General features: G+C 34.5%; 8 protein-coding genes, 2 long non-coding RNA genes and 1 pseudogene across 10 annotated transcripts; 4 read left to right on the forward strand and 7 right to left on the reverse strand.

Annotated features, from left to right (window-relative positions):
- Window positions 1-752: 752 nt before the first annotated feature.
- LOC145066854 (G-type lectin S-receptor-like serine/threonine-protein kinase SD2-5) lies at window positions 753-2,796 on the reverse strand (annotated as a pseudogene).
- A 1,574-nt stretch (window positions 2,797-4,370) lies between these two features.
- On the reverse strand, window positions 4,371-5,890 carry LOC145070708 (secretion-regulating guanine nucleotide exchange factor). The gene is made up of 2 exons (XM_079017665.1): window positions 5,638-5,890; window positions 4,371-5,502 (listed from the first exon to the last, which is right to left on the reverse strand). Exon 2 carries the CDS (start codon window positions 5,498-5,500, stop codon window positions 4,454-4,456), a length of 1,047 nt encoding a protein of 348 aa, XP_078873791.1. The 5' UTR covers window positions 5,501-5,502; window positions 5,638-5,890; the 3' UTR covers window positions 4,371-4,453.
- Window positions 5,891-6,526: 636 nt separating this feature from the next.
- LOC145071459 (cytochrome P450 CYP72A219-like) lies at window positions 6,527-20,078 on the reverse strand. Its single transcript, XM_079018334.1, has 5 exons — window positions 19,750-20,078; window positions 7,938-8,155; window positions 7,608-7,852; window positions 7,135-7,519; window positions 6,527-7,059 (listed from the first exon to the last, which is right to left on the reverse strand). The coding sequence occupies exons 1-5, from the start codon at window positions 20,033-20,035 to the stop codon at window positions 6,634-6,636; spliced, it is 1,560 nt and encodes a 519-aa protein (XP_078874460.1). The 5' UTR covers window positions 20,036-20,078; the 3' UTR covers window positions 6,527-6,633.
- Window positions 20,079-21,575: 1,497 nt separating this feature from the next.
- LOC145068728 (cytochrome P450 CYP72A219-like) lies at window positions 21,576-28,376 on the reverse strand. Its single transcript, XM_079015729.1, has 5 exons — window positions 28,056-28,376; window positions 23,391-23,614; window positions 23,061-23,305; window positions 22,394-22,778; window positions 21,576-22,241 (listed from the first exon to the last, which is right to left on the reverse strand). Exons 1-5 carry the CDS (start codon window positions 28,327-28,329, stop codon window positions 21,816-21,818), a joined length of 1,554 nt encoding a protein of 517 aa, XP_078871855.1. The 5' UTR covers window positions 28,330-28,376; the 3' UTR covers window positions 21,576-21,815.
- A 1,044-nt stretch (window positions 28,377-29,420) lies between these two features.
- On the reverse strand, window positions 29,421-65,824 carry LOC145067683 (cytochrome P450 CYP72A219-like). Its single transcript, XM_079014766.1, has 5 exons — window positions 65,504-65,824; window positions 35,031-35,251; window positions 31,120-31,364; window positions 29,927-30,311; window positions 29,421-29,846 (listed from the first exon to the last, which is right to left on the reverse strand). Exons 1-5 carry the CDS (start codon window positions 65,781-65,783, stop codon window positions 29,421-29,423), a joined length of 1,557 nt encoding a protein of 518 aa, XP_078870892.1. The 5' UTR covers window positions 65,784-65,824.
- A 9,085-nt stretch (window positions 65,825-74,909) lies between these two features.
- LOC145066285 (uncharacterized) lies at window positions 74,910-79,283 on the forward strand. The gene is made up of 2 exons (XR_013688721.1): window positions 74,910-77,068; window positions 77,189-79,283. It is a non-coding gene; the product is annotated as an uncharacterized LOC145066285 (long non-coding RNA).
- A 4,586-nt stretch (window positions 79,284-83,869) lies between these two features.
- Window positions 83,870-85,048, reverse strand: HVA22F (HVA22-like protein F). The gene is made up of 5 exons (XM_079015915.1): window positions 84,929-85,048; window positions 84,816-84,842; window positions 84,589-84,711; window positions 84,259-84,505; window positions 83,870-84,056 (listed from the first exon to the last, which is right to left on the reverse strand). The coding sequence occupies exons 1-5, from the start codon at window positions 84,973-84,975 to the stop codon at window positions 84,030-84,032; spliced, it is 471 nt and encodes a 156-aa protein (XP_078872041.1). The 5' UTR covers window positions 84,976-85,048; the 3' UTR covers window positions 83,870-84,029.
- A 547-nt stretch (window positions 85,049-85,595) lies between these two features.
- LOC145068982 (uncharacterized) lies at window positions 85,596-87,073 on the forward strand. Its single transcript, XR_013689196.1, has 4 exons — window positions 85,596-86,145; window positions 86,222-86,433; window positions 86,564-86,643; window positions 86,898-87,073. It is a non-coding gene; the product is annotated as an uncharacterized LOC145068982 (long non-coding RNA).
- A 22,457-nt stretch (window positions 87,074-109,530) lies between these two features.
- LOC145070494 (Peptidase S24/S26A/S26B/S26C family protein) lies at window positions 109,531-111,448 on the forward strand. Its single transcript, XM_079017437.1, has 8 exons — window positions 109,531-109,697; window positions 110,245-110,357; window positions 110,431-110,502; window positions 110,640-110,675; window positions 110,759-110,804; window positions 110,944-111,031; window positions 111,119-111,176; window positions 111,273-111,448. The coding sequence occupies exons 1-8, from the start codon at window positions 109,619-109,621 to the stop codon at window positions 111,321-111,323; spliced, it is 543 nt and encodes a 180-aa protein (XP_078873563.1). The 5' UTR covers window positions 109,531-109,618; the 3' UTR covers window positions 111,324-111,448.
- A 1,372-nt stretch (window positions 111,449-112,820) lies between these two features.
- On the forward strand, window positions 112,821-114,677 carry LOC145071116 (protein S-acyltransferase 11-like). Its single transcript, XM_079018027.1, has 4 exons — window positions 112,821-113,093; window positions 113,465-113,690; window positions 113,757-114,055; window positions 114,132-114,677. Exons 1-4 carry the CDS (start codon window positions 112,962-112,964, stop codon window positions 114,615-114,617), a joined length of 1,143 nt encoding a protein of 380 aa, XP_078874153.1. The 5' UTR covers window positions 112,821-112,961; the 3' UTR covers window positions 114,618-114,677.
- Window positions 114,678-118,223: 3,546 nt separating this feature from the next.
- Window positions 118,224-121,886, reverse strand: LOC145070887 (delta(24)-sterol reductase-like). Its single transcript, XM_079017844.1, has 3 exons — window positions 121,732-121,886; window positions 119,450-120,716; window positions 118,224-118,863 (listed from the first exon to the last, which is right to left on the reverse strand). The coding sequence occupies exons 2-3, from the start codon at window positions 120,695-120,697 to the stop codon at window positions 118,411-118,413; spliced, it is 1,701 nt and encodes a 566-aa protein (XP_078873970.1). The 5' UTR covers window positions 120,698-120,716; window positions 121,732-121,886; the 3' UTR covers window positions 118,224-118,410.
- Window positions 121,887-144,179: the final 22,293 nt, after the last annotated feature.

Below are 144,179 nucleotides of genomic sequence, written 5' to 3' on the forward strand. Positions count from 1 at the left end.
TCATGACTTAAGGGTCTAGAGCTTGCAAATTAAGAAATCATCTGTAGCTGCCACATTAATTTAGTTTAAACTTTGATGACTGAATATGTGGTTGGAAATCATGATGACTTGTTCGTGTATGACTTCATCAGTAACGGATCAACAGATTGTTGGATCTACCACTTAGACCGAGAGCACATACTTGAAAGGGAATATAGAAAAAATATATAGATTTTATATAGCCAAAGGTTTAACATATATACATGAAGATGAGGACCCCATTTGATTTAACCTCAAAACATACTCCTAGAATATTAATCCAATAATTCTACTTTATTCAATTTAATTAGTGCTAAAAATGGGTTTTACGAGCTCCAGTTCGAGGTTTAAAACAAGTATTCATGGGGCATCATCGATCTCCATCCTATAAACAAACCATTCATATTAATTTTTAGATTATTACCAAGTATTTAACTAATTCAAGGAGTATTAGAACTATGGCTTGAACACTAATGAGATGATCCGAGTTCGGGAAACACTGTTATCAAGATGTTAATCGAGTTGGAGCCAGGTACTAGTTAAACGAGCAAAGCCCAAGCCTGAACACAATTATAAGAAGTTAACACTAGACAACACATAAAATATGTACATCAATTTTGTTAATTAGGGAACAAAATTCGTTCATAACTAGCACTTTAACAGTTCATTAAGAGAGAAAACACAGTAACATTAGAACAATGTATAGAAATGATCCACACGAACCTCATTGCACATCACCTTGGCCAGGATAGAATGGAAGGCAACATGGGTTTTAAGCTTTTCTGCTGTTCAATTATGGTTTTCTGTACTCTTGGATCTAAGAAGTTGTAATCCAAGTTCGATTCAACATTTATTACTCCCTCTAACACCTTAACCACAGATGACATTGAAGGCCTTTTAATAAAACCTATCTGTAGACACCATGAAGCCAGTTTCATCATCTCCGCGACTTCTGTATCATGTGCCTACATATCTTCACTATGCATGTCAACTATACTTAACAAAGTCCCTTGTTCCTAACAGCTCTGAAAGACACGCAATAAGTGCCAACTTTCTTCCGTCTAATTTCTATCAAAATTCTTCCTTCAACATAAGATCTCCAAAAGAACAATCACCTTTTCAGTGATAATGGAGCTCAACCATTCTGAAGCCATATAACCAAAGTTTCCTCTCATTGTAGTTATCACTTGGCTTTCACTTCGTCTAGGAGTATGTTTTGAGGTTTAATATCAAGGTGAACGATTTTCTGCCTACAATCTCCATGGAGATACGCTAAACCTTTAGAAATGTGAAGAACAATCTTCTTTATGTGTTCCCATTTGAGTACATGCTTTCGGACTCTATGGTAGATCCACTAGTCTAATGATATGTTACTCATGAATTCATAGACGAGAAGTCGTTGTGAACTCCAAGCACAAAATCCTCTAAGTCTAACCAAATTTACATGGTGAATGCTGCCAATAGAATCGACCTCTGCTAGGAATGATTTATTGATGTCCACAATGTTGGAAACTATAGGGTTTGTAGTGGGATACCAACTTGGATCGTGTGAACACTTTCCGAATTGATATTTCTACCCTATTCCTGGGTTACAATAAATTCAGCCTAGGATAATCCAAGAGGACACTTACGATTCTAGGCACAAAAATCATAAGCCAGATTGCTAGAAAGATTCTGTGAGTGTTTTAAGAAAAACGAGAACTAATTTTCGTGTGTATCTCTTCTCAAAAGGAAGAGCCGTTTATATAATAAACGAGATTAAGGTTTCATTAGGGTTGGGCAGTCATGAGTTTCTTTGGAAGCAAGCTAGGAAATCCGAAATTTAATGAGTATTTAGGGTTTCCAAAACTGAAGAACTTCGTCAGTTTTACCATAATCACCCTCAAGAATTTGTATTTCCCACTATGTTCCCATATGTATTATTCGAAAAGTTTTTGGGGCACTACACCTAGACCCCAACCAGGGGATCTGCACCTTGGACCCCACTAGGGGCACTACCCCTAGACCCCACCAAAGGGGCGCCGCCCCTTTGGAAACTCCGGACCCAGGGGCTCTGCCCCCGGACCCCCGACTTGTCGTCGAACCGGCTTCTAATTCGATCTTATACATGTGCGCACTCCACACAAACCTGTACATATATTCGAGTACAAATTATGAAGCCCCTTAGCTCACATGTTAGTTCCAGTTACATAAAATGAAATGGTGACACTAAAATCACCAACACTGCAACACATAAAACCCTCAAGACATTTTACTACAATCCTCGAGCCATCTTCTAGAGTTCCTTCGAAAACTGATCCAAATCCCCCTTTCACCAAGCTTTTTACTAAAATTCTCTGCGGCTGCTTTCAATTCTTGATAAGAAAATCTAGTGGGCATTCCTGGAACTTGATCTAAATACTCTTTTTCTATTTCACTGTTCATTCTTTTCTCATGGAGTATGAACTTAGCAATACCTACTACCAAAAGAAGAAGCAACACAAAACTTCCGATTGTGGAACCTAGAACTTTTGCAAGTTGCTTTTTATACGAAGGAGTTGATCTTGCTTTTTGGACTTTTATAAAAGCTGAAAAAATGTATGGAAGTCCGCCTGCATCAACACTCATCATTGTAAAAAGCTCAGAAGGTAAATAACAATCCCCTCTTGTAGAAATTGAACCATACTCAAAAAGAGATGCTTTGCATGAGCAGGTTCCAGTACAAAAGAAGCCACATGTGTACATGGGTAAACCCTTTGTCGTAAGGAGAATGACTATGATCGTTGATCCTTGAGCCATCTGTGAAATTGATTGAACGGAGAACAGATCCACCGTTGGTCCATGTGGTTGAAAGATTTGCAATATTATGAAAGTAATTAAGTTGAGCAGCGATAGATGAGAATATGAGAAAGAAGCCAAAGAAAAAGCTACAGATCCATGGTGCCCTCATCACCTATTAATCAACACACAAGATCCTACTTAAACGAACAAAAAACACATGATGATTTAATCATCTAATCTAAAACATGAAGAGTTTTTGGGAACTCAAGTCCATGCAATAGTTGACTAATTTCAGGCCAAGTTTCCTTCTCGCTAAATGCTAAAAACCATGTGGTAATCGTCATTTCCAACATGACAACCACATTTTCGTTAGGCCACCACGCATAAATTTTTTTAGTACATTACTAAGCTAGTCCTGTTGCTGTGTTGCATACCATTTGTTATTAATTGGATCCAAAAAAAATATTTTTATTGTTGTTTCAATCCACACGGTTTCATTTTAACGGATTTAGTCCTTAACCGATGTAAAATAATTATTTTTCCAATCCTCTTCTATTTTTAGAGCAAACCTCATTAATCGTCCATGTGCCGTGTCATTTTTTTGTTTGCCACAAAGAATTTTTTTACAAAGCCTGCAAAAGATCTTGTAGAAAGTCCATGAGAAAACTAAGTCTTATGCAAAGACAATGGTTGTTCCGATTGTGGTTGCCATTACTATCTATGATAAACCCATATCAGACCAGGTGTTGGTTCGCAAAATGTTTATGAAGGAATTGAAATCTGTTATGAATTGAAATGCAATGTTTGGTTGGCAAGAAATGAAATTAGAATCTAATTCCATATTTGCAAACATATCAAATGAATTTGAATAAAATAATGTAAATTGACATAATTGTCATCATTTTTGCTTAATTTTACTTTGTATATGGTGTGTGTGTAGGTGGGTGGGGGGGGGGGGGGGGGGGGGGGAGACGGTGGTGATTGTGGCCTCAAACGATTTTTAAAACCATGATTGTACATAATATGTTTAATTATGTGCCTTTTCATGTTGGGTCATCGACTATTTATACCCGAAGGTTTGAAGTCTCTCATTAAACTCTAATGATGATATTATTTCAATCCCATTAAATAGTCATTTGTACGTTATCATGTATACAATGCTCACTTAATAGAATATTAATTACTATTATATTGTATCATAAATTAGAAATTACTAACAATCTCTTAACCGGTTATTATTATAAACATGAAAGTATATTTACATATTCTTTAGGAGTGGTGGTATTCATTTTCAGTTTAATTGTTTTAGAAGAATCATATGGATAGATATCAAACAATCATATGGATAGATATCAAACCAACACGACCTTAATCATATATATAAAAGATGAATAAACCACGATAATCACCATATCTACACACTTAGTGACACAGATTACAGTGGATGAACAAATGGCGTACAATGGAACCTTACACATGTCCATTTTAATTGGTTCAACCAATAGTCGTTAGTGAATCGGTTTATGTAGATATACTACCACCAAATGGACCTAAATGTTAAATAAAGTACACACATGAGAAAACGTGAAAAGTGGCATAACATGAAATGTGATTAGAATTTCACAACTTGTCAAGGTTTCACATACAACAATCTTCCCTAAAAGGTTAATAATGATCATCTCAAATGAGCTTCAAACCAATCAAAGATTTGCTCAGACTTCAAGCTAGTCATTTCATGATATGCAAATGCAAGATTCAATTCTTCCTGAATGTAATTCACCAAAGGCTCATTAGGCAAACGGATCTTGCTCTTACTCATGGCTTCTTTCCAAGGTATTACTCGGCCATCATTTATCAAGTAACCATCTTTATTAACAAATCCCTTCTCCTTAAACAGATCAAACAGCTCTACAGAAATCTTTAAGTCTAGCCCAGGGACTCTATCAGCAAGAAAAGATGATGTTAATGGCAACTCCATACACTCAATTTCAGCAACATCTACCCCTTCCCTCCTTAAAACTTCAAGATTAACTTCAATCATCTTCTTCCTAGCATTATCTTTAGGCATGTGGACAAAAATGGTAGGTGGGTAGTGGTTTGTAATATCAATTCGATCATATACCCCTTCTGCAATCATAAGTGCAATACTACTAAACTTCATCTTGGTTGCTAGCATTGAAACAAAATAGCCACCTGATGATGCCCCTAAAGCTACAAGAGGCAAGTTTTCAAGATTTTGTTTTTCAACCCACCATTTGATGATTCTTTTAACAACTAATGGTTCCTTCATTAATGACCAGCATTTGCCTTTACTTGAAACTGTAAGAACAGCAAACTTTCGAGCAAGAGCTTCAAGAACAATAAGCCTTTCCTCTGGCAAACCAACACAATGATTACAGTTTGGAGATTTATCCCAAAAATTAGAAGCCCTACCGTTACACCCATGAGCCAAAAACAGAACCGATTTTGGGGAATTGGGTATTTTCCAAATCACTTCGGTATTATTCAAGAATTCTACAGTTGGATCAAATTGAACCCTGGATCCATCTAAATTACTCCTTTTTTGATTTGTTACGGCCGATTGAGAAGTGGGTTTCTTTTTATCGATTCCGAGAATAGCTATTACGAACATTAGAGCCATAACAGTAATCAATAAGGGCAACTGAATGCTCCGGAATTTAGTCAATCGCTTTTGCCATCTGTTTCCACCCCTATTATACATACCTGTAATTAAATGGTGATATCAATAAGCGAAACTAAAACCCTCACACATGTAGACTAGTTGTTGTTAGATTTGGATTAACGACTGTATCAGTTTAATACTGTTATATGTGTATTTATATCGAAGCATATACGTACCTGTATGTATTCAAGAAATGTGATTTTCAGTGATGGAATGGATGGGAGAGTCGGGGGAACTGCCAAAGGCCGTGGATCAGCGTTGTTGGGCGTCAGTGCGACAGTGGTTTCAATTCCGCTCCCATTTGTGAAGCATGGAAGGCCGTAAACTCCCAGAAAATGGCCAAACAAAACAAATCGAGGAGTTTCAAGTCGGGATTTACAATCGGCGCCATCGTCATTAGGGGAAAAAAAAGGAAAAAGCTATAAATGGTACAACTGAAAATTCCTGTTTATCAGATCTAAACAAAAGAAGAAACAGTAAATGACATATTTAGTCCCTGATTTTAAAATCGAAATCATATTTTTGTCCAAATTTGAAATTATCCAAATGTTGTTATAATTTATTCCGATTCAGACATCAAATTATAGTGTCTTTTTGTTTTCTAATAAAGTATTGTTGTTATAATTATTTCGGAATCACACATCATACTTTGACAACTCTACCTATTATAACATTGTACTTTCATTTTTATATTTATTATTTAATGAGAAATTAAATATCCTTCTACTTTTTGATCCTACCAATCCTCCTACCCATTTAAATGATAACATATGTCATACTAGTATCCTAAAATATAATTAAATCTCATTAAATTAACATTAAATGTTACACATGTCACCATTTCACTAAGTAGGAAGATATGTAGAAACAAAAAATAAAAGTATATTTAATTTCTCTTATTTAATATTATTGTAATCAAATGTACTTGTAAAATTTTACTTTGAAAAATTTGCCCAATTATCATTGAACAATTGTTTCACATAACTCGATTAAAACAAAATGATAAACAAATAAATGAAAATACATTTTTATTACTTTCATTTAACCATTTTGAAAAGAGAACAATTCAGGCATGAGGCATGATTCTTTTATATAACACGAACATTACGAGCATACATCATATAAAAAGCTACAACCATATAACATAAATCAAAACATTCATACAAAACAACCTAAAGTTTGTTCAAAATCAAATGAACACCAAATTGCGGTTGAAGAGTGCCCAAAAGATGTGGGGCGTGTGAGTATGATGGAGAGATCTCAAAACAGAAGTGTTGTAGAATCATAGCAAGCGCCATTTTTGCTTCCAAAATAGCAAAATTTTGTCCAATACATATACGTGGACCTCCTCCAAATGGGAGATAACATGTTTGTCCCTTTGTCACCTTTGATACCCCTTCAGAAAATCTCTCAGGATTGAATTCCTTCACATCATCACCCCATATTTCATGATCATAGTGTAAAAGCAATACATTTATATGAAGAAGAGTTCCAGCTGGCAACATTATGTCTCCTAATTTGGTTTCTTTATGTATTATACGTCCTAAGAAGGACACGGATGGATATAGCCTTAAAACTTCATTGAAAATCATGTTAACCTGTTACACTCAACAATTAGTATATAAACTAACAATGTTAGATATAATTAAGAAAGGAAATAGTGAAATCCATACCACTTTTAGATGACTTAACCCCTCAAAATCCGGTTTTTTGTCCCTAAAAAGATGTAAAACTTCATCTCTAGCACGAGTTTGCCAATTCGTGTGTTGACCCAATAAAACCATAGTCCAAATCAGTAAATTTCTTGTGGTTTCTTGTCCAGCAACATAAAAGAGCTTGCATTCCTCGATAATTTCTTCGATACTTAGCCTGGAGTTTTTATTTCCATCTTGTTTAATTTCTTCATAATTGGATCTCAAAAGAATTCCCAAAAGGTCATCGTTACTATTTTCTCCTGCTTTCATTGCAACAAGTCGTTTATTAACAATACCCTTTATCGAATCTTTGACTTTTTGGTCAATCTCTTTTATCCTTTTGTTGCGTTTTGTTGGCAAAAACCTATAAGATGGTATCCAATAACAGAAAAAGTAATAAATTTATTTCTAGAGCATGATTAGACTCATTGTTTGAGAACATTCAAGCTCACCTTGATCCTGGAAAGATATCAGACTGTATAGACTTTACAATCAACACTAGCATTTCGTGTAGAAGTTCAAATATTTTTCTTCCTTCTTCAAAACTACTACCAAAAGCTGTACGTGAAATTACATCATTGGACATTGTTTCGATATAAGGGCAGACATCAACTTCGCATGAGCTTTCTTTTATAAGCAAGTCTTTCCATTTGTTTATCATTTCATCGCAACTCGTATAGAAGGCAGGTATCATTTGCTACAAAAGAAAAGAGATAATTTTTTTTAAAGTGTAAGATAGTTTTAGAATGGTAATTAGAGGAGACAAGACAAAAGGCATGAACCTTGAGCTTCTCGATGTTGAATGCAGGATTGATAATTTTTCTGTGTTTGACCCATTGATCACCTTCAACATCTACTAGCCCTTTCATTAGCTTCCTAAATAATGGATTTCCTCTCGACTTCTGAAATTTATAATAATCAGCTAATATCTCTTTTATCATGGCGGGTTCTGTCACTTGCACCGTAGGTCTGGGTCCCATCCATGTAAAACAAATCTTACCTACAAAAAATGCGAATAATAATGTACTTCGTATATTTGTTTACTATATATATATATATATATATATATATATATATATATATATATATATATATATATATATATATATATATATATACCTACATTTATATTCTATGTTGACCAAGACCTACTATAGCATGTTATAATAGTCACAATAGAATAAAAATGTCAAGATTGAGTTGTTTTAATGAAATTATTTGTATTAAACTTTGACATTTAATATTCCACTAAATCCAGTAAACTTTAAAAATCTTTTTAATTGTGACCACTTTAACTTGTTCAAAGGGTTAGATATAGAAACATTTGTGGTGGCTTTCATTTATAGCGTAAACTGCACAACGTCTAACCCAATTGTTTGGATGCTTTGGGAGGTTTTCATTTATAATTTTGATCCATTAGACAGCAAAAATATGCAGTATTTTAATATCATAGATCTAATAAGAAAAATAAAAAATAAAAAAATATATAATATTCTTACATAACAATAATAAAAGGGAGACACCCTTTGGACACCCAAATTCAAAAGTCAAACATTTTCTAACATTAAAATTTGTACACTATATAGTTTTTGTAGTAAAGGTTTTGATAATCTTTTGATGATTATCCGGTTATTGGATTATCATGTTTTATTTGGTCTTTATCTTTGTTTTCCTTTTTATCAGCATTGGTAGTTAGCCTTTTGAATTATACTATTTATTTGTCGTCGTTTGTAACCTGTTAACATATGAATGAATGAAAGAAACTGATTGATGACAATTCATAGTTTTATTATGGTATCAGAGCAGTTTGGTTTCTAGGGCCGATAATAAATCTCCAGCAAGCATGGCAGGAGATATACTAGAAGGATCTGGCAAGAAAGACAATGAGGCAATTGATACTACTTCACCATTCTATATTCATACATCGGATTACCCCAAACAAGTTCAAGTAAACGACTTGTTGAGTGACAACAATTACAACGAATGGAAGCAAGAGATGACAAATTTTCTCTTGGCAAAAAACAAGATGAGATTTATAGATGGAACATTGAAGAAGCATGAATCAACATCATCCACGTATACGGCATGGATTCGAGCCGATGCTATGATAAAAGGGTGGTTAACCACAACAATGGAGAGGGAAATAAGAACAAGTGTTCGATATGCGAACACCTCCTCAGAGATCTTTGGTCAGATCTTGAAGAGCAATTTGAAAAGGAGGGTGCACCTCATGCATACGAGTTGAAACAAGCACTCCATGTAACGAGACAAGAAGTGAGTTCTGTGTCAAATTACTACACTAAGCTGAGGTCAATTTGGGACGAATTACAGATGGTGCTTCCCATGCCACGATGCATCTGTGAAGGTTGTAGTTGTGGAGTTGGAAAGAAATTGAATGAGTTGAGAGAAAAGGAAAGAACTTGATGGGTTTGGACGATGATTTTGCTTTCATCAGAACTCAAGTACCTGCTATGAAGCCGACACCATCCATTGGAACGGTATACCACTTGTTAGCAGAAGACGAGCAGCAAAGAGCAATCACAAGGGGAGTAAAACGGCTTGGGACTGAAGCATCAGCTTTCCACGTTAACTACAATTCACAGAGAGGGCAGCGACAGACATTGTCGAAACAATCTGCTCAATCCGTGAACAAAGTGATGCAGAAATCCTCAAAAACAGATGGCGAGAAGAAGATTCGGTGTTCTCACTGCCAACGAGATGGACACACCAAGGATGGTTGTTTCAGACTTATTGGGTATCCTGAATGGTGGCCTGGTAAGAATGATAAACCCAAGGCAGCTTGTGTAGAGCTGGGCCCAAGTCCGATCCCCGGACTTTCAGACGAGCAGTACCGACTCTTTGTTGAACATTTCAAGGAAGGAACGAATGTAACAAAACAATCAATGGCAAACATGGCAGGTAGAAATGATTTTTTGACTAATAAAACCCAAAACCCTAAAGACCCACCTGTTGTTATTCCTAATGGAGACAAGGTTCAGGTCATAGGGGGAGGGTGAACACACTTTGCCAGGAGGTTTAAAAATAAAAGGAGTTTTGTTTGTACCGAGTTTTAATTACAATCTTCTTTCTGTTGGTAGACTCGCAGATGATCTTAATTGTGTTGTTACATTTTTTCCCGGTTTTTTTGTGATGCAGGAGTTGGGGACGAAGCACTTGATTAGAGCGGGTAGTCGCAATGGAGGATTGTATCGGATGGGGGTATGAAGATGAAGACAAATGAAGCTTTAATGTCAACTTTTGAGGTTTGGCACAAAAGACTTGGGCACCCATCAATCAAGAAGATCTCGAGTTTAGATTTTGTTAGTGTTTCGAATAAAGAGCAAATTAATAAATGTGATGCTTGTCTTAAAGCAAAACATACTAGACTTCCATTTCCTATTAGTGAAATAAAAAACTTCTTGTTTTGATATGATACATTGTGATGTGTGGGGGAGGTATAGGATTCCTTCTCTTAACAATGCGTCTTATTTTTTTACAATTGTAGACGATTTTAGTAGAGCTGTTTGGACTTTTTTGATAAAACATTAACATGAAGCTAGTACATGTCTCATAGACTTTCATAAGATGGTTCAGACTCAATTTGGAAAACGAATCAAGAGAATAAGATCTGACAACGGGGGAGAGTTTGTGTCTAATAAAATGCGTGATTTCTATGCGCAAGAAGGGATCGAGACATCTTGTCCACATACACCACAGCAGAATGGTGTGGTTGAACGTAAGCATAGGCACTTGTTAGAAACTGCATGTGCTTTTCTCTTTCAAGCAAACTTACCAAAGTCTTTTTGGGGTGAGTGTGTTTTGACAGCTACATATGTGATAAACCGAATGCCAAGTAAAGTTTTGCGAGGTATCACTCCATATGAGATACTCTTTGGCCACAAACCTACTTATGATCATATGTGGGTGTTTGGGTGTTTAGCTTATTATCAAAGTACAGAGACGAAGGGGGACAAGTTTGAGGCTAGGGGCAGACCAGGTTTGTTTGTTGGGTATCCTCAAGGTACAAAAGGATATCGAATATATGATTTAGAGAATAGAAAAATAATTATTTCTAGGGATGTTCGCTTCCTAGAAGATCAGTTTCCAATGGAGTCAAGTTTATTAAATGGCAGTGTGCAACAGGAAGAACTTTTTGAATTAGACAGCGATCCAAGTGAAACTTATGTTGTCTCATATGATGAAGCAGTAGATTCCCATGGAAGTAATGTCATTGTTGATTAAGAGGTGACACCTACTGTTAATGATGATGGTGATGGTGCATCTCCGATATCCAGCAGCCCCAACAGTGAAAGTAATTCACCTACGAATGCAGAATCTGAAGATGTTAATACTTTGAGGGTCACATGAGCTCGAACACATCCCCTTCGGTTTAGTGATTACGAGATTGAATTGCCCCCATCGATCAATCATCCACTGCCCGCTACCAATTGACATGCTTCTACGGTACATCCCCTCTCCTCTTATGTTTCTTATAAGAATTTTTCCAAGTCTCATAAAGCGTTTTTAGCAGCCATAGTCACACACTATGAGCCAAAATGTTTTAAGCATGCAGCTAAGGATGAAAGGTGGTGAGATGCAATGATTAAAGAAATAAGTGTTTTGGAAGCAAATAAGACTTGGATACTTGTCGAGCTACCACCAGGTAAACATGCCATTGACTCTAAATGGGTATACAAGAGTAAGTTCAAACCAAACAGGGAGATAGAACGCTACAAGGCAAGGCTTGTCGTGAAAGGATGCACGCAACTAGAAGGAGTGGACTGCCATGACACTTTCGCCCCGGTTGCAAAACTTGTCACTGTTAGAATTTTATTAACCATGGCGGTAAAAAATAAGTGGATCATACATCAGTTCAACGTAAATAATGTGTTCTTACATGGTGATCTTGAAGAAGATGTGTACATGAAGATTCCTCAAGGTTTTGGCAAAGAAGGTGACATGAGGGTTTGCAAGTTGAAGAAGTCTTTGTATGGCTTGAAGCAGGCTAGTCAAAACTGGTATCACAAGTTCACCTCCGCATTACGAGAACTTGATTTCCATCAATCACATGCGGATCACTCTTTGTTTATTCATCGACATAAAGGAGTGTTTGTGGTAGCACTGATATATGTTGATGATGTAATTATTGTAGGTAATAATCCTGCGAAGATTGAGAGTACTAAGTCGAGTCTTCATGCTCAGTTCAGTATCAAAGATCTAGGTAGTCTCACGTATTTCTTGGGAATTGAAGTGTCACGCATACAAGAAGGTCTAGTACTTAGTCAACGGAAGTATACTATTGACATTCTAGATGATATTGGTATGTTAGGGTGCCGTCCAAGCAAGTTCCCAATGGAACAAAATCTCAAACTAAACAAAGGTGAAAAGGAAGAGAAAGTTGATGCTAATTTGTATCGGCGATTGGTTGGAAGGCTACTATATTTTCAAGCAACACGGCCAAATATTACTTATTCAGTTAATGTTTTAAGCCAATTTGTATTTGATCCTCGTCAAAGTCATCGGAACGCAGCCTTGAGGGTTTTACGTTATCTTAAAACTACTTTAGGACAAGGTATTCTTCTTCCCAAGGATGGATGACCAGAATTACTTGCTTACAGTGATTCTGACTGGTTAGGTTGTCCCTTCTCTAGGCGTTCAAGAACTGGTTATTTGCTCATGATGGGTGGTGCACCAGTGTCATGGAAATCTCGCAAGCAATCGGTAGTCTCTCGATCTTCTGCAGAAGCAGAGTATCGTGCCATGGCAACTACAGTCAGTGAGATATTATGGGTTCGATGGTTACTTTCTGAACTTGGATTTTGCATTGACAAGCCCACTCCTCTCTTGTGTGATAATGAGTTTGCTCGTCATATTGCTCATAATCCGGTCTTTCATGAACGAACCAAACACGTTGAAATGGATTGTTTTTTTGTTCGAGAGTGAGTAGAGTCTAAAGAAATAATTCATGTTTGTGTTGCTACTCAAGCTCAGCTGGCGGATCTGCTTACCAAGCCTCTTGGTTCTAACAGGTTACAGTCACTACTCGTCAAGTTGAACATTCAAAATCTCCATGTGTCAACTTGAGGTGGAATAAAGGTTTTGATAATCTTTTGATGATTATCCGGTTATTGGATTATCATGTTTTATTTGGTCTTTATCTTTGTTTTCCTTTTTATCAGCATTGGTAGTTAGCCTTTTGAATTATACTATTTATTTGTGGTCGTTTGTAACTTGTTGGTAGTTAGCCTTTATCAGCATTGGTAGTTAGCCTTTTTGAATTATACTATATGAATGAATGAAAGAAACTGATTGATGACAATTCATAGTTTTATTATGTAGCTTTTAGCATAAGGAACTATGCTTCATAAAACATATTTATTGGGAACTATTCATAACACTCCTCTCGTATTAATATAATTTTTAGTAGTTTTTAACATCAATAACATTGGAAACATTTTTTTATAAAATCTAAAAATAATCTAATTATATTGAAACTTGATCGTCTACCAAAAGGCTTCTAACCCAGCAGTATCAGGTGTTGCCCTTCCTTCTTGAGGTTGAGGGTTCAAGTCTCGTTGGAGAAATAGGTGAATTTAGGAGTAATTTAGGATTATATTGTATTTGTCATTCAAAAAAAAGAAAAAAGAAAAACTTGAACGTCTTAATCCACATATATTAATACAATCACGAACCAATCAAAGACTGCTATTCTTTTATATAAAATCCTAATATAGATTAATAGTTATCAAACCATACATTCAGGTAAAATCTTAAATCTAAGTCTTATATCAACATTTTACAGCAAACACGTTACATTTCTGCCATCACCACCGTCGGTGACCAACGTCGGCAAGTAACTGCCACCGCCAGTCCACCAGTCCACCATCGGTACGTCCTTCGGAAACCACCGACGACCTACCTCCGCATGCACGGTATCTCCGATGACAATGACAAATCAAGAGAGAAAAACCTACTACCGCCCATTAAAAATCGCTACGAGAGAGAGAGAGAGAGAGAGATGCCTCATATATGTCTTTAAATGGTCTGACGGCAATGGTTCAACGACGGTATTCCGATGGCGGTGGTCTGATGAGGCTACTCCTATGAGCAGACGATGATGACAGATCGAGAGTGAGAAGCTCTAAAAGAATAGCTTTTGTCATATGAGCGACCTTTCGATGAGTGGTCCAACGACGGTGATCGGACCAACGACATTTCGATGAATGCGGCCAATGAAGATCGAGTGTCGGAAAGAGTTTTGATATGTGTTCTGGGGAGGCTAACGTCTTGTTCTCAAGTTTTTTTAATTAAAGGAAGGGTCTAGTTTATGAAAAGTAATTGCAAAACAGTTTAATCAAACACCTCTTTGATTAATTGGAAAAATAACTCAAAAACCAATATTGGATACAATCTTTTCTACGATCCTATACTCGATCTAGACATGTATTTATAGGTTCTAATTACCAACCTGAATTAGAATACAATTAGGAAACTATGATCAACTTGCCATAATCCCAAGTTTACTTGGTTTCCAAGTCCTACTCGACTTAGGATCCTAACAATCACCTCTGAATCTCTAAGTTCTTTTAGAGAATTCTTCAACCTCGATCTGTATTTAGAACATGGACTTGTTGTTATCGTTATGTTCCGAAAAATCACCTTCTTGTAATTTTTGGAGTCGTTCTGAACATTCAAAGGCAAAGTGACCCGGTTTGTCACACCGAAAACAAATCATCTTAGATCGATCTTTTTCCCTATTTTTCCGATTTTTGTCACAACAATTACATTTTTTGCAATTGTTAGAATTGGGTTGAATTAAGTCAGAATAAGACTTGTGGTGATTGGACCGATTACCACTTTGAGAAACCCTATTATTCCCTTTGGGCCCGCTTGATCCGCCTGACCCAGATAACAACCCACCGGATCCATGATTACCGGTCGACGCCCCTTTTCCCTTTGTCAATCTCTCCTTCGCTCCACCAGTCAAGCTATCGCCACCACCTGAACCAATGCCACCACTGCTCGATGACCACAAAACCTTTAGTTCTTCTCCTCCATCATCACCCTCTTCTCTAATCATTTCTTCATAAGCTTTAAGCCTTCCCACAACATCTTCAAATCCAACTGATTTGAGATCCAAGACTTCTTCCAAAGAAGCAACTATGTGGATGAACTTCGCTCACGATAATGAATTGAGAAACTTCTTCACAAGCTTCGTCTCATCAATTACTTCCCTTAAGGCTGCCGATTTTGAGGCTAATCCGGACAATCTCCCCGCAAAATCGTCAATCGATTCCGAGTCAGACATCTTTAATCGGTCGAATTCTGTCATCAAGCTTTGTAACCTAGCCTCCTTCATGCGGTCAGCACCCACTTGTCTGGCTTTGATTGCATCCCACAACACCTTTGAGGACTCAACATCTCCGATTTGCATAATCAAAGTCTCCGGGATCGCCTGATACAATAGCCCCATCACCAGGTAATCTTTCTCTTCGTTCTTCTTTGTTCCTGGATCGATTACAATCCATGCTTTGTGAATTCTTAGAACAACCTTCATCCTCCTAGCCCAAACTGTGTAATTTGTAGCTGTCAACATCGGACAATGAACGGAGGTTGCTCCAATTTCCTTTGATGGTGTTGAATTTGAGGACTCACCGACATGGTGATTACTCAAAAGAACTCAAAATCGATGAATCTATAGTTCACGCTTTTACTGCTCACGGTGTGAGCTCTGTTGACGACTTGAACACGATCAAACAAATGATTAAGTATAAAGATGATTAAGAATCAATTGCAAATCAATCATGAATTCAATTGATAACAATTTGATCGGCGCTTTCAATTGACCGGAAGACATCGTCTGATTGTGATTTTGATGAACAAAAGCATAGATGACTGATCCTTATCAGTCGACGTCGTGATTTAATCAAGGCGTGAACGTATTCAGTCCTTTTTGTCAACAACAGCCTTTGTCGACAACAACCTTTTGAATGTTTGTTCTATTGATTACCACTTTAATCGATTACCTGGAAGCATGAATGCAAATACGATCAAACAGTGATTGATCGATTAAGAAATCAGTAACTTGAATTCACTTCAATCGATTCTCAATTGATCGATTTGAACTACCAATTGAAATCAGATACGATGATGGACAGAAACCAAAAAAAATTCAAATCAGAATCGATAGATTGGAAACTGGAACTGATCGACAGTGATTGATCAAATCAACAAAGGATTTATGTCGACCCCTTCCTTCCTTGTTTCTATGGCAAGATTTCTTTCTAATGTGCTCTGATACCAATTCTAGTTTATGAAAAGTAATTGCAAAACAGTTTAATCAAACACCTCCTTGATTAATTGGAAAAATAACTCAAAAATCAATATTGGATACAATCTTTTCTACGATCCTATACTCGATCTAGACATGTATTTATAGGTTCTAATTACCAACTTGAATTAGAATACAATTAGGAAACTATGACCAACTTGCTATAATCCCAAGTTTACTTGGTTTTCAAGTCCTACTAGACTTAGGATTCCAACAAAGGGAATGGAAAGAGAGGGAAGAGATGGTAGGAGTGAAAAAGGAAGAGCAATATAAATAATGAAGTATATATGAGGGAAATGGAATGGAGGAATTTGAGCCGTTTTTTTTTTTTTTTTTTTGCCTTCCCATCCAAACCCTCCCAAAAATGGGCATGTGAAAAAGACTATTTTGCTTTCCTTTCTTTTACATCTCTTAAAACAGCTCAAAAACACATTTCCCTTGTGATTTACTTTCATTTCCTTCCATTCCACTCGAGAAGAGGGTGTAATAGAGGATTAGGGTTTAAAAGTATTTAATAGAAGGGTGGGTTGAGCTTAAAAATGGTCTAACATATTTGTTTTGTAAAATGAGCTAACATATTTATTTTTTAAAACGGCTAACATATTTGTTTTATAAAAAAATGGTTAACTATATAAAAACATATTTTGTTTAAGTAAATTTTTTTATAAAATATATCTGTTTTTATATATAATTTTAGTTTTTATAACAATTTATAGACAACCGAAGCCTTGTAATCGTGAAACACCTTTTACAACTATAGAAGATTATTGAAGAATATTATTTTTGTATCATATTTTTGTGTTTATGTATTTATTTATATTTAATTATTAGACAATATAAAAGTATATGTATTGCTTAATATTTATAAATTAAAAGTAATTATTTAAAGAAAAATATATGTATTACTTTTTAGTTTTTTTTATAAAATATATCTATTTTGACAACTATTGAATATTATTGAAGTAACTATAAACATTTATAATTATTTATGGTAATTATAAATTTACGTTAATTTTTTATAAAATATATTTATTTTTATCTATTTTGTATATATAATTTTAGTTTCTATAACCATTTACAGACAACTGAAGCCTTGTATTGTGAAACGCCTTTTACAACTATAGAAGATTATTGAAGAATATTATTTTTGTCTCATATGTTTGTGTTTATGTATTTATTTATATTTAATTATTAAAAATATAAAAAATATAAGTAGTACTTAATATTTATAAATTAAAAGTAATTATTTATAGAAAAATATATGTATTACTTAACATTTATAAATTAAACATAAATAAATAATCATTTAAAAAACCAAAAATATCAAATAATTACTCCCCCCATCCCAGTATTATTGTCCACAGACAAAAAACATAGAGATTAAGAAAAGCATTAATTACCACTAATTTTATTTAATAAAATGACAGTTTTGTCCTTACTTTGCATTTAATGTTACAAGAAATGCTTAGTTGGTAGAGTAATAATGAGGGGTATTTTGGTAAAAATGTTGTACTTATTTTTAGAAGTGGACTATTATTTTGGGACAAACCAAAAAGAAAAGATGGACTATAATTTTAGGATTGAGGAAGTATTATATAATCATTATTTAAAAGTAACTAGAAATCATCATACAATTATTGCTATGTTTTTCAAATAAGAAGTAATGATTGTGTTGTCTAATTAGCAAAATAATGTGTCTTTTTAGCCAACCCTATGACCAGTTGGAGTGGCGTCAAATCGCACACTATGGTGGGTGTCATGTCATTTGAAGTGGTGCGGTGAACACGACACCGCCCAATTGTGTAGTGAGTAGACATGACAATGGAGCGGGTTTGGAGCGAATCGACCTTAATACAAACCCTTTCAACAAATTTCAAAATTTGATCCAAACCCGCTCCATATTCTGTAGGGTTTTGAATAACCAAATGCATACCCTTATTCAGTGAATCAACGGATATCCAAACCCAAACCATAACTTATATGCTTTTTGAATAATCAAACACGTTTTCTTTAATTCTTAAATAAAAAATATATATTATGGCTTAATACTTAAAATAACAATTTTTAAATAAAACAAAAGTTGATTTAGAAAAGGACATTACATACTTGAGGAATTTCGATTGGAATTAAAAATCACTATTGCAACAACTTTCGATTGTTTTATGGCGGTCTATTGTAGTGATAGCGAATAGTAAATGCAAACTTTCTTCTTGTTGCTAAATGTTTTACTGATTTATATATGGAATTGGCAATTTCTTGATGAATATAAATTGAATGACATCATGATACTTGGTATCTAGAAGTCTAGAAATTTATACGAGACGGGTTATAAATGGAGTGATTCGGTGATGATCCGTACCCGATCCTTTTAATAAAAAGGTCAGTGGGTATGGGTCGTTCATGGGTAAACGAATCAAAAACTACGCTCAAAACCAATATTATTCTTACGGGTTTGGATCGGATCATGGTGAAAACCTACTCTTGCCAAAGAGCAGGTCTAGCGGTAAGGCCACCGCATGGTATGCTCCCACCAAGCTTCTTCTCTTTCCTCTTTCCTTTTATATGCTTCATGATCTTATATAGTACAACGTCCGGTGTGTGGTAAGTTATGGTAAGTCCATTTTCTATCAATTTTGTGAGATGAAGGGAAAATGATGTGGCACTGACATGGCAGGCCAAAAATATATATCACACCCACTGATCTAATAAAAACAGAAAATTAAATATTATTTTACATATTTTCTTTCTATCTATCTTCCTACCCATGTTAACAATGACAAATAAAGTAAAATATTATTAATTGTGACACATTTTTAATTTCTCATAAAAATAAGAAACAAGATAAAATATAGGTTTTCTTAATCCTCGATAGAACGTGGGTTTTAATAGGCTCCACTATTTATTAATTTACCTTTAAACTACCTACCCACCCATAAATAATAAAATCAATGTCCCATTCTTCGATACGTAAATAAAGGATAATAACGTAAAATAACTAAAAATAATATAGGATCGGTGATTTTGATAAAATAAACCACCGTTTGCCAAAAAGTAGTCTAATATGACTGCTAGATTGTCTTTCCCACTAACAATGACTACAACTGATATCTTCGAAAATGGATCGACAATCCCACTAACAGTATAACACTACTTGAAAACATGATCCAATAGAATCAGAAATCAAAATCGAAAGATTTAATAATATGTATGTCTCTGTGTGTATGAGAGAGAGAGAGAGAGAGAGAGGAGGCTTGGGTGCTTACCATAATCAGCAACTGATTTATGAACAAAGGGCAAAACCCGAGGCGCGATATCATCTTTGAGATGGATGGGTTTAGATTTGGCTTCGCGTGTCATTTGTGCTATCTCTTTCGAGTCTCCGAACATAAATCTGTAGGAGTTGCCTTTCAGGCCTTGAGCTCTTAGAAATTTCTCGATCTTCTTTGGTTTGAACCACAACGAATCCAAAATTCTCCATGTGAGTAAGATCACTATCACTGTCATTAGCACGCTGACAATATTAGTATAAGACGCTGCACTTAACTCCATCTTTTGGGTTGGGAGTTGCCCCGAGAATCTTGTGGCGATTGTGATGAGAAAGCGAACGTTTATTGATGAGAAAAATTTTCAATTTACCCCCTTCTTGTTGGAGTAATCACAGTAATGGTTCTTAGACTTTTTATTGTAGTATAAAGTTGTTATTTAATGACTAAATTTCATAATTGACCATATGGTTTTCGAAAAGAGGAAAATGACGATAATAGCTATTTTTAAAACTTTTACTAGGGATGAGCGAAAGTATCAAGATAACCGGAACCGAACCAGAGTTACTCTATTACTTCGGTTTTCAATACCTAACAAAACCCGATTAAAATACCAGAATCATATCGGAATTAGAAAATTCCTAATCTATAAAATATTTGTGTAAAATTTTCAAATATTTTGAAAAGATTATCCTAAATTGGAAGAGTCCTTCCACTCAAAATAGTCACATTTCTTGTACTTTGTTTGATAACCAAGTAGACATCAAGAAATTAGGGTTTTAACAAGCAAAAATTACCAAAATTTCTTGCATAATCTATACAATCACAATAAATGGGAGAGGGATCAGACGCTCACCAATGAATTTCAATAGTTCCAAAATCAAAAACCGAGGTTATCCTAACTCCATGACGTTCTTTCCATTGCTAGATTCTCATAGTAGCACCTCTTAGTGTTTGGGGAGGTCGTTACAACTCTTCGACCAAAGTAACAAGATGAGGAAGATGAAAAGTAACAAGATGAAGAAGATGAAAACTGGTAAGTAGCTTCAACCTCATAACCCGTATAATATGGGGTCGATCCCCAGTATAATAGGTAAAAGTTGACTTTTAAGGATCTATTTGACCAAAATCAATAGTTGAATGTGGTGTAGTTATATTCAGTGTTGCAAAACTTGCCGAGTTGGCCGATTACTCCTCCGAGTACTCGCTACTCCCCCCTTGCCGAGGCGAGTTACATAATCTCGAGTACTCCCCGATCGGCCCTTGCGAACTAAGTAGTGTTGTGAAATTTGGTCAACTCGATGATTAATATGTATAATATACTTAATGATTTATTATTTAACTCACACACATGTGATTGTTACTACATATATATCTTAAATTTTCAGTAATTATTCACAAAGTGAGACCATTATGTGTTTTTTATTTTTTGTGTATTCACATTTATCCAATTTTGTTATATATTTCAATCGACTTATGATTTTATCTTTTGATTTTGACATATATAATTTCCCTAAAAATATTTCTACACAAATTTCCAAATCCGAGTACTCACTACTCGGTAGTCGGCCGAACAGGTACCGAGTAACGAGTTCTACAACCTTGGTTATATTGTCCCTTTAATTTAAGAATTTATACAATATTTTAAAAACCATTTTTTTAGTTGAACCGATATGGCGATCGGTTTCCGGTTTAATCAGCTCGACTAGTGAGTCAACCCGGTTTCTAAAAGATGAATAAACACACATTAAAAATTTTCATAAAATTTACCATGTGTGTTCATTCAATTTAAGATAAAGTTAATAGACGTGAAATCACCACCAAAGTTTGTTATACAAAATGTTTTATTTCTATGTGTTTTTATTCAATTTAACTAATTCAACTGGTCCAATTTAGCCGGTGTTTACAAAAAACTTTGTTCCGGTCTAGAAATAGGTATAAAACCGGTGTTAGTTGAACCGTTGCCTTTGCCTTTTTCGATTCCTGGTCCAACCGTTTCAACGGACCGGTTTTTTAAACATTGGATTTAGAGCAGCATACTTTTAAACAAACCAAAACATGCGAGCCTAAAGTTTACGTAGAATCAAATGTGCACCAAATTGAGGTTGTAACGTGATGACAGAATGTGGAGCATGTGAGTACGATGGAGACAACTCAAAAGAGAAGCGTTGTAGAATCATAACAAGTGCAGTTTTTGCTTCCATCAAAGCAAAATTTTGTGCAATACATATACGTGGCCCTCCTCCAAACGGAATATATGAGGTTTGTCCCTTGGTTGCCTTTGACACGCCTTCAGAAAACCTCTCGGGCTTAAACTCTTTTGCATCCTCACCCCATATATCAAGGTCAGTATGTAAAAGCAATGTGTTCACTTGAATGTAGGTTCCTGCAGGTAAGGTCATATTCCCTAATTTCATTTCTTCATGTATCATCCGTCCTAATATCATTGCTGGTGGGTATAATCTAAGGACCTCATTGAATATCATGTTGATCTGCAAACACATAACATTTAAGGAATATATTATATCGAAAGCTATGACTAGTACTAGATAAACTTGTCGTTCTTTTGTGCAAACAAAAAGAATTCGTCAAACACCAATATTGAGAAAGATGCTTCAAGTGAATATGGTTTAGTAAAACTTACAGTTTTTAAGTTACTAAATCCATCAATATGTGGTTTCTTCTCCCCAAAAACGCTTAAAACTTCATTTCTCGCAAGTTCTTGCCATTTTGTGTGCTGACTCAGGAGAATCATAGTCCACACTAGCAGATCTGCTGTGGTCTCTTGTCCTGCAAAGTAAAAAAGTTTGCACTCTTCGATGATATCTTCTATGCTTATTCCAAAGTTGTGATTACCATGTCTTTTAATTTCTTCGTGATTGGAATCCAGAAGAATTCCTAACAGGTCATTATTTCCAATTTTTTGGGATTCCATGGTGGTTACTCTCTTGTCAATAATACTTCTTATTAAGACCTCCATTTCTTGAGAAGTTTCCTTTATCCTCTTGTTCGATTTTGTTGGAAAAAATCTACACAATTAATAATGTTTTTTCAATAACTATAGTGAATTTATGCGTGCATGACAAAACCAATTAATGATGGTACTATGACTGCCATGACATGATCATATAAAATTTTGATATGATTACTTATTAATTTACAAAATTTCACTTAATTAGTGGCAATTATATATACATACATGTAGTTCCTCAATATATTAGAAATAAAGGTAAGATATATATCTTTACAATATATTTTTAGCAACTAAAAGATGAACAAAGTTTTAAACTGTTATATGGAAATATCATCACCTTGATCCTGGAATATACATCGACTGAATAGCCTTTAAAACCAACTGAATCTGTTCTCGTTGAAGTTCAAATATCTTTCTTCCTTCCTCAAAGCTACTACCAAATGCTGTACGTGAAATTACATCACTAGCAAATGTTTTAAGATGAGGCCACACATCCACTTCACATGAGCTTTCTTTCATCAGCATTTCTTCCCATTTGTTGATCATCTCACTACAGCTAATGTAAAATGCTGGCACCATTTTCTACAAAGAAATATAAATCTATATAGTTTATTTCGTAGAATCATGAGTTGACTTTTATGGAGAAAGAAAAGGGAAGAACAGAAACCTTGAGCTTCTCAACATGGAATGCAGGATTGATGATTTTTCTATGTTTAACCCATTGATCGTTCTCAGTGCTGAATAATCCTTTCCCTAGCAACTTTATTAGCGAATGTCGTGGTCCCTTTTGCTTTTGAAATTTATTATAATTAGCTAATATCTCAGGTATCATAGAAGGTTCATTTACATGAACCAAAGGTTTGTTTCCCATCCATGTAAAACAAATTTTACCTGTACAAGTAACACCAAAATTGTTTTTTAAATATACGAATAATAGTACATGTGAACAAACAAAAATCAAATAATTTTAGTTAATACAAAATCTGTTAGCTTTCTAAGTCTGTTAGTTGATCGTAAGCAGATAGTTAGCAACAAGGGCATTTTAGTCATTTTCTTTGTACTGGTAGTTATGGTAGTTATAGCTAATTAGCTGGATGATTTGCTCATGTATATATTCTATTTAAGCTTAACTGAAGGAGAATATTTGAAATTCGTTCTTTGATTCTATCCATTACAACAAATTAAATCCTCTAGTTTTACTTTCTTGGTACCCATTGTCATACTATATAATGATGTAAGGGTATAAATAATGATAAAAAAAGATGTTAATAACCAACACAATATATATTGATCTTGTAACTTTTCATGCTCTACGACTAACTAGCCTTTGTGTTAAATCATAATTGGCTCCTTACAACTTAGAATTTCAGTTTCTAGAAAGTAATTTATGTGAAGTCTCATATCCAAAAAAAAGAGTAAACAAACTTGTGACATTGAATGGTTGTTGAAATTGTGATATTAATTTACTCGAAGATAGCAACCAAAGGAAGACTATCAGGTGAGGACATGAGAGCATGGTTGTTGAAATTGTGATATTGATTATAAGATCTTACGGTTTTTATATCCTACAAGGGCACATATCGATCACATTATGATCTATCTAAAGGAATATCTATACTTGGATCTTAAGATCCTAATGAATAGGATCTTAATTAAGATCTTGACACGATCTGATATCACCTCATTAGTTTTCTTATAAGTCCAGCCTCAAATATTTGTCTATTCAATTTGAAATCGAATATCACAAGTTGCAAAAGGTCTCATAGAGCATCACCACTTCATTAACTCATATCGAATTAGGCATCATATTCCCTTTCTAAACTTATGCCTTTATACATGATCACAATGATCTATTTTTCTAATTAAGATGTTTTCTTACTAATTTTTACGGGTTATAGTAGAAATAAAATTATGATTTGTACTTAAAAAGTTAAAGTTGATTTCATTATCGATGTCTCAATCAACATCAAATTAAAATGTATATTGCATACCAAAGACCAATTTAAATATGAGTTCAATGTGGATTATATTATATAAATATATTATCTATAGGAAATTATATTATATAAATAGATAATTATTTAAAGCATTTTTTTACATATTTTAGATAACTAGGTGCGAGACTCATGTATTACATGGGTTTGTTTAAAAAAAATTAAATATGAAATTTTAACAATTTGAAAAGTTTGAATTTATAAAAAAAAAATAAGAATTTTTTTGAATTATTAAAATTAATGAGCATATATAAACTATTTCTAATAACTACATTACATATATATTACCTTACATATTAAATGAGGAATTTTAATTTAATAAAATAAAAAATACAATAAAATGACAAGTAAAAAATAGAAAATTCAAAATTTCTAGAAAATATCATGTGTCCAAATAAAGGAAAAGAGGACATTTGGCAAAAAGTTCTTTATTTATTAGGGAGAAAGTTGTCACGAGCCCAAAGCTTGGTCATAGGTCTTAACGGGTCTTAAGGTGTAACTTGAGCCAATTTTTTTATCCGAGCCGATATTTTATAGATTCCGATAATGTGGATTTTTATAAATCCTATTTCGGATATATAAACGTTATATTTTTTAAAGATTCAAATTTATTCCGACCAAATGAATACTTGTAGAAATATTTAAAAAAAAAATCATATAAGGATTGTTGAAAAAAATCTAGGTTTTAATCGAATAAATATTTGGATTCTTTATAACCTTTTTTGTTTATGCAACTTTATAACTTGAAAAATAAATAATATTAAGTAACGTATTTGCATAAAACGCTGAAAAATAAAAATAAAATTATAAAATCATAAAGAAAATGTATTCATACAAATCATTAAAATTTAAATAAAAATAAACACAAAGATTATGTTAAATAATTAAATAAAAAAATAAAATAAAGTAATAATGACGTTATTACTTGATAAATGACCTTTGATTAAGATTGTTACTTCCAATGAAAAAACACAAAATTGTTTCTAAATAAAAAGATTACGTGGAATCAATATATATATATATATATATATATATATATATATATATATATATATATATATATATATATATATATATATATATATATATATATATGGTTAGGTTCATTTGAGACCACTTATATTTTGTGAGACCGTGAGACGCATTTGTTTATTTTTTTTTATTTTTTTTTAGTTAATTCATGTTCCGAAAATAATATTTAAAAAAAGAATTTTTTGATTTTTCCATTTATTTTGCATTTTAAAATTATTTTTAGAATATGTACAGTGTAATATTCTATTTAGAATATTTCACGTATTTTTCAAAAAAAATAGAATTTTTTTTTTATTTTTTTTAATTTTTTTTTTATTTTTTTTAGTTAATTCAAGTTCCGAAAATAATATTTAAAAAAAGAATTTTTAGATTTTTCTATTTATTTTGCATTTTAAAATTATTTTTTAGAATATGTCAGTGAAATATTCTATTTAGAATATTTCACGTATTTTTCAAAAAAAAAACGGATTTTTTTTTTATTTTTTTTATATTTTTTTAATATTTTTTTTAGTTAATTCAAGTTCCGAAAATAACATTTAAAAAAAGAATTTTTGGATTTTTCCATTTATTTTGCATTTTAAAATTATTTTTAGATTTGGTCTCACGGTCTCACAAAATTAGAATGGTCTCAAATGAACCTGAACCTATATATATATATATATATATATATATATATATATATATATATATATATATATATATATATATATATATATATATATATATATAAAACAAATATAAACTTTTTAATAAAATATGAAAATAAAAATGGTTAATTAACACACACTTATGCCAATGTATATAACAAATATAAATTTTTTAATTTTTTTAACAGCAAATCTAAACTATTTATAACCTAATACCTAATTATACTTATATCGACAACAAAACTTAAACGATCAAACTCAAAAAGAAATAGCACTCTATACCATTGGGCTTCTATACCATTGGGCTACTTATTGTTGTTTTACTTGTAATAATATTTACGATTTTTTTAATGATTGTCTAATTTTAATTGTTTTTTTTTTTCGAATTATTGGCCACTTGACAATGATATTAATAAATAATCTTTGTTGACTTCCAATGAAAACTGTATAATCATTTGTTTTTGAAATTTTTTATATTAAATAACCAAACAAGTAATGATAATATTATGTTTTAAGTTATTCTACGCTAATAGCATTCATGATAAACTTTTTGTTGGAGTTTTTAATAGAAAACCTTAAGATGAACCCCCACCCAACTAAAAAAAAAAAAAAAACTCATTTTAACTATATGGTAAAAGAGTTTTTCAATTTGTTTATTAAAGAGACCAATTAATTTTGTTTTAAATTTTATTTTCATTTGTATAAATTGTATTTTAACAATTGGTTGAAAACTATGAGATCCATCAAATGATGAAGAAGTTAATGAGAAGTGTTTGCAAATTAACAAGCACTTTGAAAAACATTTAGTTTGAGTTGTGAGATTAAAATTTGAGTAACTCTATCATAGAGTGTCTTATAATTAATGATAGTAATTGGTATAATAATTATAATAGGAGTTTTTAAATATTTTTTTCAACAAAAAATAATTTGTATGAGATTCATAAATAAATTTTGTGAAAAAACTTTTCTAATAGTAAAGGTAACTTAAGATTTTTTATTTTTGGAGTGGGGGCTTATGTTAGATAAGAAGTTTAATGAAAAAGCCTTTTTCTTATATATGGATGCTAGCAACATATGAAAAAAATACGTAACCAGTGGTCCTAATTACTCCGATGTAGCAACATATGAAAACAAATACGTAACGCCTTGGTGCATTTGATATGGGTGAAGGTGCATCGTTCTTGTTTCTTATTTTTTGACAATTTTAAAGTCCTTTTTAGAGAGTTCATTAACTAGTGAAACAGTTTAATGGTCCTCCTATTAAATATCTTACTTATTCTCTTATTTACTTGATCATGACAAAAGTCAAAATTAAAGATAGGATGAAAAATAAGAAGTAGTGGATTACGCATATCAATCATTAAATAGATAAAATATGAAATATGAGGATAAATTAATTATGACAAAATTTTATTTTTCTTTACTTGGAACTACATCCAAAACGATTATACTTTTGAGATTTATTACATTAATCGATTACCGGTAAACATATATAACAATACTTGCTTTGTCAGTTTGTCACTCAAATCCAATGTCATTACATTTTCCAAGAAACCTCATGTACGTCTACAAACAATAACCAGATTATAAATTATACTAATTTAAGAAAAAAAAACACTCACACAGTAACATAATATATAAGAAAGTAAACGTACGTACCATGAATAAGGACAGATTTATGGACAAAAGGTAAGACACGAGGAACTATATCATCGGATAGGGCAATAGGTTTACATGTTGCTTGAGTTGTCAACTGCACCATCTCCTTTAAATCTCCAAACAAGAACTTATATGAGCTACCCTTAAGACCTTGATCTCTTAAAAACTTTTCTATCTTCTTTGGTTTGAACCATACCCAATTTAAAAATCTCAATATATAAAACACCAACGTTACTACTACTCCCACAACACAGCACACTCCGGTAACCTCCATTTGGAAAACAGAGTTGGCGGCGTTTGGTCAACGAAGGTTGTTAAGGTGTTTTGGTGTTTGAGATGATAATGGAGAATGACGATACTTATAGATGGATATATATTCACTTGACTACCTTAGCGTTTGGGTGATTGTAGTTGTGGCGCCAATAGGTTTTGCTTGTTTTTCACTAATGCCCCAATCTTCACCACAACATAAAAGTTAAAAATTCTTATTACCAAAAGAAACTTTTTCTTTAATTTGAGCTTTTTCTCAAAAACTAAAAGTTAAAAGGGAAAATGACTTAAAAGCCCAACGAATTTTTCAAACCATTCAAAAAACTCCAATCATGTTTTCTTTGTTCAAAAAAACCCAACGAACTTAACATTTTGTCTAAAAAGTCCAACAAAGTTCTAAACCGTATAAAAAATCCCAATTTTGTTTTGTTTAAGTTCGTTGGGTTTTTTTTGAACAGTCAAAACATGATTGGATTTTTTTAAACGTTTTGGAAACTTCGTTGGCCTAACAAGTCATTTTTCCGATACGGTAATAAGCCACGTCATCTGTTTCTGTTATTTGACTCTCAGGAAAGTGTAACTTCGTTGGGCTTTTTAGACAAAATGTTAAGTTTGTTGGGTTTTTTTGAACAGACAAAACATGATTGGGGATTTTTGAATGGTTTGAAAACTTCTTTGGGCTTTTAAATCATTTTCCCAAAGTTAAAATCTCACCGATGAAAAGAAAAAAAAAAAAAAAAGCTCCCAATATCAAAAGTACCCTAAGTCTAAAAACCATAAGCCAAACACAACACCACCATAAAATCAAATCGAGATAAATCAAGAACATAAAATCATATTGAGTATCACCAATTCTGGTTCTTGCTTAGCGCGATTATTATTTGATTGTTTCGGTTACAACTTTTGAGTTTTCATATTGTTCAAAAGTGTATCCAGAGTAATGAGATAATTTTTTACAACAAATACTAAAACAATACATATATCAAGCCTGAACATATTATATTTTTTGATAACCCGAGTAGCATAAGGAGTGCACATCATATAAGAAAGCCAACACCACGTAACATAAATTAAAGTACATCCCTTTAAAACTAATTAAAGTTTGCGTAAAATCAAATGAGCACCAAATTGAGGCTGAAGGGTGCCAACAAGATGTGGTGCGTGTGAGTATGATGGAGAGATCTCAAAAAAGAAGCGTTGTAAAATCATTGCAAGCACCATTTTTGCTTCCAACATAGCAAAATTTTGTCCAACACATATACGTGGACCTCCTCCAAATGGGAGGTAACATGTTTGTCCCTTTGTCACTTTTAACACACCTTCAGAAAATCTTTCAGGATTGAACTCCTTCACATCATCACCCCATATATCACAATCATGGTGTAAAAGTATAGTACTCACATGGAGGAGAGTTCCAGATGGCACTGTTATGTCTCCTAATTTGGTTTCTTTATGAACCATACGTCCTAATGAGGTCATCGGTGGATATAGCCTAAGGACTTCGTTGAAAATCATGTTAACCTGTTACACATAATAATTGGTACATTAATGAACAATTTTGAAACAAATATTAGGCCTTGTTAAGGGATAGAAATACTTACTACTTTTAGACGACTTAACCCCTCAAAATCTAGTTTTTTGTCCTTAAAAATATGTAAAATTTCATCCCTAGCACGTTCTTGCCAGTTAATATGTTGACCTAATAGAACCATAGTCCAAACCAACAAATTTCTTGTAGTCTCTTGTCCAGCAACATAAAAGAGTTTGCATTCTTCTATAATTTCTTCGATACTTAGCCCGGAGTTTCTTTTCCCTTCTTGTTCAATTTCTTCATTATTGGATTTCAAAAGAATTTCTAGAAGGTCGTCGTTACTACTTTCCCCAGCTTTTATTGTAACAAGTCGTCTATCAATAATACCTTTTATTGAAGCTTTGACTTTTTGGTTAATCTCATTCAACCTTTTGTTGAGTTTTGTTGGCAGAAAGCTATAATATTAGATAACTCAAGAGTAAGATAATGAAGACGAAAGAAATAAATTTCAACTTCAAGTTGAATATAGTGGTTTAGTTCTAAAATATAATTTCCATTAAATCGATTCATTGATTTTGAAGGCCTTGTGCGATTGATAAAAATGAACTCCTAAATATTTTTTTCTATATATAAACAAAATAATTTTTAAGGGTTAATTGCCTTGATGGAAATATAATAAGTTATTAAATTAGTTAAAAAGGGACATTATCAAAATTTGGGGTTAAATATGTAACTTTTAGAAACTGATTTAGTAAAAAAAAGTTGAAAAGAAGGGTAGACTATGAAGAGTGTGGCATAAACCAGGGGCTGGAAATGTAACTTGGAATTAAAACATAAAAACAATGTGAATTGTGAAGGGGCTGATTTAGTAAAAAAATTTAAAAGAGGGATATATGATGAAAAATATGGAATAAACCAGGAGCTGAAAGTGTAACTTACATTTAAAACATAAAGATGGTGTGAAGTGCCAAAGTGGTGCGCGTTTATGAGTTGAATTTATTAGGGGTGTCATATTTTAGTCTGACAAATCGGTTAGTGGTCTTATATTTTAATGTATGTAACACGAAAATGACACTAAGTAATTTTGGTAAAAATTTGAGCTTTAATTTTTTATTTGATTAAAATCATATATATTAATATACTAATTAATTTGGTTAAAACTTGAGCCTTATTTTTTTTTAGTCCTGTCCAGCCACACACCTTGCAGCCCCTCATGTCAAGCCTGATGAGACATATTCTTCAAAAACAATCAAATATGCTCACCTTGATCCTGGAATGTAAGCTGTTTGTACATACTTTATAATCAATTCGAGCATTTCATGTTGAAGTTCAAATATTTTTCTTCCTTCTTCAAAACTACTAACGAAAGTTGTACGTGAAATTGCATCATTAGACAGTGTCTGGAGATAAGGCCAGACATCAATTTCGCACATGCTTTCATTGGAGAGCATTTTTTCCCATTTGTTTACGAGTTCATTGCAACATATATAGAATGCCGGTACCATATGCTACAGAAGAATGTATAAAAGATTGAAGGTGTTAGATTCGTTTTTAGACAATAAATGTAAAAAATGGCTATTGTGATTTGTATTTTTTTTCAAAGTTTGGTCCAAACTTTGAAGAAATTAGATAAATGGTATTTTTGAGTATCTTTTGTTTGCATTTGATCTCTCTAAAAAAAGAAATGACTGTCATACCCTTGATATATTTATTTTCCATTTTTCTTTCATTATTTAAAGTTATTATTATTAGAATACACTATAACTTTGGTCTTTGTTGTTTGCAAAAGATTGTGGATGAAATCCAAAAAATTTACTTGTACTAATGGTTCAAAATAAATAAAAAAATAAAAAATTGGATCCCAAATTTCATTTTTCATGGATTTAATCTACATCCAACCTAGAATGATGAATATACCCTTTAACATTTTTTTTAAAATTTATTTCGTTATCTTATTATTATTTAAAAAAAATTATATACATCCAACCCCCACCCATTCTCATTCTCATCCACAATCCATTGAACTCTATAAAGTTCAATGGAATATTGCCACATCATCTATTAAACATCTATACAACAATACTCACAACCCATTAAACACATATTCAATCTTAATCACCACTTTATTTCTTCTATAGAACCATTCAACGATCATTCAACTACTTCATGTCATCACCCACACTTCATTCAACTTCTATTTAATCCTAGTCATCATCCTTTTCAACTCTTATACTACTTGCATTATGGATGCTATTACCCACACTCATTCATCCGTCTTCATCCTCTTCGGCCATCCCCATCTGGTTTCCGACAAGATAAGAGCCACTGATGTGGGCGGCATGTTGTTCTTTCATAGATAAACCCCTCCACACCCTTACCGTCGATGCAAATATGAAAGTGAGGTTTCTCATCGATCTGCAACCTTACCGTTGATGCAATCCCACCTCAGGTGAATTACTCATTCCTGATCTTCATCCTCTTCAAACCTTATTAAGCAATCGATGCCATGATTCTTCATTTTGTTGCAAATCTGAGTTTTAGAAACCAAAGAATATAAAGCAATCGATGCCCTGATACTCCGTCTCCTCATTCCTCACACTCTGTTTGTTGCCTCCCCCTCACAACCACCTCGACATCTATTTTTCTCATCATATAAACCTACCACACTCCCGATTAACCTAGATTTTAGTGTTGTATAGCTTCAACATTTCCCCTTTAAATCCTTAACAACATATAACAATTGTTTCTTCAAAATAGCAATCTGAAATATGAAACTTCTTCATGGTTTCGAGGTGAACCCATTTCTGGGTTAGGTTTTTGTTTGAACTAATTAGGGTTTTAAAGTTTCAAAATCAATATTTATAGTGGAATTTGCAAGTTTTATGTGTGTATCATAATAACAATGATTTGGCGGTCATGGGTGAACTCTCGTGGGTTCTAACATGGCACAAAGAATACATCTATAAAATACACACAGAAGTGATTGGAGAGCAAATCATAGGAGAGAGAGAGAGAGAAAGAAAGAGAGATTGTCGGCCACCTATAAAAATACACCAGGCGTCCTCTCCACCAGGCGTCGCCTCCTCTCCCCACCGTTGTTGGCCACCTATAAAAATACACCTCTCCTCCCTCTACTTTGTCACCGACGAAAGAACACATCGCCACTTCTCCCATCCTCGATATCGCTCTTTTGCAGATCTGGAGCACCATCATCTTTAATCTTTTGTTAGAACTAGGGTTTTCAGATCCGCCAGAGCCGAAGAAAATGAAAGGTAAGAACACCACCACCTGTTCTATCCAGAAACACCATCACCACTGCGACAACCCTCTGAAAAAAGCTTATGGGCTTTCAAGAACAGTCTATTTCTACAAATTGATTTTCATATATGTGCACTCATATCATTTATGTGTTTAGGGTTAATGGACTCAAAAAAGGATACGATGGTGCTGAATCAAATCGGAGCTAAAATCATCCCGTAAATAGAATCTGAAATTGTGTGTGCCTTGTGTTCTTGGAGAAAATCACCAGCCATGGCCATTGCTGTTGGATCTCTTTGATTCCAGATGGAAGAGACGAATTGAAATAGATGTGCTCCAATTTTTCTTATGATGGTGTTGACCGATGATGGTGGGTGATGAAGTGGCGGCGACGACTAATGCTCAAGCGTGTTTTCGGTGGTGTCGGCGATGGGTGGGATCTTCGTTTTGGGAGAGATACACAGATAAAGAGTGGGATGGTGGGTGGGTAGAATTTTTTTTTTTTTTTTTAATTAAAACGTCTTAAAAGAATAACAAAAAGATATTGAAAAAGAATTACTAAAAGGGCATATTAATCATTTTAGGTGGGATGTGGACCAAAAACACAAGAAAATATAACCATAGGGACCAAAACCGCACAAGGTATCTAAAATTGGACCAGTGGTACACCAACATTTCGTTTTGGACCAAAACTACAAAATTTTGCCAACCACAGGGACATTTTTGCAATTTTGTCGTTTTTTTATGTTTACCAAGGACCAAAACCTTTCAGTTTTTGGATCATTGGTGCAACCCAAACTATAAGGACCAATTTTTTTAGTTTACTCTTATTATTATTAAATATAGAAAAGGGCTCACATAACCACCCGCACCATCCACTCTCTCTAACCTTTTATTCGTTCCATCAGTTTCCTTCTGCACCTTCGGCCATAGTTGTCGTCAGCCTCCACTACAGCCACCAATGAATCACCATAATCATCCATTGCAGCGACGACAAAACCACCACCACTGCACCAGAAACAGCACCAACGAGGTCGTTGCCTGCCTTACATCATACCTTTATCTCAATTTCCATCTCTCGGTGTGTCTCTGTTTCTCTCAGTGTGGTAGGGGTTCGGAGGAGGGAGAGTGAAGACTAACGACGATCTGGCGACAATGTGAAGATCCGACGATGATTTGACTGTAGAGTGCAAATTTGGCGATCCATGAAGGAAGTAGTTGGATGGGGCTGCTAGACCTGTTTTCTCTCAAGGTTTTAGATGGTTCTCTTAGGCAGTTTTATGTCTGGGTTGAGGAGAGTTGATTGGTGTTGATCTCGTCTACAATGGCCGGCTGGAAGTCAGCGAGATAGGAGAAGCAACATACAGTGACGATGGTGACTAATTGAGGAACCAGCTAAGAAGGTTTGGATCTAACATGTTGATGGTTCGATTGGTGGTGATTTTGTCAAGTTTGATTGAGTTGGAAGGTGGTTCGACGACTATTTCTTGTTTTCCGACAAGAGTATCTTTTGGTGGTGATATGTGGTTAGACTTGAGGTAGAGGAGGAGCAAAGTAGTAGGGGGGCATTAAAAAATGAAAAATAAATAAATAAATAAATAAATAAATAAATATATATATATATATATATATATATATATATATATATATATATATATATATATATATATATATATATATATATATATATATATATATATATATATATCAAGTGTATAATAGTTATTTCATTTTTTAGAGGGGCTAAATATCGTAATAAAAGATGCTCAAAAGGACTATTTATATAATTTTTTCAAGGTCTGGACTAAAATCCAAAAAAAAAAAAAAATGCAAACCACCGGAACTTTTTTTGTATTTTTGTCTCATTTTTATTATGGTAATTAAAATTTAAAAGAGACTAGACTAGGGGCATGGACCCTGAGCTTCTCCATGTGGAATGCCGGATTGATAATCTTTCTGTGTTTGGCCCATTGATCACCTTCAGCATCAATGACCCCTTTCATTAGCTTGCGTACTAATGGATTACCTCCTCTTGATTTCTGAAATTCATAGTAATTAGCCAACATCTCTTTTACCATGGCAGGTTCCGTCACATACACCATAGGTTTTCGTCCCATCCATGCAAAGCAAATCTTACCTACAAAACATATGCATAATTTGTTAAAAAGTTTTCGAAAACCTTGTATGCTTACTTGATTAATAACTCCACCTCGATATAAATTTTATTTGTAGAAGAATCCCTTTTCCGATTCACAACCCAAAAATCAAAGAGCAATTCAAATAAATAAAATATAGTCGAACTTGCCTTTTCAAAATTTTGTTTTGAATTTTTTTTTTCTTAAAAATGCATCATATTGCTATGAAATTACAATTCAAAAAATGTTTTCGGTCATTTTGATTTTGATCAATAATTTCACTTGAAAGCACATTATGGATCATCAACAAACAATTATTTCCACCCTACCATCAATACTTGAAAAAACACCATGAAGGTGGCCTTGTAGAGATCATTTGATATGAAATACTCTAAAATAGAGTTACCCAAGTTCGAATCTCATAATCTTCAACTTTGAGATGACATGTCGGTTAAGAAAAACAATTCTCGAAAAATTGCAGCCCAAAAACCTTTAAATTTAAAACATAAATTTAATACATTAAATTTGTTATTTTGAAACCCTACTTATAATTATTAATCTAGTATATTTATATTTAGTTTGTTAATTGAAATACTATGTTAAATTAAAATAGAAAATATTCAAAAACTATTATATCTAAATAGTTAAAAAAGTTTAAATATAAGACCTCAATCAAAATGTCTAATTAAAAAATATCAAAAACTATTCTTTATAATATTTTTTCAAAAGGGATAGTACTAAAATTATTTTAAAATATTAAAATTTAACTATAATGTTAAATATCAAATTTACATCGAGAGATGGTTTTAAATTTAAATAAAAATAATAAAGATTTAAATATAATATTTGTAACATTCGAGATTATTGGTATGTTCTTGTTAACACCTTAATGTAATTTTTTTTTCTCATTTTAGTCCCTAGTTAGTACGATTAGCGTACTAGCTCATTGATGGATCGCGGATGCACCCACGTACACGGGGTATATGTGGGAGTATGCAGGGCGTACACAATGCAGGGGAAAACCCTAATTTTTAGGGTTTTTCCCTATTTAAACAACTTAAGACATCGTTGGATCTCTTAATGAACAACCTCCATCTCTATACCCTAAAATCGAAACTGTAACGCCCGCAAATCTGGGCTAGTCAAATTAGAGGCAATAGGGGTCGAAAACGACTTTTCGACAAAAGATTATTTAGAATAAATAATCTTAACCAAGTTGTAGAGTATGTTACAAGGTTTTCGTACATATAAAGAACGCCGAAAACCGAGTTATAACGAAGAAGTTATGACCCGTTGAAGTTTCGCGACGGAACCGGCACGATACCGGGAAACGTAAATAGTGAATTTATGATAGAGCGAGATTTAGCCTTAGCGATCTAAACGAAAGTCGTAGAATATGTTAAACTAAGAACATCAATAAAAAGAACGCCCAAATCTGACTTCGTATGAGGAAGTTATGATTTTTCTAAGATTTAGCATAGCAGTGCACAGCCCGAAATCTGAATTTTAGATCGGTCGATTTTTAGCCGACGGGATCTAAATGAAAGTTGTAGTACTCGTAAATACCAACGCGTGGATATAAAGAACGTCGATAATAGAGCTCGTATGCAAAAGTTATGGATGAAGCTTAGTCCCTACTTTTCGAGCGCGGCGAATTCGATACAGTTTCGTAAATACGAGATAGAATAAGAATTAGCCAACGAGGTCTAAATGAGATTTGAAGATCTCGTTAATAGGAACTCAACGGTAAAAAGACAGACAAAAATGGAGCTCGTATGCGAAAGTTATGGACGAAGCTTAGTCCCTACTTTTCGAGCGCGGCGAATTCGATACAGTTTTGTAAATCCGAGATAGAATGAGAATTAGCCAACGAGGTCTAAATGAAAGTTGAAGATCTCATTAATAGGAACTCAACGGTAAAAAGACAGACAAAAACGGAGCTCGTATGCAAAAGTTACGGACGAAGCTTAGAGACTACTTTACTATAAAACTCCTATAAATACAAGGGTGAACTCCTCATATTTTCTTCACACCATAAGCCTCTCTTTCTCTCTCTAACTTCTCTCTAGCCTCCCTAAACCCCTCCCAAGTCTACGGAACCTCCCTAGCACGAGAAGAAAGCCCCGGAGCGCCCGACGGCTCCGAGAAGAAAAGCTTTCGGCTTGGAAACGCTGCTCCAGCGAAGACCGGTTTTTAATAAAAACTCGTTGTAAGTGAGCTACGCCTATACTATATTTAATATAGATTTTATTTAATTATAGTAACATTATTAGGACCTTAAAATAATTATTTGGGCTATTATTATGAGTTATATTGAGTGTTATTTAACGCTTATATAATAGTAATAATAGCTAGACTATTAATTAGTCGTGGTTAACGTTAAAAACTAAACCCTAGTGGTATTGATACTAGGTTTTGTCGAGGAAAATTGTTTTGAGATAACGAAGTGCTGTCTGAGTTCGGAATCACCACCTAATCAGGTGAGTGCATAGTTACTTTCATCTTACACATAGATATGAAGTATTTTATTATAAATTTACGTGCTATGTGTGCATATTGTCTAAATACTTGCTGTCTATGCTGGTGAAAGATTTTTATACATGTTTTAAATGATGTAAACTGTATAAAGTATTTTATATCTACAAGATATGTTGGGTAAAACATGGGTAGATGAATGATGATGGATAAAAGCTGAAATAGAGGAACATTAGTAGTACGGACCTAGTGCCCTATAGGTATACATTGGCAGCAGTGGACCTAGTACCCTATAGATGAGCACTGGCAGCTGCGCCACAACCCGTAGATGATTTAGATCTACGGTAAACGTCCTAGCAGCTGCGCTCCAAGGATAGTATCGGCAGCTGCGCCTAATAAGGAGCCTTATGACCATGACAGTAGTGTTTAAAGGTCAATACCGGCAGAAGCGCCTCATAGAAAATGTCCTAATTCTGGCAGCTGAGCCTAAGTGACAATATTAGCAGCTGCGCTTGACCAATGTGTCATTGGCAACAATGGACTTCATGTTGTTTCCTTAGGATGATCCTTAGGAATGAATGAATGAGAAATAGCTGATTCTTAGGGTAGATCCTTAAGAATAAAGAAGATAATGGGGATGGGTAATTGGGTTGATTGTTTGATTGTTTAAACATAATAATTATATTATTGTGGGTTGAAAACCCTATGTACTCACCAGGTTTCCCAACCTGACCCACTCAGTTTATTTATATCACAGGTGTTGATATGAAGTGACATTACACTGAGAGATTTAAAGAGATGTAGATCACTAGTGTAAATAATTGTAAGTTCTGTTTATGCTTATGTTTCTGTATTAACGATGACATCCCAAACGTTTTAAAATGAAATAAATACGTTTCTTCGAAAATGTTTTAATAACGTATTTACCATGTTTTTCTGGGAACAAATTCCGCAACATTTTTATAAAATGAAGTACTCTGATTTTTATAAAGCATAAACAACATCGGTCTTTTTTGGCCGTGAAAATGGGGATGTCACAGAAACCCTAAGGGCCTTTTGTGATTTTTGAGCTTGGAAGTGAGTTTTGGTGGTGTTTTTGGTGACATAGAAGAAGAAGAGCACTTGGAGGTTGCTTGGGAGTGGCTTCAGCTTGTAGATCTAGAGTTATCTTCATCTTAGCAAACCATTTGAGGTAAAAAGCTCTCATCTTGATGGTTCCTTATGCTAGATCCAATTTAGGGTGCTATTTGTGTAACACTCCAATCCAGGTATTCCATTTTAGCCCTTGAAGTATTTCTTTTTGGCAAATAAAGACCTTCCGTACGTTGGGCGTACATATGCGTACGCTTGAGCATGCATCGCAGAGTTGAGGCTCGTACGCGAGGCGTACGAGGCCATAGACCAAAAACCCTAATTTCATGTCTTGCACCCTATATATACAACCTCATATCATTTTGACCAAACCCTAATCAGCCTATATAGCCTTATTTTATCCTTAAACCCTATATTTGCAAGAAAGTGTGAGATTTGAGCTTAAAGGTGTGTTTGGTGACCTTTCTAGAGGGTTTTCAAGAAGAAGAAGGTGGTGTTCAAGTCTTGATCAAGGAAGAAGCCTTTGGATCCTACATCTAGAGCATCTTGGAGAGCTTTTGAAGGTAAAAAGCTTGCATTTTGTCTATCCTCCTTGCTTGTTGAGTTAGGGTATTCAAGAGCCCACTGTTGAGTCCATAAATCATCTCTTGGGAGTTTGGGAAACTCCAGAGGTTAGGAAGGTTAGATATAAGACTCTTTGATTTGTTTATAGTATAAAAATGCAAACTTGATGTCTTCTGTAACGGCCGTAGATTCGGGCTAGTCAATTTAGAGACAATAAACGTCAAAAATGACTTTGTAATAGAAGATTGTTTAGAGTAAATCATCTTAACCAACTTAAAGTATATTTCACAAGGGTTCCGTACATATAAAGAACGTTGAAATCCGAGTTATAACGAAGAAGTTATGACCCATTGAAGTTTTACGGCTACACCAACACGGCACCGCGTAACGTAAAAACTGAATTTTTGATAAATTAATTTTTAGCCTTAGCAATCTAAAAAAAAGTTGTAGTATATGTTAAACGTAGAACGTACGTAAAAAGAATGTCCAAATATAACTTCGTATAAGGAAGTTATGATTTTTCTAAGATTTCGCATAGCAGTGCACAACCCGGAAATCGAATTTTAGATCAATCAATTTTTAGCCGACACAACCTAAGAGAGAATTGAAGATCTCATTAATAGGAGTTCAACGATAAAAAGACAGTCGAAAACGGAGTCCGTATGTAGATGTTATGAATTTTACACGGTCGTTAACAGTATAATCTTCTCGTACTGTTAAATTTAAAATCGGTCGGGAATTAGCCGACAGAGTCAAAATGAGAGTTGTAGATCTTATCAATACCTAATGTTGGTGATTGGGCCTATTGGGCCTTGTGTCCCAATATAGAATTGGACTTTGATGATAGGCCTGTTAGGGAAAGAAGACCTTTGGGCCATCTTGGAAGGGCTTGGACTTAGGATTTCGGACTTTTTGACTATGTTGAGTTATAATCCTAATTAGGGTTATTCGTGTATTTGATCAGTGTGAGATTTTTGACTGGTATTCTAGCAGCTATTGTTTTCATCATATATCAATGGGTCGTAGGCACTAATATCGACCCATTATCTGATGTAAGATTTCAGTAGTTGAATATGTAAAGGCTTTGTTATTTGGTAAGACCATGAGTGGGAGCCCATGACCCTTGGATGTAAGACTATGGGGGTAGCCCATGACATCCCAGTTGAAGACCATGGAGGGAGTCCATGGAAAATTTATATGTATATGTGCATGACATTATATGGTTATGTGTTTTGTGTATTTTGGGAAACTCACTAAGTGTGTGCTTACAGTTTTTTGGGTGTTTCAGGTACTTCTAGTTCTAAGGGCAAGGGCCCGACTTGATGACGCATCATGCACTCTCCAGTATTTATGCACTTATTATTTGGGTACTCTGATCTTTTGGACAATTTGTTTATGTAACTGAATTTTGGAAGAAAAAAAATATATGGTTAAGATTTCTAATTATTAAATGAAAATTTTTATATGACTTTTTGGGTTGTTACAAATTGTGATTATAGTGTACTCCAGAAGTCATGGATGTTACATCTTAGCTCCTTTGAGGTCCCTTGTCCTTAAAAATGCAATCTTTATGAGTTATATTGGTCCATGCATGTGTTAGGTTCTTTTGTTAGGACATAAATTTGTGGTTTATACTTTGCTTTTCAAGGCTTTTATAGTTCTCGGTTTGTGACCTAAAACTCTATGATCTCGGTGGTGTTTGAACCGAAATCACCATGTGATTTCGGTTGGGTTATTGGGTTGGGCTTTTGTAACTAGGTATTAGGTATAAACCAGCCTACTCTAGCAGTAGTTGTTTTTGAAGAACTGAGAGAGAAATAGAGAACTAAGAGAGTAATTGTGAATCTTATGTCCTAGACTATTATCAATATAGTGTGCATTGAAGATTCATCACTGTTTTCTTATTTCATATTTACAATTTGTGGCATTCATTTGATTAGGATTTCGCACCAATCATAGTGATTTCGATTGATACGTTAAGATCGGGTCTTACAATTGGTATCAGAGCATGGATCGGTATCAATCGATTTGGCAAAGTATTAAACATTTCTTGGAGTTTTTATTGGAGTTTCTAACATTTTTTATTTATTTTTGACGAAAAGTATTGTGGTTTGTTTTTCATGTTCTTCATTATTTTAGAGTTTTTGATCGAATTTGGTTTGAAAATTTGAAAATTCCGTGTTTTTGCGCAACTTTGGTCTCAGCTTTGAGAGTTCTCGACGGCAAACCCCGTCCTCGGTTAGGGTTTTAGGAGTCTTCGTCGGCTAGCAAAGTGACTTCGGTTAGGGTTTGAGAGTTCTCAGCCAGCTCCTCGGTTGTACCTTTGATCTCGGTCCGTGCCTCGCAGTTCTCGGTGGTGGCACCTCGTTCTCGGTTAGGTCAAACAAGTTATCGGTACTACATAGAGTCTTCGATCAACATCTTCGTTTTCGGTCAACGTCTTCGGTCTGCGTATTCGGTGCGCGTCTTCGGCTTCACATTCTTGGTTAGATTCTCGGATTATCAAGATTCTGGCTAAGGTCTCGGTCTAGAAGCCTCGTTCTCGGTCAAGATTTTTATTTCAGACAAAAGTTTGACTTTCAAGGTTCTCGGTCAAAAGAGAGTTAATCATTGGTACTTTTGGTCTGAGAAGTATTTATTTTTGATTTTCGATCAAAATCAATTCACACAATCAGATTCTTTTTGGTAAATATTGTGTCCTTACAACAGTACCAAGGAGGTTAATAAAGCCTCATGCTTTCAGTGCTATGAAGCTAAAATTAAACATTATCACGATCAACATAATTTATTAATTAGGGAAATTGAGGACCTTAAATATGAAGGTTGTACTCTCAGAAAGGCCCAAAAACACTTAAAAGAAAAATTGGAGGCCCAAACCAAAGATCTAAAAAGAATTAGGAAACAATACAGCACTAAATGTGAACACTATGATTATGCTCAAGAAAGGATTGTCACTCTAATTGTCGAGCTTGACACATTGAAAATTAGATTTGAAAATGCAGATTTTAATTTTAAAAAATTTGATGTGTCAAGTAAGAAAGTTGAGACAATGATTGAAAAGCAACTTAGATGGAAAGACTAAAAGAATGTAGGTCTAGGGTATGATAGTGTTCCTCCTCCATTCAATGATAACTACACTTTTACTCCTCTGACTGAGGAAGAAAAGGAAAGGGAAGCACATCTACAGTATAACAAAACTACTATAGTCGAGACAGTAAATAATGATAGTGTGAACGATACTAATGTTTTGACCTCATGTGCAGATAAGGTCACAGTGCAAGATGGGCATGAGCAGAACAAAAATAATTCTAGTTCTGCTGAAAATGATTTAAAAACTTGTGATGAGGTGAACGATATTAATGTTTCTGTTTCATGTGCAGAGAAAATAACAGTGCAAGATGGGATTGAGCAAAATAAAATTAATTCTAGTTCTGCTAAAAATGCTTCAAAAGGCTATGATAGCACTGCTAACAATCTTAAGCCTCATAAAGTTGTGAAATAGTTTAATAAATGTGCATGTGCTTGTGCTTGTGAAAGTTCTTCAAAACGAACTTCAGTTGGATAAGGACCCAGTCACAATCTTATTTATATGAAAAGACAGACTTGTTTTAACTGTGGGATTCCCGATCACATTGTCAGAAACTGCCCACATCGTTCATATGTTCCCTTCTATGAACAAGGTTTGCAGAACGTGCCAAGGAGGAGATCTTCGAAAAGAAATCCTTTGAGGTCACGTTCACAAAATGGTGATTGGAATGCTAAAAGGGCCAAAAATCAGATTCCTAAGGACAATAGGGGAATGTCGGACAAGAAGTCTAATTCGAGAGATGGTTCAGCCAAACCGAAATCAGTGAGGTCGAATTCATCTCAAGGATTGTCCTCTAGCTCATATTCACAATACAAGCCCAAATCAAAAGGCTGTCTTACCCCAAAGGCTAGTGAGAAAGGTCCCTTTCGGTCCAACAAGAAAGTACCCAAACCTAATTACCAATGAGTTCCCAAAGGTCATATTTCAAAATCGTCCAAAAATCCTATAACTTCCTTATGTTCTTTTTATGATAAACAGGATATGTCATGGGAAAGTGTATCTTGTGTAGATAGTAATGGTAAATCCAGTTTCAAAATGGAATGTGTTCCAAAAACCAACTAATCCCGCACTTTGTGTCGAAGCAGCTATGGAGGTATATCATCAGACTTTGGTATGTTGATAGTGGTTGTTCCAGGCATATGATAGGATACATCTCTCAACCGCACGACGTTCAGAACTTTAATTGAGGGTATGTGTTCTTTGCGGGAAGGAAGAAAGAAAATATCACAAATGGTGATCATGTTTAACGGCGTGATGAATTTTGAATATGTTAACTTTGTTCCGGAATTGAAACGTTGTTGAGGCTGAATACGTTGTTATCTCTACGTGTTATTCTCAAGTCATCTGGATGCAACTTCAAATTGCTGAATTACGCTTTAAATTTTCTCGATACTCCTAAGTTTTTTTTAAATGATTCGTTTTAAAGACTAATTTTTTATTTTTTTATTTTTTGTTTAAATTTGCGCATTTATTTTATTTCCTTTCTTCCCTATGCACAAATTTAGGGGGAGAAATCAAAAATCAATATATATATATATATATATATATATATATATATATATATATATATATATATATAAAATCAAATTTTGTTAAAAAAAATGTCTTCTTTCATAAGTGTTCTTGGGAAGTGATATGAAATTTAGTGTTAAAGGGCAATCTAAAATACATGTTATGCATTGAAGCTAAATTGTTTAGACTATGTGTTCAATACGCTGGTAGGCACGAAGGATTCGAAATAAAAGGACTTAACAGTGTTAACTCATCTAGACCTAGATGGTTACATTTGGACTGACCATACGACGCTTGGATAGATTGAGCAGTGAGATAAAATAGGGAGCCTGCAAGATACAGTAAAGTTACTTATCATCTAGAACTGTGGCTCAACACTTCTTCGACGTACGAACTTATGTCCTTAATTATGGTGTTGATAGGGTGACTGGGGGTTCAGAAGAAGTAGGTATGTATGAAATTGTTTTTCTTTCTTATCCTCTATTCCATTCATATGTTGCCCCCCTTTGCGTGATTGGAAGAGATCCGACCTGGGACGCAACATATGCATCTCTATTTCTATGTATCTCTCTATCTATGCATCTCTCTATATATCTATGTCAGTCATACGTTGTCCTCTCTGTGTAATTGGAAGAGATCCGACCTGGGACACAACATATGCATCTTTATATCCCTCTATCCTTCAATCTATGTTATTCATATGTTGTCCCTCGCGTGATTGGAAGAGATCCGACTTGGGATATAACATATGCATCTTCATGTCTATCTTTTCTCTCAAATAATTGAACACTCACCTAAAGTAAAGAGCTCTTTGGAATTCCTTGATTACTAAGGTATGCGTGAAGTGGGGAACACGTTCTAGTGCACTTAAAATTGAATTGGTTCATGACTAAAGGTTGACTGTAGATCTCGCTGTTGAATTTAAGTGGACAACAATATCATTGGTCGTCGTCAGCAAAATGGTCTATTTAGGAATATGATTGTAATGTCTTGTCACTTATAATTTGTCCAAATTAAAAATATCCTTTATGTTTAAGTGGACCACAATATTAGTGATTGACCAGAGCTATCCATGCAGGTTAGTGCTGATAAACGATATTAAATTGCTTGCCAACTTTTGATCCCAAAAGTTTTAAATTTAGTCATTAAAATGTGTTTATTTTATTTTATTTTTGTTTTTTTGTTAAATTTTTTCATAATTTTCCTCTATGCACAAATTTAGGCGGACAATTAAAATCAAAAAAAAAAAACAACAAACAAACAAAAATCATAAAATTAAAAACTCAAAAATATGTTTATTTCTGTTTTTATTTCTTTTTCTGAAAAATAAAAAATCCAAAAATATTTTATTGTTTTTTGAGCGTATTTTAATTTTAATTTTATTCTTAGTTGTTTTATTGTGTGCTAAGTTTATTTTTATTTTTTTTATCTCAAAATTTCATTTGTCTTAAAATGTGAATTCAAAAGAAGAAGAGACTCAAGCAGACTGTATCGGAATTTTCTGAGCAAGGAGAAGAAACTTGGAAAGGAATTGACTGTAATTACACTTCACATTACTTTCACAAGGAATTGAAGGCATGAAAATGTACAATCTATCAGTTAGGTAGTATTTTTCTAAGAACTGTCGTATTTAAGGAATTGAAAGTCCGGAACTGTAAAGATTGTCAAAATTGGTTTTGTCAGTTATCTTTACCTAAGAACTGCCATGGCAATAGGGAAATTCACCCAGCTGGAAAATAGATATCGCTGAACATCCCGCCCAGGGTCTTGACAATCTCTTTGTCATGCAAAACTGTGGAGACTCAAATCTATTTTCGGATATATTCTTCGCAGGAAAGGAATTAACAACTATTGGCACTAGGGCATTGCACCTCGCAAGGCACGATTATCGTTGAACTGATGGGTTTTAGCCATAAGAACTTTCCTATGTGCGCATGCAAAACCCTAATGCTTGGATCTAGGCTTTCTAATTAAACATGCTTTGAATCCAAGACTTCTAATGACTAATTAGGTATAAGAACAATACCAAATCAGATCTAGAAGCATACCTTTGGATCTCTTGTTTGATCTTGTTGTCTTGGAGCTCTAGAGTCACAATTGTCACTCCTCTAATGGCTTACAAACACCAAATAGCAAGGAAGATGATTTGTGAGAGAGAGGGTAGGAGGAAATCAGTCAGGGGTTCTCTATTCTTGATGAGATGCTGATTTCCCTTGGCCATAGGGTCTATTTATACTTGTAGACTCCTAAAGGGTTTCATCTTAAACCCTAGTTGGATAATCTTCTCTTAAAGCAATCCATATCCTTACCATAGATAGCCTTGGACGATTTTGAGCTATCCTTAGCTCTAGAATTCGTCCAATCCTTATCTCTTAAGGATTTACAGTCTAAAGTTCAACTATCAAACAATTGACAGTTTATACCCTCTTATTTAATTAATCTCTTTAAGTCACCAAATTAATTCTAATTAATTTATGACTTATATTAATCAAATAACAATATTATTATTCTTTATATTATTCTCATAATATATTAATAATATTTATTCTCTCTTAATAAATCATCCTATCAAGTTGCTATGGTGAAGGCAACCCAAAAGGACCATGCACAACCGGGTCAAATACTTGCCTAATATAGTTGCAGCCTTAGACACTATTCCAACAGTCTCCCACTTGGATAAGTCTAGTAACTATATGCACAAGTACAATTCGATTTGCAATCGTAGCTCTCAAAGACGCGGTCAAACTCTGATCTAATCAATCTTGTCCTTTAGATAAGGGATCGTACAGTCCTCTGTTAGATATCATGCTGACAATTCTATGGAATGATTAGTCAAGCATTTAGGTTTCTCGATCTCTGATTTATTTGACATAGAACTTAATCGAACACATCAATTCAGTTTTGACCGAGCCCGACACATAAGTCAAATCAAATCATCGTGCGGCCGAGATATCACTTTTACCTTCTTGGATAAAGGTTACAGATAAACTTCGACTTATATGCATTTACTTATTCATTAACCAACTATACACAACAATGCGTTTTACCGAGTTACTGATGCGTTTTCGCATTATCAATGTACAATCAATTAACAAATAACAAACCATATATCTAGGTTTTAAGACTATATGATATTATCGTCTTGCGATCACCCTTTTATATCATATTCCATAAGCTGATTCCAGCAAGCGCGGTACAGAAAATCTCCATGGGCTCCTTTATGGCAGGTACAACTCCAAGATCACCGATGAAGTTCTTCAGCCATATTGCCTCCTTCGACGCTTCGCTCGCTGCAATGTACTCTGATTCACACGTTGAATCAGCTACGGTTTCCTGTTTGGAACTTTTCCATGTCATTGCTCCTCTATTCAGGGTAAAGACCCAACCCGACTGCGAACGGTAGTTGTCCCTGTCGGTCTGAAAGCTGGCGTCACTATACCCTCGCACCTTCAAGTCATCACTCCCTCCGAGGACTAAGAACCATTCCTTCGTCCTCCGAAGGTACTTAAGGATATTCTTCACCGCAATCCAATGGGCTCTTCCAGGATTCCCTTGATATCTGCTAACCATGCTCAAAGCAAAGGCTACATCAGGGCGAGTACAAGTCATAGCGTACATGATTGAGCCAACTGCGGAAGCGTATGGTACTCGGCTCATTTCTGCTATTTCAGCTTCGGTACTCGGACTTTGAGTCTTACTCAACTTGGCATTACTTTGTATCGGTAATTCTCCCTTCTTTGAGTTTTCCATACTAAAACGTTTTAGTATCCTTATTCCCAAAATGTTCTGACTAAGTCCTATTAGTCTCTTACTTCTTTCTCTTACTATCCTTATTCCCAAAATGTAAGAAGCCTCTCCGAGGTCCTTCATAGTGAAGCACTTCCCGATCCAGGACTTAACTTCCTGCAGAGTCGGGATGTCGTTTCCTATGAGTAATATGTCATCGACATATAGGACGAGGAAGCTAACTATACTCCCACTGGCTTTGACATATACACATGATTCATCTTCGCTTCGTACAAATCCAAACTCTTTGACTTTCTCATCGAAGCAAAGATTCCATCTGCGAGACGCTTGCTTAAGTCCATAAATGGACTTCTCAAGCTTACACACTCTATTCGGATGCTTTGGATCCACAAACCCCTCTGGCTGAGCCATGTAAACATCCTCAGCCAACTTTCCGTTAAGGAAAGCGGTCTTGACATCCATTTGCCAAATCTCATAATTATGAAATGCGGCAATCGCTAGCATCACTCTAATAGATTTTATCTTCGCAATTGGTGAGAAGGTCTCATCATAGTCAACTCCGGGAGTTTGAGTAAAGCCCTTCGCAACCAATCGCGCTTTATATGTGTGTACGTTTCCATCCACATCGGTCTTCTTCTTGAAGATCCATTTGCACCCAACGGTTTTACGTCCGGGCACATTATCAACCAAATTCCAAACTTGGTTATCATACATGGATTGGATCTCGCTATCCATTGCCTCTTTCCATTTCGCAGACTCCGGGCCTGCCATGGCTTCCTTATAGCTATTAGGTTCATCAAGGTTTATTAGTGTACTATCACTAATATACGTGTCCCCTTCGGTAGTAATATGAAAACCATAAAACTAGGGTTGAACTCTAACTCTTTCGGAACGTCTAAGAGGTAAGGACTCGTCAATCGGTTCAACCGGAGTTTCCTCCTCGGGTTGAGTGCCAGCAATGGAGGTTCCTTCATCTATCGACTCTTGAATCTCTTCAAGCTCGATATGCCTCCCACTATCTCCTTGGCTTATGATTTCTCGCTCTCGGAAAACTCCTCTCCTCGCAACGAATACAACATTGTCCTTCGGTCTATAGAAGAGTTATCCAAAGGATTTCTGCGAGTAGCCGATGAAAATACATCGCTCACTTCGAGGTTCGAGCTTGTCGTGAGTATCTCGTCTTACGAAAGCCTCGCAACCCCAAACCTTGATATGTGCCAACGAGAGAGCTTTCCCTGTCCATATCTCATGAGGTGTTTTGGTAACCTTCTTAGTAGGGACTCAGTTAAGGATATGGGTGGCAGTCTCTAAGGCATACCCCCAAAAAGACATAGGTAGTGAAGCACGACTCATCATAGAGTGAACCATATCCAATAAGGTTCGATTACACCTTTCTGCCACACCATTCAACTGCGGTGTCTTAGGAGGCGTCAATTGTGAAACTATTCCACACTCCTTGAGATAATTGTGGAATTCAAGACTTAGGTACTCTCCTCCTCGATCGGATCGAAGCATCTTGATTTTCCTGCCCAATTGATTCTCCACTTCATTCTTGAACTCTTTGAATTTTTCAAAGGTTTTTGACTTTTGCTTGATCAAATAGATATACCCATATCTACTATAATCATCGATAAAAGTCACGTAGAAGCGGTTCCTATCCTTCGTGGTTAATCTAAACGGTCCACATACATCGGTATGTATTAGGTCCAATAGACCCTCACCCCTTTCACACGTACTCGTGAAGGGTGATTTAGTCATCGTTCCAAGCAAACAAGACTCGCACGTGTCATCTTCCCTAAGGTCGAATGATTCCAACACTCCATCCTTTTGGAGTTGGGCTATGTGTTTCTTGTTGACATGTCCAAGATGACAATGCCACAAGGATGCTCTATCTATACTATTGGAAGAATCTATGTTTAAAACATCATTTCCTAAGTTATCAACAATCATAACAGTTTCATAAATTCCATTATACCATTTAGATAAGCCAAAATAGAACCATTCTCATTATTAAAATAAAATCTAAAACCTTGTCTAAATAAACCATGAAATGAAATGATGTTTCTAGCCATTTCTGGCGAATAGCAACAATTGTTCAAATCTAAACATAAATTATTCCTAAGCACTAAAGAATACACTCCAATCTTGGTCACAGGCGACGATCTTCTGTTCCCCATGATTAGATTGATCCTTCCTTGCTCCACATCCCTACTTCTTCTTAGTCCCTGCACATTAGAACAAATGTGATAACCACAACCGGTATCAAGAACCCAAGAAATAGCATGATTAGAATTGTTAGATTTAATTGTGTATATACCTGCGAAAGACGGCTTGATCTTTCCTTCCTTGATGGCTTGCAGGTACTATGGGCAGCTTCTCTTCCAATGTCCTATATTTTGGCAGTGGTGGCACTCTACCTTCTTTGGGTTAGGGCAGGGCTTAGCAGGATCAAATTTGGTCCCACTAGAAGAGGCACCATCTCGGGCTTTAACCTTGCGATAGTTCTTAGACGAAGCTTTCCTCTTCTTTCCCTTTCCTTGTCCAATAGCCAAGACAGGAGCAGCGGGTGGATTGGGAGTTGGTGCAACAGACTTATCCTTGAAGTTGCTCTCAGCAACCCTCAAGAGACCTTGGAGTTTGCTTAGGGTGACCTCCTCTTTGTTCATGTGGTAGGTCATCCTAAATTGATTGTAGCTCGGAGGCAAAGAGTGAAGCACCATGTCGATCGCCAAGTCTTCCCCAAAGTCAACATTCAACTTGCGAAGACGGTCGACATGCCTTTGCATCTTTTGCAGGTGCACGGTAAGAGACTCTCCATGACCCATCTTAGCGGAAATCATGTTAGTGAAAATCTCATAACGCTCTTGTCTCGTGTTTTAGTGGTATCTCTCCAATAGGTCTTGATGCATCTCGTACGGGTACATGTCCTCATAGGACTTTTGGAATTCGGAGTTCATGGTGGCAATCATGATGCAATGTACCTTCGTTGCATCGCGCTCATGAGTTTCAAAAGCAGTCATTTCAGCCGGATTAGCGATTTCAGGGTTGATTTTCTCGAGCTTCTCATCGAGGACATACTCCTTATCCTCATAGCGAGTAATGGTGCGAATGTATCTTATCCATTCGCTAAAGTTCGTCCCATCGAAAGTGACCTTTTGACAAAGGCTCATCAATGTGAAAGAACTAGCAGCAGCGTTGTTTGCGTTCGACATCTACAAATAGAAAGGACAAAGATAGATTAGAATATGAATCCCTAATTATCACCCAATAAGAAAAATTAGGGCTAGGATCCAACAACAATATTTACATGTTAGAAAAGGGATGCCGTAATCTAACATGCAAACAATTTGAAGGTGAGTGAATGACGATTCAATAATTCTCCACCATAAAACATAACTTTAAGTCCTAAATGTATTGAGAATTCCTAGGTTCGGATGAGATTCATTGAAACTATTCAATGGCATGTTTAAATCTCGACATGCCTCTCTTGTTTGTGACTGGGATACCGAGGATCACAAAGCGGGTGTGAATTACCATGCAAATTCACATGGTGCCTTCATTGTAACAATCACCTATTCGATGTGTCGGTAAACCACACACACTCCATCGAACTATGATAAACAATGAATCACCCTTTGCCACCTTTGCTTAGAACCAATTAGTGTGCCGGTAAACCACACACGCTCCACTAACTTCTTAGCAAGGGTGCAAAGTGTAATTACAATGGATTGCATCAATTCACTTTTCCTAAAGTAACTAAGATTGGGAAAAAAAAATTTTAAAAAAATGTGTAGTTACTTTGTATTTCATATTATACTTTTAATGAGAGGATGAGGTTGCCCTATCCTACCCGTTCGGCTAACGACCCTCCACCGATCAAGCAAGCGGTGGGTGTGAGTGTACACCCATTAAGCGCCATTTTATAGGCCGCAACCTTATACCCACCTTATAGATCGGCTTCGTGAATGAGGCCTACTAACGGTAAGACTAGCATTTTAGTTATATATATATATATATATATATATATATATATATATATATATATATATATATATATATATATTAATCTTGTAATATTATATTAGTATAGGGTTGTATTTTAAACCTTTTTAAAATCTAGGGTTTGAAATTTAAATTGTCTAAATTAAAACTTTTAATCACAAAACATAAATTTCAAAACTTAAGGACAGATTTTAAACATTTAAAACATGGAGGATCAAATAACAAATAATTCTAATTAACAATTAATTTCCTAATTATCTATATTTGATTTATTCAAGATTTCTTGCAAGATAATTACCAATTTAATCAAAATAATTAATTAATTATCATATAAGGAAATTAAATATTTTATTAGTTGATAAATATCTTTAATTAGATCAAGATTATATTCATATATATCAAAAAATCAGATTAGGGTTGATCTAATATGATTAAGGTAAGTTTCCATAAGATAATCATGAAGAAATCCTGAATCTGGCCTTTCCTGATGCTTGGACTCGCCGAGTGCACCAAGGGACTCGCCGAGTCCACTATGGAACTCGCCGAGTCCATGACTCAGAAACACAAAAATCGAATTTTGCAAGCAAGAAACAAACAAACAAGAAACAATTTAATAGAAATCAAGCTAGGCTCTGATACCACTGATGAGTTTTAGCCATAAGAACTTTCCTATGTGCGCATGCAAAACCCTAATGCTTGGATCTAGGCTTTCTAATTAAACATGCTTTGAATCCAAGACTTCTAATGACTAATTAGGTATAAGAACAATACAAAATCAGATCTAGAAGCATACCTTTGGATCTCTTGTTTGATCTTGTTGTCTTGGAGCTCTAGAGTCACAATTGTCACTCCTCTAATGGCTTACAAACACCAAATAGCAAGGAAGATGATTTGTGAGAGAGAGGGTAGGAGGAAATCAGTCAGGGGTTCTCTATTCTTGATGAGATGCCGATTTCCCTTGGCCATAGGGTCTATTTATACTTGTAGACTCCTAAAGGGTTTCATCTTAAACCCTAGTTGGATAATCTTCTCTTAAAGCAATCCATATCCTTACCATAGATAGCCTTGGACGATTTTGAGCTATCCTTAGCTCTAGAATTCGTCCAATCCTTATCTCTTAAGGATTTACAGTCTAAAGTTCAACTATCAAACAACTGACAGTTTATACCCTCTTATTTAATTAATCTCTTTAAGTCACCAAATTAATTCTAATTAATTTATGACTTATATTAATCAAATAACAATATTATTATTCTTTATATTATTCTCATAATATATTAATAATATTTATTCTCTCTTAATAAATCATCCTATCAAGTTGCTATGGTGAAGGCAACCCAAAAGGACCATGCACAACCGGGTCAAATAGTTGCCTAATATAGTTGCAGCCTTAGACACTATTCCAACATGAACGTCCCGCCAAAGGGCCTTGAACTCGTGTCTTGCTAAACTGTGGAAATATGTCTTCAGATATTTTTGTCATAGGACGGTTTTGTAAGTTATTCCTAATTAACTCTCACTGGCACTAGACTGGTACACTCAACTGAGATTTAGAAACCACTGAACATCTCGCCAAGGGCCAAGTTAACTTGTTAACTTGAAAAACTGTATTGAGGTCTTTGATCAAGGATATGCAGGGGCTAACATCAAAAATAGCCACGAGTAGTTCTCCGATACTCAACAAATCGCAGTGTGTTCCTTCGTGTTCACACATATACTATGAGTAGTCTCCATCTAAGCCAAAATTGGGTCCTTGATCAACTGTGGTGAGAAGGATCTTTATCACTTAGTGATCCACATAGACTTTTTAGTCATGGTTACTTTTAAGACGCATCTATGATCGAAGAAGAATATTCATTCAAAGGAACAATAAGTGAAGATTATTTTTTTCAACACACAATCTTTCAACCCTAGAAGTAAGGCGAAGCTGTTTTTGAAGTTATGTGACAAATTGCATTGAATCCTCCTCAATCAATTTGCTGTTATCTATGAACTTGTTGAAGTAATCCAGAAGAATCGGTCTCTCTGTTATTATCTCTGAAGTTTCTCAACGCTGAAAGTCTTGATTTACAAGAATCCCTTATACCCAATGTGTGTTCAAAGTCAAATTTGAGGGAAGTCTAACTACTAAAGATGAAGTTATTCATGTAGAAGATTCATATATACATCTTGTAGTCAATTCGTGAAGAGATCGAGAAAAGAGCTGAAGGAAGACTGAAAAGAAAAGAAAGCTATAAACCAAGGGGGGATTGTTAGGACATAAATTTGTGGTTTATTGTGACATCCCGAAATTTAGGGCATAGATTTCAAACGACTAAATTACGGCAAATCTATTTGTAATAAACTCATTCAGCTTTAACTGCATCAAATGAAATATAAATGAGTTAAATTCACTTATTATGTAATATCTGTTGATATTTTTATGCCCAAACGTGTAAACTAGCAACCAAATCAAATCGCTCAACTGCAACGCCGACTAATATGTCCGAAAACTGAAATTTAGCATTAATCATTTTTGAGCAAAACAAACATTAAAATATGATAGTACATGTTCCCCTATTTTCGAAAATATAAAGATCGTCAAAAACGGAGTTCGTATGCATAAGATACGACCATTTTAAGAAAATAGATAGTAAAATACTGTTTTTCTTTAATCGCTTAAAACCGAATCGAACCGTTGAGACACTAATACTTTGCCGACGGGATTTCCGAGAGTGTTTTTGGACTCAGGATAAAATATATTATGAAATTTCACACTTGAAATAATTTTTACGAAAATACATACAAAAGTCGCGAAAACGGACACCGCGAGCCGTTAAGACGTGAAACTTCAAACGCAAATTCCCGGAGATCCGTAACTCCTAAAATTAATCCGTTTGAGGTTCTGGAATCCTTGAATTATACTCTATTTAACGGTGCTTTTGAAAAAAATCTCCAATGCACGAATCCTGAGGCACCCGGTTTTGGGTGTGTTTTGGGCATGTAATGGAGCATAACCCCATGTGGGGCCCACATGGGATGATAAGCTCCAAAAACCTGATCTTCTTCCAGCTGGTATCAAACCCACGTGCCTTTCCTTTCTACACTCTCCTTCTTTGTGTGCAAGGTTCACCAAAGGTACAAACATGGGATTGGAAGTATGGCCATGGATAAGCATGTGTCTATGGACTTATACTATAAATAGAGGCCACTACTTCTCATGAATCCTCACAAAATCATCAGCTTCTTCTTCTCCCTATCACTCTCTTCCTCTCCACTCTTCATTTCTGTCCAGAAAAGCTGGAAGAACCCCCACTGCCACCTTCAAACCACCCCCTGCCACCACCTCTTGTCGCTGCATACCACCGCCAACCACCACCTTCGTGAATTGTAAGTCCCCTCCTCCACCGCCTCTACATTTTTGCTTTTCGTCTAGACCCATTTCATCAATGATAGCAAGCACAACGTTCAAATTAACAGGGGTGTGTGCTCATGTTGTGAACAAGAGGAATCAGGAGCTTCTAAACCTCCTGATCGAATGTAATTTTCAGTTTGCTTTAAACAACCAAAACGTTGTTCTATATGGTTTTAATCCCATGCACATTATAAAATGTTCACAGTAACCGTTATCTCATTCTTTTTCTTTCTTCCTTATATATGTGTGTTGTGGGTTGAATATTGCCAAGAGAAACAAGGATTTTGTGGTGTCATTTTGATTATACTCCAAACACATATATAAATCAAATCACAGTAAGTGATTTTAAATCTCAAATATTATTTCATTTTGGTTTTGTATTCCCTGTGTGGATCGAAAATAATCCAATAAACAAAACCAAATATTGTTTCGTTTTGTATTATAAGCCATGCACTCAAAAACTTTCACTGTGGGCTTCCAAAAATACAAATTTTTTTATTTAACTTGCTTTGTTCCTGTGAGTTTCGATTTTTACTAGACAGAGAAACCAAATATCGTCTCCATTACCTTGTGTTGTTCAATGATGCAACAGAAGAATTGAATCTACTGTTCAAACATGCATTAATTTTATTTAAAACAAACCTTTAGGTTGTGATGATTTTTCAATCTAACCCCTCCCAAAGCATTATATTTATTTATTTGGTTACGTAAAGAAAGAAGTATATATGTATATATATATTTCTTTTCTTTTTCCTTTTTTTCTTTTCCACACTTTGATTCTATAATAATTGTTTAAACCCTCAGTTGAAAATAGTTTACAAAATTAGTCTTAATCTCAAAATTTTATTTAAAGTATACACTTCAGCACCCAGCTTCGGAAATAAACTACGAAATCAATCCCCTTGTTGAATTAATTTAACAAATTTGTTCCTATAATTAATTGTTTTAGCAAAACATACGCTAGTAATTAATATCAAAACTACCATTGGTTTATTAGGTAACAAAAATAGTCCCGGAAGTTTATTTTAAATGCAAGGAGCATCATACTGCGGTTCCTCACGGCACACTTAGTTCTCGAATTTAAGCATTAAGGTGAGTGTTACGGCCCCTTTTCAATATTTTATTTATTCTTGGGGGAGAATACATGTGCTAAATAGTATTTATTACGCAAATACATAAGTCTTATATGATACACATGCTACAATTTTAAAAGTTATAAAGACTTCCATATTTGAATATTATCATGCATAAGGCTTTACACACTTGTACAAGATCATTATGTTAAAATACATATCTCTATAAAAGCGAGTAATTTATACTTTTATAAATACGTCAACCATACCCGGCTTTTACAAATACTATACTACGAAATTCATTATGCCCGGTACTTATCTATAATTAAGTCAGGGCTGAGAGTTATTCACAAACTTTTCGTTAATGGTTTTTGAGTGAGACGCTACTATTCATTAGCTGAGTTTAATCACTTAGCCTGCCCCACACTGCTATAATCGTTAATCTTCGGAGCGAGGTACATATATATAGATCTATATGGGGTCGACAACCCCACCTGCGGTTGCTAGCTACAACCATCGACTGATCAATTGAAGCAGGTGATATGTGTCTACGATCGTTACTATAACGTCCAATGAAGCGTCGTAGGGAGGGGTACTTTTCGTCTATAGCTCGATTATAGAACTCACTAAAAACATTAACACGAATCTCTCTCACTTTTTCACTACAAACATAGGTTTGGTTGCTTTCAGAACTATTTTTAAGTATAGTGGTTACTTATACAATGGATATATTTAAACTTTCATGAAGTTATATCAAACACGTCTTCTTTAAAAGCATAGATTTATTTATAAAATTACTTTTTGGCTTTTAAAGACTCATGACAAGCATTGTTTCAACTATTGTTATACAAGAAAAATATACTTTTGGACTTTTGAAAGTATTATTACTGCGGCTAGCAGAAAACCTATGACTCTCACCAACCTCGTGTTGACTTTCAAAATACATGTATTCTCAGGGAATCAGTGAAATTTCGGGCACACTCAGACGATGGAAAAACATGGCTCGCAAGTACTTTAATTTTCTACTTTTGAACTGTTATGCCTAACTGTTAAGGCAAACTCGTAACATTATTTTGTTACTATATGTAAGAACCATGTATGAAAACATAAATATGTAATGAAATGTTGTTTTGTTTATTGTTGTACTTGTGTTGTATATTCAATTTATCTATGATCCATGAACTTAGTCGCACAGCCCGACATGTTCCGCTGCCTCGGCCGGGGGTGTGACATTTATACTTTGCTTTTCAAGGCTTTTATAGCTCTCGGTTTTGGACCAAAATCTTTATGATCTCGGTGATGTTTGGACCGAAATCACCATGTGATTTCGGTTAGGTTATTGGGTTGGGCCTTTGTAACTAGGTATTAGGTATAAAATGTTTGTTATCAGCCTATTCTAGCAGCGGTTGTTTTTCGAGAACTGAGAGAGTAATTGTGAATCTTATGTACTAGACTATCATCAATATAGTGTGCACTGAAGATTCATCACTATGTTCTTATTTCATATTTATGATTTGTGGCATTCATTTGATTGGGATTCTGCACCAACCATAGTGACTTCGATTGATACGTTAAGATCGGGTCTTACATCCTTGTTATGGTTCTTTTTCAGTTTTGGGTCCCATTAAGTCATGCATGGGAGTAAAGTTGCCAACTTTATGTGTTAAGTTACAATTTAGGATCAGATCTGAGAGTTTGGCTTGATGACTTAATCGATTAAGTGCTTAATGGGTTGAGCTTGTTGTCTGCGGAGTACGTGGGGCGTACCTGATGGGTTTTAGCCATAAGAACTTTCCTATGTGCGCATGCAAAACCCTAATGCTCGGATCTAGGCTTTCTAATTAAACATGCTTTGAATCCAAGACTTCTAATGACTATTTAGGAATAAGAACAATGATAAAACAGATCTAGAATCATACCTTTGAATTCCTTGTTGATCTTGTTGTCTTGGAGCTTCCAGAGTCACAATTGTCACTCCTCTAATGGCTTACAAACACCAAATAGCAAGGAGGATGATTTGGGAGAGAAGAGAGGGGAGGAAATCGGCCAGGGTTTCTATGCTTTAGATGAAGTGCCGATTTCCCTTAGCCATAGGGTCTATTTATACTTGTAGACTCCTTAAGGGTTACAACCTAAACCCTAATTGGATAATCTTCTCTTAAGGCTATCCAAATCCATTCCTTAGATAACTCTTGGACGATTTGAAGCAATCCTTAGCCTCTAGAATCCCTCCAATCCATATTTATATGGATTTACAGTCTAAAGTTTAACTATCAAACAATTTACAGTTTATACCCTCTTATTTAATTAATCTCTTTAAGTCACCAAATTAATTCCAATTAATTCTGCGACTTATATTAATCAAATAACAATATTATTAATCTTTATATTATTCTCATAATATATTAATAATATTTACTCTCTCTTAATAAATCATCCTATCAAGTTGCTATGGTGAAGGCAACCCAAAAGGACCATGCACAACCGGGTCAAATACTTGCCTAATATAGTTGCAGCCTTAGACACTATTCCAACAGTACCCAGCTTGTACGTTGCACGTACTGGCCCAGAAGGAGTACATTAAGCGTAAGTCTTAGTACGCCCAACATACTCAGTAGTTTGACCATCGGTTTACTTTCACGGGTTTGGGCCATATTTTGGATTTTTAGGGTTTGGGCCTTGTTGGGCCATTGGACTTCTGACTTTGGGCCATTATTAGGCTATGGGATTTCTTAGAATTAGGCCCATGATGGGTTTTGGGCCCAATTAGGAAGTTGGGCCATATTGGGCTTTGGGGTGCCATTTAGGAATTTAGGCTTTTTGAGCAAATGGGTTGGGCCTTGGTTTTGGGCCAAGTAATAAGGGTAAAATGGTCTTTTTGTTGGATTAGGTGTCTGAGCCCATAACTATAATTGGTATAAACTTAAATTGATAGTAGTACATTCCTTTTAGGTTGCCCTCAAACCTAGCAATTGGATAGGATGATTTTTGGAGAAAGAGATTGATTTATTATTTGATTAATAAATTGAAATAAATAATTTATTAATATAATATGATAATAAAATATTAATTATAAATTATAATATTTTATTAATAATTAATCATAAATTAATTGGAATTAGTTTCGGGATTAATAGAATTAACTGAAAGTGCAGGGTCTAAAGTGCAATTGTTCAACAGTTGAACAAAAGGCTCCATAACCTTCCACACATAGGGTGGACGGTTTCTAGAGGCCTTTAGGGTTACTAGAATCATCCTTGTAGGATAATTATGAAGCTAGATAATTACCAATTCAAGATATTATTATTATATTGGTTTTGGACTTATCTAGGGTTTCCTAGTTGCACTATAAAAGGACTCTTAGCCCTAGCATTTTCGGCCACTAATTCTCTAAGAGAGATAACTGAAATTCAAAGCCTTCCTCCTCATCTCTCCTTAATCTTGTTCTTGCTAGCTTGGGTGTGAACCACTAGAGGCACGACATTTGTGGTGCTTGCTTCCAAAGCTTCTACAAGTCATGATCATTGTTATTTGCTAGAATAACATTAATGTATGTAATCCTAAACCCTTTTATGTTTTTTTCAAAAATTACCTAGAGTTTCTAGGGTTCTTATTTTGATGTTCATAGTTATAGGTTCAATAGAAAAACATAGATCTTGTTTTAGGTTGCATGTACACGTAAGAGTTTAAGTTTGTTTTGTTATGCCTAAAACCTATCAGTGGTATCAGAGCATATGGTTTGTTTTCAACTAAATTTTCTATAATTGTTGAATTTGATCAAATTAGGGTTTATGGAAATTAAACCCTAAAATGCTTAATTTTCGAAATTAGGGTTAGGGTTTAGAAACCCGAACCTTGACCCCTAAGTTTCAAAATTAGGGTTAGGGTTTTGAAACCCTGACCTTCCTCCCCAAACAAATTTCGAAAAATGATAGGTATTAGCGTTTTTTTAAATTTTGGTCATCATCATTTTACTTGCCTAAAAAGCGATAATTAAAATTGAATAAATCCTATACCCTAGATTTTTGAAAATTTAGAGGGTAAGGATTAAAATTAAATTATTTGATTAATTTAATTAGATAATCCTTATTTGATTTAATATATTTACTTAAATGTTAATTAGTAGATAAATTTTAAATCATTTGGTTTATTTTTAAATTTAAATTATTTTTTTATTTTTGAAATTTATTCATAAACCTAGTATTTTGACACTTTTTAAAATACACCTTATACTATATGTAAAATTAAAAGTTTAATTATTACTATACGTATAAGACTAAGTCATTCAAACCACTAGTGCGCCTCATTCACGAAGGTAATCTATAAAGGGGTATAAGGAAGTTGCCTTTAAAATGGTAGTTGAATGGGTGTCTACTCTCACCCACCGCTTCCTTGATTAGTGGATGGTCGTTAGCTGAACGGGTTTGATAGGACTATTAATTCTCATTAATAAGTATAATGAATTAAAAGTAACTAAACCTTTTATTAAGAATACCAATTTTAGTTACTTTAGAAAAAAATGTGAGTCTGTATGCTAACCCATGAAATTGCACATTAAACTTATATAAGTCGTTAGTGGAGCGTGTGTGGTTAACCGACATACTAATAGGGACTAATAAAGAGTTCTAATGGGTATCTCATAAATTATCATTGTTTATGGAGCATGTGTGGTTTACCAGCACATCAATTAAGATGATAAATGACAATGAGGTTACCAAGCACATTTGCTTGGTTATTTACATCTTGTTTGTGATCCTCGATATCCCAGTCACAAATAAAAGAGCATAATCTGAGATTAAACATGTCGTTGAATAGTTTCAATGAATCTCAAAAGATCTAGAAATTTCATCAAAACTTAATTTCCTTTTAAAATTTCGTGTTCTATTGGTGGAATTGGTAAATCGTCATTTACATACCTTTATAAATTTTACAATTAGATTACAACATCTCTTTGCTAAGTTGTGAATTATATAGATGGATCCTAGCCTTAATATTTCATTTTTGGGTTGCTATATTAAGGATTATTCTTATCTAGCTAAAACTACCTTCCTTTTACAGATGTCTACTCCAAATGATGCTTCTTGATCCTCTTGAGCATTTTTTATGAGATTTTGGTGCATAATTAAGAACAAGAAGCTTGGAGAAGGATCATTGGCTAGATTTAAGCTTTTGGATCCAGAATCTATTCATCTTCACCATCTTCCAGAAGGTATAAAGTTCTTAGCTTGGTGATTCTTTTTTTAGATCTAAGAATAGTTGGGGGTTTTGGGCATATTTGATCCCATGAGTTGATTCTTGTGAGTAAATGCTACTCCAGAGGTTTTGGGTTGTTCATTTTGATGTTTTTTTAGGTCCCTTATGCATAAAGTTTGCATCTTGAAGGTTGTGGACCAACCATACATGAGTTGTTGACCACTTGGTGAAACTAGTATGCTAGATTTGGGTTTTAGGTTTCATGGAGCCATACAAAGGCATCAAGTTGATGACCTTATTGATTAAGACACCCATAAGAATTAGATATGAGCTTTGGAGGTAAAGTCTTAAGGGATTAATCACTTTTAAGTGAGCTCTTGGTCATTTTGATATGTTAGAAAGTTTAAATCGGGTGTTGGGCTCTATTAAGCCATACTATGTCATAAATTCAGGAACTTTATGACTCTAGACGTCCATTAGGCTTAGACTTGAGGATTTGGACATATAGTCTTAAGGGAATAAGACCTAAAAATGAAGTTTGTTAACTGATTTGTATGATGGGCGTACTCGACCATGACCCCATTTTCTTATATGCTTAGTACACACGACGAAGGGGTGGTGTACGCATGGCAGTACTCCCGGTTAGGGAATTTGGTCACTTTTGGGTCATTTTAGGGTTTGAACCATATTTGGCCGAGTCTAGGCTTGGAGGGGTAACATGGTCTTTTACCTAAGGAGTTGTAATTATGGAAAAAGGACCTTGATTATGGATTATGATCTATTTAGGGATTGAGATTTATTTATTTGTGAGTAGTGCGGGGATTTTCTGTTTTGGTAGTTCGAGTGATAAATTGGTTTGTCATCGGATAGAGGTGAGTTCCTTCATTATACTCGTGGGTCGAAGGCACCAATGTCGACCCACTGGATTATATGTGTAGGATGATAGTTGTCCTTGTGACACTTACTGTTATGTCTATATGTGATTGTTGTCATTGTGACTCTTGTTGATATGATTGTATGCTTAGCTGTAGGGGTGAAATAGACCCGATACCAGTATAAAAAGACCGAAGGGGTGAAATAGAATTGGAGGTAAAATAAACCCGTACGGTTGAAAAATACCGATTAATTTGAAATAGACTCGTGGTGAAATAGACCCGATATAGCCTTGAGCTGACATTTGATTTGAAATATACTCAGGGGTGAAATAGACCTGAGGGTAAAATAGACTAGGTACAACATTGAGCTGGTGTATATGTATAATATGTGGTACTTTGGGGAACTCACTAAGCTTTGTGCTTATAGTTTATGTTTTAGTTTCAGGTACTTCCATTTTCAAAAGAAACAACCCGACTTGATCGCAGTGCATCTCCTAGAGTTTTAATTATGCACTGAATGTATACAAATTACTCTAATGTTTTGCGAATACTTTGACTCTGATCGTCTTCTTTAACAATGAATGCATGGTTTGAACTTATTTAAAATAAAGTTTTTACTCATTATTTTTGGGATGTTACAACTTCATCGATTATGTTGGTGTTGCAAATATCGGCATTTATTGGGAACGTTATGCAAAGAACACTCATGTATCTACAAGAAAATAAAGTTGCAAGTTCATGTTCAAAAACTAGAAATCCTCCTCTTCGAAGAAACCATGAGGCCAAGCACAACCATCTTGTGAATAACTACTTTGATGATGATAGAGTATATACTAACAAATTTATTCTACACATTGTTGATGATGTAAAGAATCGATTTCCATATTTTCAATAGAAGTGGGACGCAAGAGGTAAGAAAGGTTTCTCTCCGATTCAAAAATGTACAATGACAATTCGTCAAATAACATTCGAAATGGAGCCAGACTCATGAGATGAGTATTTGAGGATGTCATAGTGAACGACACGAGAATGTCTATACAATTTTGCTAAAATTGTGATTATCCTCTATCATGGCCGATATTTACCCAAGCCTACAATTAGTGACGTCCACCAATTATGTGACACATGAAAACAAGCATGAGTTCCTTGGAATGATTAATAGTATTAATTGTATGCAGTGGGGGTGGTCAATGTTTCCTACTGCATGACCCGGTCAGTCCATGCTAGATGATCAACAATAACCGATAATAATTTCAGAAACATTGGCATCATATGATCTTTAGACATGGCATGCATTTATTGAACCATCGAGTGCCAACAACGACTTTAATGGTCTAAACCAATCATCGATATTCAACAGCATCTACCTTGGGAAATCGTATGATATGCCGTTTTAATTAAATAAGGCATCATACAAGCGTAAGTATTACTTTACTAATGAGATATATATTGAGTTTGTTGTATTTGTGAAATCATTCTCATGTCCACACGTCGAAAAATGATTAATGTTTAAGTCTGCCCAAGAATCAGCAGAAAGGATATCGAGTGAGTCTTTGATGTTCTAAATAGACGTTGACAGGTACTCACAATATCGACATGATCATTCGAGCAAAGAAGAATAAGCAACATGATGTATGCATGCATCGTATTGTATAACATGATTATAAAAATTAAAGGAAATGTGATTAGTCACTACAATGAAAATGAGAATTTACCAATATTCGAATGAGTGAGTATTGATACGTTGGAATACATGATGAACAAAAGGAAAATATACAACCAAGTTGGACACCACAACCTTTGGCCTTTGCACTAATTTGGTGGAACATGTCTTCAATGTTCATGTAAATCGTGTTGTTGATAATTGGTGCGACGATTTGTTCGGCGATATAGATGACAATTCGAATGTTTGTAGATGATTCAGACGAGAATTATAATGACGTTATGACTGACGATTATTAGATGTGACGTAACATTATACTATGATTCATTTATGTTTCTTTATTAATGTATTTTTTTAGTATGTAATTTTTTAATTAATGAAATAGTTTCATTTTATTAAATTATATTTTAACAAATTTAATTAATAAAGTGAAAGGTGGTGTGGTAAGAGTATTTTCTATTATTTAAGAAGGATGAGAAGAGAATGAGAGGAAAATAATGTGGTAAGGATATAACATGTAAAATACGATGAAGTGAGTGATCATATCCACCACTTTAAAACAATGTACAGTAAATAAAAATTAAATGATTATTTTAGAAGGTTATATAAACGCTAAAACCGACCAAATATATGATAACCACTAAAAATGGTACAAGAAAACAAAAAAAAATATTTATATACAAAATAATAATAATAATAATAATAATAATAATAATAATAATAATAATAATAATAATAATAATAATAAAAGCGTTAATAATTAACATTCTAAGTAATAAGCAAAATAAATTGAGAAAATTCTGTTTTTACTTTATTAGTTTTTACCTAAATTATATTGCCTTGGGGGACGTAAGATTCAAGTGCAGCCGGCTTGAAATTGTCCACAATCTAGAACCTAGGTTTATGTCAATTTCCGGGGTCCACTAACCACTAATCAAATAATTTGGATTTTCGATTTATCATGTTATTTATATAAATTTTCTAATTTCACATTTCCCTATATCTTTTATTTCAGTTGATTAATTTATCTACAAGAATGTGATTTAGTCCAAACGATAGAAATACGTAATATCACATAAAACAATTATTTATTCGACAAAATAGAAACAAAATACTGCTACTTACTCAAAAGTAACGACCAAATGCAATCGAAACTCCAACTATTTTAAGAGCTTCTCGTTGCATGTATAGTAAAATGATTTAGACCGATATTAAAACAATTAAAATGCAAACAAAATTCGCATATACTTTAAAGATTAATCACGACATAATAAACAATGGTTATTATGTAACTTATAAATAAATTCTAAATAGAAGTTCTACGAAAAAAGAAGCTTATTGTACTAATTAAGATAACTTACATTTTTCAAAGGTAGAAAAAAAAAAGTGGCAACTCATAATCGGAAAGCTTGGGTGAGATCTAGGCATCTTAGACAAGTAAATTATATTGACTAAAACGCTATAAACGAGAATTAGAGTAAAATCTTATAGTATATTAGTGAAAACTTGTTACCAGTTTAGTTGTGAATATAAATCTTTAAAAAGCTCAAGATGAGATGAGACCAGACACACGTACCATAAGCAACAACAGATTTATGAACGAAGGGCAAAGCCCGAGGCACGATATCATCTTTGAAATCGATGGGTTTAGATTTGGCTTGTCGTGTCATCTGTGTCATCTCTTTCAAGTCTCCGAAGAGGAATCTATAGGAGTTTCCTTTCAGGCCTTGAGCTCTTAAGAAATTTTCGATCTTCTTTGGTTTGAACCACAACAAATCCAGAATTCTCCATGTAATTAACACTATTATCACTCCTAACGATACTCCTGCAACGTAAAGCTCTTTACTCAACTCCATTTTTGGTTGATGAGACGTCGTCGGTGGGGGAGGTCAGGCAGCCGTGGACCTTGTGGTGATGGGCTGATGGCGATGAGAAAGAGTAGTTATTGATGGAAAATTTTCACTTTACCGCCTTGGGGTTATATTCCACAATTGCTCGCTATACAATTAGATTGTTTCTTTAAATAGACACTTTAAAAAATTGCCAGTATCTGGAGTAGTTCAAATTTGTTTTGAATTAGTTATATGTTACGTTTAAAAGTATATTTTTTTTGACAAAAAATATATATTTTGAAATTCAAATTTTGGACAAGAAAAAAAAATCAAAAAGAGGCCTGGAGTTCAATAAGCAATATTGAAATTCGGAAAAAAAAATATTTGCTTTTAAATGAACCTTAATAAAAAAGAGTTTTTAAAAAACATATATAGAAATCGTCAAATAAATACAAATGCAATGATAAAATATGACATTAATTCAAAAAAAATTGGTGATGTTATACATTTTGGATTTTTACGAGGATTCTTGTCAATGGCGAATCTAGTCATGGTTACATTAATTTTGTTAACTTTTGTCAATAAAACTACAATTTAAGTCGATCCAAATCGAATCGATTCGGAGTAAATACAGACAAAATTAGATCAATATATTCTAAATCGGTCTAACAAACACACATATTTAAACGGCTAGTGTATAATCACTTTCCCAATAATAATCTGCTTCTCTTTCTTTCCCTTCCCCTATCCTTGTCACGAGTTTTGAATAAATTATGTTGACTGTTGGAGAAGCTGTCATTTGCTTATTTGCTTCATAATATGGAATAAAATTTTAAACTATAACTTGAATCATAATATGGTAGTTACTCAATTGGTGAAGTACAATGTATTAGTTAGTAAAAAAGAATAATGTATAATGTTGTAGTTAAAAGAAACATAGGTTCTCTAAAGATAAACCACCTGATTATATACCCTTAGGAAAATTGTTGCTGACAAATGCATCTTTCACAAGTGTTCCCTACAACAAAACCAAATTAATCTGTAAATAATTCCAATTAATAGAATGATGAATTCAATCAATGATTAAGTTCCTATCTTTTTATCAGAATTTACCTCAAGATCCAGCATCTGGTATTGATTTCTGGTGCATATATATAGAAATTGCACATAAATGAAGGTCTTTGTTTCCAAAGAATCAATAAAAATTAGTTCCCACAACTAAAAACTTATTTCATGTAGTTTGGAAGGATCAACCAGATGTTATTACGTGTTTTGCTTCAAGCATTTAATCAAACACCTGTTGTGCATAAAAAACAAAAAATTTGCTCATACTCATGTATAAATAGAAAACCAGGAAAAAATTGTTCTTACATGAAATCAATAGAAGAAGCAGATGTCTAAGTTAGAGAAGAAGAAGAAGAAGCAGATGTCTAAGTTAGAGAAGAAGAAGAAGAAGCAGATTACCAGCGACCATTGGAGCAGTGATTTACCGAGATTTATGGCGCTAAATTGAATGTAATCCTGATTTAAGGTAAAATGCATCAGAGTTTTTAAAGGATCAGGGCATATTAGGGTATACATCGGAGTTTTTGAATAAGATTTAAGTTGTTCTTTTTGGATTTCTTGATTTCATAGGATTGAGTTTAATTGATAGAACAAATAGGACGAATTTCATGAGGGATTTCGCAAGATTACCTTTATTAGTTATGCAGATCTTGCTAATTAAAAGGAAATCTCGGTAATTTTGGAGCTGAGATCTCGTGTTGAAGTTGGAAAGTATTATCAGTGTATCTCTTCCAATCTGTATCATTTCCAGGTTATTCTTGTAAATCGTGTTCGAAGGAGGAAGGGGTATATTAGGCATTTCACTTAGAAAAAAATGAGCGGGAAACAAATGCGGGGAGGAGGTTAGAAGAAGCCACGTGGCACAAATATACTATTTTATTAGAATAAAGGAAAGGATTCATGTATAGTGAAGCGGACTGAGTTCAACTTAGGTATAGCACATACATGAAAGGATGGGCCTCCAAGATGGGCTTATTATGGTTATTTCTTCATTTTGTAACTACCTCATACATAAAGAAAACCAAAAGCAATGATAGATAACACGACTATATTAATAGTCATATTCCAAGGGGTGCTACATTTATAACCGGATACGTAGGATATATGTTGGATTTACAATTTACAAATATATATTATTAGAATTTAAATTAATTAAAGTGTATATGTGACAATAGCCCTTTGATACATACAAAATCCTACTACTTTCTAACTACTCATTCATATAGCCTTTTTAGTTTCTCTAGCCACAAAGTTACATCCGAAGTTGCTCATAAAACAATCTCCTTAAGCATTAAATCAATATTCGGTCTTCAAATTAGCATCAACCCTTTCATCCTGCAAACAATTAAACAATCTCTACTACAATGTGAACTTATTGCTTTAGATTGCAAGCTATTCAAATCACCATCCAAGAAATATAGTTTCACTAGTAAAGTAAAATGAATAATCATTCTCTAAATTCACTTTGCCTCATCTATCATCATGTTTCTTTTCTAGATGTTTAGAAAACAATAAAAACATCACTCGTAAATTCAATTACTGCTAGACCTACCAAAATACCATACATAATGCATTAGTTAGTCCATTACTTAAAAAAAATTAGTTACCTTTTAACCAGAAGACCAGAAGTACATTGCCAATTCTTGTTTAAACCATGTTTTTTCAAGAATATGTAGCCAATCATATCATAAAAATGAATTATTTGTTGCCTTAGGCCCTTAGCCATAATCAAATCTTGAAATAATAATATCAAGAAAGAGTAACAATTACCTCTCTAATACGCTAGTGAAATCTCTTGTGAATTCAGTTCCAATTCTTTTCAAAATTTTAAGGGTATTTTTGTAAATCTAAACCAAATACAATAGGAAATCATGCATATAAACTATATATGTTGATATTTTTGTAAATTTAAACTAAATCATTGTTCACCATCTTCATTCTCAAAGCTCATTGTCATAGAATAACATGTTCTTCACACCTACAACATCATCAAAATCCCACAAATTATTTCATAAAAAGAAAGATCTACAACCAAAAAGTATACCTTATTGATGTAAGCAACAATAGAGGTGGCATAGTTAACAGCATCACATAGATCAAGAACCTGAGATGTAGAATCCATAGCATGAACCAGCGTCTTCAATGGTATAAACAAAACATGAGATCCACAAGCAATCCCCAAAGGTAATATAATAGCATACAAAAAATGAGGATACAAAACTAATGCTACAAACAGTAGCATACCATAAAATAACCTCTTATCAACAATGTAATGAGCTTACCTCACATTGTTAACATGTATTTGCAAGAAGTAAAACAAACTAAGATTTGGTTAAAGAACTTATAAATAGGAAAAAAAAAAGGTTATGTAGAATCGGCTGGTTCCGTCATTTTAAGAAAAGACGATTGAAATTATCAAATAGAAGAAGAAAAAGAGATTCAGAGAAAAGGGGTGCATTTCTACCAAAAAAATAACTTGAAAGAAGGGGGTCACCAAACCGATTTTGGGAAGGATAGTAGACAGTCGGTGGCTAAAATTGACAACACCTTTATTTTTTGCTTCAAGCATCTTCTCTCTACAACCCGAAAAACAGATCCTATACATAAAAATCGTTAAACAAACATACATAGTCAGAGAAACGATAGGGAGAATGAGAGATAAAGGTTATTTTGGTCATGAAGAGAAAGAAAATACATCTGATGCGATATTGTTTGCAGGTGTGTGTGCAGCGGAAGAGAAAAGGGCATATAAGTATAGATCTAAGGTTTTTTAAGGTTTCTGGAAGGAGGCGTGCAATGGTGGTGTGATGGTAGTGAAAAAGGATGGTGTTATGGTTGATGACGGTTTTCCTCTAAAACATCCTGAAAGATAAGAATAAACTGATTGAACTTTGCAAAGACAATTGTAAGGAAGAAGACCAAACGTTAAAAAGGAAACAAACCTGATTTACTGGTGGTGAAGCGGTGGCGACGACAAAGGTAATGGTTGGAAGACATTGAAATCGTTTGAGGCAATAGAGAGTGCGAGGGAGGTGAATTGGTGTTGTGCGATGGTGTTGATGTTTATATGATTAGTTGATTACTAAGCATAAATATAGGCCCGAGAATAGGGGATAAGAGAAAGACAAAATTGCAAAAATGGTGCATGTGGTATGCATTTTTTTGAGGTTTTAGTCCAAACTATGAATTTTTTGGATTTGTGGTTCTTTTAAACTAGTTTGTATGTGAAAATAGTTCATCTGAAAATTAAAATGACTATAATACCATTGGGGTATTTATTTTTCATTTTTCTTTCATTTTTTTAAATTTAATATTTATTTTTTATTTATTTTAACAATTAAAAAAATAATAGAGGCCCCATCTCTCTCTCTCTCTCTCTCTCTCTCTCTCTCTCAAGACAATTTCTTTTTCAAAACCCAAACCCAAAATTAAATTCAGAACTTGAATCATAGATAATAAAAAATTTAAGAAATTTAGATCTTGAATCGTTTACATTCAAATTACTAAATTGTGTTATACAACCTTGGTGGTTGACTTCTGATTAGTTTCCGGTGGAGGTCAACTCCTCATAAGTTTTTCACTTTTGAAGATGAACTTCCGACCATGTCTTCATCCATAGGCTCCCAAGTGCCCGGATCGATCAAAAGTTCGATTCTATCTGAACTACTAATTTTCAAATGATATCCACATTGTTCACAAAGATGCATCTTTGATTTAAAAAATTTCTTATAATTTAATCCATAACAATTTTCGCATTGAACCCACAAATGCCGGTATTGTTGAGTTACACCCATATGAGTAGAACTTTTTGGTATAGTTTGATCACTCGTTGTGATATCCTCGTTTTGACTACTATTTTCACTTTGACTAGAAATGGAACTATTCCAATACAATGATTATTGATCTGAAGGAGGCGTAGCAATGGCTTTTCGTGTATTGGTTAAACCCCAAGAAATCGAGAATGGGCTCAATGATCAACAGTCTATGTTTGAATTGATTGCAGATGGGTATGACACATAAAAAATCAATTTTGAGGCACTTCAAAAACCCATGTTCAAGAACCCAAAATCTTGAAAAGAAATCGAAAACCCAAAAACACACATAGTGATGAACACATATATGCAAAGGTCTCGACTGACAATGATGATGGTCCGGTATGTTTCAAAAACAAGTCTTAGAAATGGATATCGTTCAGCATATGCGTCACCCCGACCGACAACAATGGTTGCTAAGAAGGATTTCTTCAACTGGGTTTACAAAGCCAAAGCTTGAAACCCCTTGAGATAACATGAGACCTAGTGAGAAGGAGACAATAGCCATGTTGATGTTGTTGCTGCCGACGTGGCGAAACCATTGGTGGCGGCGTAGAACGACTGCCGACTTTGCACCATCCATCATCGTTGCATCAATTTTGCACATTAACAAGTGATAAATCCAACTACAAGCACAGTCAACGAGAAATTAGTAATTTAGATAGGAAAAATTGTACTTCAAATGACATCGTCTGATATCCCCAAAAATCGATCGTCTATTTAAGTCGATAACAATAAAAAAGAAGAAGATAAACATGTAATGTCATCTTAAAGTTAGATTCGTTGGAGGAGGGTGTTGTTGAAGGAGACAACTTCATCAAATCTAGGTTACAAGTTGTGGCTACAATGGAGGTTTTTTGGTAGTTCTCATATCCAGATTTAGATCCAAGAACCGAAATCGGGTGTGGGTTTTCTTGTTTGTATTTAAGCTTTGAAGATCCGGTTTACTCCTGCAGAAATAGGTTAAAAAGTTAGATATATGTGTTTGTCTGTTCTTGGCTTTAGAAATGAAGAACAAGTTTTTGGAGACGAAAAAGTTGATATATATATATATATATATATATATATATATATATATATATATATATATATATATATTCTTTGTCATTTAAATTAAATAGAAAAAAACATAAAAAATAAATTAGAAGGGCATTACAGTCATTTCAGTTTACTGAGGGACCAAATCCGCAAAGAAACTAGCTCAAAAGGACCACTAATCCAAAAAACCCGGGATTTGGACTAAAACCCAAAAAAAAATGCATACCACAGGTACCATTTATTTCAATTTTGTCTAAGAGAAAATGCAACAAAATTTTGTAAACTGTTGAATAATTCTTCCTATAGACCAGTAATTAAGCAACTTTGAAACATTGTTTGACCTTCTCATTGACCAAAATAAGATTCATGATTTTTAATGAATAAAGTTATTGTAGATATTGCATATAGTTTTGTACCTCTTAAAATTCAGTATTTGAGGTTAAATGTTTATTAAGGTAGGTGTGTGCGTGTATGTGTGTGTGTGTGTGTGTGTGTATATATATATATATATATATATATATATATATATATATATATATATATATATAAACTGATTCCTACGGGTAGCGGGTCCGAAAAAATAAGAACCGAAACCAGAACCACTTAAGGCAACTCCATAACTTTAGGAACCAGGAGCGGTTCTAGTTCCAGAATCGTTAATTCTGAGGCGGTTTCGATTCCAAAAGTAAATACACGAAGCTCATCCCTAGTAATTTCATCATTGTAACAATTTTCTTTGATGAATGTTACAAGGTAACACGTCACTACCCCCACAACCAACATAAATGCTTAAGATTGATAGTAATTATTACCAAGATTAGAGCCATAATATTCTCTCTAATAAATGAAAGTTTTGTTTTTCCCACTTGTCACATTCTCATTCAAATTGCCAAATGTAATTTTATGGTTATTTTGAATTTTTTTTTCCACATGTCATTTTATGAGTTTTTCAATCTTATTAACTTCTACATAATATTTTAACGTAATAATTTGCAATAAATGGATATTAATTTCATTAATAAGCTTTCCTTTTAATTTTAAAAATTTCAAAATTAAAGCTCATTAGTTTCTTTTCTTTACTTAAATTATTTGTTTAAATTTAAAAGATATAAACCGTTTACATTATAATAATTCATTATTTTTTTTATTTTCTTATAAATTCAAAGTTCTTAAATATTTTGATCTTTATATTTATTTTATTTTTAAAAAAAATTAACTAATGTAATATATAGGTCTCATAACTAGTTAGCCAATATGAGCAGCTGAATGTGTACAAATTATTCAATTGTTTTCGATAATTACCCTTGTTACACATATAACATACCTTTGATTTAAGGACAATATCAAATGAATCTAAAGTGCTCACATATACAGTGTTTATGGTTAGACTTTTATTAACGGTTAAATCAGCTGAAGACCATTATATGTATACACACATCGAAGCATGTATCATACTTGTATGTATTAAAAAGGGTGATTTTTCATGAAAGGTGTCATAATTGATAAAGGGGAGAAGAGTTTGGACTCATGCTCATGCTCATGCCGCCAAAAGGCAGTTCGATCATGCAAAAGTTCACTTTGGTTTTTGTAGGATGAATAATAAACTCCCACGACTGCAAAGCAAAAGAAATTGAAGACATATAAATATGTATTAATTGTCGAATGAGATAATCTTAAAAGAAAAGGGAAAATCTATAGAATCGTAAAAGTTATTTGTAAGGTTAGTACCAGATTAAACCATGAATTAAATACAATTTAGAGAGATTTTTTAACTTCAAAATATAAGACCTGAAAATTTGTTATTGTTTAGTTTCAAGAACCAATTCGTGGACCCAGGATCAGCAAAACCCAACTGAATTTGAAGAGAATGAAAAAAATCAAATTGGATATTTCAAGATATATTATAAGTCTTGATTTACTCTCCATAACATTCCCTGACGTAGAGAAGGAAAACTCTATATAATATATATAAAAACATATAAGATTGTGTCGTAGATGATTTCGGATTTTGATTTTGACGATCGCCGACCCCGACCCTTCTTCTCTGGCAGGATCAAACGCCACCAGGGATGGGTTAGAACTGATCTGTGCGTGGGTTTTTGATTGATTTGATTTTCTACTTTTGCATTGGTTTTCTAGTTCGTTGTAACACACAAGAAGCAAAATTCTTGATTTCTGATCCATCTTAAGAATGAGGGGGGGTTGGATTCTGATCGATTGACGAAGGCTTTCTCATCTTGTAATCTTGAATTCTCTTTTAAATGTAACGTAAACATGTATAGGAATTCAATGGAAAGTGGTCAGTGGCGTTGGATTTTGAAGTCTAATCATAAGAAAGAGTCTCGTAATAAGGCACATGTAAGTCCCGAAATTTCAATTATTTATGTAACGAACTTCCCCGAATCTGTTTTAAGCATTCATCTATGGCGTGTCTGTGGTCGATGGATAAAATTGTGGATGTTTTTATTTCTAAGAAGAGGTCTCGTATGGGTAAATTTCAATTGAATAATCCTACTGATGAGGTTATTGACATTGTGTCTGGGGATTTTGTTATGGAGAAAGAGAAGCGTGCATGGCTTGTTAAAGTGAGAGACTTCCCAACTCTTACTTTTCTCCATATGCTTTGCATGAATGAGGGATTTGATGATTTCATTATTCGGTACGTAGGGGGTATATGGGCCTTTCTAATACAAAAAATGATGATGGTATTGGTAATAAGAAAGATTTCTTTGAAGATGATGGTAGTGTTCAATCTCTTCAAGTTAACAAAGAAACTTCAACCGACCCGTTTGGAATTTATGATACATTGAAAAGAATGGAAAAAGATGTTAAGTGTTCCAAGACTACATTTGGAATTCAAAATCCAATCACATAAGAAAAAAACCAATCCTTTAAGACTTGTGCTGAAGAGTTCTATGCTTCAACTGTTCATCCGAATAAGCCCGATCATAGCAGCATTCTATGCATGTTGCAAACCACCCACATCACCTGCAAATCCTACTGATTGTTTACATGCTGGTTCCTCGACAGTAGCTTCTGATGCTCCTCTGTTGTTCTCAACAACATGCAGATCATGCTGATAATGTTGTTGTCAAATGCAGTCATGTCCTAAAATATGTTGTGAGATCTCAAAACTTGGACCCTAATCGGGTTGGTTTTAAGGGGGGACTTGGTCATATGTCGAGGATTTATGTTTCTGAAGAGGAACTCTCTCACCCACCAGGGTTTTCTAATTACAAAAATGATAACTCTGATGGGAAAAAAAGAATTTTAGAAGGGTCATTTTCAAATTTTAATATCCAAGAATAAGCTAAGAAAACTATAGATATGGGAGATGATGAGGGATTTATTGTGGGTGGTTGTTTTTCTCGAGTTCCAGAAGTCTTTGGTGGTCATGTTGATAAAAGATGATACCCATGAATTGTATCTCTATAAATATTCAAGGGGTAGGGTGAAAATCGTGTGTTATAAACATAAGGTTAACTTTTTGGCAATTCAAGAAACGAAGATGGAAACTTTAGACTTGGGTGTGGTATGTTCGTTTTGGGAAAACACTAGTTTTTCTCATGTTTTCTCTCCTTCTCAAGGAGCTTCGGGAGTAATTTTGGTTATTTGGAACCCGAATGATTTTCTCAAAAAAGGGTTATTATTTCTAAGTGGTTTGAAGCAAGTGAGGCTGTTTGTGTGTTGTCTGGTTTAGAAGTGATGCTTATCTCTATTTATGCCCCACACAATGTAGAGTGCAAGAGACAATTATGGAACAACCTTTTGCAGTTGACTGTTTCTTTCTTGGGGGTATCAATTTCATGGGAGGTTTTTTAATCAATTCATTGATGAGGCACACTTAATTGAATGGATCGATTTTTGGTTTCAATTGGTATTCTGAGCTCTTTTCCACATTTATCAGGTATGGTGTTGGAGAAGAATATCCCATATCATCGACTTATCCTTATGGTGGAGCATGCTGTCAATTATGGTCCTACTTCTTTTTGATTATTTAATTCATGGATGGAGATGGAGGGTTTTGATGAAGTGGTCATGGATTCTTGGAGTCATCCAGTTAGGGCTTCTGAAGATGCTAATCCTTGGATTAGATTTAAGAAGAAACTCCACCATCTTAAATCTAATTTGAGGGTTTGCAACTCTTATGCTAGGACTCAGATGTTTGGGAAAAGATCTGAGATTCAAGAGAACATAGAATCTCTTGATCAACGTCTTATGGAGAATGATGGCTAGAATCTCTTGCGGGAACAAAGAATCACTCTTGCAAAAGAATCATCATATATTCAGCACCTCACTTAGATTGATTTAATGTAGAAGGTGAAGATTCAGTGGGGTGTTGAGGGTGATGAGAATTCTAGCTTTTTTCATGACACTGTTAATCGTAAGAGACGAAAGCTTGCCATTCGTGGTGTTATGCGGGATGAGTTGTGGATTGGTGAGCCGATGCTTGTTAAGGATCGGTTTCAGGATTTTTATCAGTCCCTTTCTAAAAGGCAAAGGGGTAGAAAGCTTAAGACCCAGTCGAGCCATTTTCATACTCATTTCGTGTCTTAGATCGGTTTTCTTATTGCTCCTTTTTCTTGCAAAGAGATTAAAAGGGAGGTCTGGGATTGTGGGTCATCTCAAACTCCATGTCCAGAAGGTTTTTCTTTTGGCTTCTTCAAAAGATATTAGGATCTTTTGTCGGTTGACATTGAGGTGTTTGTCTCTCACTTTCATCATCATTCCTCCATTCCTAAGGGATGTAATTCATCCTTTTTCATTGTGATCTCGAATGTTAGAGACCTAAAATTTGTTAAAGATTTCATACCTATTAGTTAATTATTGGCAAACTCTTAGCTAAGAGGGTAGCAGAGGTTATTGATTCGGTGGTCAGCTTGGAGCAATCTACTTTTGTTAAAGGTAGACAGATTTTAGATGGTCCATTCTTATTGAATTAAGTGGTCTCTTGGAAAAAAGCTGCAAAACATCCCCTAATGATCTTCAAGGTGGATTTTGAAAAGGCTTATGACTCTTTTTCTGAGGATTACTTGCTAGAGATGATGCAAATTATGGGGTTTGGGCCAATCTGGTGTGGATGGATTTTAGAGATGTTGAGGTCTTCTAGAGTTTCTGTTTTGGTCAATTGTTCTCCTACTGTTGAGCTCCAAATGATCAGAGGCCTTAGGCAGGGAGATCCCTTGTTCCCATTCTTATTTATTTTAGCTATGGAAGGGTTCCATGTCGCCTTGGTGAGGGCCCAGTTGGCTAATGCGTTCAGGGGGATCAGTGTTAGTGGTATGGAGATTTCTCATTTATTTTATGCCGATGATGCGGTGCTTCTGATAAATTGGGATCCAAAGAATACTAACATGATTGTTCGTATCATGTGTTGCTTCTTTCTCACCTCAGGTCTGAAAATCAGTTTGCTTAAAAGCAAATTGATTGGTGTAGGAGTCCTGTTTTCTCTGGTTGTGAATGTTGCTAATCATGTTGGTTGTGGAGCTGATTCTATTCCGTTCATTCATCTAGGTGTGCATATGGGTCGGAACATGGCTCAAGTTTCCGCTTGATCACCAGTTATTGAGCGCTTTAGGAGTCGTCTGGATGGGTGGAAGGCACACTATTTTTCATTTGGTGGTCGCCTTACTCTGATAAAATCTGTATTGGGCAGCTTAAGAATTTATTTGATGTTTATTTTTCCGGTTCCAATTACAGTTATCCAGCAGTTGGAGTCTCTTAGGGCTAGATTTTGTTGGGGTGCGGATCGTGATGATAGATGTATGCATTGGATTAGATGGGATAGAGTGACGGGGAGTAGAGCAGACGGTGGATTGGATAGCTTGTATTCGTTTAATAGTGCTCTTCTCTTACTCCTAAAAATGCTTATTCGGGTCCTTAGAATAGTATTATTCATGCCTTACGTATTCTGAGGAATCGGGATTTTGATCTTCAGTCTTTTTGTCCGATCTGTGTGGGTGACGGGAGAATTACTTCTTTTTGGATGGATGTCTGGTGTGGTACCTCCCCCATTTCCATGAGGTTTCAGAGGATTTTTGCGCTTGATGTGCATAGGTAGGCGTCAGTTCGGGATCGTTTTTTGATTGGTTTAGAGACCCATTCTATTAGACGTAAGCCTAAGGGAGGTATGGAACAATCGCAATGGGAGGAGCTTACTGCTCTTTTACAGGTTGAAGTGTGCCAACAAGATATGGGGCGTGCAAGTATGATGGAGAAATTTCAAAAGAGAAGTGTTGTAAAATCATGGCAAACACCATTTTCGCTTCTAACATAGCAAAAATTTGCCCAACATATATACATGGACCTCCTCCAAACGGAAGGTAACATGCTCGACCCTTAGTCACCTTTGACACACCTTCAGAGAATCTCTCAGGATTGAACTCCTTCACATCATCACCCCATATTTCAGGATCATTATGTAAATGGATAGTACTCACTTGGAGGAGAGTTCCAGCTGGTAACATTATGTCTCCTAATTTGTTTTCTTTGTGTACCATACGTCCTAACCGGTGGATATAGCCTAAGAACTTTGTTAAAAATCATGTTGACCTGTTACACACAATAATTAGTACAATATATAAATGAACAATGTTGAAGCAAATATAGGGTCTTCATAATGATGGAAATACTTACTACTTTTAGATGATTTAACCCCTCAAAATCCGGTTTTTTGTCTCTAAAAATGTGTAAAACTTCATCTCTAGGCTCTAGCACGTTCTTGCCAGTTACTGTGTTGACCCAATAAAATCATAGTCCAAACCAATAAATTTCTTGTAGTTTCTTGTCCAACAATATAAAATAGCTTGCATTTCTCAATAATTTCTTCGATTGTTAGCCCTGAGTTTCTATTACTCTCTTGTTTAATTTCATCATTATTTGATTTCAAAAGAATTTCTAGCAGGTCGTCATTACTACTTTTCCCAGCTTTCATTGCAACAAGTCGACTATCAATAATACCTCTTATTGAAGCTTTGACTTTTTGGTTTATCTCTTTCACCCTCTTGTTGTGTTTTATTGGCAAATGGCTACAAGATCGTGTTTAATAGCTCACAAGTCAGATTTTCAAGAGTAAAAATTAGGAAATACACTTGAACTACAAATTGGATATAGTTTTTTATTTTAAAAACATCAATCATAACATGATTAGACCAATCCTCGAAAACAATCTAACATGCTCACCTTGATCCTGGAATGTAAATTGACTGTGTTGACTTTATAACCAATTCAAGCATTTCCTGCTGAAGTTCAAATATCTTTCTTCCTTCATCAAAACTACTACCAAATACTGTACGTGAAATTGGATCATTAGAAAGTGTCTGGAGATAAGGACAAACATCAACTTCACAGGAGCTTTCTTTGGTGAGCATCTCCGCCCATTTGTTTACCAGATCATTGCAACTCGTATAGAATGCAGGTACTATAAGCTACAGACAAATGTATACAAATTTAGAAGTGTTAGATTTCTTTTTCAATATTGTAATTGATAGAGAGAAGGGGGAATAAACCTTTAACTTTTCAACATGGAATGCAGGATTGATAATCTTTCTATGTTTGACCCATTTGTCACCTTTAGCATCAATGACCCCTTTCATTAGCTTTCTTATTATAGGATTTCCTCCTCTTGCTTTCGCAAATTTATAATAATTAGCCAACATCTCTTTTACCAAGATAGGTTCAGTCACGTACACCATAGGTTTTGGTCCCATCCACGCGAAACAAATCTTACCTATAAAACATAAGCATATATATATCAGTTAACTTCCAAATTTTTGGAATATTGTTCCCATAAAAATTATTTTTAATATTTATCCGAAAATATAAAAAATGATACGATTTGTTGTCTTATTAACCGGTTTCTATTTTAAACAACTAATTTTCTCTAACCTGGCTATTGTTATTGCTTCCTTTCTTCGAATTAGGTTACGATTAAAAAAAATGCACGTCCATAAGGGAGAGGAAAGGTCGCCAATCAAATTGTAAGTTTTTTGGGGTTGTAGTAGTTATTAACGGAGACTAACCAATGGCATCATCATAAGTAATAGGGATGAAACTGGGTCCAAACCCGGACTGGATGGACCTGGACCCAGAAAACCCGGAACCGGTTAGATATGCATTTTTTAAAACTTTCACAGAATACAAAAATGCTGAAAAACTAAAAACTTCCAACTTTGATATCTTCACTTTGGGAGAGCGTAAATCAATGAATATAAAACTAAAAATGACAAATTTTAGTTTAAAATCATGTAAAAACTCTAAACTACGGGTCGGAAAAAACTGTATGTCAATCCAAGTTATAACGAATGAGATATACATGTTTTAAACGCTTCACAGAAACCGGTTCCAGCCCCTAAAAGTGGTTCTGGTTCCTAACATCGGTTCCGGTTCTCAGACCCGGTTTACCCGGACCCGATGGACCCAAACTCGAATTACCCGGAACCCGGATGAAACCAAATTTTAAACCCGGAACCAGAACGGGTTCTAGATATTCCGATTCTAGTCCGGTTTTTCAGTTTTAAATCTCATCCCTAATAGGTAACATCACACTTCAATCACCAAACTAAGGATGATTACTTAAAAAAGTTTTTTTGGGTTCTAGTTAGAGCGTCCGCGGTGCGGTTTGGTGTGAGTTATAGGTAAAACTGTAAACCGCACCGCATATACACATTGAGTTTTTTTGAAACGGCAAACTGCACCACAAATGTTTAAAACCGCGTAATGCGATACGGTTTGGTGTGGGCGGTTTACGCGGTTTGGATGCGGTTTGTGCAGTCACAGGAATTGCTTTTAAAATAAAAAATATGATTTTTTTTGTTAAAATATTTTAATAAATTGTAATTCGTGTTATAATGCCTTTAGTTTTAGAAGTATGATTGTTGTTGTTTTTTTTTTTGAAATAAAATTGTACTTTACATAGTAAATTTTAAAGACCTCACTCAAGTAAATATAATTGCATGTGTGGTTTTCGTTTTTTGCTTTGCCTTGACTAAATTCTCGTGGGGTACAAGAAGTTTGATTAGATATGTGTTCGGAACAGAGCGTTTGGAAGCGTTTGAGAGCTTCTAGCTTCTAACGTTTGACAAAACGCTCCGTTTTGAACAGCAAGTCTCGTTTGACACTACAAGCTTCTAGCGCTTAGTTTAAACAAAACGCTTCAAATCCAAATACTACTTCATGTAATGATGCGACCTTGCTCTGGTTTCTTCCGTGAACTTCTCTCGATCGTCTAGCTATCACTGCAAGATCACAAGAACAGAGGTCGTCAGCCGCTTTCCGGGAGGGACTCCTGGAAGAACGCTCTGACGGTCAAGTTAGAGGGTATTTTAGGGTTTGTGTGTATTCTCTCTAGAAAGCTTAGAGAACTCACTTCGTAGGTCTGAGAGCACATCCTTTTATACCTAGCGCTCATGCCTGAGCCGTACCAGATATAATCGCTTTTGGGGAGACAAGATCAGAGGCGCTGATTGGAGGGTTGTGCGCCTTCAACCGCTAGAGCGCTCTCAATGGCTCAGAAGATAATGCTCTGATCCTCCTGCTTGTCTCCTGACCGTATCTTTTGTCCTGGAGCCAGGAGCGCCTCTTGGTGGGCGCGAGCCTTTCGCCTGTGCGCTTTGCTCCCGGGGACGCCAGCGGGCGCTAAGCCTGCTGGGCTGAGCTTAGTTGGCGTGCCCGGCTCTTGGGCTAGACGTGGTTCTGCTGTGCTGCCCTAGGCACGCCATCAAGTCCACCAGTCTAGTAGTCGCAACGTTGCAGCGCTAATTACGGCGTTCTGGGCTTAACTAACTGACATGTGTCAGTTTTTCTTTATCCGTCACTCCGTGTTTAATGGCGACGTGACTGCGAGATATGACTGGCAGTTATATCACTGTGCCAGACATTTAAATGTCCCGCCTCTTCCACTTCCTTATTAAGGGTCTCTGCACGGTTTCTCTTGCCTCATATGTTCTTCTTTTTCCTCTTTGCGTTCATCTTCTATTTTCATTCATGGCAAGCCTTCCCGGAATCATTCCATCCACCGCCGAGTATCGTCAATTGGCGATCACTTATGGTTTGTCTTCCTTGTAGGGTGTGGAGTTTCCCTTTCCTGGTTCCAGCATCTCTTCCCCTCCCCTAGTAAGATTGGGGTTTATCTGAAAACCCTAGACGCTTGTATACGCTTTCCGCTAACGGATTTCCAGGAGGAGGTCCTCCAGAATGATGGTTGTAGCCTTCAGATGTTGACTCCCAACGCAGTTAACAAAGTGGTTGCGTTTGAAATGATCTGTCGGGCCAACGGGTACCTTCCAGATTACTTCGTCTTCAAGTTTTTCTTCCGGTTCTGTGTTACCGGAGATAAATGCACTTTCTCAGTCCGACGAGGGGGACACATTTTTTGGTACATATCAAATAATATATAAGGACGGGTGATTATATTCTCATCCCTGTGTCTAATTCTCATACTCATATCTTATAAATTTTATTTTAAAACACTATATGGTGTGGATGATGATATGATATGATGGTGGTATGATTATGTACAACTTATTATATATAAAGCATATAAAACAAACTATATAAAATTATAAAGTTTAATAGGATCTATGCATGATGCGTTTTTTAGCTCCAACAAAGAGATATGATGTTTTACTTGAATATTATGTGAATAACTAACCCTTAGATATTTGTATGATGTTTGTTTGGAAAGTCGTATTAAAAATGTTAATAACTAAAAACTCAATTTTATGAAATACGAGGAGCTTTAATAAAATTAGTTCATTGCAGAGAATATTAGAATTGAACAATATAGTGAATATGTTTGGATGTGTTGTTAGCAAGGTTCTAAATGGCGTGAGGCGTGGCATGGCGGCAAGGCCAAACCTCAAGCTTAACGAGCCATGGCGAGCCATGGCGTTTTTCAAGACGTGATGTAAGGCGGTGATTTTGTATTAATTTAAAATTATATTACCACATAAATATAAATTTATATTAAATATAACTACTTTTTAGAAGTGTTAGATCAATAACTAATAACAAAAAGTTAACAAAAACCACACTACTTGTATCTCCGATTTGAAAAGACATAACAAAGAGCAAAAAACTGTGTCTCAAACGAAAAAACATGCGCCATAACACGCCATAACGCGTCATGGCGCGCCATGACGCGCCTTTTAAAACACTGGTTGTTAGTGAAGCTAACGGAATTGTAGCGAATGTTAGAATTGAACCTAAATTCTCCTATAAAACATCTCATTGAAAAAAAAAACAATTTAATAAAATTCCAAATATTGAAAATAAACATCAATCTTTTTAAAAAAATTATTTTATTGTTCTTGTGGATATAACAATTGTTCAATAGAAAGTAGATTTAAACAAATAAAATATTTTATATCATTTTTTTGGATTTTTATTTAATAAATCAAAGTTAGTTTTTTTTTTTTTTTTGAGAAATTAAATTACCTCCTACCTTTTATGCCTACAATTATTCCTACTCACTAAAATTATGATAAATAATTATTCAATTTAATCGTATTTGATATATTCCTAATATAGTCTTAACGGGTTAGTTAAGAAAATATGGAATGATGACAATTGTCATAATTTTATTGGGTATGAATAATTGTAGGCATAAAAAATAGGAATCAATTTAATTTCTCGTTTCTTTTCTTATTTAATGATGAATTAAAAAATTGTTGTTTAAATACTTATTTATGGAGTCATATATTTTGCAGTAAATTTAGCTTATTAAATAGAAACTACTTGAAAATTTATTCAAATGATGGACTTTGTAAAGAATGTATGTTTTTAAATATGTTACTTGCGAAAAGAAGATTTTTGAAATTAAAATTATTGATATCCCCGAATTACCATGGGTGAAGAAAAATTGAATATGTTAGTAATTTTAAGTGTTGAAAATTTGTTTCTAGCTAGTCCTGACTATCAAAAATAATTGATATTTATGTTTCAAAGAATACACAAGACGTAGTTGTTGCTGATTTTTGAAGTTTTGTTTGTATTATTGTGGATTTCATTTAATTAAAAATCTATTGCTCTTTTGTTTAATAAAGTTTGTTATACATGTGTATGGTGCATTGTGCGATACAAACAAATGAGCATTACTTTTTTTTTCATCTCACCGTGAGCATACAAAATCAATAGATCCGCCATGTAAATAAGCACTGCTGTGTACCAACATTTTGTTTATGAGAAACCATAATGTGAAACAACTTAAATTAATTTATAATAAAAGAGAAATTAAAACAAACAAACAAACATTAAAAAAAATAGTTGAATCTCGTACATAAATAATACCAAAGAATTAGAACATTAACATCTTTTCTAAAGCTCAAGCTCAAATATAAATAGTAGGCCATATTTCTTATTTTTTGTTTGCTTCCTTTTCAGCCTGCAAACCAAACAACAAATTATAATAAATAAAAAATAAAATCTATTCAAAAACTTATCTACGATATTTTACAGATGGCAAATTCTTAATTTTTGATTCTTTTATTTTTGGAAATAAGAAAGATGATGAAACTTTTATTGAATGTCTATGATTATGTTATAATGATAGATGAAGAAGTAGGAATGTGTGGTTATGATTTTACCGCTTTGACTACACGATCAAATGCTTCAGGGCCATACTTCTCAATATAACGCTCGACAGATTTCCTTGCATCGAGGCTCATCATTTGAAGGACTTTCCGCTGTCCTTCGGGGTATTTTGAGCTTACATGGCTCCCAACCTTGACGTATTTTCTAGCTATATTCGCATATATGTATGCTGCCCCATTGATTCCAGGTAGCACCAACCACATGCAAAACAATAGCTTCAAGTAGGGCCAAAATGGAAGCCTGTTTATTTCCAAAGTTATCGAATTTCAAGTGAATATGAAGCCCTACGTAACTTCAAGAAGCATTGAAATTGAATAAATTACCATTGGAGGACTTTCCAAAATGAAAGCTCGAAGAGGGTTATGAACGAATATAAAACCCAATAAGTGAGCCATTGTTGATCATCTTCTGGTGTAGAGCTTTCGAGCGCTAGCATGGATGCATACCTTTTTATAAATTTGTACAATCATAATCATTAGTTCCACATCAAGATAAACATTTTTTTAAAGACTAGATGATTTCGTGTAACATATATAAAATGCTAACTTACAAGGGGTAAAGAAGCATTACTCCAGGCCTGAATCAAATTAACAAAATCAAAACAAGTTAGTTAAATGATGGTTAGATTTTTCATATTGTTCGAATACAGCTCCAAATACATACCCGACTAGCGTGTCCAGATGTCTAGCGATTGTTGCAAGAAGCCCCATTGTTTTTCTTGTTTTCAATGACGTTTACTTGTTTTTGAATTGAAAGAATAAATCATATGCATGATGAATTGTGTATTTTGATGGTTATATAAGTAAGTAGTTCGAATGTCTAAGATGAAGCAAAGCAAAGGATATCTTTTTGGTATAATCTTCTTTTCTTTAGTGAGAAGCAAGAAGGTGGGTGGTGAATCGTAGCCTTGGAATCCCTCCATATTATTCTAAAAGAAAGTTTAAAAAGAATGAACATGAGAGTATGCTCGTTGATACCAAAAATGAGGAATATTACTTCTTGCTATTTAGTTATTCAAAATACGTAGTAGAGGTTTAATCCGAAAGGTTTTTTTTTTTTTTTTGTAGAGAGAAAACTATATTAAAACAATAATATAATTTATTTTTATTAAATAATCATATCATTTTTTTTCAAGAGAGAGGACACCTGGACACAAGTTTATTTTAAATAGTCAACAACTTTCTACCGGATTGTCCATAATTATGGGTTGGTTGAGTTTTTGGGCTTAAGTTTTTGTTTTTGGACCAGTCCATCAAACGCTTTAAGTATTGAAGAATGAAGATGTCACTTGATCTTCACGCCATGTTAAGGACGCCGACACCACCAACCACCGCATTTGCCGCCATCACCCACCACCTTCACCTCCACCCGACTACCGTTACCATCACCCATTACTACCGTCGCTTCCACCACCACCATATAGTTTTAAGAGAAAGTAAAATTAAGTAAAAAAGAAGGGTAATTATTACATTATTTCAAGACAATCGATATACCAATAATCAAGTGGAATACATCGCATTAACCTTCGAGCATTACTCATACAATAAATTTCAAATAAACTTATGAACAGTAAAAGGTTTCAAGCCGCCGAGCTCAATACCAGGTGGTTTCCAGCCGTCTCGGTTTTACTTCCCCGCTTCTCTTCTACTTCTTCACCGACTCCTTTTTTTCTTCGTCCACCGCCATCGACTCTTCCTCTCTTTCGTCCTTTTCTCAATCCTTGTCTCTGATTTCAATTCCACCGCATCTATCTCTCGATCCTTCCGTCTTCCCCTCCTCATCTGCCATCCGAGGGTTCGTATATTGGCGTCGTTCGAGCGTCCCCGAATTTCAGATTCATGAAACGCAGTTATGATCAAGAACATCCCTAACAAATACAGGTTTAATTCACCATTCTTTTTATTAATTGTTTTCTTCAGTACATTTATCTGGACTTCTTTTCTGATGTCACATTAGGAATCATCTTTTACCATAGGGCTCACGAAATCAAACCCAACCCCCAAACCAGCAAAAACCCATGCGGCCTAAAACCTAGAAAATAGCAGCAGAAAGATGGGAGGGAATGGAAAGAAAAGAAGAGAAATAAATTACAAAGAAACGCATGGAGTTGGCAAGAATCGATTACCCCCACCAGCGGTTCGTTCAGCCAACTCATGTCATATACCTAGGTTCTGATCCCTTTTTGTTATCAAGTTATATGCATAAATCCTCAAATATAAGCAGTTTTAGCTTTTCGCTCTTTATTCCTTTCCTTTTGAGAAAAATTATGTTTCAGTGCACTTACAATGGCGATTTCAGGGTCTGGAAAGTTAACAGTTGACGTTGAAGAGCATAAGAGAGGCGGCAATGGCCATGGTGATGGAAATTTAATAGAAAATGTAAGTAATTCTTATGTTCCGGTTGTTTTTGTTCAGCAATTTCTACAAGATTGCATAACTTAGCCTATAAAACAGGGATTGATTTAAAATTTAATGTTGCAAATTCCAATTTGCTTGATGCCATTTTTTATACTAACCCAATAACATGTGCATCGAATTAAAAGCGAACAGCTTAGAACATTGGTGGAAGTTATTGGTATATAATCCTTGTGGGACACAATATTAGTGTTATTTATTTATTTATTTATTTGCAGAAACTTGGTGCATATGAGAAACATGATTTTGTGGTGTTTCTGGTACAAGATTAAAGATACTGATGTCTTTCTCTTTCCATCATTATTTATCTGGATAATGTAAAATTCAATTCGTTTTGATTACTTTCTATGGATCCATGTCAATTTAGCTACATATTATCGAAGTTATTATTCTACTAGGTGTAAGACCCATGTATTACATGGGTTTATTTAAAATAAAAATTAAATATAAAATTCTAAACATTAAGAACTTTGAATTTATAAGAAAAATGAAAAAATGTTGAATTATAAAAATTAAGGTGTTTTATTTCTCTTTTAAATTTAAACAAATAATTTAGATAAGTAAATAAAAGAAACCAATAAAACTTTAACTTGATAATTTTGAAATTTAAAAGAAAGTTTATTAATGAAATTGATATGCATTTATTAGTACATTTAATATCATGTGAAATTTAATAAAATGGAAAACCCATAAAATGATATGTGGAATAAAATTTAATTTAAAATTATCATAAAATTACATGTGGCAAAATGAGTGAGAATGTGACATGTGGCAAAAATATCCTTATTTATTAGAGTAGATATGAATATGTGATTGGTAAACGTGAGCAAATATAATTGGTAAATGTGAGCAAATATAAAAAATATCGTAATTTTGACTCAACTTGATTAATATTTTATTTTTTCCAGGTTAAATAAGTAGTATAAAAAGCTTCATGTCAAAAAAATGCACACAATGGAAATATATGAAAACTCCTAAAATCACTCTATATATATATATATATATATATATATATATATATATATATATATATATATATATATATATATAGGCGCCCTCTAATCGGTCAAGTAGCGCCTAGCGATTAATCGGGACCTAGTAAGGATTTTTACAACAGTGATATATACTGATTAATCCATACATACATAATGGGTGAAGCATTATAAAACAATGAAATTTTAACATTTTTAAGAAGTTTTATTTCAATAGACACTATTTGAGGCATGATTAGTGTTTTATTAAGGGTTTAGGTCATTTTTGGTCACTTAACTTTTGGTTTTGTGCTCATTTGGTCACTTAACTCTTTTTAAGTTTTAAAAGGTCATCAAAATTTTGGTTTTGTGCTCATTTAGTCACTTAACTTTTGGTTTGGTCACATTTAGTCACTTAACTTTTAAAATTATGTTCATTTAGTCATTAAACTTTTATGAATATGTGATTGGTAAACGTGACATGTGGCAAAATGAGTGAGAATGTGACATGTGGCAAAAATATCCTTATTTATTAGAGTAGATATGAATATGTGATTGGTAAACGTGAGCAAATATAATTGGTAAATGTGAGCAAATATAAAAAATATCGTAATTTTGACTCAACTTGATTAATATTTTATTTTTTCCAGGTTAAATAAGTAGTATAAAAAGCTTCATGTCAAAAAAATGCACACAATGGAAATATATGAAAACTCCTAAAATCACTCTATATATATATATATATATATATATATATATATATATATATATATATATATATATATATATATATATATATATATATATATATAGGCGCCCTCTAATCGGTCAAGTAGCGCCTAGCGATTAATCGGGACCTAGTAAGGATTTTTACAACAGTGATATATACTGATTAATCCATACATACATAATGGGTGAAGCATTATAAAACAATGAAATTTTAACATTTTTAAGAAGTTTTATTTCAATAGACACTATTTGAGGCATGATTAGTGTTTTATTAAGGGTTTAGGTCATTTTTGGTCACTTAACTTTTGGTTTTGTGCTCATTTGGTCACTTAACTCTTTTTAAGTTTTAAAAGGTCATCAAAATTTTGGTTTTGTGCTCATTTAGTCACTTAACTTTTGGTTTGGTCACATTTAGTCACTTAACTTTTAAAATTATGTTCATTTAGTCATTAAACTTTTAAATTTTTTCAAAAGTTTAATGACTAAATGAGCATAAATTTAAAAGTTATGTGACTAAATGAGCACAAATCTAAAAGTTAAGTGACTAAATGTGATCAAACCAAAAGTTAAGTGACTAAATGGGCACAAAGTCAAAAGTTTGATGACCTTTTAAAACTTAAAAAGAGTTAAGTGACCAAATGAGCACAAAACCAAAAGTTAAGTGACCACAAATGACCTAAACCTTTTTATTAATCATATTAACCTGTTTTGTTATCATATTAGTGGCATTTACGAACTTTGATATAATATTAGTCATATTTAATTTTTTAAAATTCAACAAATTAGCAATTAATGGTCCCCGATTAATTCCCCGATAAAAATCCGCCTAGCCGATTAATTTCTTGACCCCAGTCCACCGACTAGCTAACGTCAAGCGTTTTTTAAAACCTTGATATATATATATATATATATATATATATATATATATATATATATATATATATATATATATATATATATATATATATATATATATATATATATATATGGTGGGTTCAATTGAGAAAATAAAAAAGGTTGAGAATGGGGGAATCATTCTCAGCCACTCATTTAATTAGCCTCTAAACATAAAGGACACGGTGTCAAACTTGTAAATATAATATAATAGCCTTCAATCACAAATACGTAAGTGTAGAAAATTAGATAACAGTTGAAATTCATTCGTTTTTTGCTCTTTCAATCCAACCTTCAATTCTGCTTGAATACGAGCATATCTTCAACATCTACGATTAATTATACTCCCAGCATCATTAGAACAACATCATCGATAATCAACAAAAAATTCAATTCGTATGATTCATATCAACATCGTTCATCAAATAAAACATTAAAATTAAGGTTAGAAAAAGTTCAAATCATTTTTTGTTTGAAAATTTTCATATATTTCTCTACCAATCTACTATTTTGTAAGATTTAAATAGTCAAAGTATCATATTTATCACATTTTTAAAAAAGTTAACTTTTATGCACTCCGACTGTTTGATAAAATGCATAAACTAAATTACTACGTTATATTCACATATGAATATGTTTTCTCACCTGAATCAATATGTGATTATTAAAACACAAAACAAATATGCAAGTATGTATATTATTCATATGTGAATAACATATAAAAATTATATATATTTCTGAAAACACCTTTTAATATTCATATATGAATATACCAACTATTATTCATAAGTGAATATACGATCTAATATTCACAAATGAATATACTATGTACTATTCTCATTTGATATATCATGTAATACTATATAATATTCACATATGAAAATATCATCTAATATTCATAAGTGAATATACCATCTAACATTCACAAGTGAATATACTATGTAATATTCACAAGTGAATACATCGTCTAATATTTAAATATGAATATATTATGTTTAGTATATACTATATTCATATATGAATGATACTTAAATTGTAAAAAAATAATAATAATAATTATAGTTTTTATTCATAAGTGAATAACGAATGTACTGTAGTAAAAACTTTATTCATGTTTATTCACTTATGAATAACGATAGCTGAAAATAAAAAAAAAAATTATTTTATCTTAAAACTATATCAATATGAATGTCTATTTGTAGAGAATAACAAATCATGAATTTTGGTATATTTAAAATCATTTTTAGATAAAAATAGCTTCTTAAAAATTTTAAAAAAACGAAAAACTATGTTTTTGTATATATTAAGGTAATGCTTAGGTCATCCACAATGAGAGTTGTGTGAGGGTTTAATAGATTAAATGTGAATATAATATAGAGGAGAGAGAGTGTAGAGTTTAATGGCCATTGAATGGTACAATAGAATTGTATGAACATGCAATTCTGTTCTTGTTGCCATGTTAAAATGTTTTTAGAATATGTATTTTGCATAAATAATTATAGACGAAAACTTCAGATTAAAATATACAGCTATGAGCCAAATTAGGGAATCTTTAGAGTATTTTAAGTCCGTATGAATGGGGTTTTATAGCTGCAATGTAAAACGTTACGGCGTCGTTCTACATGATGAAAACTGAGAGACAACTAAGAGCCAAAACATTAGGAGTGTGACATGCTTGGAGCCTAACCGATTGGATGAACCATTCTATTGCGTTGTTGATACAGTGGTGACATTTACCGATACGTGTTGCTTTTTGGGCAACCATAGCTAAAAGTTCTCTAGGTGATTTACTTTATAATAAATTTGTAACATATATAATTAAATATTTACTTTACAAATACAGTTTTAAAGAGGAAATTGTTTGGGTCTATGATTATAATATAGAGTTAAAACCTATCTCACTAAATAATTTTACGAGGAGAGGGATTGCGAAACTAACTCTGAATTACTTAATTTTATATACTTTTTTTACTTTATTATAAAAAATATACACATCTATAATATGAAAAATATAATTTATCTCTCCTAAAAGAATTGTAACAACTGGTTTAGAATATAATTTAATAAGGCTATTAGATTGTTATTGTATAATATATTGCGAGACGTTAACTTTTAATACAATGCGATATCGCCTTCAGGTGATTAGAATTGAAAGATAATATTTAAATATACATCAAGCTAGATATTGTCACGAATGTGACCTTCAAGGTGACATTTTCCCTTCAAAATCAAATGTTTCTTTTATATATTAATGTGGTGTTATGTTAAGTTAAAACTGAGTAATTTAATTACTTATTGATGGATGATAATATAAGATCTACATTAAAACAATTTAGTGTACATGTGGTTAATATATTTAAGTGAAGCAAAAAATGTTGAGCTTACGACATAAGTCAATCTCTTAAATTCTAACTATTTGAACAAGTTGAGACCTAACTGTATATAGATTGATTACGACGTTTTTGTGTCCATATTTGCTTGCATAAGATATGAATGTAAAATATCTATTTCATTAGAAACCATATTCAAGAATAATGCACAAATCTGCACATTTTTTATACTTATTAAAAAAATAAGGATATAACGTACTGATAACAGTAATTTATAATCTAAATCAAACATTATTTAATATAAGGTATTTGTATATGAAGAAAGCTAATTATAATCTAAATCAATCATCAACTCTAACACATATGTAGATTTTGAATATCAATTTACATGCATAGCCAAACTAATTGAATAATATATACATCTAAGAAAAATTAAAACAAGATTATTGATCGGAAATAGTAGCAGGAGCTTTTGAATTTATAATGTATCGAGTTTGTAATTTTCAATTAAATAAATACAATGAATATTGAATAATTAACATGAGAGAGAGAATACACAGTCATATACAAGCGAGTAATATTAACAAGATTTACAACATGATATATATACACATATATATACGCGATCGTGAATCAGATGATGGACGATAAGTTGTAGCCATACTCGTACGTGTTCATGGGCACAAATGGTTCATCGTGGATATATGAAGATTGATCAAAGTCTAGGAGCCAAGACTCAAGGTTCTTGAGTTGAATCTCATCCACATAGTCCAGGCCATGATCTTGAGGCCACTGTACTCCTAACTCTTCAGTCGAACAATAACTATAATCAGACGCTATATATGTGCTATTTGAATTGGGGTCTAGGCTATCATGGTCATCAATATGGATCACTTGAGTCGGTTCTGATGAAACCACATGCATAGCGGAAGGAGGAGAGAAAGAAGAGACGTTTGATGAAAACCCTAAATCTTCAGATGAACAATAACTGTAATCAAACGACATGAACGTGTTATCCAAACTATGATCGGTGCTAAGATCTAGACTATGATCAGGGCTACCATAGTCATCAATATGGATCACTTGAGGTGGTTGTGTTGACACCATAGCCATAGTGGTAGGAGGAGAGAAAGAAGAGATGGATGAAGATGAAGAACCGTTGCCTGTGACCTTTTGAACGAGGGTCTTGAAGTTTGATGAGTGAGTTATGTAAACCTTTGGTTTTAGAACTTTTACACGGCTGTTGAATTGATGGTTTGGTTCTTTTTTGGAGATTTTGAGGGAGGGTTGGGTGATAGGTTTGCCCATTGTTAGTATTTTGCTTTGGAAAGATCAAACAACTGTTGATTTTAACGGAGGAATCAAAGAGGTATATGTATTGAGGTGAAATATGAATGGAGACAAATGTGAAGATATTTAAAAGATGCTTATAATGATGGGTTTTCAACACAAAGGTTTGCAAATAGCATTCAATATTCACTAATTTTGAGTCAAAACCTTTACCCAACTACTTGGATACTTTTACCTTTGAAAAAAAAATATCACAATCATTCCAAAAACTAAAGTATTTTGGTAAACCAATTATAATATTACTGCAATTGAACATGAAGATGCCTCATCCGGATGTTTTGTAAAACTAATCATGATAAATAGCAATTTGATAAATCTAAGTTAGTTATTTCAATATTTTGGAAATGCTAGTAAATAGTTTTTTTTTTTTTTAAATTACTAAATAGTTGTTTTTTAAAATTTTATTTATCAAATAGGTATAGTTCAAATATTTATCAAACAGATATAGTTTCAAAGTTACATACTTTTAATTTGTCTATTTTTACTGTTTTTAAAATATAATTTTTTTGATTTTTTAAAAACAGTTTTCTATTAATGTTTATCAAACTTTTTATTAAACACCTTCTTAATTTTTTTAATTACATCTCGTTTCATAAAAATAATAAATAATAATAAATAATAATAATAACACACACATTTTATGATATGTTTATTAAAAATATTTAAACTATATGTGCATGTACAAATAGTCAAACAGGTAAAATCTATTCTTAATGACTTGAAAAATGGTTGATTACTTCTTGTATTATGTGGACGTGACACATTAATTTAGAAATGACCCAATATCTAAATCTTGATGTTGTATAGACTAAAAAGTAAAAAAGAGTCCAAAAAATAGAATCAAGCATATGATATCTATATTTTAACGTACAACACAACAAATTTGCTCAATCAACAATCTAATCGTATGTTTTGACTATCTGTATATGCGCATATTATAAAACATTTGTTTATAAAACGAGACATAAAAAAAAAAAAAAATAAGAATTGTGTTTATAAAAGAGTTTGATAAACATTAATAGAAAAATGTTTTTAAAAAATTCATAAAATATATATTAAAAATAGTAAAAATAAATTAAATAATTAAAAACTATATAATTTTAAAACTACGCCTATTATATTTTTGAAAATACACATATTTGGTAAATAAAATTTTGAAAAACATCTATTTTATCAAAAAAAAAAATTCTAATATTGTTATCAATAGGTAAACGTAAAAAATTGTCAAACTATTATAGTTTGTGAGTTTTAGCAAAGGAGATAGAAAAGAAAGGTAGAGAAACAATAAAAGAAAAGAAAGGAAAGAGAATGAAAAGAAATTGTATTTTCGTGTTTTGGAGTTCAAAAGCAATGGATGAAAAAATAGAAAATTTAGTTGTTTTCGAGTTGAAAGGAAAACGAAAATAAATTTATAACTTTATAATATACCTTTCATGATAAATATATGACCAACACAAAATATATAAATAACACTAGGGGTGTGCAAAACCGAACCTGGAAATCGAAAAACCGACAAAACCGAAAGCATAAACCGACGGTTTGGGTTTAGATTTTTTGAAAACCGATAATTCCGATTTGGGTTCGGTTTTTGGGTTTGGTAAAACCGATAGAAACCGAACCGATTATATATGTTATTTATAAAAATATTTAATCTATATACAAATATAAATATGTTTAGCGAAGTAATGTCAAAAGCATGAGTTGGTTCAGGTGGGGAAGGCTCTTGTGTGTTTTCTTGGAGGTTTCAAGTTCGAAACTTGTGTGGCAATATTTCACTTCTATATTTTCGCAGTAAGATAATCTCATACCACATCACCACATGATTGAAACGTAGCTAGATATGCTCGCGTACATAAGCACAACATATATCCTCTTGAGTATTATTAAGCTATTACATTTCAGGTAGATAATCTCACCCCACATCAACACATGATTGAAACGTAGCTAGATATGCTCGCGTACATAAGCATAACATATATCCTCTTGAGTTTTGGTTTAGCTCATAAACCGAAACAGAACCCGAAAACCCGATTTAGAAACAGATAAACCATAAAACCGAACCCATGGGTTTAGGGTCGGTTTGGGTTCAAATTTTCAAAAACCGATGTTCATCGGTTTGGGTTTGGTTTTGGGGCAAAACCGATCCATGCTCAGCCCTAAGTAAAACTACTAAACTAGTAAACTACTAGTTCTTGGGTAAATGTCAAACAAACCAAACTATTTATGTTTTATTAGTCAATTGTTTTGCTTTTATATTTTGTATCTTTTTATTTTGACATCAGCAAAAAACTCATTTGCGTATATGCTATGCATTTGACAAAATAGTTATACCTATTTACTTTTCCTTTTTTTGAACACAAAACTGAAATATTATTAAAAAATCAAAGAAATATTAATTTATTAATGAACGGCTGAAGTTCCATTCAAAAAATAGCATTCGTGCATACTGCGCTGTATATATAGGTTGAAGAATAATTATGTATAGATACAATGGCTAGGATCAGTAGACAATTCTCTCTCAAAATCTCTTTCAATTTGGGAGGAAGATTCAAAGGAAAAATCATCTATCTTTTTTTTTCTCTGCTTCCTTCTAAAAAAATTCTCAGCACGATAGTCTTCTCATTTTTTTCTGGTTTTCTTCACTTTCTTCCACTCCTTTCCTTAAATAGGACTCAGGGAACAAGGTGTTAATAATTGATTATGAAGAATTTTCAAATTAGTTAATTATAACAACTTGTTTAAAAATGCACATCTAAGAATCCCATCATATACTTACATCGGAGACTTTGTTTCTAAACATACATCGCCTTCTTGTATTGTTCTTGGTAATGAAAAGTATATTTTATCTATCCCCAATTTGAATGCATATATTATGCAAAAACTAAGGGTTTATTGATATGGATGTGAAGTACTTAGGGGTGTGTCGGTTTACTTACAATCTCAACACTACAACAAATGCAACCTTGTCAAGGGGAGATTTGTCGCGTGGGTAGCGTTAATTGTTGCCTAGATAGCTTTTGGAGACAAATAATTAGTTGGATAGTGTTTGCATGGACAAGACCATCGGCTATAGGTTTTTTTTTTGCGGGTGACTTGTTGCCGTTATAAACGCAGGCGGCATTTGCCGCATTTCATCACCATAAAGTTGCCTTAAATCTTCTTTCATTTTTAATTTATTTTGATAAATAATTATCTCAGTCAACTTGTGCCATATATATAAGGTAGAGGGTATTCACCTCTCACTAACAACTCAATGGATTTGTCATATCACCTTCATATTAGCTTTTCTCTCTCCTTTTTATTTCATCTTTTTCATCTCATAACATATGAAAATCAGTGGCGAATCTAGAACAAAAAATTACATGGTTTCCAAATTAAATAAATCCGATAAAAAAAAATCAACAACACATGTGGGGGATCGTGTTATGTATCTTGAAAAGTACCATGAAAAACCTGTACCATCCCGTTCAACCGGTTAAAACCGATCAGACATCACATATTAAATTAAAAAAAAAATTACTGAAATATAATTAAAGAAAAAACGTACGATTTAATAAAAAAAGTTGATTATTAGTATGTTGATAAAGTGACGAACAGAAAGTGGGAGTCTTTGGCAGTGTCCGACGTAAATTCTAAAGCAACGAATAGATGCGAGAAAGGCACGGTTAAGGTTTTTTTTTTTTTACTTTTAGGTTTTTTTTACTTAATTTTTTCTAGAATTGTAAAAGTTAGTTGAGGCATGTGAGATTCCTTTTATTAGTGCAATTTATATATTTATGGATATTTTGAAAGTGTCGATAAAAAGTAGTTAACTTTTTGTTATCAATCTAATAATTTAAAATAATAAATTGCCCCTAGTAACATATTTTTTTCTCCTTTTAAAATGGTTTTTAAGAGATTTTTTTTTAAAAAAAATTCAAGGTAGGTCCTTCAATTTTTCTAAGGTAGATCCTGGTTTTTCTCTTATATATTATAAACAAAATTTAAATTTTAGGTAGGTCATAGGACCTACCTTTAGTCTTAGGCCCTGTTTGATTTGGATCGGATTAAGTCAGGTTAGAAAAAAAATGTCTGACTCGGTCAACTCCATATGTTTGATATGCCTCAACTGTGCATCTGACCGGGTCAACAATGTCTGACTCGCTCATACCCAAAACAATTGCTGACTGAATCTGATTGAAATCCGTTCCACCATTGCCCATGCACCACCCTCATCCTCCTTCCTCAACCATCAATTTAATCCATAGAAAATAGAAAAGAAACTAGAACACAGACGAAACACGAACAGAAACCCCATCTGATGAGGGGAAGAAGACAACTCAAAATTGGAATTAGGCAGTTTTGATCCTTGAAGATACACATCTTGGCCGAATCTACCATAACTTTAAATTGTCTTACATAACTAATTTATGGAAATTACTAGTTGGACCCTGAACTTTTATAATTAATTAATTATTATTATTATTATTATTATTATTATTATTATCCATCACTATAACATCAGGGTAAAATCGTCATTTTGCATCAGTCAGCACATTCAGTCAGATGTACAATCAAACATAATGGTTTCTTACTCAGTCAGAATTTATTACTCAGACAGACCTTTCCCAGTCAACACTTTCTCGGTCAGCAACTATCAAACGGGGCCTTAGTAACTACGCCTCTGATGGAAACACATCTTTCTCATCTTTTCCAACCCACTCAAATTTTTTATTTTTAAATAAATACAAACTAATTAAAAACAAACAAAACTAGTTCACAAAATACTAAAAATATACATAAAACTAATTAAAAACATAAAAAACTATTTTATATATACAAGTATTAATGCAGGAAGTACAAGTAATCACCACAGCATACATATAGTAGAGAGAGAGAGAGAGAACTATAGGGATCACTAACCTACTTTTCTTCCCAAACATAGTACCTCGTCTTGCTCGAATCTGCCATCTTAGTGGTACCATCGGTACCATCGGCCATATGTCGTAGCCCGCAACTAGCACCATCCACCCTAAGCTATCAACGAAAAAATTGAGAATACTATAATTGGACAGAATTTTCCATATGTAGTGTATTAATAAGAAAAAAAATAGAAAAATATTGTTGAAATAGAAATAAATGAAAGTAGGATGTTATTTTCCTTATTAAGCCATTTATCGTATAGTTCAAGTCACAGTATCCTTGACAAAAAAATGAAATCACCACAAGTAAGACAAGAACTAACCATTATAGTTGGAAGCCATATGGTGATAAGAAATCTAGTACTAAATCTTACGTAGTGGATACTGATTTAAGTTCGAAGTTTCTAGATCAAAGCTTTGCCTGAGAGTATGGCCTTAGGGAGAATTTGTTGTTGAAAGCTTCAACCGAGAGTGAAGTTTAGAAAGATCGAAACAATAAGCGAAGCTTCAAGGGTGAGTCTCAAGAGCGAAGTTTCATACAAGAGCCGGAGTGAAAACTTAGTCAATAGAACCTCGGTTGATGTTTGAAAAGTAAAGTATTGGATTATAATTAAGAAGTGAAGTAAGAGTCTTGGCAGCAATGCTAAGCACCAAACCACAATCTTCTTTTCTATTCGCACACCAAATTGCAACCTCTCCTTTTCTGCTATGGTCTCTGACATAAGTAGCTTGGGGACTAAGTTTGATATCATGGGTCATCTTAGGTCTATGATGTCATAGGCCTATGGGACCAAATAAATTAGGTCAAAACACTTACTATAAATGGATCTCTCAATATGATTGCAACCCCAATGCAGAAAGTGTGCTTTCAAAATTATTTAATAATATCTCTTTGGTTCATTTATGGATGTCGCTTGATAAATTTAATCAGTTTAAGCAAGTTAAATCCTTATGTTGTTTATTATTCTTTGCATCTTTATCATCATGTTTGTGTTTGTCGAAGTCCTTAATCCTAACAAATAGTATAACAAATATGATTGAAGACACGAATGTATGGGTTTATTTTTTAAAACTAAATCCTAAGTCTTCACTGCCTTTCAAAAAGTAGAAGAATGTGTTTGAGAATGAGACAAACCTTAAGACCAAGTGCTTAAATTCTGATAATATAAGTAAGTACACCAAAAAAGAGTCATAATAGAGTGGTTGAGAGGATTAACAGGACGTTAAAAAAGGCATGGGAGTATAAGCAAGATTGTTGAATATGTTTTAGGCATATGTAGTCAAACATTGCAACCTACTTAATCAACCAAAGACATTTGGTCCCTATAGGGTTCAAGGATGTAGATAAAGACAATATAGAGCCGAACGTGAATAAGTGATTATCTATTAGATATAATTTGGATGACATGTGGTACCGCTTTTAGGGATAATCACAACAAAAGGGTTACCCAAAGTTGGGATGTGGTATTTAATGAAAATTCTCTTTATAAATATGATATTGTTGCTACCTTTGGCCGAAGAAAGAAATACGAAAGCAAAGGCCAATTGATGTTTCATGGGTATTTTCATATCTGGGCATACATATGTTCAAGCATAAACATCTATCTTCAGTTATGATTAGAGCCTATTTCCATGTGGTTTGTAGATAGGTCGTATAATTTGGTTATATGTTGAACTCGCCCCATGATCTTAAACAGTTATTTTATGTCTATTCACGATATGTATTTCAAGTCGATGACTTATGTCTAGACCCTAGTCGAAAACATATACCCTTTCCGAGCCATGATTTGTATTCTATGTTTGAATTTTAGGACGAAACTCCCTCTATCGGGGGGATGATGTGACAACTCGAACCTTTTTTCATTAAAGCTAGCCGTTTTCCGTTAAATAAATTTCACATTTTTATTTGTTCCGCTAAATTTCTATGGTTTGGGAAAGCATTTAAGTTTTATATAATTAAATTTATATACGAGTCGAAACCAAAATTCGCGCGAAAAACCCGAGTTTCCTTCGAAAAATCAACAGTTTATGGCCTAACTGGTGTTCACGGTCGTGAACCCATTCACAGCCGTGAACTCGTTCATGGCTGGTGGACCCCACCACCGACCATGAACCCCCCTCCCCCTATATATACGTGATTCCTACCCTCATTTACATTTTTCTGGCCAAAAACTCCCCCATTCTCTCTCTAACTTCTCAACCGTAAACACCAAAATACCCTCTCTTCTTCCAAAAATCATCAAGAATCACCTTTAGGCGTTATTGTGGAACATCTAAAATGCGTTTTTTGTCAGATCAAGCATCATTGCTCTTGAGTTCACAGCCGAGAACCCTTCAAACCTTCAAGGGCAGCAAACCGTTCATGGCCGTAAACCCTTCAAAAATTCATAATTCCTTTAAGAACACAGTTCACGGCCGTAAACCCTTCAAGAGGCTGTTCACGGTCGAGAACAGTTCATGGTCGTAAACCTCTTCACGGCCGTAAACCCTTCCCAAGTGGTGAACTTGACTGAAAACCCACTTTCCTCGATTCAATCAAGTCTCGGTAACATTCCTAAACCAAAAACAAGTTTTTTCCCAACACTATAGTCTATAGATAATGGTTTCGCCAATAAAATGCATATATGTATTTAATTGTTATTAGAATCCCGTTAAGTGTCACGTACATCAATCCGAGGGTCTTCATTTCAGTTTCATTGTTCGACATTTCACGCAACCAACAGTGAATTCATACCCCTATACTTTTATGATTTCAATGTTTTCAATGGGATAAATACAAGCCAAACACAAATGATTTTGTGAACTAATACAAAAGAATTTCAACAAGTTTAAAAGTTATGCAATTGATACGGTCAAACGACTTCCACATTTTATAAAATATTTAGATATTTTATCCCTTTTGTAACATGTTGAGCATAAAGGACACTTTCAACTTGAAATCATAATTGCATAGTTTTCAGAAAAATTCACGAACCAAGTGCATAACATTACAAGCAAACTATAATGGATATAGTTTGGGGAATTCATTACACTGTTTTTACCGATTCAGACCTTATACATTGACAAACATATAAATGATGACAACTTTAGTTTATGATATTCATTACTACATTCGGATAACAAGAGTATAATATTAAATAATTATTGTTATGATTTTGATTTCAGGTACTTCGGATGATCGCGGGAAGGAAAAATTGTGATCGTACAGCTCCTCACATTTTTATGATTTTGATCTCTGGGATACTCTGACATGAAACTATTTTGCAAACACTTTGTAATTATTGATGGTTTTTAATTGGTTGAAAAAGTTTTAAATTAGATTGAATTTTATGGATGTTACACTTATTGAGTAGGAATTTGCTACAAATGTGGCAAGGAGGGGAATATGGCGAGGGACTGCCCCAGGGTATTTTCTGTTTGCTTTCACTGCAACCAGACAGACCATCAGAAGGCCGAGTGTCCCTAGCTCACTCAGGGATCGACCCATGTTGATGCTCCTGCTGCATTACGTGTTACTAATGGCCGGCTGGGGAAGACCGAGCCTCCGAGGGCTCGTGGGAGAGCATTTCAGTTGACCGCGAATGAGGTCGACACTGCACCTGATGTTGTTGTCGGTACGTATCTCTTTATTTTATTTTTTTTCTGAGATTTGTTTATGCTTATATTGTGTTGTGTATATGTACTTTTCTTGTGAGTTATGTGCCTGCTTTGGTGTTATTTGACTCGGGTGTGAGTCGATCTTTTGTGTCCTTATCCTTTAGTCGTCACATTAACGTCAGACACGAGGCGTTGAGTCGATCATTGAGGGTTTCTATAGCCGACGAGCATGCGGTTTTTGCCACTGATGTATCCTGGAGATGTGTATTATAGATTTTTGGTGTTGAGTTCTTGATACATCCGGTGTCGATAGCAATGGGTGATGTCTATGTCATAGTGGGTATGGATTGGTTGAGCCGGTTTGGAGCTGTGATTAACTGTGAACGTCAGATGGCGACCATACGAGACCCTAATGGGGGAGTGCTCACTGTGTATAACGAAGGGACCAGATCTGGAACAACTTTCTATTATGCCGCCAGGGCGAGGCAGAGTTTACAGCAAAATGTATGGGCTTTTTAGCATATGTGATGGATACGAGGGTTGCCACTGAGAGGCTGAGTTCTATCTCCGATGTTCCGGTTGTGCGTCAGTTCCCATATGTTTTCCCCGAGGAGTTACCGGGTGTGCCTACCGAGAGGCAGGTGGAGTTCCGGATCGATTTGGTTCCGGGTGCAGCACCTATTGCCAAGGCACCTTATCACCTTGCAGCGCCCGAGATGCAGGAGTTATCTTCGCAGCTCAAGGAGCTGCTGGGGAAGGGTTTTATAAGACCGAGTAGCTCACCTTGGGTAGCGCCGATCCTTTTTGTCAATAAGAAGGATGGTTCACACCAGATGTGTATCGACTATCGGGAGTTGAACAAGCTCGCGGTCAAGAACCGTTATCCATTACCGAGGATCGACGATTTGTTCGATCAGTTGCAGGGGGTCTTGGTTTTCCAAGATTGATTTGAGATCTGGGTATCATCATATGAGAGTTTGCAAGGAGGATATCCAGAAGACGACCTTTAGGACTCGTTATGGGTACTACGAGTTTGTGGTGATGCCTTTCGGACTCACCAACGCACCGGCAACATTCATAGATCTAATGAACCAGGTGTGCAGGATCATGTTGGATCGGTCGGTGATCGTGTTCATCGACAACATTTTGGTATACTCGAGATCCAGAGAGCAGCATAAGGAGCACCTTCGGGAGATTCTTGGAGTATTGAGGACGGATAGGCTTTATGCCAAATTCTCCAAGTGTGATTTCTGGTTACACGAGGTCCAGTTCATATGGAACCTCGTTAATCGGAATGGGATTTTGGTCAGCCCTACTAAGATTGAGGTATTTATGCGATGGGAGGTGCTGAGGTCCCCATCCGAGATCAAGAGTTTTCTTGGCCTGGCAGGATACTAACAGAGATTTATCAGAGATTTCTCTAAGGTTGTTGTTCCTCTTACCAGATTGACCAGGAAGGGTGTTACTTTTGCATGGGGGCCAGAGCAGCAGGTCTCATTCGAGACTCTTCACCAGAGATTGTGCGGAGCTCCAGTGTTAGCCCTTCCCGAGGGAGTGGAGGACTTCATAGTTTACTGTGATGCATCTATATCAGGGATGGGTGCGGTGTTGATGCAGAAGAGGTACGTGATAGCATATGCATCGAGGCAATTGAAGCCTCACAAGACGAGGTATCCCACCCACGATTTGGAGTTGGGGGCGGTGGTATTCGCCCTCAAGATCTGGCTTCACTATCTCTATGGGGCCCGGTGTACCGTATATACAGACCATAAGAGCCTGAAGTACCTTATGGATCAGCCCAACCTGAATATGAGGTAGAGGAGGTGGTTGGATGTAGTGAAAGACTACGACTGTGAGATCTTGTATCACCCTGGCAAGGCTAATATGGTAGTCGATGCCTTGAGTCGTAGAGCAATGAGTGCTCCGATCTGAGACGTATGCATGAGGATGACGATGATGAATACAGTATTAGATACCATCTGAGAGGCCCAAGTGGTGGTAGTGAGACCAGAGAATCGTAAGAGAGAGCAGGTGATCGGGCAGATTTCCGAGTTTGGGACAGATAGTCGGGGGCTTATGACTTTCCGGGGGTGGATTTGGGTGCCTTATACAGGCAGAGATCGACGTATTTTGATGGAGGAGGCTCATCGGCCGAGATTCTCGATCTATCTAAGTGCCACCAAGATGTATTTGGATTTGAAGAGGGATTACTGGTGGCCCTACATGAAGAGAGATGTGGCATGGGTAGTTTAGAGATGCTTGGTCTGTCGTTAGGTCAAGCTAGAGTACCAGCGACCAGATGGTCCGTTGCAGCCTCTAGAGATTCCACAGTAGAAGTGGGAACATATTTCCATGGATTTTATCACCAAATTACCGAGGACTGCGCGGGGTGTCGATGCGATATGGGTGATTGTAGACCGGTTGACGAAGAGTGCTCACTTCCTGGCAATCAGTGAGAGCTCTTGTGCAGAGAAATTGACTGAGATCTACGTTCAAGAGGTGGTAGTGCGACATGGGGTGCTGACATCAATAGTAGCTGATCGATATGTGTGTTTTACTTCAAGGTTTTGGAAGAAATTTCATGATGAGTTGGGTACCCGATTGTACTTCAGTACCGCTTATCACCCACAGACAAACGGCAGAGTGAGCTGATGATTCAGATGCTCGAGGACATGTTGTGTGCATGTGTTATGGACTTCGGTGGAAGTTGGGACACTTATTTTCCCTTGGTTGAGTTTTCATACAACAACAACCATCATTCCAGTATTGGTATGCCTCCATTTGAGCTCTTATATAGGAGGAGGTGTCAGAACCCCATCTGTTGGGGAGAAGTAGGTCAAAGAGTGGCGGGGGCACTGAGATAGTGCTCAAGATGACAGAGAAGATCCAGCAAGTCGGAAAGAGATTATTGACGGCCTAAAGAAAAGAGTTACGCCGACTGGCGCCGTTCAGAGCTAGAGTTTCAGGTCGGAGATTTTGTCCTCCTGAAGGTATCCCCATGCAAAGGGGTTATCCGATTCAGGAAACGGGGCAAGATGGGCCCTAGATACATTGGTCCTTTCAGGGTGATTGCACGAGTGGGTAAGGTAGCTTATAGATTGGAGCTGCCTGCAGAGTTGAGCCAGATTCGCAATGCCTTCCATGTGTCCTAGCTGAAGAAGTGTGTAGCCGATGAGACGACAGTGGTTCCTTAAGAGGACATTCAGGTTGATGAAAGCCTGAACTACATTGAGTGGCCGATAGCGATCTTGGATAGGAAGGTGAAGGTCTTAAGGAACAAAGAGGTGCCCTTGGTTCAGGTTCAGTGGCAATATCGGAAGGCATCCAAGTGGACTTAGGAGTCGGAGTCTGAGATACGGGAGCAGTACCCCAAGTTATTTCCAAAGGATGACTTCGAGGGAAAAGTTTAATTCTCGTGGGGGGGGGGGGATTGTAACATCCCGACTCCCAGGTATAATATTTAGTTAAATTATTTTCATATTTTCAGAGCAACTCGACAAGTTGGATGCCCCAACTCACCGAGTAGAGGAGTTAATTAGCCGCGTGATTCTAGAGTCTACTCGACAAGTTGGAGGACCCTAACTCGACGAGTAGGTGCTGAGTGAGAAAACCCTAATTTTCAGGGTTTGTGTCCTATTTAAAGGACCTTAAGCCCTCATTTCTGCCACCCTTGTCACCCTAATACCCTGTGAGAAACCCTAATTGTGTGTATTTTCTTATGATAGAGAAAGGAGCTAACTTTAGGTATTTTAGTGCATATTTCAAGGAGGATTAAAGAGATTCAGGCTATGGATCAAGAAGATGCTTTTAGATCAAGACTTTTTCTGTGCTAGCTTCAATTTGGAGGTAAAAAGCTACCATTTTAAGCAATCCTTTTGATAGATCTCCTTCTAGAGAGCTTTAGGGCTTTTTCCCCTTATCTTGTAGTTTTGAGTTGCTGGAGCTTGTCATGGAGTTGATACTCCAGATCTGGACAAAAGGAGGTCCCATGAGCCCAAATATCCAAGCTTTATCAAGCTTTGGACAAGTCTCTATGCATGGAACCTCTTATGGAGCTTGTTATGGCATTTTGAGCCCTAGATGCCATGCATGAACGTAAATCTTACAGCTTTACGTGATTAGTGAGCCTTAGAAGGTTAGATCCAGAGTATGAGACATCATTTCTACCTAAAAACGTCTGAATGAGGAAAGGGTCTGAAGAGACTCGACGGGTCGGTGAGCTGACTCGACGAGTCGGTTAGGGTTTCCCCCGAAATTTTGAGTTGGACTTTCACGTCATTTCATAGAAAAACGAAGGAACTCGACGAGTCGCATAGATGCACTCGATGAGTATAGTCAACATGGACTGTTGACTGGGGCGTTGACTTTCGTTGACTCTTAGGGTTTTGGTCAACTATGGACTTTAAAGACCAAGGATGTATAAAATGGTATTTTCACCATTTTTGAGTTTAATTGAGGGAGTTAGCTTAGCATATCAAATGGTTATTACAATTTGCTTATTAGATATAATTATATTATGTAGGCGGAGTCGAGACTGTTCGTGAGGTGCTAGATCTACTTGCTTACTTCTGAGGTGAGTCTTCTCACTATACTTACACGAGCGGTAATATTGAGTGACCGGAGGGTCTTATTGAGTTATCGACTAGAGGGTCTTATGTGTTTATATTGAGTTATGTGGTATTATGCATTCTGTCTTTGTGATATATGTTATGTTATTCTGTGCTTTACTGAGTAGGACCGGAGGGTCCAAACTGAGTTTTGAGCCCGAAGGGTCTTCACTGAGATACAAGACCGGAGGGTCCAACCCGAGTTGTGAGACCGGAGGGTACACACCGAGCCGTGAGACCGTAGGGTCCTCACCGAGACGCATGACCGGAGGGTCCATGCCGAGCTATAGCCATGAGAGGCTTATTATTTGTCTATATGGTATTTTTGGGAATTCACTAAGCTTCATGCTTACCGTGTTGTGTCTTATGTGTTTCAGGTAGTTCTCAGGATCGCGTGAAGGCACCGACTTGATTGTACACATCTGTTTGAGACTATATTTGAGTATTTTGGGATACTATTATTTATTTTGTAGATTTGTGTTTGACATTTGAGACACTTGTGGTTTTGAGTAACATGACATGAGTTTTTATGTGTTTTGAAAATGAAAAAAAAAATTGTTTGAAAATTTACGGTGTTACAAGACGAGCATAAATTGGATGAAATGCACGAAAAATGAATAACAACTATGTTAAATAGATACATAAAATGGACTAAAAGGTGTGCAAAAAGGTGCACAAAATACACCAGAGAATGTTATTATACTTAAATTATTTATTATGGTTAAGTGGGGGGTTTACGACGGAACGGTGATAGGTTGGGAGCCGATAGACCCATGTTGACAACGAAATGGTAGGTAGGTCATAAGTTTAAATACACATAAACTCGTATTGACGGCATAATGACAGGTAGGTCGTAAGTCTAGACACACATATTATTGGTGGATTGGTGAAAAGTCGTGAGCCAATCGGTGGATTGGCCAAATGTCGTGAGTCATTGATTATATGCACGTATATGTATTGTAATGTATGGTATTTTTGGAAACTCACTAAGCTTCATGCTTACGTAATTTATTATAAATGTTTTCAGGTACTTCTTTGAGTCGTGAGAAAGAAAAGGCTTGACTGTACCCGCATGCATTGACATCATGCATTCCACAAAAGTTAATTATACTTTGATTTGAATAAAAAAATTATGGTAAAAATCAAGACGTTACAAGTTTGTTACAACTTTTTAACTTATCATCTAACTACTACATATCAAAATGTTTTTTATAATTGTATTAAATATTACTTTAATATTAAAATTCTCTAGCTTTCAACTAATTAATTATTATAACTCAAAAGTTTTTGTAACTTATGATATATTAATCGGTTGTTTTAATATATATATATATATATATATATATATATATATTATGAATCTAGATTATATTATTAGGATTTCAAGAATAAAAATATGGAAAAAAAAGCTAAGAAGACATAAAGTTCTATTTCATGGAATAAAACATGAGCAATAATATGATTGTTTGATAGACATTTTCATCAAATATATTATTATTATTACGTCTTGCGTTCTATTTTTTCTCATGTTAAACTTTTTTTGTTTTTCACTTATTGTTTTCTATTATTAGAGTTTATGTTTTTTTTTGTCATTTTAATATTGTTTCTTAATTCTCTATCGTCTAATTAAAACTTATTGTTTGTTGTTGTTTCGATTATTAAAATTTATTCTTTTGTTTTTCATTTTAATAATGTTCTTAATTTTCTAATTTACACTTGAAACTTATTTTTTGTTGTTGTTTTATGATTTATCAATAAAACTAACATCCGAAATAATTAAAATGTTTGCTAGAAAGTGATGGATAACATTAATAACATATAAGGAGTAACTAAATATTAGTATGAAACAACTTGATGAAATGATTAGTACAAAAACTTGTTAATTCTAAATTCATAACAAAGATATAAAATATTCTAATAACATATATGTATCAATAATATAATTATATTATTGTAATCAACACAATATATTTCTCATAATTTTAATCGTCATAGTTTTATTTATGAGCAACGCACGAGTTTTCGTCTTATAATTAAATAAAAGACAACTAGTAAAATACAAATACATATGAGCACCATTTAATCAATAGCAATCATGTAGGCTTCTTTGATATTTTATTTTTATGTATTTGTACTCACTTGAAAAGTATATGAAATCCAAATCCCCTATTTTTAACTACTATAAGTAATTAAAATATATTAATTAACAATAGACCACAAATTGATCAAATAGAACACTCTTAGGGATCAAATATGACCTTATATTTCATCATCAATACTTATGATCACAATACAATGAGTGAGAAGACAGACGGATAACAAGCTACATCGTTAAACCTTTTCGGATGATAAAGTCAATTATTTTAAGAATTATATCCATAGATCTACTGGATATAAAATGTCATCCTAGAAACTACAATGAAAAGGTTATAATATTGAAAAACACTGTCGCGAAGGCATGATGTCATAAATTAAATTTTTTCGGATGATAAAGTCAATTATTTTCAGAATTTCATCCATAGATCTACTGGATATAAAATGTCATCCTAGAAACTACAACTAAAAGGTTATAATATTGAAAAACACTGTCACGAGTGCATGATGTCATAAACTTACAAGATGATCGATTAAACTTGAAATTACAACACAAGTACACATTTGAAAGTGAAAACGATGATTTGTCATGATGTCGTGAACTTCCAAGGTAATTAAACTTGAAATTGCAACACAAGTACATTTGAAAGAGAAAATTATGATGAAATGGAGTAGCATCTGACTTAAGACTTTAACTCCTAAAAAAACAAAACAAAGAACCTTTGAGTGGCATGAACTTGAAAATACATCTATGAAACCCTCAACTTTATTGTTTGCTAGCAATGCATTTAAAAATATCTAACTTCAAGAATTATATCCTAATCAATATTTTGGATACTATTTTTCGATATTTTTAGGTAGTTCGACTATTTGAAAATCCAAAATATATAGCTTTTATCCTATAGTTTTGTGGTTATTCAACAATTGAAATAAACAGATATACTTAATGAAGATACGTTATGATCGGAAAATATTATGAAACATACATAATCTGATCAAAATCAAAGTGTTCAAAACTTATAAGAATAGTCTATTTTTTCTGAATGATATAAAAATATTTTATCTAATTTTTTACAAGAAACCGGTTAAAAAAAATAACATCACCTGAAAAGTAAAACATAAAAAGGGTTTGTAAGCCAAACAATCAAATCTAATCTTACATTTTTAAGCAAGTAATACTATGGAAAAAGGTCTTTTCTTTTCCACTTTTACGAAGCTTTGTAAAAAAAAAAAAAAAAAAAAAAACATTAATTTGAATGATTTTTGTGTCTAAAACTGTACGAGCTTAAAATTAAAATAACAATATTACAACTTGACATATAGTTCAGGGACCATTGTTGTTAACACACAAACATGCTTTATTTGTGCAACGGATGAGCAAATTAGGGCAAAATTACTTGAAAAACACTCCCATCCTCCGATTCGAGGCTACACACAGAGAGAAAAATAAGGAGTGAGCGAGAAAGATGGGGTGGATCGGGGAGCAAATCGATTCGGTGAAATCTATGCAGTTCAGGCAGCTCCTCACGCAAGCAGTTAGCCTTGGTTCATGATTCTTCTTTCTAAAATTCATTTTCATTTCTTAAGTTAGAAATTGAATAAGTTACATTGTCGTTTGCTTCACTTTGTTAGTGGAATTTCCTTTGATCGATGCGATTCAACGCAAATTTGATATCAATTTCTAGATCTTCATTAGTTCTTCAAACTAGGGCATTTTTTTCAACAATTGAATTGTAAAGCGTCTATTAAATGTTTAGATGTATGTGCATTTTACACATCGTAATTGGATCTTGTTGCGCGATGAAACGTTTGGTTCCTTATTAGCACCGTTCTAGAATCAATTTTGAAGTATGAGTTAGTTTTGCATCTGTCACTGCTACACGATCGACGCATGTAGTCTTTAGTCACCATGCATTCCTTTTGTTGGTATAGAGTGTTTGGAATGCAAAAAGAATTGCCATTGATGATCACCTATAACTATCATAAATCAGTGTTGTAGCAACCTAACACATGTGCAGCCTTTATTTATATATTTTTAATTCTTGGATCACGATGATATCCTGAATGTTGGGTCTTTCATTATCTTCTCCAGGTATGATTGTTACATCAGCATTAATAATATGGAAAGGGCTGATGTGCATAACTGGAAGTGAATCACCTGTTGTTGTTGTGCTTTCTGGAAGTATGGAACCTGGTTTCAAAAGAGTAAGTGACACAAGTAAATAACTTGTTGGCATGTAAATATGTTCTACTTCTAACCTTTTCAAATGTCTTGTAGGGTGATATTCTGTTTCTCCATATGAGTAAGGAACCAATCCGTGCTGGAGAAATCGTGGTGTTCAATGTTGATGTATGCTTCTTAATTATGTCACTTTTTGTTATTTATGTGACTCTAGTAGAACCTATCTTTCAGTTACTGATTCGATAGTGTCTTGAAAGCATACAATTTACAACCTGACTTAACTATCTCTTGTTGGTTATATACAGGGACGTGAAATTCCAATAGTACATCGAGTTATTAAGGTATGTGTATGCAATGATATTGATGATCTCCAATGATATTTCTGAATGTAATATCTAACTACTAATATATATATTTTATGTAGGTTCATGAACGTGAAGGTAGTGGAGAAGTTGATGTCCTCACAAAAGGTACTTTGTAGTTTGTATATTCTACTCATAAGTATTGATTTTACAGTTGCAAGTATTACAAGCAAAGTGTCATTTAATCAATCTGAATCACACTACTTGCTTATCAACTTATCATCCAATGGCAATTCTGTAATTTCAGGAGACAACAATTTTGGAGATGATAGGCTTCTGTATGCTGAAGGCCAGATGTGGTTGCAAAGACATCATATTATGGGGAGAGCTGTTGGGTAAATATAAAACTTTTAACTTTTTGTTTACTCAACCCCAAATACTTAAAACCTTTATAAAATACATGAATTTGGTGCTTTTTGCAGTTTTTTGCCTTATGTGGGTTGGGTGACAATTATAATGACAGAACAGCCCATCATCAAGGTTCGATTTAATACATGGATCTGTATATTTTGGCATTCTTTTTGGAGTGTAAACAAGATTTTTACTGATTTATTTATTTATTTATTTTGTATGCAGTATATTCTAATAGGTGCTCTGGGGCTGCTTGTAATAACCTCTAAAGAGTAGTAGCAAAGGGTTAAAGGTTGTTTGACCATGTTTGTAGACCAGTATTTTTATGATTTGTGGACAGATATAGCTTCAATATAAACTATTTTACCCTATTACAACTAAGGGGGTGATTGTTGATTCAACTCATACAACGATATGCTTCTAGAATCCTTCAAATTATAAACAGAATCAAAGTTTCAGATAAAACTTAATTTGATTTTGATTTTTTGTTTAAATTTATCATCTTATACTAAAAGGAGACAATTTATAACATGTTTCGACTTTCTTATCGATCAAAAGTCATAGCTCCAATAACGATGGTTCATTTCATGAAATAAAAAAGCCAATGTGGACTCAAATATTTTATTACATGTTTCCACTTTTAAAGATCCTGATATATAAATTTTGGAATTTTTATACTATGGCTGTTGTGATTTGAACCTTTAACTGATTATGGATGTGTGACGCTGCTGCTTCTGATTAAAATATGGGAGAGCATTAGTAAATGAATAGAGTCAAGTTTAAACGAGAACTCAAATATTTTATGAAAATCCAAGAAATCGATCATGGCCTTTGGATTAAACTCATCTAATGGCCGTGATTTGTAGGGACCCGTCATTTTATAGCACTCTAACCATTTTGTAAGCGTCTATAAATCACAACCGTCAGATGAGAGTTTGGATGATATTGATCCAAGGGCCGTGACAAGTCCTCTACTTGTGAATGATAAAATGTTTTGATTAAGGCTATGTTTGGCGTACTAACTGAAAAATTATATGTTAGTTGAAAAGCTAGCTGTTAAAAGCTAACTAATAGCTGAAAAACTAGCCGATGAAAAATGATGTTTGTTAAAATTATCTGAAATATATAAAATTAAATAAAATGGCATTTAAGAGAATATGTTTCTGGATTAATTAATTAAGAAGTATATTTTGAAAATTTTAAAAAACTAGTCTAAGGGGGTGTTTGGATTAACTTATTAGCTTATTGCTTATTTGTGCTGGGAATAAGCAATAAGCAATAAGCATGAGGAGAGATGTTTATTAAAATTAGCTTATTTAACTTAATAAGTTGGATTTTATCCAAACACTCAAATTAACTTATTGTGAGAATAAGCAATAAGCATCTCTTTTTTTCATATCTAAACACCCCTTAAGTAGCTTTTTAAAAAGCTAGCTTATAATTTACTTTTTAACTTGCTAAACTCGATAACATAAACAAAAAACTTGAAAAATAAGATAGTTTATTAGTTACTTGTGATGTGCCAAACTCAACCTAAAATGTTATAAGAATTTGAAAAAGGATTACAAGTAAAGAAAAAATGCTTATGCACTTAACAATTTATTTCATGACTTGCTTTTGAGGGACCTAAACCGAGTAAGAATAAATCGATCTGGACCAATAATACGAAAAATAAGAATTCAATGGACTAAACTTTACATTGATATATAGTCTAGGGACGAAATTTATAGTTTACTCAAACAGTAAATCATCCCCCTATAACTTGGAATGATTCTTTATGATTGGATTTGGAGGCAAGGCGTTTAATTTTCCGGAGTGCTTATGATCTGATCAGATGGAGAGAGTGATCTCTTTCCTGATGATCTGAATCCGAGGAACGGAATTCTCCTCAAATTGGAAATCTGTGTATTTCTGATGGATTTCACGGATTCTTCCACCACCTCCACCACAACTATTCCACGGCCACCGCCAGCGCCAGCGCCAGCGGCATCGTCTGAATCATCCCTTCTTCTATCCGACTCCACTCTCCAAAATGCTTCCTCACGGGTACTCTCCGCCTCATATTATTACAATGCAATTGATGACATAGATCAATCCTTTTTCTCATCATTCCGAATTTTGATGCGGGTTACATATTCGATAAATCTTTGTTTTCGTTTATTTATATTGCATTTAGTCGATGAGGAGGAAAGTTGTGCAACATTCATTGTAATCGTTGTTATCATCTATTCATGTTTATTAATTGAAACATAAATTCGATGATACATGAGGAATCTTCAACAACAGTTGTATTCTAAGTTTGTTCTTCAATTACCTTCTCCAGCTGCTTACCCTAATCTACTTTTATTCTTCATCATTCTCCTATAATTACTACTTGTATACATTTTCGTTTGCTTATCAATTTGCACCTTTTGTAGGAAGATCATTATGTAGCATCCATAACAGAAGAACATGAAGTAACCTGCTGGGGATGTGGATTATGCCTTATTCTTTCACCCTATACTCCCATTTTCAAGTGTGGTTGGTGTGGAGCCATATCCGATCACAAAGCAATCAAAAAGGACAACAAGTACATTTGGTGGATACGTTTGAGAGACAGATGCCTTCTCTGTGTTCTCATACTATTCATGTTCTTCATTATAGGTAAAACTCCATAGTCCATACCCTTAATTCATTACTTAACTTACAAACTAATCTGATTACACACAGGTGGTGGTATCTGGGCTATATATCCTGTAATCTTCTCTAAAAGTTACCTTTTTGGCATACTCCATATGACTATAGCAGTTCTTTTATCAATCACCACAATTACCACTTTTGCCCTTTCTGCATTCCGGTCTCCTGGTACACCCCCTCTCATCCCCTGGGGTAGCTACCCTGCAGTTGGAAAAAATGGTCTTGCAGGTTACACCTTTTGTAAATACTGTTCAAAGCCAAAATCCCCTAATTCTCACCATTGTCGATCTTGTGGCATGTGTGTGTTAGACATGGATCATCATTGTCCCTTTGTAAGTTTCATCTTAATCCACATACATACATACATACATACATACATGAGGTGTTACTAAATGATAAAAATTACAGATTGGGAATTGTGTGGGAGCTGGAAATCACCGTGTGTTCATCTATTTCTTGATCTCATCAGTGATAAGTAGTTTCTATGTCTCTCTGATATCTTCATTCACTGCTTTTTGTATATTGCCACCTGTGAGACACATACCTATGGCTGCTTTGAGTGGGCCCGGTGACTACATGTTGATTGTTGCATGGGTTAAGGAAGTTGGGTTTTCGTTTTATGAGTCTGTGGAGTCGTTATCAGTGAGGGGTATTGTTGTCATTTATCTTTGTGTTGCAAGTGTTGCAGTGGAAATAGGGTTGAGTGTGCTTTTGTGGCAGCAGTTGTCTTACATTTATCAAGGGAAAACGTATTTAAGCTATTTGAGTTCTCGTGGGACAAATCGAACGAGTAAAAAAGATTGTCAGAATTTTGTGAGGTTCTTTGGGTGCCCCTATTCAGCGACTAGATGTCTGTTAGGTTCTTGGAATTCTAGAAAGACTCACAAGAAGTGATCACTTGATATGATGTAAAAGTACAAAAGTTTTTGACTGATGAAAGAGATGAATTATTCATGTCTTCTTTTCAATTTCTTTTTAGGTTTTTATAAATAATGATTAAAAGATATAGCAATTTAATATGAATAATACTAATGCATTTAATAATCTAGATAGACATTGCATTTGAATTACTAAGTTGTTGTTATGAAGTAAACAATACAATTATACTTCAATATTAATATATATACATTACTAATGTATGAGTATATGTATAATATAATTTATAAAAAAATATATATTTATTACACAATATGTTATATAATTGTATAGCAATATAATTGAATAATATAATGCAACATTACTTTCAATATCTTGATTCTTGAATGGAATCACTTGCAAAGCTCATGGTTGCCCTAAGTTCGCTTATGAAAAGGTAGTTGCTCCAACTATATATCAGTTAAGAAAAATGTAAATTGAAAAGAAAAGAAAACGAGTTATAAATGGGTAGTAAACCGTTGGTTTAAAAATTTTGATTTGTTGAAGTCACCAAGGATAAAAAAAAATTAAAATAAAATAAAATAAAATTGCAACAACTGAATTATATCCCCATTATTATACTAGTAAAAGCTAGAAAATATATCAAAAATTACAAATCATTAATAGCCAATATCAGTCTGGTTTTGTAACCATCCGATTTGATTGATTTTCATTTTGGTTTCTTTATTGAAAATCCAAAAATATCACTGGACAATATTTCTATCAAAAGGACCTCTTTTATTGGTTCTTGTAACTTAAAAATGATAATTCCTATTACTCCAAAGCACCCTCATGGTCGTTTGGATGACCGCTTTAAGGCAACGTTTTTTTATAACGAAAGTCATTCGAAAATAGAAATTAAAAGAGTAAATTACTGAAATCGTCCTTATGGTTTGGTCAAAATTTCACGTTTGGTCCCTAACTTTTTTTTTTGCACTCGGATCGTCCCTGTGGTTTGCTTTTGTTGCGTTTTTCATCCCTATGGTTTGGTAAAAGTTACATGTTTGATCCCTAACTTTATGTATGTAAGGGACGAAAAATGCAACAAAATCAAACCACAGGGACGAAAAACGCAACAAAATCAAACCATAGGGAGGATCCAAGTGCAAACAAAAAGTTAGAGACCAAACGTGCAATTTTGACTAAACCACAGGGACGATTTCAATAATTTACTCAAATTAAAATGACAAGAGAAAAATAAGTGATTCACCATCAACATTTGAGAATCTCCCTACCTAATAAAAAAGTAGCACATTTATCACGTGTTCACGTGTCAATCAATTAGAGTTTCACATTAATTATTTGCCACTTGTCATTCTAAGGTTTTTCCTCATTAATTAAATTTTCACTAATTCACTCCTCCATTTTACACATATCAAACATGTCAACAAAAAATTTATTTGTAATATCTATTTTCTAATTTATTAAATTATTAATTTTTTTATTATTGCTCAATAATTACCTTATAAATTAATTAAAATTATTTTTACTTTTCTAATCCGTGGTGCCCACGGTTATAAACAAGACAAAGAATGGAATCAACATCAACTCCTCTTTTGTCCAACACACGAATCAAAGGGGTTCTCTAAGCTAAAAAAGAAAAAATCATTTAAGAAATCAATAGATTCCATTCACTTAAATTTGTAGGTATGGATCACACTGTCTACATTTTTTTTTTCACATCACATGCGATGTAATTCTCCATACTACTCTATTTTTGGTAAGAATTTTTTGCCACAAACCAAACATTTTAATTTTCATGTCATATTTTTGTCCCTTTTTTCTTTTTTTAATAAATAACTCAAATGATTTTGTAAAACATAACATTTAAGTAATTTGCGGTGAACCCAAGTAAATTAAAATAAGACTCATATTGAACAAATCCCACGGAGGAGGACATGTTTGAGTGTGGGTTTCGGTTTGGTGGAGGGTGTTTGTGTTTTGATTCATTGTTTTAGTTTGTGTAATTGTGTAACAGAAAGAAAATTGTGAAACGATGTAAATAATGATATATTTGCATGTATTTATAGGTTTAAAAAATAAGTAAAATAATTTATTTTAAAAAACTTAATTTTCAACGGTCAAAATGACTAAAAGTGACTGTTGCCTTCTTTTCCACTGACGCCCTACGTTGTATTTTCGACAAAAATCGACGGATGGTGGGCCTGGGGAGGTATTCTTGGTGTGGCCACAACGTCGTGGAGGTGTCACCTAAGCTCCCTCCATGGCGTTTAGATCCATACTAGGTAGCCTTAAAGCACTGGCGGAACTGTGTGGTTCCTGGGGGTTCCAGGTCACTACTCTGTTTCAGCCTGTCAATGTAAAAAAAATGGTTTTTCTATTAAGATGCAACAGACTGTATATATAAGTGCAACTACTATTTTATTTGTGCCACTAGTACCGAAAGATTTTGCGTCTGCAACTGCCTTAAAGAATCAATAGGTTCTTTAAGTATGATATCGACACTTTACATCCCTTAAGGGTGGATGGTATGGCAAGAAAGATGGGAGGTATCGTCGGTACCTCCAATATGACGATTCTAAGAAGTAGGAGGTATCGTGGTTTATTTTCAAAGAAGCTAAACTAATTCTCTCTCTCTCTCTCTCTCTCTCTCATTTTTTCTATGTTTTGATTACTTGTACATCATGCATAAAAGCTTGTACCAAACATGTTTTTATATGTTTAATTTGTTTTTTGTATTTATTTTAAAATAAAAAAGTTAAGTGTGTTAAGAATAGTGTTGTAAAATTCGCCGAGTTTGCCGATTACTCGTTTGAGTACTCGCTATTCAACCCATTACCGAGGCGGGTATTGAAGCAAGCAGTGTCGTAAAACTCGGTCAACTCGGTGATTAATATATATAATTTACTTAATGATTTATTATTTAACACACACATGTAATTATTAGTACATATATATTTTTTAAATTTTCAATTATTATTTACGAAGTGAGACAATTGTGTCTTTTTCATTTTTTGTGTATTTATATGTATCTAATTTTCTTATATATTTCAACCAATTTATTGTTTTAACTTATGATTTTGATATATATAATTTCTCTATTTTTGTACGTGTATTACCAAATCCGAGTACTTCCGATTACTCGTTACTCAGTAGTCGGCTGAACAGATGCCGAATAACGAATTTTACAACTATAGTTGAGAAGACCGGTATAAGATGAGTTTTCATTTGTGAGATGTGTAGGTGGAAGAAAAAAAATAAATAATATGTAAAATGGATTGTAAACTCTTGATCCCATGGCTTTTCATTTTCTCTTCCAAACCGAAAAATGTCACGCTTTTATTTTCCTTAATTTTTTTAAATATATTTTATACAAGTATTAATTTTTGTAAAGAATAAAAAACCATAAATTTTAATATATATTTTATAATTTTTTTAGTACATATATAATTTAATTACGTATTATAATAAAAAAGTGAAAAGTGAAAGAAAAGGAAAAAATAAATATCTTCTAGCCATTGGCCAATCAAAGAAGGAAAGAAAGTGTATGGTCTACCCTGGTGCAGTGAAAGGTAGACATCAGCAAACCCTTCCGCCTTCCGGCCTAATTCAATATGCAAATCCTTTTCTGAACTCAGTGGTGGGTCAAATTAACATTTAAATGGACCAAAAGATCCATTACAGAATCCAAATTACACCAAGATCCACAAGAACATTAACACCTAAAATCAACAAGAAGAAAACAACTACATCTGAAACAAGAACTTGAAACCCACATCAAAACAACACAAAAACAATCTCAAACCCTAATCTACTCCGCCTGCTCAACCTCCGCATACGGTGTCTCCAACTGAGCCTTCTCAGCCTCCTGAACCTCCTTCTCAGTCTTCTTACCTTTCTTACACTTGTAATACACACTCATGAAAGTCCCCACAGCTCCATACTTATTCCTACACTGCTCATACAGCCCTGCATCAAACATCCTCCAGAACTTCTTCTCATCAAGCTCAGAAACCGCGTATTGTGGCTGGAACCCATGGTTCTCAATCAACCAGCTCTCTAATCGGCTAACTGCATCAACCCCATCAAACACCTCACCCCTGAACACTGATGCTGGTGTGTAGTAGACTCCAATATCTGTGTACATTTGGGCATATGGGGTGTCACCTTGTCTGCGTTCTTGTTCGAACCCTGGCTCTGGGTATATCATTGTCTTGCATGGGAGCTTGTAGAGTCTGTGTGGGCACAGCCATAAGGGGTACACCTGTGTGTTTTATGGTGATTGATAGTTAGATACCCTTTGAAAGTTAACAATCTTTTTGGTGAAAATAATAATCTTTTTGTAGAAAGTAACAATCTTTTTGAGAAATTTACAGTATTTTTTGTATAAATCAACAATCTTTTGTGTAAAAAAGTTGACGTGCTTATGTAGAAATGACAATCTTTTGCTGAACAATAACAATCTTTCTGTAAAAGGGAGGATCTTTTGTCAAAATCAGCAATCTTTTTGAGAAAAATAATAATCTATTGGTGAAAAAGAACAATCTTTATGTAGAAAGTAACAATCTTTATGTAAAAGTTAACAATCTTTTGGTGAAAATAACAATCTTTTTGTGTAAATTAACAATCTTTTGGTGAAAATAACAATCTTTTTGTATAAATTAACAATCTTTTTGAGAAAAACAACAATCTTTTTGGAAAAATAAATAATCTTTTAGAGAAAAACAACAATCTTTTTGAGAAAAACAACAATCTTTTTAGGAAACAAACTTTTTTTTTTTTTTTTGAGAAAAACAACAATATTGTTTAAAAATTAACAATCTTTTTGTAAAAAAGATGTGTATTTGTACCTCCATCTCACGATCAACCCACTCAAGGGCATCAGGAACCTTGTAAAGAGGAACAAGCATATCTTGAATAACATGCATCTCATGATAATAATTCCTTATAGCTTCACCTTGTGTAGCCTTAAGAAGAGAAACCTTTGGTGGCATCAACCATCCAAGAGAATATCTAAACCACCATTGATCTGCAAACGGAAGAATAAGCTTCCCTTCCCAATACAAACACCTCGTGTGCCTATGATAATACTCTCTGGTTGGAATATACTCCACAAACTCCCCTTTCTTAAGTGCAGTTTGAGCATGCTGATAAAACCATGGCTTAAACCACCACCCAACACTATTAATCTTATTCCCTTTCATCTTTGCCTCTTCTTTTGACGCGTATACACCCGTCATACAAACCCCCTCATGAGGATTATAAATCATGGTTTCCACAAAGTCGGGAACCATTTCATTGTCCTCGTCACCAAACCCAGGGGCAAAAGAGTCAATATACCCTTTTGCAAGATCTCTCACGTTGCCTCTAACGGGTTTATACGTCAACTTCATGTACTCTTTAATCGGGATAAGTTTGATTTCAGCAGACATGAGAAACCCAAGAGTCCCTTGAGACCATGGAATTGCATAAAAAAGATCAGAATACTCATTATCTTTTGTTGCCCTAACAACTTTCCCATCTGCAAGACAAATCTCATATGCCACAACAGTATCAGAGAAAAGACCATATAAATGAGAGCTTCCTTCAATCCCATACCCGTTTATAAGCCCACCAACTGTCAAATCATCCAGCTCAGCAACAACAGCAAGTGCAAGATTCATGGGGACAGTAGCACGTGTGATTTGACCCATGTTGACCAAAGGCTCACATTTTGCAATCATTCTTTCTTGATCGATTTCAAGAATGTTGCGAAAAGCAGAAAGGTCAACTTCAAAATGTCTAGCACGTTTATAGTCAACATTCCTCATTCCAACTGCAATCCATGGCTTTCTTGCTGTGCATACAAGCCCATCTTTTGATGGGTTTCTTTCTTGGAGACGTTTCACAACTTTCTTGACATTTTCTTCATGTTCTTCTTGGCGTTTCTTGTAGGACTTCCAATTGGATCTTACATCTCCAAGATATGTGAGGAAGTAGAGAGTGAAAGAGATTGGGAGGACAACAAAGATGACAAGAATCCATCTAAATTGAACAAAATAATCCACCCACACTTTCTTCCTTTTGGGGCGCACTAATGGGGCCTCAAGATCCGCCATTTCAGGAAATGATGATCAACTGTAACATTAAAATAATCAAATGTTTCGCTTAGATCATCATAAAGAGCACAAAATTGGAAGATTTTTTTACTACTTTATGCAGCAATGTTTCAATTTGTTACCAATGTATGCATGCATCAATTGGTAAGAGATCCACTTTTGTTACATAAACCCAAACATGAATATCCAACTTGATGTTATGTAATGAAAGGGATACAGATAAGTAGATAATGAAAATTAAATAAAATAGGATGCAACAAATTGGTGTACTTTTAGTAATAAATTGAAACATTACTGTAATAATAAGAATAGAAATAGAAATAGCAATGATTCGAAATAAATTGGAACAATAAATACTGTACGGCAATATGAGAGTTTAAAGCATTTCAAGGAACAGGATAAATATCTTTATAAGATTTCCTCATTTCCCTTCTCACTCATCCACCCAAAAACATTCAAACAAATACTTCCAAAATCGCTGTAAAATGTAGATCCATGTATAGTAAACACAATTTATCAGAATTAGGGACCACAGAGAGAGGAGAAGGTGAGTTATTCACTCTACAAGCAAGCTCAAAAACATTCTTTTTAAAACCTCCAAATCAACAGGAAGTTTGCTCAAATTCGAAGTAATTAGTAACAATAGCATCAACATACGTAAGAAGCTTGTAATTGCTTGAATACCCTAAAACCCTAAAAGAATTGCACCCTTTCTAAGCCTTTCGTATTGTTAATCTGCAACGGATTCAATACAAAGGCGAAAGAAAAAAGTAGTTTCATATAAATGCATGCATAAACACTAAACGGATTTATCGACCTAGTAAACAGAATGTGCATAATGTCACTGGATCGAAAAACCCTTAAACGATAACACAAATTTCGAAGCAACAATGCGGTTTTAAACCATTAAAAGTTCACAGTCAAAACACAAATTTGAAGATCTTCACAATTGTGTGTGCATCTGTGCGTATGAATGGAATCATGAAACGAATAATGAGAGAGAGAGAGAGAGAGAGAGAGAGAGAGATGATTACCCAAACCCAAAGAATGAATCGGAAATGTAGGAGAGATCCGAACACTAAAAGGGTCGGATCTTGTTGGGGGTATGAGAAGAAAGGTTTTTCACTGCCAAGAAGCAGCAAGTGAAGCAGGGGCAACTTTGGAGAAGACGATGGATTATATTTTATAGCGAACTGATGGGCCGGTCATCACGTGACAAAAAATATCTAAAAATAAAAAAACAAACCTTCTGTTTTATTACCTAAAAAAATACAATAAGGCCAGTATGCACGTGACAATGACGTTAATTGTATTATTGATCCTTTTAATATTTATTTATTACCAAGATGTTGTTGATAAATCAATCAAGATTAAACACATTTTTATGTGGGAGAGACAATTGTGTGTCTATTTGGTGAAATATTGAATATTGTCTTCTTTATTTATCTATGTGAATGTGATATATTATATTATAAAAAAAGAATTTTAATATGTTTATTTTGATTTACTTGAAAATTTTAACATTAGATTTTGTTGTAAACATAAATCAAATATACCAAAAAACTTCTACATCAGCAGGTTTAAGTCCAGTCTAAATAAGAGTAATTTAACAGGAATAAGTTAGATTTAATGTTCCAACAAAAAAAATTAAATCAAGTCAAATATTAGAATGACTCTGATTAGGCATCAAATCAATATCATATGGTGTAAAAGGAAAAGTTATTTACTAAAATCTTCCTATTTTAATCTTTATTTTAATAAAAGAATAGTTTTATTCTTCTTTTGACATGTGTCACCATATTAGGTCTCATAATTAATGCATATTTTATTTTTCTTTTGTCATGTGTCACTCTATTATGTCTCCTAATTAATGCATGTCACTTGCTAACCTATTGAATCTCCATTTCAAATTTCAAATTTTAAATTTTCCACTCTAATTACATTAAATTAATAACATTAGAATGGAAATTAAATAAAATTAACACAAATTATAAAGTGATATAATTATACATATTAAAGTTTAATTTATTTAAAATAAGTGATTAATAATTTTGAGTTTTTAATATTAAAGTTTAATTAAGTTTGTAACCGTGGTTCCCACGGGTTATAAACTAGTAAAAGAATATATTTAATCTCATATTGACAAGTGTCATACAATTAGAACTCCTCATTAATGTTATATATCACTTATCATGCCACTTGTCAACCTATTAATTATCCATTTCAAATTTCAAATTTTAAATTTTCACTCTAATTACATTAAATTAAAATTGATTATGCATTTCAAATTTCAAATTTTCCCACTCTAATTATATTAAATTAATAATTTATTCTTCATTTTAAATTTTAATTTGCTCACTCTAATTATATTATATTAATAATATTAGATTGAAAAATAAAATAAAATAAATACATATTATAAGATGATATAACTTCACGTATTTATTTAAATCAATGATTATAATTTTATATAACTGAAAAAATATTTCTCAAGTAATAATTTATTTAAAATATCAATTAATAATTTTGATTTTTTGATATGAAAATTTAATTAATTTTATAACCGTGGTTCTCACGGGTTATAAACTAGTAATCATATATACATGTATGTTTAAGATATAAAGATTTACTAAAATAATCATATATAAGATATGGAAATATATCTTTATGTTTTTTTTGGTATCTAACAAAAGAAACATAATTACCATGAATAAATGCATACAAACTCGCAATAACATCTTTTCTGACTAGTAGAATCGTTGATAAACATTTATATGTATATTTTATTTTGAGAAATTAAATATCTTCTTATATTTTTTCGTGCTTATCCTCTTACTAATATAAAATGTTAACAAGTGTCATATTTTGATAAAATTAATAACATTTTAAGACACTTATAATTATTTCAAATGGATAGTAAAATAAGTAGAAATAAAAATAAAAAGATATTTAATTTCTCTTTTATTTTTCATGAGGATAATTTAAGATAATTCAATTGTTCCTACCAAATAAAAATCACTAAGCATGAACAAACACCTATTTCTTCGTGGGTAGTAATGTTTTGCATGCTCCAGACGTTCTGTTCAATCAGACGGACATAAATGTCAATCATTAAAAAAAGTCGTTATATGATCATTTCCATATATTTAAGGGGTTTGGAGACTATATATGTATGTACTTGTTTAATTATTGCAATGTGATTCTTTTTCATTCCAAGTCGATCATTCTTTGTCATCTCATTTTGATTGTGTTTTAATACAACAACATTTTTTAGTATGCTGGCTCATAGTCGATACCAGCTTTTGGTGTTCGGTCTCCTTATTGTTGTTATTTTATGTGTTTAACAATTTAAGATGAATACTAACGTTAAAGAACACAAAAATGTAGTTTATACTAACAGATTAATATTTCAATTCTCTCGTAAATAAAACATTTATTACCGTATTTTTTATTGTTATAATTTGTCAATATTCTACCATCATCAAGATTTTTTATAGTAAAAAATGATTAACAATGATGAACTATATGATATGACCGTACAAGATCTATCAATTTATAAGGATCTTGTATGTATATTATTTTCTCTTTGGGTTAATCTATTATTTTTGAGTAAATTACACAAATGGTCCCTATTATTTATTTTTGTTGTATGTTTGGTCCATGTCTTATCTAAAAAGACTATTTGCCCTTGATTTTTTAAGACAAAATTGCAAGAAAGGTCCTTGTGGTATGTCAAAACTAGTAATTTTGGTCCAACATGGGTTTGACTCGCAATGTTGGTCCAATAGTTTCGTTTTGTTGCGAGTTTAGTCTAAAAAATTTAAAACTTTTTATAATGACGGATTTTCCCTTGGTATTTTTCCTTTTTCAATTTTTTATTACAGGTGTCAAAAAAAGAAAAGAATCTCTCTCTCTCTCTCTCTCTCTCTCTCCCATTTCAATACCTAAAGATACAATCCACCATCATCTTCTTCAATACCCTCGTCTTCTTCATAAAACTCAACTCCTCACCACCATCTCTCCTTCCAGCTACCATAAATTAACCATCAACACCACAATCATAAATCAAGGTTTGTGCAATCATCCTTACTCATGCTCAAATCAAATACATATCAAAAGCTCACCATCAGTTCCTCACTGCCCCTTTCTTACATATATGGAATGTCGCTCACCTTTGCAGTAGGTATCTAGATTTCAAGAAGGTTCTCCGAATCGTTTCTTTCTTCAAAATCCGATTTTGTGCTTATTATCTGTAATCAATCGATGGAGGTGTTCTTTTAAATGGGTTCATCCACCCTTTGATCTCTATGAATCGGTGATTAGGGAAGGGTCGGGTATTGCAAGCCATCAAATCCAACACCAAATGTTGATTTCGTTTCTAAATACATACACAAACAAATTTCTGATTTTGTTTCAAAAACTCAAGAACAACACATCTTTTGGGGGGAAAAGCTCCAGAATAACCGTTGATTTTGTGTGTGGTTTTCGTTTCTAGAACCAAAAAAAACACAGAAAACAAAATCGAAGCTCTAATATATACAATATGGAGTGGTTATCCAGATGTGGACATGATGTTCGATTACATGACCGAAACTCTAATTGAAAGAAACGAATTGAATATACCTCTTATTGTTTCCCAAATGGTCTCTTGCGGTATGCTAAGAACCCTAAAAGTGAAGCTTCTTCATCCTAAGAAGCTAAGCAGTTAATATCGGCGATTTCCAGGTGGGATATCGGTTATCGGTACTTTTCAAAATAGCGGTGTCAAATATCGGACCGCAAAAATCGGTGATATTTACCGATATTTAACCGATATTTACCGATATTTCCAAGAGATTTCCAGGTGGGATATCGGTTAAGTAATTTTACTTGCATTTTTTAGTGTTAAGTCATGGCCTTAAGTCTTATGGACTTAACTTAACTGAACCTGCTATTATGTTAAGTACTTAATTGTTAGTTTTAGGTCATAGACTCATGTTTTAAGTATTAACCGATCTTATTGTTATGTTAATTGTTACATACTGTAACGCCTGTGTTTCCGGGCTTGCCATTTTTAGCAATGTAATAGTCTAGGTTAACCTTTGTAACCCGTTTTGAAATAATAATAATGTATTATTTGAGTATTATGTGTTTTGTGCTTAATTGCTTAATTATGTGGTTTGATTAATTAAGAATAAAAATAAGCGTCGAAATTTAAGTTTAAAATAAACTTGATATCATTGGATAAAGTTGTAGTGGTCGAAACAAGGATTTCGGAGATATAAGAAATGCCGAAATCCGAGTTATAACGAAGAAGTTATGACCTGTCGAAGTTTTACGGCAAAACCGGCACGGCACCGGGAAGCGTAAATAGTGAATTTAAGATAGAGCGAGATTTAGCCTTATCAATCTAAACAAAAGTTGTAGAATATGTTAATATAAGAGCGTCAATAAAAAGAACGCCCAAATCTGACTTCGTATGAGGAAGTTATGATTTTTCTAAGATTCGGCTTAGCAGTGCACGACCCGAAACTCGAATTTTAGTTCGAGCGGTTTTTGGCTTACGCGACCTAAATGAGAGTTGAAGGTCTCATTAATAGGAACTCAACGGTAAAAATATGGACGAAAACGGAGTTCGTATGAAGGAGTTACGAATTCTTCGCGGTCGTTTAACAGTCTAAACACCTCCTACTGTTAAATTTGAGATCGGTCAAGATTTAGCCGACGGAGTCTAAACAAAAGTTGTAGATCTTGATTTTACCTACGCGTGGATATAAAGAACGTCAAAAACGGAGCTCGTATGCGAGAGTTGTGATTTTTCTAAGTTCGAAGGCTAACACGCGATAGGGGTGACGTGGCACCACCCAGAATTTGACACGTGGCACCACCAGAAAGCCGCCACATGGACCAACTCGGCGAGTAGGTGTCCCCTACTCGGCGAGTACATCAGATATTTTCACTATAAATAGGATGCGAGGGTTCAGGGTTTATTTGCTCATTTCTTCTCATCTATGCGCCGAAGCTCTGCATTTTTACCCCCGAAGCCCCGGTATCATACTCTAGCCCCGAGGCAAGTCCCGAGATCCCGAAGATCCCGAGAAGTGCGGTTCCCGAGTCGAAGCTCTGCCCGCGAGAAGTTCGATTTTTGAGGAGATCTTCCAGATCTGCTGTGGATTACTACTTCTATAAGCCGTAGTGCTGTCCGATCATCTTCCGATCAAGTGAGTGTGTAGTTATTTCCTTCCAAATACAATAATACGAAGTATTATATATAAAATATGTGCTATGTGTATATATTTGGTTGTGTTATGTGTGAATGAGTATTCACTCTCTTCTATCTTACAGATCTGCTTATTTCTTTATAAGATATGTGTTATGTGTGTGTGCCTCATCTGTTTTGTGATATATGTGTTGATTAAAGCATGCTATACAGGTTTTCTTTAAACTATGTATACAAATGTATATTTTTATCTACTAATATGTTGGGTAGAACATGGTTAGACAGTTGGTGTGTAATAAATAGATGAGAGGCCTCGTTGTTGTTTGATTGAGTCATCTAGCGGAGTTTAGATGACGACCACTGGCTATTCTAAACAGTCTTGTGGAAACATTAGCAGTTCGCCACCTGTAGGTGTTAATGAACTTGGGTGTTCATTCGCTGTACTCCATCCCCCTCATGGTTGCCTTATTTGACTTATATTGCTGAGGTACCCCCGAAGCATGTGTTGTCGCCCCGATGAAATATTCTTAGACTAGGTCCCTTATGTTAGTTGTTTTAGGGACATTAAAGTGAGAATAACGGGAATGGGTAATTGGGTTATTGTTGGTTGGTGAAAATTAAATATGATATTTATTGTGGGTTGAAAACCCTATATGCTCACCAGGCTCCCAAGCCTGACCCACTCAGTTTTAAATTGTATTACAGGTAGTGGCGGAAGGGCATGAGATGGATGAACCATCAAGTTGTTTTGTTTACAAGTCTGCATATGTTTATATTTGTTATATGACTTGTAATGTATTCGTTTATGCTTATTGGTCTGTATCGGAACATGACACCCCGAGTTTTGATTATAATGAAAATACATTTCTTTTATGAAATGCTTCGGTAAACAATGTTTTATCATGTTTTGTTTTTGGGAACAAATTCCGCAACTCTTTCAAATCAAAAGGATTTACTCTGAAAATATTTAAAAACATAAATGAAAATCGGTTTTTTCTGGCCGAGATTTTGGGGATGTCACAGTTGGTATCAGAGCATTAGTTTAAGCGAACTAGGAATTTGTTGGATTTCTAGACTTAAACTTAGAATGCTAAGTGAAGTTTTGAGATGCATGTCTGTTATGTTTTAGACACGAGCACTAGTTTATTTTAGGAAAGTTGCCTAAAATTCTTTATGTGCTAAATGTTATATGTTGCCATATATGATATTATTTGTTCGGATCTATGGTCTGTTGCCGACCGGATCTAGAAACCTTATGTGTGTAGGATTCTAAGCGTACGTCTACGATATTAGAACTAGCATGTAAACGTTTCGGAGTGATAAGGATGATTTGAATATCTATCATGATTGAGGATCTAATTTCGCCTTATTCGGTGTGTAGATCAAAATGGTGAGAACAAGAAGTGGAGTTGGAAATGCTGACGAAAACAGGAATCAACCACCAGTGATTGAGCCAATACCTGTCGTGGCAGCAACACCAGAGCCAATAACCATGGCTGGTGTGCAATTGATGATTCAGACGATGTTGGATCGTCAGATGGATGAAACTAGATGGTTACTTCAACAAAATCGTGAAGAACTGTCGATTCGTGTGGAAGAGCCTAAACTGAATGAAGGGCACTCAGAAGGTGGAAACTTCAGTGGGTCTGTTGGTCCAGCCAACCCACCGATAGTTAGGCAAGATAACCGCGATGGAAGGAATGATGGAATGGGATGCAAGTACAAGGACTTTTTGACTTGCAAACCATCGACCTTCAATGGAAAGGAGGATCCGATTGGGGTTATGGATTGGATCTCCGAAATGGAGCTAGCCTTCATGACGTGTGGCTGCAAAGGTAAGTTGCAAACTATCTATGCCGTGCGTCAATTCCGAGGTGGAGCCGTTCGTTGGTGGAACACTCTAGGGAAGACCTTAATCCCTAATGAGCCACTGCAATTGTCATGGGCAGAGTTCTTGGTGCAGTTCAAGCGCAAGTTCTGCTCGGCTCAAAATCTGTTGGAGTTGGAGAATAAGTTTTTAACATTGACAAAGGGTAGCATGTCAGTGGATGAGTACACCAATAACTTCACCGATAAGATGGAGTTTGCCTTGCGTATCGTTCCAGACGAGCTGACAAAGGTGGATCGGTATGCGAAGGGACTTCCATGGGAGTACGAGGTGCCAGTACGTCAGGCACTTACTCTAGAGGCAGCTATCTGGGCTGCCAAGTCTGTGGAGAACATGATCAAGGGGAGAACCACCGTCAAGTTTGAGGTTGGTGAGAAAAGGAAGTTTGAGGGAACATCTGGTTCCAGTAAGAAGAGCAAATTTTCGAAATCTGATTCGAAAAAGTTTGGAGGAAAAGGAGGCGAAGCAAAGTGGTGTGATAAGTGTAAGAAAAAGCACTTTGGGAAATGCAGCGAGGATGTGACCTGCTACAAGTGTGGAAAGGTTGGACATTTTGCCAATGAATGTCCGAACAACAAAAGGATGTGTTTTTGTTGCAATGAAGAGGGGCACATTTTGAAAGACTGTCCGAAGAAGAAGGAGGCAGCAAAGCCCAACATTCCACCAAAGTCGAAGGCGAGGGCCTTCCAGATGACACTTGAGGCTGCGAAAGATGAAGCTGATGTCGCTTCAGGTACCTTTCTCGTAAATGAATTACCTGCTCATATATTGTTTGATTCTGGAGCCAACTACTCCTTTATTTCGCATGAGTTTGGTAGAAAGCTAGCTTTGCCTATTGATAGACTAGATAATGCTTTATTAGTCGAAGTAGCTAGTGGCAAGTTTGTACCTGTTAGCCATCGTATGAAAAACTTCTTGATCGACCTTAATGGGAATAAGTTTCATGAGGTGTTATTGCCTATCGAACTTAATGGTTTCGACATCGTCTTGGGAATGGATTGGCTTAGCGCCAATGATGCCGAAATTTTATGCAAGAAAAAGATAGTTAAAGTAAACCCGCCTGGAAAAGATTCGTTTATGGTGTATGGGGACAAACGGCGAGTGAATTCTGGGATCATTTCTCTAATGAAAGCCAGAAAGTGTTTGACCAAGGGATGTACATCATATTTAGCATTTGTGATTGATGCTAAGAAGGAAAAGAAGGTGATGCAGAGCATTCCAGTGGTGTGTGATTTTCCAGAAGTGTTCCCCGAGGATCTTCCTGGATTACCACCTGATAGACAAGTGGAGTTTAGAATAGACTTGTTACCAGGAACCACGCCAATAGCAAAAGCACCTTATCGATTAGCACCGACGGAGATGAAGGAGCTGATGATGCAACTTCAGGAGTTGTTGGACAAAGGTTTCATTAGACCTAGTTCATCGCCCTGGGGAGCTCCGGTGTTATTTGTAAAGAAGAAAGATGGAAGTATGAGAATGTGCATCGATTACAGAGAGCTGAACAAGGCAACAATAAAGAATAGATATCCGTTGCCGAGGATTGATGACCTGTTTGATCAATTGCAAGGTTCGAGCTATTTCTCGAAGATCGATCTTAGGTCAGGATATCATCAGCTGAAAGTAAGAGAGCAAGATATCGAGAAGACTGCATTCAGAACTAGATATGGACACTACGAGTTCTTGGTTATGTCGTTTGAACTAACCAATGCTCCAGCAGCGTTCATGGATTTGATGAATAGGGTTTGTAACCCGTTCCTTGATAAATCCGTGATAGTGTTCATAGACGACATTCTGATTTACTCGAAAAGCCAGGAGGAGCATGGCAGACACTTGCGAGAAGTGTTAGAAGTTTTGAAGCAGTAGAGGCTTTATGCAAAGTTCTCCAAATGTGATTTTTGGATTCATGAAGTCCAATTCTTGGGTCACGTGGTCAACCAAGAAGGGATAATGGTTGATCCAGCGAAGATCGAAGCTGTGACGAAGTGGGAACAACCGAAAAGTCCCACGGAGATTCAAAGCTTTTTGGGATTAGCCGGATATTACCGCAGGTTTATCCAAGGCTTTTCTTCGATTGCTACTCCATTGACAGCTTTGACCCACAAAGGAGCTACTTATGCTTGGAGTGAGAAGCATAAAGAAGCATTCGAGAAGTTAAAGAAGAAGCTATGCGAGGCACCGATACTTTCTCTACCCGATGGAGTTAAAGACTTCGCTGTTTATAGCGATGCGTCTGGTGTTGGATTGGGTTGTGTTTTGACCCAAAGAGAAAAGGTGATAGCATATGCGTCTCGACAGCTGAAAGAGCATGAAAAGAATTACCCGACTCATGATTTGGAGTTGGCAGCGGTAGTTTTCGCTCTAAAAATATGGAGGCATTACCTCTATGGCACGAAGTGCAAACTTTTCACTGATCATAAGAGTCTCCAATACCTCTTTAATCATAAAGAATTGAATATGAGGCAACGACGCTGGCTAGAATTACTTAAAGACTACGACTGCGAGATACTTTACCACCCCGGTAAAGCTAATGTTGTTGCTGATGCTCTCAGTCGGAAAGTCAATCTTGAAAGGAAGAGGCCAAGAGCGTTGAGAATTGAAGTTGTCTCGACTATTGTGGAAAGTATAAAGAAAGCTCAAGAGGAAGCTTCTGAGAAAAATGACCGAAAGGAGGAACGTTTGGGTAAAACGTTGGTGTTTGGTACTAACGGTCATTGACTGAAGGTATTCCAAGATCGTATTTGGGTACCTAAGTCAGGAGGAATTAGGGACCTTCTGATGGAAGAAGCTCACAAAACCATGTACTCAATTCATCTGGGTAGCACTAAAATGTATAGGGACCTGAAACCCTACTACTGGTGGCCGACGATGAAGCTTGATGTTGCAAAGTATGTGGCCGAGTGTGTGACTTGTACGAGAGTCAAGACACAACATCAGAAACCTTACGGGAGTTTAGAACCTTTGCCTGTGCCTATGGGTAAGTGGGAAGACATTGCTATGGATTTTGTCACTAAACTGCCCAGAACAAAGAATGGTCACGACATGATTTGGGTGGTCGTTGATCGATTCACTAAGAGTGCGCATTTCATAGCGGTCAGGGAGAAATGGTCTATGGAGAAGCTTGCGAATTATTACGTGAAGGAAATTGTGAGGCTTCACGGTGTTCCGTTAACAATTGTGTCGGATCGTGATAGCCGTTTCACATCAAGGTTTTGGAAAAGTCTACAAGAGGAAATGGGTACCAAGTTATGTTTAAGCACAGCTTACCATCCGCAGACTGATGGTCAGAGTGAAAGAACAATACAAACACTTGAAGATATGCTGAGAGCATGTACCTTGGAATTCCTAGGTAATTGGGATGAACATTTACCGTTGGTAGAATTTTCCTATAATAATAGTTTTCACTCGAGCATTAAGATGGCACCTTATCAAGCTTTGTATGGACAGAAGTGTCGTACGCCGTCTTGTTGGCTTGAGGCTGGGGAAAAGAAGTTTATGGGACCGGAGTTGGTTCATCAAACTGCTGAAAAGTTAAAAATAATTAGGGAAAGAATGTTAGCGGCTCAGGATCGTCAAAAGAGCTATGCTGACAAGAAGCGGAGACCGATAACTTTTGAGGTTGGGGATTCGGTTTTGCTTAAAGTCTCGCCGTGGAAGGGACTTATAAGATTTGGAAAAAAGGGAAAGTTGAGTCCAAGGTTTATTGGACCGTTTAAAGTCCTTCAGAGGATTGGGAATCAATCTTACAAGCTCGAATTACCCGAAGAACTGAATGGAATTCACAACACCTTTCATGTGTGTTATTTGAGGAAGTTCACGGGAGAAGTTCCCGATATAATTCCAATTTCTGAATTGAGAATTGATGAGAACAAAAGGTTGATTGAAGAACCAGAGGCAATTGTTGACCGAAAGACTAAGAAGTTGCGACGCAAAATGGTTGGGTTAGTGCTTGTCCGATGGAAACACGCGAATGGGCTGAATCTCACCTGGGAGACGGAGAGTGACATGTTGAGTCGCAATCCGCATTTGTTTGTTGATGTGTGATTCCGGGGACGGAATCATTCTAAGGTGGAGAGAATTGTAACGCCTGTGTTTCCGGGCTTGCCATTTTTAGCAATGTAATAGTCTAGGTTAACCTTTGTAACCCGTTTTGAAATAATAATAATGTATTATTTGAGTATTATGTGTTTTGTGCTTAATTGCTTAATTATGTGGTTTGATTAATTAAGAATAAAAATAAGCGTCGAAATTTAAGTTTAAAATAAACTTGATATCATTGGATAAAGTTTTAGTGGTCGAAACAAGGATTCCGGAGATATAAGAAATGCTGAAATCCGAGTTATAACGAAGAAGTTATGACCTGTCGAAGTTTTACGGCAAAACCGGCACGGCACCGGGAAGCGTAAATAGTGAATTTAAGATAGAGCGAGATTTAGCCTTATCAATCTAAACAAAAGTTGTAGAATATGTTAAGATAAGAGCGTCAATAAAAAGAACGCCCAAATCTGACTTCGTATGAGGAAGTTATGATTTTTCTAAGATTCGGCTTAGCAGTGCACGACCCGAAACTCGAATTTTAGTTCGAGCGGTTTTTGGCTTACGCGACCTAAATGAGAGTTGAAGGTCTCATTAATAGGAACTCAACGGTAAAAATATGGACGAAAACGGAGTTCGTATGAAGGAGTTACGAATTCTTCGCGGTCGTTTAACAGTCTAAACACCTCCTACTGTTAAATTTGAGATTGGTCAAGATTTAGCCGACGGAGTCTAAACGAAAGTTGTAGATATTGATTTTACCTACGCGTGGATATAAAGAACGTCAAAAACGGAGCTCGTATGCGAGAGTTATGATTTTTCTAAGTTCGAAGGCTAACACGCGATAGGGGTGACGTGGCACCACCCAGAATTTGACACGTGGCACCACCAGAAAGCCGCCACATGGACCAACTCGGCGAGTAGGTGTCCCCTACTCAGCGAGTATGGACCAACTCGGCGAGTAGGTGTCCCCTACTCGGCGAGTACATCAGATATTTTCACTATAAATAGGATGCGAGGGTTCAGGGTTTATTTGCTCATTTCTTCTCATCTTTGCGCCGAAGCTCTGCATTTTTACCCCCAAAGCCCCGGTATCATACTCTAGCCCCGAGGCAAGTCCCGAGATCCCGAAGATCCCGAGAAGTGCGGTTCCCGAGTCGAAGCTCTGCCCGCGAGAAGTTCGATTTTTGAGGAGATCTTCCAGATCTGCTGTGGATTACTACTTCTATAAGCCGTAGTGTTGTCCGATCATCTTCCGATCAAGTGAGTGTGTAGTTATTTCCTTCCAAATACAATAATACGAAGTATTATATATAAAATATGTGCTATGTGTATATATTTGGTTGTGTTATGTGTGAATGAGTATTCACTCTCTTCTATCTTACAGATCTGCTTATTTCTTTATGAGATATGTGTTATGTGTGTGTGTGCCTCATCTGTTTTGTGATATATGTGTTGATTAAAGCATGCTATACAGGTTTTCTTTAAACTATGTATACAAATGTATATTTTTATCTACTAATATGTTGGGTAGAACATGGGTAGACAGTTGGTGTGTAATAAATAGATGAGAGGCCTCGTTGTTGTTTGATTGAGTCATCTAGCGGAGTTTAGATGACGACCACTGGCTATTCTAGACAGTCTTGTGGAAACATTAGCAGTTCGCCACCTGTAGGTGTTAATGAACTTGGGTGTTCATTCGCTGTACTCCATCCCCCTCATGGTTGCCTTATTTGACTTATATTGCTGAGGTACCCCCGAAGCATGTGTTGTCGCCCCGATGAAATATTCTTAGACTAGGTCCCTTATGTTAGTTGTTTTAGGGACATTAAAGTGAGAATAACGGGAATGGGTAATTGGGTTATTGTTGGTTGGTGAAAATTAAATATGATATTTATTGTGGGTTGAAAACCCTATATGCTCACCAAGCTCCCAAGCCTGACCCACTCAGTTTTAAATTGTATTACAGGTAGTGGCGGAAGGGCATGAGATGGATGAACCATCAAGTTGTTTTGTTTACAAGTCTGCATATGTTTATATTTGTTATATGACTTGTAATGTATTCGTTTATGCTTATTGGTCTGTATCGGAACATGACACCCCGAGTTTTGATTATAATGAAAATACATTTCTTTTATGAAATGCTTCGGTAAACAATGTTTTATCATGTTTTGTTTTTGGGAACAAATTCCGCAACTCTTTCAAATCAAAAGGATTTACTCTGAAAATATTTAAAAGCATAAATGAAAATCGGTCTTTTCTGGCCGAGATTTTGGGGATGTCACACATACTTAAGTGTTAACTTGCGAGTTTCTATAGGTTTGATCATGATGATGTGCTAAGTACATAATTATTAAATGATGATGATGATATTAGAGTTGATGTGGATGATCTAGATAAAGTAATTGGATGTCTTGGTTGATGTGGACTTGGAGGAAGATTTCATGGCTTATGTAAGATTATGTTTCAAACATTGACAGTTTTGAATTTTGACTTTTTATATTACTTTTATATATGTTTTATGTATATATATATTAATTATGCATCATATAAAAATACTGATATCCCACTGTGATAACCTATATCCTAAATATCGGCTCTTGACCTATATTTGATTTTGGACCGCTATAACTGCCTAGCTAAGAAGTATGTGTGTGTGTGTGTGTTTTTGTTGCAATGAGTGTTTGTGTGTTTATTTTGTTTCTTTGGATCATTCATTCTCAGATCATGTATAATCGAACAGGGGATAGAGAAAAACGATAAACATATGGTGATGGGCTTTTGTTTGATTCTATATCTGCAAGTATGAAGCAAGAATAAAACTTTCGATTTGTAGGTATGAATCAAGAAGAAAATTGATGGTGTTTGATTTGGAGGTGTGAAATTGATAGAGACAGAGATTGTGACAACCGGCAAGTCTAGTTCAAACAAAGTCAACAAGTAAACCTAGGCAACTCGAATTGTACTAATACATTAAGGTATAAGACTATGTTTCCTGGTGTATGTTTTACAACTATGATACAAAGTATATGTATCTCAAATCTCTCTATGTATCTCAAATATCTCCTAATCTCTCTATGTATCTCAAATCTCTCCCAAATCTCTCTATGTATCTCAAATCTCTCCAAAATATCTCTAAGTACCTCAAATATCTCTATGTATCTCAAATCTCTCTATGTATCTCAAATCTCTCCCAAAACTTTCTATGTATCTCAAATCTCTCCCAAAACTTTCTATGTATCTCAAATCTCTCCCAAAACTCTCTATGTATCTCAAATCTCTCCCAAATCTCTCTATGTACCTCAAATCTCTCCCAAATCTCTCTGTGTATCCAGTGACGGAGCTTGAACTTTTTTTTAGGGGGGCGAAAGTATAATAAGTATGAAAATTTGAGAACAGGGGGGCCAAAGCCAAATTTTATAGCTTTTGGGTCTAATATGTACAAATTTTAATACTTAAAGGACTAATTATGACAAAAAAAACAGGGGGGCCACAGCCCCTCCTGGCCCTAAAGAAGATTCGTCCTTGTGTGTATCTCAAATCTCTCCCATTGTCAAAAACAGCCCAAAATGGAAGGAGAAAACTCGAAAGGAAAAGCCCATTTCGGAATACACTATTCATTCTCGGAGCCTCTCTTCTTAGTCGAGAACCCTCTTGGTCCGAAACACCTCTGGATTCGGAACCTCTTAAGTGACTCCAGACCTTCTTAAGGAACCGGGCAATCTCGCAACTTCGGACCGAAAGCTTTCGCTGCTTCGGAACCTTCGCATTCTCGAAAGGAACCTACTCCGGAAAGAAGGTGACTTTGCAACCCTCGACTCCATAACATAAAGAGAAACTCCGGAACTCATGGTTTGGCTCCAGAATTTGAAGATTGACTCCGGAATTCATCATTTGACTCTGGATTTTAGACCATTTCGGACCATTTCGTCATTTTAAGATATTTTGACGTCGAGAATCCCACCAAAGTCGTATTTTTCATAACATGGACCCCTTAAACCCCTATTTTATGCCAAATTTGAATATTTAAAACATATTTACATAAAATAATATTTAAGATTTATAAAGGTATTATTTTACGTCATGAGATGTGAATAAGACAAGAATAAAGGGTTGACTTTATGATTTGATGTAATTCCCCATTCTCCATGCAAGTCACAGTAACCCATGAATTACCCATCTATTAGCAATGTTTTAACCTTAGATTTCCAAGCACATATTACATCCTCCTTACCCTTTTAATAACGACAGTAAGCAAAAAGTTCAAACCCCCACCATTTCTCTTATTCTCCAAACAAACTCTCTCTCTCTCTCTCTCTATATATATATATATATATATATATATATATATATATATATATATATATATATATTCCCTCTCAAGAACAAGAGTAAGAATTTGCTAAAAGCTTAACTCCTCAAGCTTCCTTAGAGTTTTTCTTTTTGGTAAGGTATCCCATTAATCTAGTATTTTACATCACTTTCATGATAGATTCATATTATTTTACACATAATAATATGTGATAAAAACTCTTAGGATAACATTCCTTCCAAGGAAGATCATCCATTCATCCAAAGAATTTAAGCTTGAGATCTTCACTCCATCACTCCAATCTACTCATTAACCAACTCAAGGTGAGCTTCATACCCCCACATTTTCAAGTTTTTCTATGTTTTATGGGGGGGATACAAGTCAAATTTTGTTTATTCCACAAATAACTATAAGTTTTTCACCTTATTGTAAAGGATAAATTATTATTTGCACAAGTTGTGGTATTCTCTAGTTTTGATATAAATATGGTGATATGTATATGCCCAATGTTATAAAACCATAAGAAAAGTTAAGATCTATAAACTACATGCTTTTGGGAACCTTTATTAAATGATCGTTATCCTAGTAAGCTTTGATATAATATAGTCTTTTGCAAATCTAGTAGGTTAAATACCTAAGTAATATGTTTTGAATACATATTTTGCATGCTGGAACACACCTTTACGTTTATATAAAAGGGTATATAAATAATTTCAAACCAACAAGATAAACTATAATCGGTATAGTTTGGAAGTCACGAACCATGTTTTTCAAAGACACATTTAATCATTGAAAGGTATAACTATCCTGTTTTTACAAGAAAAGGATTCATAGTTCACATAAATCTGTTAAGGCTCTTGTGAGACACCTTTAGTCGTACCTACCTAGCGTACGTGGTAAATCCCGTTCGTTATAATCAGAGTCTCCTGGAGGGAGAGCGGGAGTTTGTGTATAGATCTATATAGGGTTGACATCCCACACCTGAGTTGTTCGCTACAGCTAGACTAGGCCAGTCTAGGGTGACAAATATCTTTCAACGAAACTAACGCCTGTAAAATGGCAAGCCAGGCACTCCGTCATATTAGTATGGTTATAACGACTCACATAGGGATAAGCAAAAAGATTTTTGGTTTACGAGAAGCTTATACTTCATTAGTTTTATTAAAAGAAATGAAACTAATAAACTATTTTCTGTATGATATTCGTCTCCATCTTGGTCTTGGGATTTTTAGACCTGGTTTACGGAAAGCTTATACTTCATTAGCTTTATTAAAAGAAATAAGGTTATAAACTATTTTCCTGTATTATACTTTCTTCCATCTCGGTCTTGGGGTTTAAGACCACAGTTCACCTTTAAGAAAATATTGGATTTTATGCAGGGCCGGTCCATTGGTTTTTCATGCCCGGAGCGAAATTATAAAATAATGCCCCTATGTCCAAAAAAATATATTTTTATTATTTATATCTACTTAAATAAATAAATAAATAATATACAAATTAATATAAATATCAACAACAACTAATGAAACTAACTACAAACAATTAAATTGTTAATTCATATATTATCAAAACACTAAAAATAAAAATATTATGTACTTTTCAATTACAAAATCTCAACAGCAAGCAAACTCCATTTACTATGTCCATTTCTTTTATTTGATTCCCAGAACGGGGGATGCTATCACTTATCAAAAAGTTTCTACAACTAAACTTCAGTCAAAGGACAAAAATTTACTTCTTTTCATCACTGTTACTCCAATTAAACCGTTTTCACACTTTAAGCACAATAAGAGTTCATCTATGAACAATATCTTGGCTCTTCAATGATACTTTTATCCACAACACTGTAAATTTCATAACCTGGTGAACCCTACAAAATAGGGGAAAAAGTAATATTAACAAAAATAGTGAAAAATAAAGCAAATTATACCTAAACATTCAAAACAGATGAAAAGTTTCTAAGATAAAAGTAGCTATAACATAATGAAACAACCAAGTTAAAAACAATACCTTGAGTTCATACTGAATTGCCCTTAGACCAGTTGCAACTATGACAATCTGTATATAATGTGTAACATACAACAAATCACCAAAACCCTACAAATGGAAACTAATAAAAGCCAAAAAGCAAAATACTAACCAAAAGCAAGTTGGATCACTCTATTCCTAACTCTTACTGTTGTTCTTCGAACAACAACAAAAAAAGACATTCCAATTATTTTCTTTGGAATTTCATCAAAGCTTGGTGAGCACAAACTTAACATCTTGAAAAAAGTTCAAACCACCAAATTCTTCCAATTAGCTCATTAAATTCCCTACAAAATCACTCCTTTTTGTATGAAATTAACATCATATTCATTGAAACCTCACATATCTTTAGTTTTTGGTATTTGCTTCAGCAAAATATCAAACTCCGAATATAGTGGGAAACTGGCATGAAAAGAAAGAAATCAAAATAAGAAAAAACGGAAATCAGAAATCAAACTCACCCACTTAGAAATCAAAAGCCCTCAAAATCTTTCATATTTTCGATGTTTGCTTCATAATAATAAAAAAATGAACTCATACTAGAAGAAGGGTATCAACAATCGAGTCCAAGTTAACCACCATAAAGACACAAGCACTTGAAGTAACACAAATCAAAATTTGGATTATTAGATAATATAGCAACACGTACAGTAGCTTTAACTGAGAAATAGAGAAACAAGAATGAGAATGAAATAGAAATCAACCAGTTTAGAAGGATGAAAAAGTAACCAATTGATTAAAGGCTCCTCGATCTCTACATATTTTGTTTTTCTAGATGATTGATAGGTTTGGCGATTGGTATTCTCAAGATCCTTGCGCTCACGTTTTTAGCTTGTCGATATTTTCCTCCCAGTCCCAACGCCTCAAGAGACGCAGACAGTGAACTTCGACCACTTGTTGGACTAAACTTTGGACCAAAGTCATAGTATATATATTTATTTATCGAACCAGATTTATGCCCCACTTTTTTGGTGCCCTGGGCCATAGCCCATCTCGCCCATATATGGGGCCGAGCCTGATTTTTTGGAAAGATTCTTTATTACTTTATAAGTAAAATATACAAAGGAATTATTTTCAACTACAATTCATCTTTAAGGAAAAATACTGCATTTTTCTAGGAACTCACTCTTTACAAGTATAACAACAGAAACAAAGGACACACACGTGTTACCCCCCCCCCCCCCGAACCAGACGGCGGAAACGTCCGAGAGCTTGGGTGACTTCATTTTTGTAGTATCATCATAGAGTATATAATTGAAACACAACATAATTATCACACATGTAATATTACAACTGTCATTGGTTTACATCAAATATTGTATTTCGATATTACATATCAAAATATTCAAAGTATGATGGAATCAAAATATAACAAAATATCCATGTAATCTTGCTAACCAACCAGCTCAACGGTTTCCTGAGAATACAAGTTAAATTAAAAAGGTCAACATAAATATGTTGGTGAGTTCATAAGCATGTTTGAGTAAAATGTTTCGTATCGCGTTGTAAACACCAGAAAATTTGATATTTTCTGAAAAACAGTTTGAAATGTTTGTGTCAGATCTTGTATTAATGCATGTGTGTTATTATTTGTGAGAGTGTAAAGAGAATGACCCCATACAACCCGGTGTTGTCCGTTTATGACAATGCTGGAAACTCAACACCTGTGGTTGGGTACCTGCGCGAGTATATTATCGTGTTATCAAACAAAAAGATGGTTTCCCATAAATTTTATAACGTTAGTTTCTCTAAGCGACTCGTTATAACCATACTAGATAATGACAATTTCGTCTGTCATGGCGTTTTTCGGACGCCAACGGAACAAGGTAATGTTTTTGTCACCCTAGACTAGCATAATCTAATTGTAGCGAACAACTCAGGTGTGGGGTGTCACCCCCGTATAATCTATACACAAACTCCCGCTCTCCCTCCAAAAGACTCTGGTTATAACTACAGGCTACGATTGTACACTCAATAGGTGTCAACCGACACGTCTCACTAGATGCTTAATCGAATTTACGTGAAAAAGAAAATATATAAGGGATTCCAGGCCCAATAAACATGTAAGTGGACGGCTAAGGCCTACTAAGCATGTAAATTATTTCCATACTCAAAAGGAATGATAATATATATATCACGGGCCCAATATACATGAAAAATGACAACTAAGGCCCATTTAACATGTATATTATTTCCAAGCCCAATAAGGACGTGAATACCGAAATCAATTTGTGGTTTGTTATGTTGGTTGTTTAAGCTATGTTGTTTATCAAAGTGACATAAAAAGCTCACCTTTTTGTAAAAGGTCATTTTTTTATCCAAAAATCCGAAAATTTACAATTGTGGCACATTTTAGGTAAAAATGACAATTTAGGTCCTTTAAGGACAAAATTTGCATTTAATGCTAGTTTTAAGTAGAAATAACATTTTTAATTCACTTTTGTCAAAAATATCATTTTTGGCTTAGTTTTATGAAAATGTGCATTTTCGGCCCATTTATAAATAAATTCATCTTTTTGGCCCAAGTTTTAATAAATTCACATTTTTCATTCCTCTTATCAAAAAGTTTCATTTTTGGCACAACTTTGTTGAAAATGACATTTAAGCCCATAAAAGTCCAAAAGTTTACAAACTTGGCCCAAAAATTCGTAAAAGCCCAAAAGAAGCCCATTTATGAACTTTTACACTTCTAGCCCTTTTTAAGATCACAAATATCATAGAGATTCATATTTATCAAAATATATATATCTCTATTGGTCCCTTAAAAACTGTGAGTTATAGAAATACCTCATTTTTGGTTATTTTGTCATTTTTTGCCCTTTTATGCAAATCTCTTAGTTTTTAGTAACTTTGATGTATTTTAAAACCTTTTCTTTGCATAATAAGTTGAAATAAGTGTTAGGTTCTACAAATATCATCACATTTTAGTAGATCTTCAAGTTCATGGAATTTATAACACATAACCACACATATATCATGAAAAACACACAAGTCATGCATACACACATAGATCTACTCAAAACAACTTGTACTCTCCCCCAAAACATAGTAAAAATCGAAAATATGGGGTATGAACTCACCTTGCTTTGGAGATTTCGGTTTTTGATGAAGAAAATGGAAAGATCTCGGCCTTTAGCAAGTTTTCTTGAGTAGATCTCGAACCTAAGGTGGATATAGAGCATGGATCACGAAATGATGTGGGTTAAGAAGGGATTCCTAGAGTAACTTGAATCAAAAGTTATAGAGTTTCACAATAACTTACCAAGGATAAATAAGCTTTGATGGAGAGTCCTTGATGTCCCTAAAAGCTCACAAAAATTTGGAGGATGGAGGAGAGGAGTTCGTGGAGGGATGTAGTAGCTAGAATTGAAAGTGAAGGTGGTGGTGGGAGACCCTTGGCCGAGAGATAGATAAGAGGGAGAGAAAAGAGAAGTTTGATGTCATAGTGCATAGAAACATGAGATTAGCATGGAGATTTGTTGGATAATTGCATGGAAATCCACCTTGCAAAACTTAGGTGGCACCTCTAATTATCCATTGTTTTTCTCTTTTTTTTGTCTAGTCGAGAATGGGGAAAGGAAAAGATAAGGGAAAAAGTTTGGGCCATGCTTGCTTATATTCGATATTATGAGGCTCAAGTTGAGAATTTTCGGCCCATTGGGCCCTTATGAGGGTTTACGGCCCAATAGATATAAGGAAAAAGGGTTTACGGCCCAATGAGGCCCAAGAAGATAGTTTACGGTCCAAAAGGGCTTATGAAACCATTTACGGCCCATTAAGGCCCATGATGACTAAGTGAGACATTTTAGGCCCAATAAGGCTCATGAGAAGTCTTATGGCCCAAAATGCTATTATTTAATGAATATGGGTCCAATTAGGGCCCATATAAGGATTCTTGACCCAAAACACTCAAATCGAGAGTTTATTGGCCCATTAGGCCCAATAAACGACTCATGGTCCATCCTGGGTTTGAATCAAGATATTAGGGTTTCAAGCTCAAAATTGAGTATATGAGATGTGTTGAATTAGGTTTTGAACTTCATTCAGGAGTTTTGATTCAAATGGTTGATTTTGATTTAGCATAGAACATGATATCCACTTAGATTACAAGTTTTACAATAGTTGATGTTTACAGGAAAACAAAATTCTCTAGCTAAAAATGCTAGTTGTGACAACACGCAACTATACATAATTTGAAAACAAGACTCAAAAACTATTTTTATGGAATATATTGGATTTTCTGGGATTTTTAACTATCACAACGCATGCATTTATTCACGGTTTTAGAACGAGACTGCAAACCTTATTTTTATAGAAAATATCGGATTTTCTGAAAATACTACGAAAACTATTCTAAACATGTGAAAAACTATTTCGTACAAAATGCTTATAAACTCACCAAATTTTTAGTTGACACTTTTCAGAACAACTTTGTATTCTCAGGGTTCTAGCAGGTGGGTACTCAACTTTTCTTGAGGGTCGGCGTCGTCCTTTCATGTTATTTACTTTTCAGTTAATTGTATTCGACTTTCGAACAATTGTGTTTTGTAAACAATGTAATACTCTAAATCTAAATGTATGAATGTTTGGGTTGCTATGTTTCATTACTATTCAATTGTTATGCTACAATACATGAAGTCACTCCATCGCCCTAGACGTTTCCGCCGTTCTGGTTTGGGGGTGTGATAAAGATGGTGTTCAAGAAGAAAGCACCTTCTATTTGCAGGTGAAGGTGATGGAGATGGGTTTGACTGCTGTGAGAGAGAGAGAGAGAGAGAGAGAGAGAGAAAAGAGAGATATTTTTTTATTTTTAATTGTTGTAATAAAAGAAAAATGGAAAGTAAAATAATAGGGGGCAAATCCGTCATTATAAAAACGTTCATAGGAAATTGGATTAAACTCACAACAAAACGAAACTATTTGACCATTCTTGCGAACCAAACTCATTTTGGACCAAAGTTGCTAGTTTTGACATACTACATGGACCATTCTTGCAATTTTGTCATTTTTTAATTTATTTAGA

This window comes from Lactuca serriola, chromosome 8, assembly GCF_051521515.1.
Source record: "Lactuca serriola cultivar US96UC23 chromosome 8, Lser_US96UC23_V15, whole genome shotgun sequence".
NCBI classification, from domain to species: Eukaryota; Viridiplantae; Streptophyta; class Magnoliopsida; order Asterales; family Asteraceae; genus Lactuca; species Lactuca serriola.

Coding starts and splice junctions, on each gene's coding strand:
- LOC145070887 (XM_079017844.1), bottom strand. CDS start 120,697: ATGGCGGATCTTGAGGCCCCATTAGTGCGCCCCAAAAGGAAGAAAGTG. Junction 118,864..119,449: donor GGGTTGATCGTGAGATGGAG/GTACAAATACAC, acceptor TAAAACACACAG/GTGTACCCCTTATGGCTGTG.
- LOC145068728 (XM_079015729.1), bottom strand. CDS start 28,329: ATGGAGGTTACCGGAGTGTGCTGTGTTGTGGGAGTAGTAGTAACGTTG. Junction 23,306..23,390: donor TCCATGTTGAGAAGCTCAAG/GTTTCTGTTCTT, acceptor ATTTCTTTGTAG/AAAATGGTGCCAGCATTTTA. Junction 22,779..23,060: donor ATGTATATTCCAGGATCAAG/GTGATGATATTT, acceptor TTAATTGTGTAG/ATTTTTTCCAACAAAATCGA.
- LOC145071459 (XM_079018334.1), bottom strand. CDS start 20,035: ATGGAGTTAAGTGCAGCGTCTTATACTAATATTGTCAGCGTGCTAATG. Junction 7,853..7,937: donor TCAACATCGAGAAGCTCAAG/GTTCATGCCTTT, acceptor TTTCTTTTGTAG/CAAATGATACCTGCCTTCTA. Junction 7,060..7,134: donor GGTTAAGTCATCTAAAAGTG/GTATGGATTTCA, acceptor TGAGTGTAACAG/GTTAACATGATTTTCAATGA.
- HVA22F (XM_079015915.1), bottom strand. CDS start 84,975: ATGGGGCTTCTTGCAACAATCGCTAGACATCTGGACACGCTAGTCGG. Junction 84,712..84,815: donor GTAATGCTTCTTTACCCCTT/GTAAGTTAGCAT, acceptor ATTTATAAAAAG/GTATGCATCCATGCTAGCGC. Junction 84,506..84,588: donor TTTTGGAAAGTCCTCCAATG/GTAATTTATTCA, acceptor GGAAATAAACAG/GCTTCCATTTTGGCCCTACT.
- LOC145067683 (XM_079014766.1), bottom strand. CDS start 65,783: ATGGAGTTGAGTAAAGAGCTTTACGTTGCAGGAGTATCGTTAGGAGTG. Junction 35,252..65,503: donor TAAATCTGTTGTTGCTTATG/GTACGTGTGTCT, acceptor TATGTTTTGTAG/GTAAGATTTGCTTTGCATGG. Junction 29,847..29,926: donor GGTTAAGTCGTCTAAAAGTA/GTAAGTATTTCT, acceptor TATGTGTAACAG/GTTAACATGATTTTCAACGA.
- LOC145070494 (XM_079017437.1), top strand. CDS start 109,619: ATGGGGTGGATCGGGGAGCAAATCGATTCGGTGAAATCTATGCAGTTC. Junction 110,358..110,430: donor TGGAACCTGGTTTCAAAAGA/GTAAGTGACACA, acceptor AATGTCTTGTAG/GGTGATATTCTGTTTCTCCA. Junction 110,805..110,943: donor AGTTGATGTCCTCACAAAAG/GTACTTTGTAGT, acceptor CTGTAATTTCAG/GAGACAACAATTTTGGAGAT.
- LOC145071116 (XM_079018027.1), top strand. CDS start 112,962: ATGGATTTCACGGATTCTTCCACCACCTCCACCACAACTATTCCACGG. Junction 113,094..113,464: donor TCCAAAATGCTTCCTCACGG/GTACTCTCCGCC, acceptor CACCTTTTGTAG/GAAGATCATTATGTAGCATC. Junction 113,691..113,756: donor ATTCATGTTCTTCATTATAG/GTAAAACTCCAT, acceptor GATTACACACAG/GTGGTGGTATCTGGGCTATA.
- LOC145070708 (XM_079017665.1), bottom strand. CDS start 5,500: ATGTATAATAGGGGTGGAAACAGATGGCAAAAGCGATTGACTAAATTC.